Source organism: Mytilus californianus, unplaced genomic scaffold (assembly GCF_021869535.1).
Source record: "Mytilus californianus isolate M0D057914Y unplaced genomic scaffold, xbMytCali1.0.p SCAF_41, whole genome shotgun sequence".
Classification (NCBI taxonomy): Eukaryota; Metazoa; Mollusca; class Bivalvia; order Mytilida; family Mytilidae; genus Mytilus; species Mytilus californianus.
Window position 1 is genome coordinate 1,148,860 of NW_026262692.1, and position 144,179 is coordinate 1,293,038.

Sequence of the window (144,179 nt, forward strand, 5' to 3'; positions counted from 1 at the left end):
ACAGTTTAAAAACAAAAAAACATATAAATTTTATATATAAGTATATACACGATCATACTACGCTATCATGCTGCTCAATATAATAGAGAATAGTACACCCCCTTTAGTCGAATAACATATAATATAACTACGGATTGTCAAGCCCCAATGATGAGTATCTTCAAACTCATAGAAAGGGGAGTATTTTGCCCCGTCAAAAAGCCTTGCAGACATGTTGATTCTTATGCACAGGTGAAACTAATGAACACACTGATTCCAATGATGGTGTTATTTCCAATTAATAAAGCAACACACTGCAGTCGACGGGGATTGTTATGCCCCTGTTTATCAAATTGAAATTTTATTAAAAGGAATCGTAGTCTTACATGTATTTGACAAGAAAACACTCATGATAAACAGTGGATTATTATGCCACTGTAGAATCGCGCACATATTTTCCGTGAACTCTTACAAAGAAAACTGTTGAATAGTAAAACTAGACTAACCGGATATCAAGGCTTGCTTGGCTTGTTTAATGGTTGATTTTGGAGTATGAATATATCTGGTATAGCATTTGGAACTCCGACGACATAAAATCTTGATCAGGTGATCTTCAATTTTTGATGCAACTGATTTTGCCGCTTCTATTCGTAAGCTGTGTCCGTTGTAATTAGATGGGTTGAGTCCGATAATTTCCAGGATGAATCGAACATGATTGATGAAAAACATACTTGTAAGAGCCTCTCCATTTTCCATAACAAAGAGCGGACCAGAGTTGCAGGCTACGCTTAATCTAAATCTTCTAACAGCGAGGTATCCAATTAAAGATTTGACCAGGCACAAAGAGGTGTTGTTTTTGAAAAGATAAATATTTACTCCACTTCTGAAAGGGTCTGTTTTAGACGACGTTAAATGTAATATTGCGTAATCCTCCTCGAAAGTGATGTTTTTTATACATAGATTGCAAGATGCATCGAAGTCCGTGTTGACGTTTAATCCACCGCAGCGGAGAAATCCGAAGTAAACGAAGATACAAGCTGTCTCAATAAGTGCAGTAACAAATGGCGAAAATATTCCCTTTGAAGCACTGTTATCATATTTTTAATTATATCATAAGTTAGACGTAATATTTTTCGGGAACTCTTTACTTCTTGTTTCTTAATACCCCTGTAACTTGTTTCTAATCTCAACAACAGCTACTGAATACACACTGTTCTCCGGATTGAAGATAAATGTATCTTCAACCACAATGTACATTTTTATTGTAGAACATTTTAGTTTAAGATTTTCATGACAATGTGTAGCGTAATGCATTTAGATATCTTCGTTAGAGGTAACAAATCTGTTTTATCATCCCTCTGAAAACCCGATAGACACAAAAAGGTTTTGTATGTTTTAAATCCATGTTCGTATTGCGAACGCGTACTGCTTGCAATCGAGTTGTTAATTAAATGTTTAACTTTTGCATTTAATTTCACATTGCTTGCCAAGATTTCGGACACGCAGTGGGTTCTGTCTCTGCTGCTGGTGCTGGTTTTTGGAAGGTCTGAAAATCAAAGCGAGATAAAGAGTCATTTTTAACTCCGGGAATATGTTGACATTGAATAGTAAAGTTTAACGGAAGGCCAAGTAAGTGTTCTCATTAATTTCATAATGTCTAGCACTTTAGATTTTCCTTTATTAACTATATCAACGACGGCTTCGTTGTCACAGTGGAACATGATACGTTTCTTATTCCATAAGTGCCCCATAATAAAGATGCAACAACAACCAGGTACAGTTCTCTGAAAGCCATGGACATGTCTGAATCGAGTGAAGTTGATAGTTCGGAAGGCCAAGTACTACTAAACCATTTACCTTGGAATAACCCTCCGAAACCAAAGTAAGAAACCGCATCTGTGTACAATTCTATGTCACTAGCTAAAGTTATATGTTCGTCGTTAAAGAAAGTAACTCTATTCCAGCATTTTAAGAAATCTCACAACAGGATTAAGTCAGTTATACAGTCTTTTGATAATGATATATATTGATGTAGTTTATTAACTTTAGTAGATAACTTAAAGAGATACCTGACAAACGATCTATCCGGACGAATAATTCAGGCGGCAAAATTAAAATGTCCTAACAGTTGTAATAATTCTATTTTCGTAACAGATTTTTTATGAAGAAAACTGTAAATAAAATTTGAAATTCTTACTACCTTTTCATTAGGTAATCTTGCTTCAAAACTTTCATTGTCTAGTATGATTCCTAGATACTCGATAATACAAGTGGGACCTACAGTCTTTTTCTTAAAAATCGGAATATTTAGACGATTGAATATAAGCGTTATTCATGTTATAAGCGCCATCGTTCTAAATCCGCCAGAGTCCGGTGGTTGAATAGTGAGAAAATCATCTAGGAGAGGAAGTATAACTGGTATGCCGTAATTTTCCTTTGCTATCCAACAAATAGTTCGTGATATATTGTCAAAGATGCAAGGAGAGCTGCGAGAACCAAAACATTGTCTTACATAATGATAATAATGGTTTTTCCTTTTCATGCAATATAAGTGATGCTAGTCTTTACGGATTCCTAGCTGTTTGAATGCATCGGTCATATCGGTTTTGTTTAGAATTGTTTGCTTTCCGAAATGCTTTATGGCCCTTATTGCGTCATCTATTTTTACATATGATAGTGAACAGACCTCCGTATCTATAAGACTATTGATGCTTTCATGTGTTTCATGTTCGTGTGGAGAAGATAGATCAAGGATAAGACGTTTTTTGCCAGAATATTTGCCTTCTGCAATCCCAATTGGACTAACACGGTAAGTTTCGAAAGGTGGACTACTAAAGGGGCCTTTAACATATCCTTTATCTTTTTCTTGTTTCAAACTCATTTCAACAGTTTCGGTGTCTCAGATGACAGAAAGTAAATTTCTACATTCAAACGTAGGTAAATCGAGCATATATACTAGTGTATCAAAACCGAAATGTATACCATTCAGAAGATACATGACAAAATGTCATGGGGAACTGAAAGGAGCAAATCGTCTTTTGTATAAACCTGAATTATATACATAATTCTCATTATCTATTCGTAAACTGTGCATTTCTATGCATATACCTCACGGTAAATAAGCAATTAGTACCAATCACCCTAGAGATGTATCTTTAATATTTTGCTTTTAAACATCGAACATGAACTGACACCGCCATGGCAAAACAAAAGAAAAGACAAAACACAATGAACTGTATACTAAACACAACACAGAAAATTGACGACTGAGCGACACTGACCCCGTAAAACGTATATCACGTGCTGCGGAAGGCAAAGCAGATTCTAATTTACATTTGACAACCGTATTGTTGTTCAAGTAAGTAGAAACCTTGTGATTAGTCTAATTCGTAAGTCACCTTCGAGTAAAACAGAACGGGAATCTGTTTACAACAATTGGAACATACCTGTTGTCATCTGTGAAACAGAAATTCCATAATAGTCAACCAACTCGTGATGGCGTCATAAATTTTACTAAGGGATGATTTCAACTTTACAAATTGGAACTTTTGGTTAAAAAGCTTCCTTGTGCATGTTGTGAGAAGCAACCATCTATCAAGGAAATCATGATAGGAAATGCAGGCCCTGGAATATCGTATCAACTGAGAGAATGCACATGCAGGCGCTGCTAGAATGTTGCTATACAAATTGTAAAATAATATCGCACACTACATTCATATATAATGTACGGCGCATTCAATGTATGACTTACAGATGTGTTAACTTCGGCATTTCTTTACAAAATTGAACACCAATGTTGTCTATGCGGTTATATCCGAGGTTCTTGTATCAAAAAGAAAGAGAAATATTTTGGTAAACAATCTTCTATTTATAGATTTAATATTTCGTGTTATATATGAGTATACAAAAATCTCATTACTGTGAAACTTTGGATCGGTATTATTCAACTTATTCAAGATTCATTTCTTTGTTTTTATTCTTGAGCAATCTTACACCGTATTTGTTTGAGATAATATAAAAGCAGCAACACACGTGTATGTACGTACAGCTTATACGTATTATTTGGTACGTCTGGTATATATCCCAAAAGTTTGACATAACAGTTTACGTAGATACCTAATGCTGAGCTGCCACAGGAACAAGTCGACGGCATGATGTATTTACTAGTCCAACACTTAGGAGAAGGATAACTACGATCTCTTTACTCTGCATTTTTATTCTATTGCATTGTATTACTAAAAAAATCATTACGTGAAAGACTTAGAAATATTACATACCGAATAGCTTTAACAATCTTATTTACTAGAACCCAAACAATAAAGCTATTTTCAGATAAATTACATCCCGTACGTGAACATAAACATATTATGTATAACTTTAGTCTGATCTCCTTTTTTGTGTTTTATTGTACATGTTTTATATTTGTCTTTTTTTTATAAATACTAGCTCCATAGAATATAAATCGAGATAGTTATAATTGTTCACGTCTAACGATTATATATACTTAGTCGATAAAGTGCTAATTTCGACTTAAAATTATCAAGTTGCAGTCTATATTGCAATTGTAGAAGCTGGTTTTGATCTATATATGTTTTGAACTTCTGTATTTTTTTCTGATGACGTCAAGCTATTATTTCAACACTCATTAGTAGATAAGTGTATTTACAGGTAATCAATACACGTTTAACCCTTGTGGTCATTTTAGCGTTATTTTTAATATTGCTATATAAGCGGGAGGTTTGGCTAGCCATACAACTATGTTCAACCCACCATTTGTTCCTAAAATGTCCTGTACTAAGTCAGGAATATGGCAGTTGTTATCAAATAGTCCGTTTCTATGTATGTGTGCAAGTGTGTTTTTTTTAACACTTCAGTGTTTCTGTTGTTCCGTTGTTTTCCTCTTATATTTGATGATGTGTTCCTCTCGGTTTTGGTTTGTGACACTCGATTTATGACTATTGAACAGCATTTACTACTTACATCCTAATTGCCAGCTACATAAAAATCAATATGTGCTACTGTATCTGTCTTTTTGCGAACACAATTGTTATATGATTGTTGCAACGTATGGGTTTAATGAACTTACAGTTTCAATAATATAGACTCGATGTACAAATAATTAATATAACAAACTGTTGTTTATCTGAAAGGGTAAATGTTTGCTAAACCAAAAAGCGTAAACTTGTGTGTCGAATGGGTGTTTGCGAAAACCCGTTGCATCCACAATTGTGCCGTGAAATATGGTTTATTTTGCAATTTCAATTTGTGTTTTGTGACTTAAATGCTTCATCCAACTTGTACTAAAATTGTCTAAGTAAAGGCAGCAGTAGTAAATGCTGTTCAATAGTCAGAAAGGAAGAACTATAATTAGAGCAACACATAGCATGACACATCATTGTCGATCTTAGCTTCGCTAATGCTTTCTCAGAGTAATATTTTGGTCTATCACACTCACCCGGGTATCTATGAAGCTAATTGATTGGTGGTTTCTTTACGCCGCCTTAGCATAAAGCAGGTTGTATCGCAGCGATATCTATGATGAGGTTATGTAGAAAACCTTTATTATGCTCTGTTAAAATGACTAAAACTGATTTTTCTTTGTTATGTTTCAGTTTTGTATTGTATATGGGGATTTGGCGAAGTCCGGAATCATATACAAAAGATATAAGACTATACAGTTTTGGTTCTTACTTCAATTTCTACACGAAGTTTATACTTTACTGTAACAACCTTGTAACTACTGACACGAAAAGTTTATAAGAGAACAAGCCTTTCATAGCCTCAATACCACGGAAACACAAACATATTGGCGAAATTCGTTGTTTTAATTAATCATTCCGTGAATTAAAAGAAAGTATGCTATTGAAATTGATTTATCGATATCCAAAATGAAATAGTTTTGCTGACTTATAGCATTGTGTTGTATGTGATGCAAGTTTGTAGATAGTTAATATACATTTTAAGAGTGATTTTCTACTTTAAAATATTTATACAACGGGAGAAATTGTTTTAATATATAAATGTATTGGGCAGAACAGTCAACAATTGATCACAAAAAAGTATCATTTGTACATACAATAAAAATTACTATAAAGAATAGAATAAAAACATGCAAACAGCAAAGTGATGATCACTTGAAAGAAAAGTATTGTCAATTGTGTTATTACAAATCTTTTCGCCGAGTAAATACTTGAGAGTAGACAATCACTCTCGTATTAACCATCTACAAACTTGTATAGGCATGAAGACAGTTTGTAAAACTTTCTTTAACAGAGTTTGATTCGCACATGTAAGATCATTACCCAGCCACTCAAAATTATCAAACATAAATAGTTACTGATTTAAGAGCATGCCATTGCGCAATACCATGATATGAGTATATAACTGACGTCGGAATAGTTACCAAAGGTACCAGTCTTATAATTTGATTAAATAGATGCGTGTTACGTCTACATAAGACTCATTAATGACACTCAGATCAAAATAGTTAGAAATCCAAAACAAGTATAAAGTTGAAGAGCATTGAGGACCCAAAATTCCAAAAACGTTGTGCTAAATACGGCTAAGGTAATCTATATGTGGGATAAAAAAAATCCTAGGTCTTTCGAGTAATTCATACTTTTGTAAATAGTTAATTTATAAAAATGACCATATAATTGATATTCATGTCAACACCGAAGTGTTAACTACTGGGCTGGTAATGAATACGGAATATACTTTCATAACTGTAAATCCAAACTTTTGTTGGTATGTTTGCATTCATTATCAATACAACCAACATATACGGAAGAATGAACTATCCAAGAATGATAAAGTAAAAAAACAAAAAACAAAAAAAAAACACACACACACACATATTTATGTCATAGAAGTTATAGATTAGGTAGGATCTGCAGTAAACCATTACAATTTGCATCGTTGAGACATCGGTTGAGTTATACACTCATGTGTCTGCTATGATGTGATACATATCAAGCATACAATAAACACATTCAGCGGTTGTCGTGTGATGGTGTATCCTACATCTGTTTCTCATATGTTGTTTTGAACATTAGTAAAGCCGCTTATTTCCCATGTGTGCAGTATGGGTCCTCTCCATAGTTACATGCAGTGAACGTACTGTGACCTTTACATTTGTAATTGCTTACTTTTAAGTCAATTTGTCTCTGTTGAACTAGTTAGAATAACCGGTACGTAAATGAGCGATTTAATTGAATTTTATGCAATTTTACAAATTATATCGAAAACAAGTATAAGTAATAATGATACTTTATTCGGCTTTGAGCGTTCCTGATGAAGGTGACTTGAGAAAAGCACTTCGGACGCATGAAATTTATAAAGTAGTTGTTTTCGTTTTTTTACAGCACTGAGTCGGTACTTCTGCTGGTAGATTATCAGTCCCTGAGGGTATTATCAGCTCAGTAGTGAGTTTTTCGGTACTGACATGATTTATAACATACTATCTAACATTGCCCGTTAGAATTTAGAAATTGTACAGAAACTAAGGTTTCAACTCCCTCAGACAAAGTTGGCCTTAGATGGATTTGGCTTTTTGTGATTTATAGCTCTTCAATGTTTTTGGTCCTTATACATCCTTGGTTTTCAAATATTCGGCGTTGAGCGTTCCTGATGAAGGTAAATCCAGAAAAGCGCTTCGGACGAATGCAAATTATAACGTGTTGTTTTCTTTTTGTTTAAGAATATATAGCAAATTCAATATTCTGTTGACGGATGTACGAATGTATAGAAATCACATCAATATCAAAAAACAAATATTGATAACTTCAGACTTTTATTGCATATTAAAAAAAAAAAAAAAAAACGTGTCCTACGAATTTTCTTCAAAATTGAAATGCTATTTCAGTTTTACCGATATAAAAGGAATGGGGGTTCATCGAATATTTTGTTTTTCTGTATTGATCATTTAAGTGTCTTGTCATATCTAATAACGCCTAATAAATTGATTTATGGGCACGGAATCACAGTTTTGTTTGCTTTTCGGCTTTTTTCCATGCTGTATAGAAGATTAAAATGTTGATTCTAAAACAAAAGAAATTGTTAACCCTCTATTTACTTTATATCGATAAAACAGAAATATCAATAGCATTATATTTTATTTTCAATACTTTTGTTATGATAGTAGCGTGACATAATTTATAACCTCTTTTATCTTCTCTAAATCTCTATCGACAATTTAGGAAAAGTTAACCTAAGATATATTTGATTTTCGTTTTAGGTCTATTTTTTTATCATATAGCTCATAACGTTTCCACGGATTTATATATCATTACATCTAAAATGTTAGGGTTAACACGTTTTTAATGGTGGTAAAAGCCCTTCGGAAACCAGAAATTTATAATATGTTGGTTTAGTTTTATGTATTTGAAATACCAAGTCAGGTTTGTATCGACATATCAATTCTAGACTAATATGTCATTATTTTTTTACATTGTTTTTCACATACATACAGATATAGACTATTAGTTTATATATAAGGTTCTTACCTGATTTGTCATTAAGATACATATTGATTTCAAGATTTTTATCTATAGAAATTATTTAAAACTACAGTCATAAAAAATACACGAACGTTGGCTTACTGATATATTCCTTAACACAGAAATCCATAAACAACATTTCCTTATTAACCGCTACGACAAACATTTAATCTGTAAATGGCTAATACATTGTTAAACGATACAATTATATTAAATATATAATTAAACCCACGTTGCATTGTATAGACAGTTATGTCATGTCAATTATAAGTATGTTCAAGGAATTACATTTGAGGCTAAACATGGGAAGGGTAACTGTTTGTTAAATTATTCCTTGCAGATTCATGTAGTAATATAAAGAGACTAACTTATCTTCCTAGATAATATTTTCTATTCAAATATGGATTTAGCTTGTGTATGTACTTTGCTCTAAATGTACCTCATTACAGAATATTCCTAGACAGATTTCAACGATTTGGGGAAAAAAGATTTAGAAAGGCTTCATTTGTATTTTATTTTGGGAACTATATCAATGCAAAGAAATAATCAAGTACCTAAATATTGCACCACCTTATTTTTCATATATAACCAAATGTACAAATAATAACATAAGTAGTTGAAATGCAATGTCAATGTATAAATCCTAAACTATGCTTAGAAATGCTAGTAAACAATTGTTTTAAAATCTTTTATTAAAACAAAATACTTTCAGCATTATAAACAAAGAGAAAAAAGCTAACAACAATTAAATTATCAGATTTTTTTTCTCCCAGCTATATCAATATATGCTAACCCAGTTGTACATATAGCATGACACAAGGGTAGTGTGATGTGAAACAATTATTCACAACTAATTAATTTACCAGATCTGCTATCTTTTGATAATATATCACGGTCCTTATTATTTATTAAAGTATTTTAAATAGAACCTTGACACGCCAATATACTTTGTGATTTTCACAAGTGATAACGGACTGATTGGGTCACTCGTCAATTGTTAAGTATCAATACACATGTTAAACATTAGCAACATTGAAAATGTTCATTTACAAATCGTCTTATAACATCATCAGTGTAGACCAAATGAACGACAAATTCTAAAATGAACGATAATCGTGTGTTATACAAATTGAGTTAATAATAAAATAACCAAAATATTGGTCATCACTGTAATTAATATACAAAGGACGTTGACAATAACTTTTCAGTGGTTCGTTAATGCTTAAATATAGATACGTTCGACTTATTATATATATCTACTAAAAATAATTAAACATGGAACTCTAACGTTCAACTTGACTATCTGTTAACCAGTAACATTTACTGTCAATGTATATTTCCCATTATTCAAGTATGATTTTTTGTATCTACTTGCAACATATTGACAAATCGTATCATCAATTATTGCAGTGGAAATACAACTAGAATACATATTACGTATACTGCTGTGATTTTAGTAATGACTTTTCATTTGGGGATAATTTTCTGTTGATGCACTGTTGAATACTGGCAAATGCTTGTTTGTTTACTCTTTCAACGTGTCTTGTACTGGAGCCTAAGGTAGATGTATTTGTTTTGTATTGTGTATTTACTACGTATACAATGAAAATCATTTTACGTTGAAATATGTGGGAGACAAGCAGTTTAAAGATGCACCCTATTTAGCAAAAATATATAGAAAAATGCAAAATATACAATTCATCGCAAATTGGGTTATCAAACATTTGCACAATCTGAATTAACTTTTAAGGATCAAGCATACAAATACAACCATGTTATATGTGAAGCAACGGTAAATTAGGTAACATCAGTTTAATCAATAAATCGTACAACAAATCCGAATAACTAGATCAACTTCTAGTTGCACATTTGTGGCATTTTTTAGTGTTTAAAAATTGATGGAAAACCAAAATATGAAATATCTTTAATGACGGACTATTATCTTAAATGGCAAAATTCCAAGCTAAATTTGCTGGAAAAGTTTTCTATTTCAAACACGACTGAAACTAGTTTGTTTAATTCCTCCATTATCAGGGTCATCAATATTTCATTTTATGATTTATACTCAAAAACAATACATATCAAAATGATTAGATATATACTGTAATTAAATACGATGGAATATCAAGTGCAAATTTAAAAACTCCACTTAATGTACAGAAAACAGAAATATAAACAAAAACATGTCACACACTGTTTGGTGTTATCATTTAATGTCTAACTCAAGTATGGCGTATAGGTGTTTCAACTGCACCCATAATGTCTGCAGCGTATATGTGTATGTCTGTGTACAGGTCTATTTCGTTGAAAAAGGTAATGTTGTTTCCTTGTTCTTTCTACGAGAATGCCAAAGTATGTTCCTCAGCCAACCAAACTTGCCGGGAAACTGTGTTTGCATCTTTAACAGTGATGCCACCAACGACAAAAAAAAAATCATAGAAAAAGATACATAAACGTAACACCAAAAGTATTTACTATTCAGCTAATGCATACACAAAACAGCAATCATAAATATGCAACATATTTTGTAATAACTCCTGTGTGGTTTTTTAACTATAAGTCATTAGTCATTTAAAAAGTTTGTTTGAAACAAATACTATTAACGCAATATAGCCTACACTCAGAAAACCATGTGAGAACATTTTTAATAAATTGAAAACAAATCTTATCTAAACAACCATACTATTTTTACAGTATTTATCCATACGTTTTTATTATTTTTCTGGGTATTTGTATCATTCAATTTTAAAGTATTATTGTAAAACTTTTTTCAGCTTTATATCCGAGTTCCCTTTTTTTTTTAAATCACACACAATCATCATAGATACCATGAAATCGATAGTAACACTTAAGAGCCCTCTGTTGGAGACTAAGCTGAGACTGATAGAAAAAAAACGTTGTTAAATAATCCACTAAAAATTTGTTTATTTTACTACGTTAAAAGTGTGAAATGAAAGAAATACTTTTATAAAAGTCCAACATGTTAAACAAGTTAGAAGTATAAGTACGATGGAAAATACATTTTTTTTATAAATCTTATTATATTATTATTGAAGTTTAAACTTACTACATGTGTATCGCCACTCCGCATTTTCATCATCCGTGACGAATATTTATCCAGATTCTTCCTCTTTTTATCATAGAATCATGAAATGATAATAGAATAGTACGTGTTTTACTTGTAATGATTGCCTTCACAAATATTAGGTTGACACTCAATATTTTTAATAGATACATGATTGACAATATATGACTTTTATAAACTATTTAGATATTGTTACTGCAAAAAAATAAAATAAAAAGAAAGATATAAAACAAGATATTTTGTAAAGGGCTTGCTTATCTGTTTTAAATTAGGGAAAATATTGAATACAACGCATGATGATCTAAATCTTTTTTTAAATAATGGTATTTTGAAAATTCATTAACAACAGTTTGTCTGATTGATAGTAGAGATAAGATAATTTCCAATAGTATCCTAACCAACTGCTTGCATAATTACAAGTAATAAAGGTTTGATAAACATTAAATCAATCTTTATTTAGCCTCACATTACACATGTGAACAAAGCAATTTTCTAAAAAAAAATTCTCATACTAATATTCATAAATAATTGATAAAAAAAAATAATACTACTTATTCCTACAAACATACAACAGGATAATCGTACACACAAAGCTGGTGCTGTTAATATGCGATGAAACGTTGAGAAATATAGGATTCGGTGAATTTTAAAGCACATACATGTATATTAAACATATGAATACAAGCGATCATTAAAATACCCTGTACTGACAACATGCATAATTCACTCGTGATACAATTCAAATATTTATAAACATGCAAAACTGGGTTGTATATATCGTCATAACTTCTTGGATATGTACGTTCTACCGGGTGATATTTATAAACGTTTACATCAGGTTTTTCTTAGCGTATTTTGTCTACATAAAACTGTTACTTTGTACATTGTTTGCAATATATGAATGTGTAATGTGAAATCAATCAATGTTACTTCAATCTTCTATTAACTGATTAAACTGATGATCTGCAGGAAAACAAATATATGTATACCTTCTAAATTTGAACAATATATTGTTTGTTTTTTTTAAAACAAGATTTAATTTACTTTGCAATTAAACATAACACAACGTACCAGGACAATAGTTAACATATCTTTCGCCACACAAACACTGAGCTGTACCATTCACAGGCTCTATATAGCAGTCACCAAATCCACACTCATATGTGATACACTGACTTTCTATTAAGTATTAGTGTAACATTAAATTAATAATAACATTTTTAATACAGAACTGACTTTTGTTAGGTCAAAACCACAGTATACTGCACGTAGCATATGTGCCTCATAAGTTTTATGTAGCAATATCTTTTATCCGGATTGCATTTCATCGAAATATATTTTGTTCATAAATAACATTTCACCCGAAGGATACATGGACACTTAAAATTACTACGTGTATTAGTTGACTTATATTTAGATATTATAACTCATCTGGAAAGTTTAATCCGCCTGAAGTGTGATATATACGTATTGTGGCATTATTTCTAATAGTCCTATTTAAACACAATGTTTTGTTTTTCACCATTGAGTTTGGTGTATACGTGATGATACATTATTTCTGAAACCTGTATCGAGCTTACGTTTAAAAATGAAAGAAAGCAATTACTTCTCGTTACCTGAATTATGATTTTAATTTATATAAGCATTTTTACGAAAGTATCTGTTAAAAGCATATTTAGAAATAATTTAGATTATAAAGTTTTCCTTAGGTAAATATAAAGCCTTAGCCTGAACTTGTTAGTGTTGGAGCACTTATGATGAAGGTAGTCCGGAAAAGTATTTATATGCACCATATGTATGAAGTGTATTGTTTCTTCGTTTTTTTCAAATAAATATCATTATTACAAAATTAATTGCATTTTGTGTACAAGTAAACTGCATAAGGCAACAGCTGTTAACTGGTTCAATATAATACAGTCATAGCTTGGTCTTCAACTCTAGTTGAATGGCTCAGATGGGAATTTTGTTATGCATAGGAAGTAGTTTGATTTTAATAATTTGTGCATTGGAAATAAATTATTACAAAATAAAAGTCAGACCTCTAGTCTTAGAAAATGTCATCTTGACTTTCGATGGTTACACTAAAACTAATGCATAAATGTATTTGCTTCATTACTATTGTGTTGTCTGGAAATTAACGTTATATACACCTTGACAAAATTCACCGGTCCATTGTCCAATGCAGTCACATACAAGTTCATTGCCCATTGCAACACATTTCCCACCATTGAAGCATTTGCAGTTATCAGCTAAAATTAAACAATATTACTATTAATTGTTACAGAAATTGTTTTAATATTCAAAATTCAAAAATTAGCAAATACAGCCAGCGACAGACCTTAAATATATGCTATAGAATTAGCCAAAACAAAAAAACGAAATGCCATGATTATTCTGTTTATGAACAATTTGAACATTGATTGCTAATGCAATTCTATTTAATATCATCATCTTGAAAAGGTATGCTAATGCTCCTGTAATGTAAAGAAAATATACAGAGAAATATATTCATACTTAATTGAAATTTTCCTCTGTCATTTAAAAGAGAAGTGAGAGATTGAATTGGACATTCAAACTCAGAAGTCGAAGACAAAATAAAATATGATTCGGTGACGTCACAATCAAGGATAGAGGTCTGGATTGTCTTTGCAACACTTATAAAATAACCATTGTCATTCATTAAACAAATATTAAATAACGGTTCATCAATTCGTGATTGAGTTCGAGGAAATGACTTCAAATTTACCACTGTTAACTCATGGTGTAATAGCTTCCTCGTAAGCAACAATTCCCTGTTTACAAGTATTTCATGATAGGACACGCAAGCTCTGAAATTAATAAAATTTCCAAAATCCAGCCAGTACAGTGATTGGAAGACCTCTAATGTATGCTGTTGGATACACAGTTCTTTATTATGCAATTATTTGTTTCTGTTTATTTACATATTTACATTAATTGCAGACGCCATTAAAGTTTAATTCATCATCATAAAATGATATAATATTAGATACACGCACCCCAGAAAAAATCCGGTTGTTCTTATGTAGTGCCGACGGGTAAGCAGATTATGTTTCACATATGTCACCCGTTGTGTTGCGTATGTAAGTTCAAATTAGCTGTTAAATATCATTCGAAGACTTAACTTTCGAGGAAAAGAGGTCGGTGTTGTCCTTACTAAAATTTAAACATATCAGTTGCCATTCGTGATGACGTTTCAAGGGTTGAATGCACATGTATTACTTGCACATTTTAATGTATTACCTTCTTTGTAAGTATGATTCCTCCAATAAGGAAATCATTATGGGAACACAAGATTTGGAAACTCGTATACACGGGGAGATACATACTACATATGCTATCACTAGACTAAGATGTTGCTACATAACAAATTCATAATTGGGAAGCTGAGTTTATCTCTGTTGTCGTAAACGTTTGTCTTGAAACGGACTCTCATTGTCTATTTATAGATTAAAGTCATGATAAGAAGCAGACTTAATGTCGTATCCTTTGTATCAGATAAAATGGGACAGATGCGTTCAACATAGTAACAAAGCTTCGAATCTTTCAGTAACATACTATCATATATACAGTGGAATGCGAAGTTGAAAGATAACCTAACTTCGTTTAATTCTTCATTAGAAGCTTTTAAAAGAAGTCTGTCTCATTTAAGTGTGCTGACAAGAAGAGAAATCACACTTTGCTGTTCAAAAACAAGTCATTCAAACGTAAAGAAATATACCGTCAGATAAATCATTTTATCTTTGTTTGTGAGGACACTTACGCCATCAACATGCGAACTGATGTATTTATAATTTTTCAACGCTCTAGGAATTTTTTCAAAAAAGAAGTTATACCAACGAGTTTTAATGTGTACAAACTATCATAATATCATTTCCAAGCAAGTGTGTATGCACTCTACTGTATTAGGGTAACTGTCCCTTTAATTGTCTTTTGGCGGTATCCAGAGGGTAACTCAATAAATTAAAAAAGTGAATGTTAGATATTTTATTTATATGGATATATGGCAATGTGACCTTTTGTTGTCCAATGCAATTATGTTTAGCAGATTATCCTATTCTAACCTTTTTTAACATTTGGAATTCAAAACTAGACAGGAAGAATAGGAATTATGAACTTAATTGTTTCTATATTAAAATTTTGAAATGACACTATTTATCGACTGGTACTACTTACGATTACATGTTTCTAGCGCAGCTGACTGTAGTGATGTAACCAATGTTCCGTTGCTACATTTAGCACTTGTTCCTATGGATGCTCTTTCAATTAACCATAACCAGAATGAGAAAATACTGCAATCACAATTGAGTGGATTATCTGTGAGGTGCCTTAAAATACAAATAAAATCAAAATATCTCTTAAGTACTACCAAACAGCATAGTAATTGCAACATTGATGAATTGATGAATATCAATGCAGATCAATGAATGCAGAAAATAGTCTTTTCGAGTAAAATCTTGCTTTAAATATAAAATCGTTCAACTGGAAACAAATGTTTAAACCCAATTTCATTATTTTTTTACTGTCATGTACCAGTATGGACTCTATATATCTGAGTCAACACGGATTCTGAACATCATTACCTATGAATCAATGCAGGAATCGATGTGTCGGGATACAATTACGGCTTTGTAATATAACAATACGGACAATTTTCACACCCTTATCTATCTTGTCAAAAAATAAAACACTCCTTGATAGTGGCTGTTGATCCAACGTGACGACTTCGATTGAGCATGTGTAACACTGCAGGAGGAAGTTGTATAGAAATAATTAGGGCATTCACTAGTAAATGAATTTTAGTCTGAAGCGGTCATTTTGATCTTAACAAGATCTGACAAGTCTGAACAATAAATTATTCAGTCATGTTCAGTTTATTTTTCAGTCAATTTTCAGACTTATTCAGTTCGGTAAATTTGATACTGTTCAGACAGTTCCCTTGCAATGAAAACCAGTACAGTTCAGTAACTTTCAGACAATTCAGTATGATGTTGATGTTTACAGTTAAATAGCAGCGTCTGAACTGTCTGAACATTTACTGAACAGATCTTAATTGATTGCAAGCGAAACGTCTGAACAGTTCTCAGTTTACCTCAGAAGAAAGGTCTAAACATTGACTGAAAACTAAAGACGTAAAAACAATTTATTATTTAGGTCTATAAAGAACTATGCAGATCAAAATTGGTTTACTAGTGATTTAAACATGCACATCATATCATATGGAGTCTGGTGAGGGTTTAAACACTATTGCAACGGTACTAGCAAATAAGTTCAAGTTATGACCGTCAACAGTGTGGCTGATCTTGAACCGGCAACACACAATTGCTAAGTATGGTTACTTCCCATGAGGAACCGGACTGCGACAGCAACAGAAAAGGCATCAAATGCTCCTGGTCTCCGACGAATATCGGTAGACAATGTCAGAAATCGAATCCGAAAAACGTCTTACGTGCAAGACGTCCTTAATTTGGTGCAAGGGTCTGATGGTGCAACAGAATAAGAGAATAGAACCCTAAAACATGTAGGAAAGTCTAGTTCGCCGTTTAAACAAGATTCATGCTGAAAAAAAAGATGTCCTTACACTTGTTTTATGACGTCAGAATGAGAGGTTTTCAAGGAACCGAGTCCTTGAGGTAGACAATTGTTTCGAGTGTGAAAATGTGGGGTGACATATTCTACGCCTCAAAAATCTTAACTGGGGCACATCCCCGCAATCGTAAAGTATTTTGATCACGTTTTAACAATACAAGTGATGACCACAATGAACCTCCGTCGGGACTTTTGTCAACAAAAATGCCACAATTCGGAATAGTACATATTAGGCATTATGATATAGATAGTACTACCACTGCGCAAACATGTCGCTAGTGAGTAAAGACACATATATATCGTATCGGTGAATTAATTTTAAATTGAGACCATACAACTATTCAAGTGTCTTTTAAAGTAATACTATGTTCAAGTAGCTGTTGTGTAAGGAATACACCATGATAATGAAGTATGTATGTCATGAACATGTACGAGTATCTCATATCAATTGTTATATGTTATCGTCATACGTTTGAATAGAGGGTATTCTACTGAAGAGAATAGCAAGTTGACATTTAGAAAGTTGATTTATTCACGTTTGTCATAAATTCGTCCATTTGTGTAAAATGTCTAAGTAAAAATTAAAGTATGAACCATCCAGTTCTGCTTTTTTTTGTATTATCCTTAACCAGTCGATATCCATGCTCAATATCGATTGATAAATATAATATTGATCTTTCGAGAGATTAAAAGTGAGCAGGTGGACAGTATAAATTTGATAAGAAAACCATGCTTCACAAGTGACACCCGTCGAGTTGCTCATACAAGTACAAAACAGGTTATATTGTTATTCGGTAGGTCACTTTCGATGAAAAGAGAACATACTTTTGTTTACGATAATTGGAACAAATCAGTCGTCCTCTGTGAAACACATAGTTTATAATGGCTCAACCAATTTGTATTGACGTCCGTATAATGTTTGAAAGGATGATTTTAACTTCACCACTTGGAACAATACGGTTTGATACTATTACAAGCCACGAATAACTATGTTATCTTACGTTAGTAACTTTCTAATTACACATGTACAATAAATCAATGGTGACAATTATGACCGTCCCTACTTATTCTGCAAATGTCCCACTCCGCATTTGCATTGGTGCATAACAATGATATAATAACCAACTTTCTACATTTTTAATTGCCAGACAATTTATTCAATTTAATGTACAATCGAATGGGTATCTCCAAATGGTTCTTGATACATTTTTCACTTCATTAACCTAATTAAGGTGACCTTAGTTTATTAATCTCCAGATCTCGTACATCGGTAAAAAAGGGACTGATTAAGTTAACACACACAAAGACTAATGAATGAACACCACGTTGGTCATGAAATGCAGGAGATGATTATCGTCTCTTCACGCCTGGTCTAGCTTCTTTTGTCGGGTAATGCGATTCCCTCGGTTTTTGTTCTGCACGTGATTTTTTTTTTAATTGATTGATGAGATATGGAATAGCGGTAATCTATTGTTGCATTGGTCTGCCATATGACTGATTTTGCCATATCTAGTATAAAACATACATGTATATCTTTTCGACAGCTTTATCTATTTGATATGTAGTTATTGATGTTATTTATTCATTTAACACATAATTTATTTATTTATTTATCTAATTTATTCAATTATTTCACATAATTTATGTTATACATTTATGTTTAACGTTTTTAATTCATTTTGAAAGTCCTTTTTTTTCCTTTTTCTTTTAAAAAAACCTATATTGTTTCAAACAAAATATTCCTGTATATGTTACTTTTTAAATGACATTCAGTATCACTGCTAAAACATTTTACACACAAGTAACGAATGATCTTGATTACACATGTATTATATACATCGATATATAACCGAACTAAAATATATACACCAAACACCTACTATTTCTACCATTTAATTACTTTTATCTTAAATGTAACTTACAGCACAAATCGAACGAACTGTCCATATTAAAAAATCACAGTGAGAAAGTTTCTACCATATTAGCCATAAAGAGCTTTTAAATCATAGATCAGATTGTGACAGGTCTTCAATTGAACTTATAGACAATTATATATTACACCTTAAAACGTGTTTTGAAATATTAATGATGGAACTGTTCTAGAACTGGTAATAACAGTTTATTGACAGAGTATACTAGACAATACAAACAAGCAATAACGAACAGAACAAAGCAAAAAAAAAAAAAAAACAAGATAACAATAGTCAACAACTGTAATTGCTTCATGTACTTTATCAGCTGATAATGCAAATGTTGAATCTTAATATAAAAATCCAACAGACACGAAATCGGATGTCTGCTAGATATATATTCTAGCAATGTATATACTAGTATGTTTTCTACATTCGTAAATATTAATTATAAACTCACAACAAAGACAAAGACGTCAAGTTCACAAAAGCGTGGTCTTCAATATGGGTGATATTGTTTCCACTCAAGTCTCTGTAATAATAATACCATGCATTTTATCTAACATAAATTAAAAAAGCAACTTACTACATCTGTAAAAGTTTATATGCAGACACGTAAAAGAACAAACTATTGTGTATTAAACGGTTCCTTAGAATTTTTTCAATTTTTGAATTGAAAAATTTAAGAAAAAAAATGATGAGGTTTTAACAGCCAATTTTTAATACCACACGCAGATCACATTCTTGTAGATACATTTGTTTTGCCATTATTGTGAATATTTGAAAAAGTAAATTTCTAAAGGGAACCATTTTGTCATTCAATATTTTCTTGATTGATATAAGTTTCATAATATTACATGTTAAGGACAACTATGAAAAAAAAAGTAAAGGAATAAACTAAACGTATAGCAACTAAGCGAACCGAATAACAAAACAGATCAAGAGGGCAACACACATCCTTCAACAACAGACAGACACACCTGTAGTGTGTCAAACTCTACACAGTTTTTAGTTAATAGTAGTTGAGGAGAGATTTAATTGAATTTAATCAACTGTTTAAAAAAATGATATAATCGTCAGTCCTATTCTTCTAATGTATAATCAGAAAAAAAAGTTATGTGAAAATTATTTGAAAGGAAAATGCATGTTTAAAAAACCAAAACACAATAATTACATCATGACTTACATGTAATTCAAATTTGTCATATTGATGAAAGTATGACTCCGCAATAACCGTATCTTGTTGTTAAAAAGATATCTAAAAAGAGTAAACAATTCAATTTCATCATAACACTTTATACAATAAATATAGATACAAATGGGAAACAATAAGTAGTAAAGCAAGTATTTATACAAATGATTGTTCTGTTAGTATTACTGATTTATATCGTATGTCAACGTCTGCTTACTGACTACTTGTATACACGTTATGGTTATGTATAAATATTCAGTTGCATTTGCTGCAGGATCTACAAAGCATGGCTATCTATTGTATTGTATCAAGTTTAATTATAGCATGCTATTCTGTGTGGCACATTTATCAGCTTCATACTTATAGAGTTGTTTTTTTTTTGTGAGCAATTGATTCGTTGATTTCATTTATTGTTTTTGCAAGAATCAGAAATTTGGCTTCCATGATTGAATTGTTTCAGATTTTGTCTAGTCATTACCTTTCATAGCATTAATAGTTTTCCTCATATTATGGGTTTTGCTCATTGCTCAAGGCTTTACGGTGACCTGTATCTTATCTCATCCATGTGTTGTCACATTGTTTAAACGTATTTTCTACCGATTTAATGATGTTTAACCTTTAAATAATGCGTTAATTGAAATCTGACTAAAATATACAGGTACTCACAAATATCGAAGACTTGGAAGGTTTGTAAAAGAGAATGATTCTATCGTAGATATTTCATTGTAATGCAGCTGTCTTAAAAGAGAGGGTTACATAAGTTGAATGTGTCAGTCCTTGAAACAAACAGAACACAACTTATAATTATATTGTTTGATGAATATTCTGTTACAAACCAACTATTCTGAGTGATTTTATAGATTATTATGACAACAGGGATATGTGTAGTAAACAAAGCTAACGAAAGTTATTTATAGGGCCAATATATTTCTATATTTCTTTGTTTAATACACACGTTAAAGATAATACGAATAAAAGACGTTGTGAAATAAACGTCAATTATATTGAAAATAAACGAAAATATTGAGCAAAATATATCTGAAGGTTTATATACAGTCCTCGACAACAGACAGGTAATCCTGTAGTATTTCAAACTCTGAAACATCAGGACCTATATTTTTAATTTGGTCCATTTGTTGTCGAAGTTAACGTCTATTCTACCGATTTGATGATGTTTTAGCTTTAAATGATGCGTTAATCATTGTTAATTGAAATCCGAAAAAAACATAACACAGGTACTCAAAAATATTAAAGACTTTGAAGATTAATAAAAGTGAATGATTATATTGTTGATTTTCATTGTTATATAGTTGTTTCAAAAAGAAAGGTTACATAAATTGAATGTGTTAGTCCTTTGAATAATAGAATACAATTTAAAGTTGCATTATTTGATAAATATTATGTGACAAACGAATCAATCTAAATAAAGGCAACAGTAGTATACCGCTGTTCAATAGTCATAAATCGATTAAGCGAAAACAAATCCGGGTCACAAACCAAAACTGAGGGAAACAAATCAACTTTAAGAATATAAAAATGTTTAAGATTAATATGAATAAAAGGAGAAAAGAAATAGACGGAATCAAACGACCCAACTAATCAATGTTATCTATAGGTCATATGTATTTAATTTTTTCTGAGTTTTGATAAAAGGTCTATTCTTTTATATGTTAAAGTTGCATTTGACTAAAAGGAATTGTCGTGTATTCTGCGTGGCACATTTATCGACGATATGTTCACGGATACTTATACAGGTGTTTTTTTGTGAGCAATAACGTATATTTTGATTCGTTGATTTCATTGATTGTTTTTTGCAAGAATCAGACATGTGGCTTTCTTGATTGTATTGTTTCAAATGTTGTCAAGCGAGGACCTTAACTAACATTGAATTGTTTTGTCACATTATGGGTTTTACTTATTTATGAATGCATTACGGTGACCTATATTTAATTTCATTCAAAATTGTCACAGGTAACGTCTTTTCTACCAATTTTATGATGTGTTAGCATCAAATAATGCGTTAATTGAAATCTGACTAAAATATACAGGTACACACAAATGTTGAAGACTTGGAAGATTCATAAAAGTGAATGATTTTATTGTTGATATTTCATTGTTTTGCAGCTTTCTTAAAAGAGAAGGAAGGTTTAATATAAATGTGTCAGTCCTTGTAGACGTCTATGATACGACACAGCTAATAAAAGTTATATATAGGGCAAATATATTTCTATATTTCTGTGTTTGATATATATGTTAAATTTTAATACGAATACGAAGAATTGTGCACATCAATAATATTGCAACTAAACGAAAATAATCACAATATATCTAGAGGTCAATATACAGTCATAGGCCTGGGCCATGTGTAAATTTACAACAAATCTATGTTTCCGTGAATTATTTCGATTCTAATAGGACAAATACGGTCATTAAAACAATTCAACGAGGGTGGATATGTCGTGTGTGACTGTTCTAGTTTACCCCCTGTTAGATAAAGCTAAAACATCTTATAAATCTATAGCTTGCATGAAGTATTTATTAAATAACCGCTAGAAAAAAATGTGTTGAATTCATTCAAATCTAAACCACCACATTTGCCATTTTTAATTTACATTTATTTTTCGTAAGCTACCGTGAAATCCACTGTTGACATTTCGTTACAAATGAGCCGCCATTCTGACTTGCTGAAATCAGTAAATGTGCCAATGTTGCAATAGAAAATAAAATACAACAAGACCTACCTAAAAACTCCATTGTAATGCAATATCATCCGAATTTGGAGGGTTCACGCAACGGGAAAACTTTCAAATTTGGCATTTCTATTCAAATGACGTCATGTTTTGAAATGACTTTAATGCGCCAAAAACATTTATGGAATTTCGCAGAATTTTATTTCATTTTGATTTTGTACATTTTTCGGAGGTCTAATGCATTGATTATTTTGTCATGCTTTAGAATAAGAATTAGGGTTCTGTAGCTTTTTTTTTCCATTGCAATTTTTAACACAGCGAAATCGGCATAGAGTTTGTCATAGGTTACGATACACGTTGATTTACGTGGAAGGTATATTGTAACAGTTAATAGTATGTACATCGCTGAGTCTGCGCTAAGTATAGATATTGAGAATTTTATCACAATGTTGTTTACAAAGCGAAAGAAGCACGTCGTATAAGACTGGATGTTATTAGATTCATTTGCATTAATAATAAAAAAATTGTCATTAACGTTAACACTAGGCCTAAAGTTCGTAATAGCTTTATTTATAAATGACTTACTTGTAATGCGAGAATTTTTAAAATAAAACATAATAATTATATCACTACTTACAGATCATACAAGTTTTTCATGTTGATAAACGTATTTTTTTGTAATGTCCGTATCTTGTTGCTATATAGATGTCTAACAAGAGAAAACAAATGTGCCTTGCTAATATTGGATTACACACTTTTTAAAGGAAGTTATTGGTGTATAAACTGAACCAATTCAGTCACAAACAAATAAAAGTCAAAAGGACCTTTATGATATGTTTGTGATTGACTTGGTCCAGTTTATACACCAATAAATTCCTTTAAAAATGCGTTTAATCCTTATAATTATTAAAAATTGGAGATAAGGAATTTAATTTCCCTACACGTTACCTCTATCACACGTAAATTGTATAGTTGTGTCATTGAATTGGCCTGGTGCATGAATAATTGTTTTGGTTAACGCGAAAAAAATGTACTCCATAAATTTGCTATCTGATAAAAAATAAAACTACAAAAATATATGATTATCATTCAAATATATGCTTTGTGTTTAATGTTTAATTCAACGATGAACTTGAAGTGAAAATAAATATTTTAAATGTCGAGCCGGTTTGTGTTGTTATAGTCGCCATCTTGTTTACATTAGTTACGAAAAGTAGTTCCGTCTTCGTCGTCTATCGAAAAAAAAAAAAACAACTCCAAGAGCCACTACCGGAAGCCCTCTTTACCAATCGTATGCACGTATTCTTTAATATGCAAATCATATAAGAATTATATACAAATACAATTATACACGATACGCGTCTCCTGCTATACTCGAATCACTAACAAGGTATTGTTCACGTAAACGACACTCAGTTATCAATACTGTTTTCTATGTTTTTAATATATACGAAAAACCTAGACAATTAAGTTTAGGTCGACATTCACATTTTTATAGAAGTTACTGACACTCACTGGCATCGATTGCAATGTCTTACACTGTTTGAAATCAAATCAAAGTCTATTTCAACTATTGGATGAATTACCGTTGGATATAAGTCTTTATATATTAAAACGGCTCAAAACCAAAAGTGTTCTTTAATATTATATACAATACCTGATTTGATAAGTGTTAGATCATCAATATAAATAAAATAGAATTTGAGAAATAGAGGTTGCTATATAATAATTTAGTTTATATTGTCTCACAATGATATCGTGTCTCACAATAAAGTTTAACTTGATTATGCTGAATTTTCGCCATACCATTTTTTTTGTTTGTTTAAAATTAGTATTATAGCTGAATCAAATATACATACAATTGTGTGTTATGTTGTAATTTCTAATATATAAGGTATATCGTGATTCATCGTCCATCACTATCTTGCTTACTGAATACTTAAATATTCTTACGCGTAATGGACGTGTATAACTTGTCGTTGCTATTTTCTCACACTTTTTAAGAATTCTGAATATTGCTTAAAGTAAGCCTGATATACCATGCATATACTGTGTGATGTATTTGTAGATCCATTACTTATCAACGTCAAGTTTACGGATTAGGAGGGATTTTGAAGTGGTCTATAAGACAAAGCTCTACGTTTTGTTTTTCATTTATTGTTTTAGCATAAATCTGAAAGTTGGGATTCTCGTTGGATTTTGTTCAGATTTTGTCTAGTACTATTAAGGCATTTGTTGCATTTTTTTTTTCGCGGTATACGTTTTGCTCATTGCTGAAGGCCTAATGTTGACCTATGCATTTTTTCTCTAACAATATTTACCTCGTTTCTTATGATATCTAATGTGTTATTTTTAATACAGTCCGTTGATTTAAATCAAAATAAATAATCAGCATGTACTTACAAATATTGAAGACTTGGAAGATTCACAAAAGTGAAATGTTCTAGTGTAGATATTTCGTTGTTGTACAGATATCTTAAAAGAGAATATTACATATATGGAATAAGTTCATATCTAGAATAACAGAACACCACTTAGATTTAGTAATACAATGTTAACAAATAAATAAACTAAACAATGTCAAAGATTATTATGAATAAATAAATATGGGGAAGACCATACTCAAACCATATATCTAACCAAAGTAACATAAATATGCAGCACTTCGTATTCAACATCAAACAGCTGCAAAAAGTTCCTAGTCTACAAAAGTTTTGAATAAATTGTGCAGAAACAAGCAAAACATTGTCATTAACACAATCTTCTCCAGTGACGATAAAAATATTAAATATGCCATGGAACTATTGAGGTCCCTGACCCAGGGATGGGTCTGAAATAGAAATAACAATACGTCTTATTACAAACCTTTCCTTGAAGTTTTCTTTGTTATTCAACGCAAATTATAACTAGATTTGTAATTGCTAGCAATAACGGATGGCACCCTTCCCTCTATTGCCAGGCGAGGGGCAGCCATTTTGAAAATTCCAAAGTCAAAGAGCGCATCTATAGATGTCTATTAACATTGTTGTTAAAATTCATAAATTTTGGAGCATGTAAAAGTTTTTTTTAAAATTTACTGTTTCTATGGTAACGGTTACCATTTTCCAAAATTCCAAAGACAGGTGCCACTTTAAGACATGTCATGTTACATATCCATAAAGTTTTATTAGATTTGATCTAATATTCTTGTAAGAAATGCAGCTTTAACGTGTGACCATATGGTCAATGTTAAACTTTCGCCCTGTTTCCATGACAATGGCAGCCATTTTGGAACTTCTAAAAATTGCATGCACATTATGTAACACTTCCATAAAATTTCATCCACTTGGGTCTTATAATGAAAGATTTCGAATTTTGATTTTTTTTCACATTTTGTCAGTTTCCATGGCATCTTTCATCTTGAATATGCCATACCCTGTTTGTAAATCTGCACATGTTGGGTAACATTATGGTATAGTTCCATGACCATCGATTCATCAAGTTCCAAGATATCAGCTGGACAAAAAGCGTGGAAGAAAAATAAGAAAAAATAACTAGATTTGTAATTGCTAGCAATAACGGATGGCACCCTTCCCTCATTGCCAGGGAAACGGCAGCCACTTTTAAAATTCCAAAGTCAAAGAGAGCATCTACACATGCAAATTAACATTTTTGTAAAGTTTCATTAAGTTAGGAGCATTTTGAAATTTTGGACATTTTTGAGAATTCCATGGTAATGGCGGCCATTTTGAAAATTCCGAAGTCAAACTAACTGCAAATCAGCACATGCCAGTTACCATTTCTGTAAAGTTTCTTTGAGTTTGGAACACTTTGATTTTTTTCGCATTTTTGCTGTTTCCATGGAAACGGCGGCCATCTTTTACCATTCCATAGCAAGGTGCACAACTTCACATGGGGTTCCTCATTATAGTTGAGTTCCATCAACATTGGTCCGTTTAATTCTGAGAACTAGCGCGGACAAAAAGTGTGGAAGAAAAATAAGAAAAACTAGATTTGCCATTGCAAGCAATAGCGGATGGCACCCTTCCCCTATTGCCACTAGATTGCAGCCAGTTTAAACATTTTGCTCCTGTATCCATGGTTACCTAGTAGTTCCAATGATTGTCAAAATCATTCAAAGCCTGAATATAATGGACAACTATATTGTAGAAAAATTTGATGACTTTACTTTAAAGCATACCGAAATTATTCACCAAACCCTGAAGTTTTTGTAGCATTTTGACCTTTTGCATTGTTTCCATGGTAACAACAGCCATTTTGGAAATTCCAACTCCAAATGCCACAACTTCCAATGTTGCTCATCGTTACTGTGAAGTTTCATTAAGTTTGGAACATTTTGATATTTTTGAAATTTTTGGTGTAGTTTCCATGGCAACATAGTAGTTCCAATGATTGCCAAAATCATCCAACACCAGTTTATATTTGGCACTTACATTGTATTAAAATATAATGATTTTGAGTTTAAGCATAACCAAACAGTTCACCAAAACCAAAAACTTGATTTGTTCACATTTGTTCCGTTTCCATGGTAACGGCAGCCGTCTTGAACCATTCCATGCTTCGTGCAAAACTTCACATGGAGGTCTTCAATATAATAGAGTTCCATCAACATTGGTCCATTGGATTTCGAGAAATCGCGCGGAAAAATGTGTGGAAGAAAAATAATAATAACTCGATTTGCCATTGCAAGCAATAGCGGATGGCACCCTTCCCCCATTGCCAGATGAGCGGCAGCCATTTAACAAATTCCAAAGTCAAAGAGTTCATCTACACATGCAAATTATCATTTTTGTAAAGTTTCATTAAGTTTGGAGCATTTTGCAATTTTGAACTTTTTTTTGCTGTTTCCATGGTTACGGCAGCCATTATGAAAATTCCAACTTCAAAATGCAACCTGCCCATGCCAGTTACCATTTCTGTAAAGTTACATCCAGTTTGCAGCATTTTGATTTTTTTAGAAATTTTGAACATTTTTGCTGTTTCCATGGTTACAGTGGATAATTCCAAAATTCTAAAAACAGACATCTCATTGCCACATGCCATGTTACAGTACAACCTGTGTGGTCCACCCTCTTGTATGGTCACCATTGAATGGTGGCCATTTATTGGGGTATTCAATCTTGAGATGTTGGCCATTTATTGGGGTCATAAAACATAGATTGATTTTTTATCTAATTATGTTACCTGTTGAAATCAATCAGGTTTGAAGTTTCCACTTGTATGTTTCATTAAAATTTACCTGTACAGATAACTCAGGTTTCTTCTCAAATTGACATTTCACCTTTTCTTGAAAATGTGGAATAGAATGTTGTTTTAATCTTTGGTTAATTCATATCATTTGTTGATTTTTCTGTCTATTTTTTTTTTTTCTAATGTTTTAATTTTTTTGTGTTATTTTTAATTATTTTTTTTCTTCTTATTTTTTTAATTTCTTCTTTCAAAGAATTGAAATTGAAATTGAAAGAATATTGATTTGAAATGTCACAAAATCAAAAATAAGTTATTGACTAGCATTTGAAAACAAAAATGAAAAATAAATATTTTTTCAGTAAAAAAACGTTATTCATAATCAATATTGTACATGATGTACATGGTATTCAATTGTTCGTTTGCATTATTAAATGAATTATTATTAATTATAACTTATAATGCAAATGATATGTTTGAAGGAACCATGAAGCAAGTAATTTAACAAGCCTGTTTCTTAACAAATTAGAATTATCAATGTCATGAATATTAATCCTTTTACAATAAATTTTGTTAACAAAATTGTACAATCTATTATCATGATTATCATTCAGGAAAATTACAAATATCATTATATGGTATAGGAATAAACTATTTTTATATTTTTCAAATCTCGAAACTGGAGTTGTGCATGAAGAATCACTAACGAGACTTAAATTTTTCAAATGGCTACCTAGTTATCATCACATTTTGATAAATGCTAATCAAAATAAAAAAATGTTCTTATCTCTGAATAAAGTAAATCTTATAAAAAGAAATTATTTAAAGAAAAAATTGTCTTGCTTTTTGAAACAATTGTAAACTTATCAAATATGTTATCTTCAGTTTGACTAATTTTGTCAGTTAACAGGCAAAATTTGTCTCCAGAAAAAAAATAAAGTACACTTCTATATAGATTGTGACATTTTTATGGTCTATTAAGTAAATCACTTTTTGTTCTGTGTATTATATTATCGAAACTGCAGGACTGGCATTTCATGATACATATTCTTGGGTATACATTTGCAAAGAATATTTTACTCAACTCATGCCTTTTAGATAAAGTTAATAATTGCAGGGACTGATTCTTTAACAATGTTTAAAGCCCTTGATTAAAAATGAATTTTAAGGAAAAAAATAAGAATATTTTTTAAAATAGAATAAAAACTTATGATGAAAACAGTAAACTCAAATGCTTCACTAAGTAAAGAATTAGTGGTCATAATTTTGAAATAGAAAATGGTGGATAAAATTCCTAAAAAGGATAGATTTTTTTGTAAAATTAACATAACAACTTAGAGATAATCTATTTGAAAATTGTTTACCTTCTCATAATAATGTCACTGACCAGTTTACGAATAAAATTTTGAATCTTATAAATAAAATCTTAACAAGAAAAAAAGTAAAAGAAATGCTAAACCTCTACATGCTCTATAACATGGAACATGTTTAAAATGTTGGCTCCTTGATAAAAAAAAAGTCATTAGAACTGAGGGCAGAAACCTAATAATCTTTTTTCCATGTGTTTTGATTTCTTATAGAATTGTTATTTCTTTGCATTATAATGTTTGTTTTTGTTGTTTTTTTGTCAGAAACTTGATGAAATTGTAATATGTCCATATGACAAGACAAATATTATCAAATTTTTCTGTAATGAATATTTTTAATATACATGTATTTATTCTGACAATAGAGAAATTAATGAATTTTATTTAGAATACATGTAAGTCCTAAAGATAATCTTAAACATTTGTTAAACAATGTTAAATGCAGTAAGTATAAACAATTTTGATTTTAGAAAATTAATTTGAGAAACACCTTTTCAATGGAAAAAGGCAGGCGTTGTGAAAGTTTGCATTATATAAGTAGTCTGAAGATGATATTCATTTATTATTCACTTGCCAAAAAATACATGTAAAAAATAACTTAAATTGATAGAATTTTAAAAAGGTATAACATCAAAACAGTCATGAGAAAATTTTTACAAAAAAAAAAAAGTCAGGAAGCTATATGTTCAACTAGTTTTATTATTTCATTTTATTTTAAAATTTTCTTGTCATAATCACAGTTATTAAATTTGGCAAACACATATATTTTACTTGAGACACTTTACCTGTAAGTTTTATAGTTTCAACACTTCAATGCAGTCATGATTTCCCTTTATCCTTGACTAGTTTTTGATTAATACCTTGTGTATTAATTAAGCAACAGGAGGTATAATGATGGACATTTAGGGCCATCATGGTGACCATATTTTTTATGGCCACCATTAATAAGATAATGTCACAGGTAGTACTGTATATATCAATACAGTGTCATTGACTTTGGTCAAATACTCTTTAAGAAAATGCTGATTTTATGCATTTTCCTATAGGGTCAATGTAAAACTTGCCCCAAGTTTCCATGACAACGGCGCCCATTTTGGACTATCCAAATATTGTCTTGACATCTTAGCATACTGGGTAACATTTTCATAAAGTTTTATCCAGTTGGGTCTTATAACGAAAGAGTTAGAATTTTGCTATTTTAGCTGTTTCCATAGTAACGGCAGCCATTTTGAAAATTCCGAAGTCAAACTGCAAATCAGCACATGCCAGTTACCATTCCTATGGAGTTTCTAAATTGATTGTGGCCAATTTTTTTTTTCAATTTGGCCAAAAGGTTTCAGTGGAGTAGATTTTTTATAAAAGTTAATGAATAGCGACGAGCGCAAAGTGAGGAGAAAATCTCACTTAACCCTGTGGGTCAGGTGAGCTAAAAATCTATGATAATGAATTTAAATCCGAAATCACAAATTACAAAAAAAAAAACTGTGATGACTAATTTCACGAATTCGTTATCACAAATATAATCCGTTTTAACCAATTATACAATTCGTTATAACGATTTGAATGCGTTTTAACAAATTACAAAAAATTGTGATAACGAATTGAATTCGTAATTACGAATTACAAGATCTGTTATAACGATTTCCACCAATTCGTTATCACACATTTAATCTGTTATAACGAATTATACAATTTGTGATGTTGAATACGTAGAATCGTCAGTAATTATAAAACCAAGAAGGGTCTTACACCCTTACACAACTTTGCCTGATGGCATATATTTCTTTATTTAATGTTTATGCATCGTGGGGTTTGAGAAAATTGTGTTTCGATTCTTGCTGGCACAACGGCACCAACTACGTATGATACCCTTGAGGACTAACAGTATCTATCTAGTGCTAGTACAGAAGTACCGACTAATGAGCATAATCATACCCTTACTGATTATTAGTACGCCAATATTGCTATGGAACCAGTGTTAGTACAGAAGCATCGTCTTATGTGCTAATTATACAGTCGGGACCAAACAGTAACCCAGTAGTGGTTTCAGCTTATTGTTAGTACAGAAGTACCGAATAATGGCCAATGATAGTTTCTAGAATTACAATATACCAGTATTGATATCGACCCAGTGCTGGTAAGGAAGCACCGATTAATGAGCTTATAACACCCTCGGGCACTGACGGTACATCAAAACTGTATTGCTTCATTGCTAGTACCGAAAAAAAAAACACTAGTTAGCTGATAATACAGTTAGTCTTACAGATCTGTGACACCATTGTGGGTTCGATGATAAAAGCACCAAATTTGGCACGGTAGTTGTTCTGGGTGTTTCAAACATTATTATCCATGTACCCAACTTGAAATTTCAACATGATGGTTGTTTCCAAGATGGCCGCCATAAAATATCAAAATCAACATATATCACTTATATAAGGTCACATTTAAGGTCTAATTTGGCATGGTAGTAGTGCTGGATATTTCGAAAAATATTTTCTATAAACCGACCTTGAAATTTAATATGACAGCCTTTTCCGAGATGGGCAACACAAAATATCACAATCTACAAAAATCCCTTAAATAAGTTCAAATTTGTCATGTAAGTAGTGCTAGATACTTCGAACAATATGAACTCTGGACCCCAATTAAAATTTCAATATGGCGGCTTTTTACAGGGTGGTCGCTATAAAATATCAAAATCAACAAATATCTATTATAGAAGGTTACAAAGTGTGTGTTTTTGACGTACCTTCAGTAAAACTAAGTGTCCTATACCATACCATTTATAAAATATAGTCAAACATCAAAAGATTTGAGAGGAAAGTATAGAAAATCTTAATTACGGTACTATTCTTGCAGAACAGTAGTATACAACGAAGGATCAAATTTAGACACTGGTGTTATTCCAATATTTAAGCTAGACTTTACTAGAATGTATACTTCTCGACTCGAACAGTTTTCTTTATAATCAACTGCTAGAGGACATAGTAATGATTTAAATAAAATTGCAGTAATCTCAAGATTACCAGGCCATTAACAAGGCAGTCGATTGCTTCTTCAGTTTAATGATAATTTTGGTGTTGCAATCAAATTAGCAACCGCAACAATCTAATGACAAAGATACTTGAAAAAGTTACAGGTAGTTCAAAACGACATGAGGTAGGCAAACATATTTTCCAAAGTCAATAAAACATTAGTCGATAATCGTTTGGCCGAAAGTTCAGATGCAGTGGAGTTATTCCAAATATGACGCTATCCATTTCAAAGTTACTTCTGTCAGTTTTCTCTACTCTTCTTTACTATTAACATTCAACTGAACTAAAACAATATCTTAATGTAATAAAGCTTTCTTCTGGATGTTAGGACCCGGAACGGAAATATTAAATGACCAAATGCACAGTTTACGTTTGTCGTTTATGAATGATCTAATTATCCATTTATCTACAGTTCTAGAAGGATCCGTGGAATATGTGGTTCCTCCCTCGAATCCTGGAGGTGTCATAACAGCAGCCATGGACAATATTGACATCAAAAAGATTTCAACTACGGCTAAAGAATTTTAACATAGTGCGAGACTTTCATCTATCCCATCGAACTTGAGATAAAGGATACAACAGATACAGTTAAATCTGCCTCATACCTTGACTTACATCTAGAAATGGACAATGAGGGTCGGTTGCAAACAAAACGTTACGACAAAACAGATGATTTCAGCTTCCCAATTGTGAATTTTTCATTTCTATGTAGCAACATTCATACGGTGTATATATCTGCCAGTTGATACGATATTCCAGGGCTTGTATTACCTATCATGATTTCCTTGATAGAAGGCTATTGCTCACACGGAATCTATTAAACCACGAGTTCCAAGTGGTGAAGTTGAAGTCATCCCTTAGTAAATTTTTACGGACGCCATCACCAGTTGGTTGACCGTTATTGAATATCCGTTTCACATATGATAACGGATATGTTCCTAATGTTGTAACTACAATCCCGTCCCAATTTCCCGAATGTGTCCTACCGAATTAGACGCATTAGCAGATGTGTACTAACATGAGCAACACGACGGGTTCCGGTTGTGGAGCAGGATTTGCTTACCCTTCCGGAGCACCTGAGATCAACCCCAGTTTTTGGTGGAGTTGGTGTTGCTCAGTCTTTAGTTTTTTATGTTGTTATCCATATATTATGCGCGAACACAACTGTATGTATTATTGATATAACCTAGTATATATATATATATTACTTTAAAGTAAAATATATCCATAATACTAACCAAGTATAACCGTGTGATTCATATCTACATTAAAACTTAATAAAATATGAAACGATTAGTAGTAAAGCAAGTATTTATACGATTGATTGCTCTGTTAGTATTACCGATTGATATCGTATGTCAACGTCTCCTTACTGAATACTTATATACACGTTATAGTTATGTATCTGCAAAGCATGGCTATCTATTGTATTGTATCAAGCTTTATTTTAGCATGCCATTCTGTGAGGCGCATCTATCAACGTGATCTTTACGGATACGTATAGAAGTTTATTTTGAGAGCAATAGCGCATAATCTAGCTCGTTGTTTTCGTTTATTGTTTTTGCAAGAATCAGACATTTGGCTTTCTTGATTGTATTGTTTCAGATGTTGTCTAGCCAGGAAATTTACTAACATTGCTTGTTTATGTCAGATAATGGGTTTGGTTATTGATAAAGGCCACACGGTGACCTATATTTAATTTCACCATGTGGTCTGAGAGTTAACATCTATTCTACCGATTTTATGATGTTTTACTTTTAAATAATGCGTTAATTGAAATATGATTGAAATATATAGGTACTCACAAATATTGAAGACTTGGAAGATTCATACAAGTGAATGATGATATTGTCGATATTTCATTTTTGTGCAGCAGTCTTAAAAGAGAAGGTTAAATACGTTGAATGTGTCAGTCCTTTAAACAAACATAACAAAACTTAAGAATTATATTGTTTACTGAATATTGTGTTACAAATGAACTAATCCAAGTAACATTAAATATTATTATAAAAAAAATGATATGTGTGGTAGACGTCACTTATATGACACAGCTAATCAAAGTTATCTATAGGGGAAATATATTTCTATATTTCTGTGTTTGATATACATGTTAAAGATTAATACGAATACAAGAAATTGTGAAATAAACGTCAATTATGTTGCAACTTATCGAAAATAATAATAAAATATATCTATAGGTCAATATAAAGTCCTCGACAACAGACAGGTATCCCTGTAGTATGGCAAGCTGTGAAACGTCACGATTATATAATAGTTGTCATTGGATTCATCTGCATTAATAAGAAAAACTCGGTCATTAACTTTAACTTTAACATAAGGCCCAATGTTTGTAATAACTGTATTTATAAATAAGTTACTAGTAGGGATAATGCAAGTTTTTAAAAACAAAGCATAATCAATAAATCACTACTTACAGTTGAAGCAAGTTTGTCATGTTGATAAACGTATTACTTTCTAATGACCGTATCTTGTTGTTATATAGATATCTAAAAAGATAAAACAGACGTGCTTTGATAAAAACAAATACACGCAGTTCAAGAAAATGATATTAATCGGGTACAAAAGTTTACAGATGTTCAAATCTTTTAAATCTTGTAAAAAAAGACAAATCGAATGTACACCTAGACTTGTAAAATGTATTGGTCTACAAACGGACGGATAATTGGTGCTTCAACACGATACGCGGCTATACTTGCATAAATAACAAGGTATTGTTCACGTAAACGACACTCAGTGAGCAGTGTTGTCTTCTATGTTTTTAGCAGATATGAATAAGCTAGACAATAATGTTCAAATCGACATTTAAACATTTATAGAAGCTACTGACACTTATTTGTATGGAATGCAATGCATTACACTTGCTCAAATCAAATCCTAGTCTATGTCAACTTATGAATGAATTACCATTGGAAAGGAGTCTTTACATATTATTACAACTCAAAAATAAAAGTGTTTGTTAACATTAAAGATAATACCTGATTTGATACGTGTTAAATCATAAGAAAACAAAAATACCAGATGTTGTCATATAATAAGTCAGTTTTCATTTTCTCACAATGATGTCGTGTCTTACAGGAGAGTTTTGAACTTGATCATGCTTATTTTTTGCCAAACAGTTATTTTAATCATTTGATTTGATTTGATTTTTGGTGTTTTAACGCCACTTGTAAGCACCGCTTTTGGGCTATTTCGTGGCGGCCACTTTTTATTGGTGGAGGGAGCCGTAGTTCCTGGAGAAAACCACCGACTTTCGACAGGAAAACTGACAATCCTAGTCAATAAAGATTGGAGTCGAGTGCACCCGCACGAGCGGGGTTCGAACTCACAACTTCAGTGTTGACTGTCTAGATCAATAGCAAAATCAATCATTCATGCGCTTGTTTGTTCTGTTGTAATGTCCAATATATAATGTATAGCACAACTCATCGTGCATCAACATCTTGCTTACTGAATACCTATATACCTCCCCCCCCCCCTAAAATGATATGTCATGTAGACGTCAATCAAACGTCACAACATCACCAAAGTAATCTAGAGTATAGCTCACTACTTAATAACATGCAGCTTTCCCTACATTATGTCAGGCTCTTAAAAGTCTACAAAAGTGGCAAATAAATTGTACAGAAATGTGCAAAGATCTGTCATTAACACAGTTTCCTCTACATGGCATAACACATATCGATATGACATACGATAATTACTTTCGTTGTTATTTAGCGCAAAATAATTATAACAGATACCTGGGACGATCACACGTCATAAGGGTATATTTCTACAGAAAAAAGAAAGGATATTGGGCATCCATCCATGACACAAAAGCAGTATATGCACAGCAAAAAACTCAAACATTTACATATTCTGTTTACTTATTGCATTGCGAACTCATTAACACAACGTAGGTGTTTTACTTGAGGTTATATTTGCAAAATGTTAATCGAGCATGACACATTTAGAGGAGAACCAATATTTTAGCTTTATTTAGTAATCTATACAGTTTAATGTAGTATATGTTTAACTGACTCAACAAGATTTCCTCTGTTTAAATGTTAAATTGTGAAAGCGGATGTTTAAAACAATTTGACAAGTCTTAATTAGCTTTTACATGGACACATATCTTAAGAATTATCAAAGAATAAAATCTTGACGATCGATTTTGCTTCATCCGACATTAAAGGTGCATGATGGTTGCTAAAAATTCAGGTCAATGTAACATACAACTTAGTTTCGGATTTCCAATTGTAATAATTCTAAAATAAAAATGTAGAAGGGTCACATAGTGCAATATAGTGTAAAACGAAAACAAAAATGGACTGACTTATTATCAGATGGTTAAAGCCCAGTAATGCGATCATACTCATGTGAATAAAATCGCTTTACAAGAAGATATACAGGCCGTTGATTTTTTTTTCTGCCAGTTAAACGTAAGTTTAAGATTATCATATATAATGTTTTAGAAAATGTAGTCTACAATCGTGCATATGATTTATTACTTTGAATAGATTACCTACCAATCTAAAACGTTGTTTGTAACACTGTTACTTTTGATTTTTAGTAGTAGTCTACGTACTATTTTGGAATATACAAGTTGACTGTTTTCTATCGACGAAGATTGTTTATTGACGTCAATATCTGTTAATAAAACTGTCCAAGTATTGCAGCACTACTTATGATAGTTACCTAGAATTCCTATTAATAAGTAATATGAATACATTGTACCCCATCCAGCAAACAAGGTAAGTGAGTAAAACGAATTTAGAAAATTACTATCGAAAACATTTCGACTAATTTATTGATCTTTTTCTAGGTAATTACACATGCATTTACGATTTCGAGATTATCTTTATCCATAATAGTGTTCATCAAGACAATAAAGGGTACCATGTTCTTTAAGGGTATACCATACAGTATAGATCCCTTGTTGATTACATTAACATGCTGTAACAAATTGAAGGTTAAACTCAATAATCATATTCTGAATATATATTACTATTAGTTAAATTAAAAGGTTGACAATATTTTAACGTCTACACAGAAGTGCAGAAAAAATCCATCGTTTTATTTTTCTTAAAATTATGGCAGAGCTGTCTTGAAACCGTACTTGATTGATTGCAAAAGAAAAAAAAATAGGGGTCCATTTGCTTATTTTTTCAATAAAAGCAATAAACCTTGATTTTTTAATTGCAGACGTGAAGTATGCCAATATGGCGCTAAATTACATTGGAATAAGTTTTAATCGCAACAACGTGGCGCAATTATTCCCGCCGTACACGACTACGCTGTCAAGTTCAGTGGTATAGCCAAGGAGTTTTTGCAATGCAACGATATAAATCATCAAAATTTATAAAGCTGGTAACTCGTAAAATAGCATGAACTATTTGCAAAACCTTTCTGAAATGTTACGAAACTTGGGAAAAAACTTCTTCATAATCAAGAAATAGCATCTTAAAAAGTATTCTGACTAGTAAATTACTTTGAGAAATGTACAGAAACAAAAAAAAAAAGATGAATCTGATAAGAGCATTAATTTACATCTCTGTCTGACATTAGTTTTGAATTGCTTCACGTGAACAACACAGCTTGAGCATAGTTTTAATTATACAAAAGGCCCAAACATGACAAAATGTGAAACAGTTATAAAGTAAGTGGGATAATATAAAATAAGGACATTTGGTATGATTGCAAATAAGACAACTATATACCATAGTTCAAATGACGAAGACAAAAGCAATAAAAGGCCACCGTACGGCCTTCAACAACAAAAAAACCCGCACCGTATAGTAAGCTATAAAAGGCCGCGACATAAAAAAATGTGAAACAATTCAAACGAGAAAACTAACGGCCTAATTTAAATTTTGTTTTACGTTTCCTGTATGTTTCAGTTCACTTCTTTGGTCGTTGAATTTATCAAATATGATAAGAGGTATATCATCTCACTTCAAATTCCTTTTCCTTTTACATTCAAAAGACAATCTTCTTTAAAACTTTAATTACAAGAAGAGACAAAGATATAAATCAACTGAAATGTTCCTCGTTGGAAACTTGGTATAGTTAGTTACCTGGATTGAGGCTAAAAAGAAAATATCTCTGGACACTTGTGGTTTTGAAAAATTATAAATTGGAGAATGGAAACAGGGAATGTGTCAAAGAGACAACAATCCGACCAACAAAAAGAAAACAGCCCAAGGTAACCAATGAATCTTCAACACAGCGAGAAAATCTCGCACCCGGAGGCAGGCTTCAGCTGGCCCCTAAATAAAAATGTGTACTAGTTCAGAGAAAATGGACGTCACACTAAACTCCAAAACATAAAAATGAACCAAAATAAAAAAAAAAAACATACAAGACAAACAAAGGCCAGAAGTTCCTGACTTGGGACAGACGCAAACATGCGGCGAGGTTAAACATGTTGTGTGAGATCTGCATGTATATCAGCTAATTTCTGTGTGCCGATACTACAATGTATACCGGGTCTATTATAAATGTGTCTTTTTAATTGACAGTTCTTCTACATGCAAATATATATTCCAATTGTTTAAGTTGGCAACTTTTATTGTACCTTTTCAAAGTCAGGAACAGTATGAGTCGTTGTCTGTATTTATTATGTTATTTTGTAATTTTGTTGATCGTTTCTGTTAACTTTGTCCGTACAATGACAGTTCTCCATAAGATTTATAGTTTCTGTCTCATAGACGTATTTTTATTTACATATCTTTCTATTCATTTCCTATCTTAGATGAAAATCACACACAAAATTGTAAATGTTGATGATTTTTTTACATTTCAATATAATACTGTTGACTTCATTATTATTGAATAAATATAACAATTCTCGTGCCCCTGCTACTGTATCGTATGCCCTTAAGGACAAGCAATCAACAAAAGATTTCGGCCTTTTTACATTCGTAAATCAAATGAACACAGTAGTTCGTATTACTAAATACATCCGTGGTTTAAATATGCTGACATCATACAGATATGTTGTCAAAACGTTTTGAAAAGATGTTCATATAAAATAAGGATTGTCTCTCCTCTGTTTCATAATAATAAGCTTTGTGAAGTTTTGTTATAAATTGATAGTATATAATTTATAAACAGAACAAAATGAAAGTTCCATGCCCTTGTTTTTTGAGATATAATCAATTGAAGTTTGGCGGGAATTTATTATCTCTAGACTTTTCATATATTCAACATTGGCACCTTTCATTTTCGAAAAACTATGAAAAAATTAAACGGATTTCATACTGATTTCAAAAATGGTTTTTTAAAGACTATGTAAGAAAATATTGAAACTCAGAGTAGGGGTTAGACAAATTTTTAATGACAATGCCTCGATATAAAACTAGTTGAACTCGATCATGCTTATTCTTCGAAATATCGTTATTTCAATTCTTTGAACAATTAGTTCTATAGTAAAATCAATTTGATTATTTTCAATGTATAATGTATAGCACAACTCATCGTGCATCAACATCTTGCTTACTGAATACCTGTATATTCATACGCAAGATGGACATGTATAAACATTACGTTGCTACTTTTTAGGAACTAACAAAGCAAGGCTTTCGGAAATTCTTAATAAAGCTTGATGTTAGCATGCTATACTATTACTTATCAACGTCCTGTTTACAAAATATTTATATCGGGATATTTGTGATGGGCAATAAGGCATCGTTTAACGTTGTGTGATTCGTTTATTATTTTATCCTAATATCGGACAGTTGGGTTTCTTGTTTGATTTTTTTTCAGATTTCTCTGAGGCCTTAAGTAACATTTATAGCTGTCTTCGTTGTATGTGTTTAGCTCAATGCTATAGGCCTTACGTTAACTTATATTTGATAACATCCATACGCTGTCAGGTTTTTCGTTGTTTCTTCCAATTTCCGATGTTTGGCTTTAAGACAATTCGTTGATTAAAATTAAAAGAAATAGTAAACAGGTACTCACAAAATTTGAAGACTTGGAAGATTCACAAAGGTGAACGGTTCTATTGTAGATATTTCATTGCTATACAAATATCTAAAAGAGAAATTACATAATTATAATATGTTCATCGATTAAATAACTGCACACAATTTTTAATTGCAGAATGTGATGATTATAATGTTACCAGACAAATAAACTAAAAGATTATCATGATTATCATGAATACAATGATGGTTGATGAAGACGTCAATCAAACGTCACAACATAACAACAAAAATCTAAAGTATAGCCTACTACTTAATAACATACAACTTTCCCTACATCATGTCAGACTCTGAAAAGTACTAAGTCTACAAAAGTGGCAAATAAATTGTACAGAAACGAGCAAAGATCTGTCATTTAAATAGTTTTCTCTAAATGACGTAAAACATATAGATATGACATAAGAGCATTACTGTAGTTGTTATTCAGCGCAAACTAATTATCACAGATACCTGGGACGATCACATCTCATTAAAGATAAAGTAAAATCACAAAAATACTGAACACAGAGGAAAATTCAGAAAGGAAAGTCCCTAATCAATGGCAAAATCAAAAGCTCAAACACATCAAACGAATGCATAACAACTGTCATATTCCTGACTTGGTACAGGAAATTTCTTATGTAGAAAATGGTGGATTGAACCTGGTTTTATATCTAGCTAAATCTCTCACTTGTATGACATTCGCATTAAATTCCATTATATTGACAACGATGCGTGAACAAAACAAACAGACACAATAGGTTAAAATGTCAAAAATAAGGGTACAGCAGTCAACATTGTGCTATAATCTTAATCACTATAAAACAAACAAATGTAACAAAGACGCACAAAAAGGCATACAACAAATTTAACAACCTCATTTTGCTATTTTATTATACGATTTAATTTATATATGTAAAATCATCCCATAAAGGATTGAAATATTTTAAGTACTGGGACCGAGTCCTAATCCTGACAGACACATGGTTGGATTAACATTAACTTAGACGTAGATTCGCGCGTTTGACGTCACACGGGTAGAAATAAAATAAGGATATATTTCTACTGAAAACCAAAAGATAATGGGCATCCATACATGACACAAAATCAGTACATATACAGCAAAACACAAACAAATATTAAAATATGCTGTTTTATTATTGCATTCCGAACTTCTTAACACAACGTAGGTGTTTAAGTTGAGGTTCTTTTTACAAAATGTTAATTGACCTTGACATAGTTAGAGGACAACCGATCCATTTTACATAGATTTATATCTGAGGAATTATAAAAGAATGAAAATCTAGAGATCGATTTGGCTTCTTCCGAAATTAAATGTGCATGATGGTTACTAAATATTTAGGTCAATGTAGCATACTACTTATATAAAAATAAGGAGATGTGGTATGATTTCCAATGAGACAACTATCCACCAAAGTTCAAATAAAGTGGATATGAGAAATTATAGGCAACCGTACGGCCTTCAACGACGAGAAAAACCCACACCGTATAGTCGGCTATAAAAGGCCCCGACATGAAAAATATGAAACAATTCAAATGAGAAAACTAACGGCCTAATTTATAACAAAACAATTCACGAAAAACAAATATGACGGACGTAAACCAACGACAATCACTGAACTACAGGTTCCTGACTTGGGACAGGTAAATTAGGAATGTGGCGGTGTTAAACATGTTTGTGAGCACTCAACCCTCCCCTAACCTGGGACAGTGGTGTAACAACACAACATAAGAGCGAACTATAAAAATCAGTTGAAAAAGGCTTAACTCATCAGATCGATACAAAGAAAAACATCAAACATATACACAAACAGGACGTGACAGAGTATAGATCCATCCCCCATCCCTAACAACATAAAAGAAACTAATGACAGATCTGAGAGTGCTCGCAGTTACTGACAGCTAGTTCAAAACCAATAACAACTAATAAAACAAATGATGCATTGCATCTAAGACTAAAATATCAATCAGTACAAATCTAACATACAATGGATTTAGTGCAAAGACGTCATTAATAGTCAGAGAAAAACATGAATTTGTGCAATGCCAAAATATAGGTATCGACATATTGTACTACAGTGAAAGTACATATGTTTAAAATTCAGAATTATTTTAATTTACTCATAACAAAATCAATATTGATACCAATAACAACAATATTTAAAGATGTAATTACAGTGTTGAATAGGTAACCGTTTAGAATACGTTTATTTAAAGGATTTATAAGTTTACCCGGGTCGTATTTAAATTTCAGGGCTCGGTTAACAACATCACCGTAAAATTTAGGATGTGATATTCCGTTCTCTACAGGTACAGCCAAACTTGCAAACCAAACTTTTGTATGAAGTAAAGGTTTTATGTAATTTGCGGTAACGAAATCCTTGACTTAATACTTCACCAGTAACACATAGATAACGCTCATTGAAAATATTTTGGAATATACATTTTGACAGTTAACTATCGTCAAAACTTGTTTATTGACATTAATATATGTTAATGCTGCTGTCGAATTATTGCTGCACTATCTATGACAGTTACCTTGACCTCCTTTAAAAAAGAAATATATGAATACAATGTATCCTATCCAGCAAACAAGGCTAAGTTATTAAAACCGAAATAGAACAAAATGAAAGGTCGGTGTCAATGTTTTTGAAATATAATCAATTGAAATTTTACGGGAATTGATTCTCTCTTGACTTTTCATGTATTTAACTTTTACAGCTTTTATTTAAAAAAAAACGGCGAAAAAATAGCAAGTAGAAAGATATAAGAAGATGTGGTTTGAGTGCCAATGAGACAACTCTCCATCTAAGTCACAACTTCTAAATTAAATCATTATAGGTCAAAGTACGGCCGTGAACACGAAGCCATTGCTCAAACCGAACAACAAGCTATAAAGGGCTCCAAAAATGACTAGTGTAAAACCATTCAAACAGGAAAACCAACTTTCTAATCTATATAAAAAACGAGAAACGAGAAAGACTTATAAACCACATCAACAAACGACAACCACTGAACACCAGGTTCCTGACTTAGGACAGGTGCAAACAAATGCTGCGGGTTTAAACGTTTTAATAGGCACCCCCTTCATCCTACCTGAACCAAAAGTGCAACATCACAACATAGAAAGACACACTATGAAATATCAATTGAAATGGCATCAATTGAAACTCAACCAATAGACGTACTAACAAAAACAAGTGAACATACACTGAACGAATAAATTTAATCAATGACACAATGCAACTACAAAATTAATAAAACAACGGGGTTAGATTTAAAATAGTATCAGAAAGACATCCATAACCTTGGACGAAATGCCGCCAGATAAAATAACGTACACAAGAAAATAAAAATAATTTTGTTGTAGGGTATACATGGAGTACGGAAATAATGTTTACAAAATAAATAATGTTGTTGTTTCTAGTACGAGAACAAAAACAAAAGTGAAAATTTATCGTCATACGTAACACTAATCAAAGGTGGTATATATTAAAAAATATTGAGACTAGATATAACACTGAATGAGTAAACATTAAAATAAAAACATTACAAATTGTATCAACAGGTCAAATTAACACAAAATTACGATTTGAGAGTACTCGCAGTTACTGACAGCTAGTTAAAAGCCAAAATCAATTAATAATTAAAAAATCATGCATCCGAGACTAAAATCAACTAAAACACATCCCAGGGATTTAGTGTTTTAACGTCATTGACAGTCAAAGAAGACATGACTTGTGCAATGCCAATATAAAAATCGACAGGCAGTAGGATAGTTAGGAGTTAACCTGTTAATAGATATGTATAATGTAATATTTAGATAGAGTAATCTCTATATAGAAAATGAACGTGGATGTATATTTATACATCCCAACAAACCGTTTGAAAAGAATAACACTTTAGTTATGTTTTAATTTGCTGATATCTGTGCCAATGTAAACTATATTCAAAGATCTAATTACAACATTGGTAAGCTGACTTTGACTAATAAGTTTGTTTAAAGGTTCTATGAGTTTACACGGATCGCAAAGTGATTTCCGCGCTTTAAGCACAATATTACCGTAAAATTTAGGATGTGAAGTACCGTTTTTAATAAGTTTTCAACAGGAATAAATCTGCTATTAAAGGGGCACAGTTAGTGCCCATAGGAATACCTACTACCTGTCGATACATTTTATCGCCGAAACGTACATATATGTTGTCCAGGAGAAAATTTAAAGCTTCAATCATATCTTCACATTTCCAGTAAGTGTATCTAGCATACTTTCCTATTTCGTTACATATTGTTATAAGAATTTAAAACATGGCGTTGTAAAGTATATGTAAGAGAGTATTAAAACGTTAATTAGGGACTAACAAAATTTTAAATGGCAATTCCTCGATATAAAACTAGATAATTCAGAATATATGACGCAAATTCAAAAACAAGTCTAACAAACATTTATTAGTAAGAATATAGTGTGTTGCATTTTATTCTGTGTTTATTTTGAACGCCAAAGTAATACAAGAATGGCAACAATTTGAATATCAAAAGTGAATTCAATACCTTACTAAAATTGTCTGATACTTGAACGGATATATTGTTCAGTAAATTGATGAATAATGTATCTTTCGAATTAAGATTATATAATTTAATGTTAATTAAAAACCTCTTTCAGTGTTTCCGAGATACAGTTTATCATTTTAGCCAAAGAGAAAGGTGTCTGACACGTGTATCTTAGACATGTATTTGCAGAGTATATGGATCTAAAACAATGCTTGGCTTTACATGATCTTAGTTTTATGGAAGAACAATATTACATAAATTCCGAATTCCAAAGCAAATTCAAAAAGGGGAAGTCCATAAAAAGTGACAAAATAAAACTCTATCAATCAACGGAACAAGAGAAAAACAACTGCCACATTTCTGACTTGTCATAGGCAGTTTCCTACAAAAAAAGGTGGGTCAAACCTGGTTTTATTACTTGCTAGTTATAAACCTCCTATTTGTATGAAAGTTTACAAAATTGCATGGGTGAGCACCCCAAATCGGTTTAAGTGACAAAAACTGGGATCCAGCAGCAAACATTGTGTAGACAGACACCACAGACATAAAATTGAACTGATTAAAAAAAAATCAAACACGCATACCAATTAATCTATCAAAGACGCCAACAGGTGTATTAGATAGAAAATTTTACAATGACGTAAAAACAAAGTTTTTCTCGTTGATAGTACATACCATTTATGCTGTTAATACTCTTTTAACAAAAGGGCCGACGGATAATTCAATCTAGTTTGATTTTAAAGTTTACTTGCCAACTAAAACACAAATTAAAAACACAAAAAGGTGTTCTTTGAGATAAAAGTAATATAAATTTAACAATATAAGTAATACTAAAAACAATTAATGAAATATTTTCGATTTTCGATTTTTTAACAGATAACTTGGAATCGGCGTTCAAGTTCTTATTTTCCAAGCTTATCAAAATAGGTGTACATATATAGGATGCATTTTTTTGATGACTATATTTTGTCGTATTCGCAAAATGATAGTAAGACAATAAATACTCTTTATAAAGAAATCCGATGATAACGCTTAGTATTCAGTATACAGAATATGTATGATAGTCACTTGTTTTCAACAAAACGTTGATATATAACAGATTATAAAAACGATAAATAGTACAACTATGCCTCGGTAAATAATTCTTTAAACTTGACAAAGCCGCCTTAACACACAATAACAGATCTCCATCTTATTCAAAGACAGCAAGTGCATATGTTACAATACATGTGTATAAGGAGAAATTATGTATAACCATTGGTAACTAGTATCATGATTATTGGTGATTATATATAATTACTAAAATTTTCAGTAAAAATGCATAACCATTAGAAAAAAAAAACGTCAGGGATGGTACATGATAACGGGAATGATGAGACAACGAATCAACATTAAATAATTAAATCGTATTTAGAAATCTTTAGAAACATACATATTATGATGATTATAATCTTAAACACAATATTCTAATACAAATTGTTTATTTTACAAGCTGCATTGAAGAGTTGGCTGAAATCTACTTTTGAACATTTGCTCTACCTTACAATTTATAAGATTAACCATACACCTCACACTAAGTCCTTGTGTTATCTGAGAAAATTTCCATGTTTCGCAGCCCGCAGGATTTATCTCTTTCAGACATTTCATGATCGAATGCCGTTATATTTTTTTTTGGAATCACCTTATCCTCGATCAACCTGCGAAATTGGTATCAAAGAATCCCAGCAAATGTAGACCTACTCCAAAATAGTTTTCAGTCTGTCAAGAATGCACTCTGTTTGTTTTTCTGTAGTTTAGTAACATTTCTTTACTTATTTTGAATTCCTTGTTCGTTGGAACATAGACACATCAAAACAAATTTTAAATAACTTGCATCCCTTTAATTTCACATATTAGTACATGATCTGAGCATTAATGTTCATATTAATAATTTTAATTGCAAATACATTTGTATTTATAAGTTAATTTGGTTCAACATAGTTAATAGTACGCCACTAGAAAATCTGTTCACTTAAAACTAGATGAATGGACAGGGAAAGAAAACTGTCCACTTAAACCACAAGGTGTTAATACAGTTGAATTATTTGTCTATATTTGATTTTTTTAAAGGAAGGATCTTTGTATAATCCCTAAAATTATGTCATAGAATGTTTTCAATAAGTCTTGAAATTTTCGGTGATTATGTAAAATCACTGGTCATCTCCAGTGATTATACATAATCACTTATGATGTTAGTGATTATGCAAATTCCTTGAAAAAATTGGGATTCTATATAAACCCTGGTTATACAAATTCACTGTTACATATACACTGAACGTCATTAAAACTCAATTTGCTTATTCCGAAAATTGATATTTCGACAATGATGCTCGAAACAAAAATATTTGAAATTCCCAAACAAAGGTTTTGAAAAGCCAAGAATTAAGTAACACACAAGGGAACATCACGTTCTTTTAAATGCGTGTTTTGTTGCCGTTTTTTAATACCTCTAGTTTATAAATGCAAAACTTGTATTTCTTCAGAGAATCTGCTGTTAGTTTGATAGAAGGTCAATAATTTAAAGATTCATTTAAATGAAAATAATTGTGAGATAAACTGATATTTAATTAACCAAACGAAAATAATAACAAAAACAAATCTTCGAGAGATATTATACAATCATCGACAACTGACAAGTGTTCCTTTAGCATACCAAGCTCTGGAACGTCCCGAGTCTATAATTATGTAAATGAATGTATTTGCATTAACAGGAACTCTTCGTTTAACATTATATTATCATCAGGCTTAACTTACAGTTGATACAAGTATGTCATTATGAATAACAGATCAAAAGAGATTTTTAATGTAAAGAATTTCCGAAATATTTGATTTCTTTCATGTCTCTTTAATACAAAATGAGAGAGAAAGGTATGTACAGTAATCACAAAATGCCACTGGAATCAATTACTTTTTTTACTCCGGTTCATTCAACAGATTGTATGTTGAAACGATTGTATTAAGGTTGTTCGCTACTCTGTTTCAAAATAACAATCTTTTTAAAAGATAGTATATAATTAAAGTTACTAAAACAGTCGAAAAAAATGAAGGGTCCGTGTGCTTGTTTTCGAGATATAAGCCATTGAACATTTGGCGGGAAATAATTCTCTCTAGATGTTTCATACATTTAAAATTGGCACTTTTTCTTTCAAAAACTACGAAAAATAACAAGGATTTTATAAGATTTAAAAAAAATTGCTTTTCAAACTATATGAAACAAAATTATGAAAAGAAAAGTACAGGTTAGTGGGAAAAATTTTCATTGGCATTACATGGATAAAACTAGAGGTTTCCGAATATCTGGCAAAAATTCCAAAACAAGGGAGCAAACATCCTTAACATAAAAACAAAAACGAATCATTATCGATTGTTACGACTTAAAAGGAATACATATGGTACCTATATAGTGTAACTGTTAATTTATATAGAGCATATCATATGCAATAGCATTAACATTACCAATGATTATGCATCAAAGGCGCATTTCCCCAGTAAATGTCTCTTCAGTGATGCTCGAGGTGAACACATTTTAAAATCTTTAAATTAAATTAAAAGCATATAAACCAAAAAAGGACAAACATTATAGTCAAAGCCGGGTAGAGAAATAAGGAATTGGTCAATCAATTCCTTAGGAAAATCACAATTGACAGCAGTTATTATACAGATGAAATAAATGCTGCTTACTAACCAACATAGATATCAAACTAAACCGTAAATTTTACTTATAATGCTTGGTCAATAACTTGTGAACAGTTTGTCCCCGAATGCATCAGCATTCCAGTAGCAAGTTATTTAGTAATAACATGACAATACGAATAGTGTCTTATTAAAATGTTGTCTTATACAATTTTAAAACTATTCTGAACTAAGTAATATATCTCCCTCATGTTTAGTGTTGAAAACTTTTTCGAGTTTATTTCTTTGCTTTATTAGATCCTCAACGATGGTTTAATGTTGTGACGTTTATTTGTTTTGGCCTCAAGCATCACTAACGTGTCATAAATTATCTAAATGCACATCTGGTGATGTACAGTTTGTACTGTTAACGGTAATAAGTGTTAGTTTTACCGAAGCAAAATATGATATCAAAAATCTTACAATGAGTTTAGGGAAGTCAAATTCCTAAATGTTGTCGGTTGTATAGATTCAATAAGGTTATTGCCGAGATCTCTGAAATAAATGATATGATACGTTATATATTTTTTCAATCAAAAATACAAATCTATCATACTGCATATAAAGATATCACACCTTTTAAATAGAATTGAGAATGGAAACGGGGAATGTTTCAAAGAGTCAACATCCCGAACAATGAGCGGAAAACAGCCCAAGGCCATCAATGGGTCTTCGATGCAGCGAGACAATCCCGCATTAGGATGCGGGCTTCAGCTGGTCCTTAAATAATAATGTACACTAGTTCAGTGAAATTGGCGCCACATTAAACTCCGAAACATTAACTCAAATTAGAAAAAAAAAACAAAGATTAACAAAGGCTAGATGTTCCTGAATTGGGACAGGTGCAAATGTGCCGCGAGGCTGAACATGTTTTGTGAAATTTCAACTTTCCCGTACACTATTTGGAATAAACAGACTCAAAGCAAATAAACTCATCATAGATACCAGTATGTATTTGTGCCAGACACTCGTTTCGTCTACAAAAGACTCATCAATGACGCTCGAATAAAAAAAAAGTTAAAAAAACCAATCAAAGTACGAAGTTGAAGAGCATAGAGGACCAACAATTCCTAAATGTTTTGCCAAATTCAGCTAAGGTAATCTACTCCTGAGGTAGAAAAGCCTTAGTATTTCAATTATTCAAAGTTTTGTAAACATTTAATTTATAAGTATGACCTTATCAATGATAATTCATGTCAACACAGAAGTGCTGACAACTGGGATGCATACAGTAACACTCAGTATAAAAAAGGTCCAAGTATGATGTTTGAATAGGTAATAGAAGAAACTAAACAGCACGAACTGATCAACATAAATAAACAATGGACTACCAGCAGTTACTTACATGGCAGGTCCAGACCTCAATTACATTGATCGAAAAATTGTATCTTCAGCATATGAAAATCATGCTCAATCCTTCTCGTTCAGGGTTACGTATCATGCCAACCGCTTGTTTTAGAATAAACCCCATAAGTGAACCAATATTAATTACAAAAAACGCCATGTTTAATGACTTGACAACAGTATCGTAAGAATATCCCTTCTGAATAAGTCCGATTAAGGGTCTGGTATGCTTTTGAACAGCCTCTCGATAAGTTCTTTTTGTTTTATAAAATACTTATCTATATATGGATAAATATATGTAAACATGTGTTTGTGTGGAATAACAGTGTAATTATTTCTTAATCTAAATCGTAATCATGAATCGTCAATGGTTTGTAGTGTCTCGCATACATCAGGAGTGTTTAGTTATCGTAAAATATCATGTTTATAAGAGACAAGTCACTAAATTATTTTTTGCAGCGTTCCAAAAAACACATTTTCGTCATTTCAAATGAAGTATTTATAATAAAATGTAAATAGTGTAAGGATAACTAATCCTAAACTATTGTTTGTAAAAGAATGTGCAATTATTACTTCATCTAAATGAAAAACATACACTGTCATTGGTTTTTGATACGTTTTGAACACAAAGATGGGCTGCTTTTTATAAGATATGCTTAATATCAGAGAAAATATACTAAAATTGTGTTCGCATTGTTTAAAAATGTCAAAGTTTCTTTCTCTTTACCAAAATTAATGAATTATTTTTTGCATTCAATAATTTTAAATGATCCCGGATAAGTTTTGTTCCTCGTATGTTTACAATGTAAGGAAAAAGATACTTAAACATTTTATGTAGAAATTTGATAGAAATCATTAATAATCATTGGTGTCATACAATTTATTGTGTACATCGATACGGGTTGTTCTCCATAAAGAATGATGAATTTGATATATGATATACCTTATATTTGTTTGTGTTTATAAATGATAATGTTTCTTTTTGTTATTGCAAAGTGTTCTACTAGATTGACAATTAAGAGATAACTGTGTTGTATTTGAAGCTTTGCGGACGTACATCAGTAGTTTTACTGTTGCAAATTTAGTTTACCTGGCAACGTAATAAAATCTGATAAAACGAAGATTTCTAGGTGCAAAATGTGAGTTTTTTTGCTTATTATTGGAGAAATTACATGTCAATACATTCCGGAATTCAAAATGTCGGCTTCCTTAGTTACAGACAGGGAGATTGATAATTTTACGCTTATTGTCATCCAATCAGAAACATTGATACAACATAATTGCATTAGAATATTTGATTGTCTGATTTTTCAGATTATTTTCCGCAAATTTAGCTGATTCTAGTAAACGCAATATACGCCGTTTTTAGCACTCATCAAGTTGAATCACCTATCGTTTGAATTGTTTAAACTTTGTTAAATGATTTAATTATAAATCTAATTCTAAATAGCAAAATCTAAATCAATTACAATTAAACTGTGTAATTATCTGAAACATGCATGGAAAATTATATCATGTATTGTGAATTAATTGTACCTTCATTTAAGAATTGAATGCTTCTTTTTGTAAATTCATTGGGGTGTAAAAGCGTTGACCGAAGTACATTTTCTACGAAGCGCGGAAGCATAATTGTTTTTATAAAAATATAAATAGTAAACTGCATAGATATTTTTTTAATTTTCTGTGTGTAAAATTATTTCATTTGATTACAAAACTTGAGCTTATACACAATGCAAATTATCTTAGACATTTTTACTTTGAAAAATTTGTTAGCAATATTTGACCTACAAAAGTGAAGTATAAAGAGACAGTATAAACAAGAAGATGTGGACAACTATCCATCAAGGTTACAATGCGTAAAAAGTAAACCATTATTGTTTAAATGACGGCCTTCATCATTGCACATAATTAAAACTTATCGACCCTTAACAAGACGATCTGTAGCGAAAAAGTTATCGACCCTTGTTGTGACTGATAAAGCTGCGTATGTCACATTGTTGTCATTTGACATGTCCTTAGATAACGGTTTATTAATGTACTGTCCTTTTTTTGTTAAGGTCTTTATAAATGTACTTACAGGATTTTAAGCTGGTCACAATCATCAAATGTGTTCTCCTTGATTTCAGAAATCTGATTGCCGTAGACGTGGCTTATATCAATAGAAAACAATTCATGTATAATGCCGATAAGTTAGGGATTTCGTTAGACATTTAAAAACAAATATATATAAAATCCTATATCATTTTTTTCCAAATGATCAATTGAAAATGCTAATGATTCTACAGGGTTTAATGTTTCGATGATTTACCAAACCCTGTGATCATGTGATCTATATTCATCCTTTATGAAGTTCTCTATCGTTTATGACATTTAAACGACATTTTCTGTTGGAAATGCTACAATACCTTATTGGAACTTTCATAAAATATAGTTTGAGGACAACTAATTTTCTAATGTTATATCATGCAACATCAAAGCCTTCAATTTATCACAATGTTCAAAATCAGAAGTATAACTATGCAGACCCGTTATTCTATTGATGTACAAGTACATATAAGAGAACATCTAAGATATGATGTTTACCAGCTGAAACCATTGATCACACCTTTTGTGTAACTTATAAGATAATTGTTAACACACAAAATAATTTATAACCTATTTCTTCTCAATGATGTTTTATTGTGTTCTTTGTGCAATTTGTCACAATTATGCTTTTTGTACAGTATGGCATTATACGATTTGCCGCAATTGTTCACTGAGTAAGCATAAGTTATTCAAATATAATTAGTCGTACTAAGTATTAAATAATTATTTATGCAACATGTGTATTAAAATAAGCGTATGTATATGTCTTAAGTAAATTTGCGTATTACAACGTAAATTATTTATTTTGATAGATCCCAGTCATAGTCCTAAGTTACAGGGTATTGAGTTTATGAAATAGTAAGCAGATGGTTACAACATGTACAACTTCATGTATGGCAAATTTTCAGTCAGTTCATAAGTAAGGAGGATTTCGATAACGTTGAACAGCCGTCAATAGAGCAGCATAGACTAGTCGAGTATTCGTTCATATAGTGTTGTCAAGTCGTTCAAGATCTCATCAAATGCGTTAAATTGAAGAATCTTTCAACAGTTAATTTGGACCTTAATATAGTTAATCACAAAGACAGTGTATGTTGACCATTACCACTGCTATTTAATTGTATCTATTTGCAAACTTGTATTATAGCGTATTGATATTTTGTTTAAAGCATTAGTCAATTCTCATATAAGTCCAAACTCCTCCGCCATCACTCGTTTGTACGTGACAACTGGTGTCAAAAATGGAATATGTTTAAAAAGCTTGTAATGTGTCTGATTGTATTTATTAACATTGTTAGTTACCAAATGTGCTCGAATTGTATAGTTTCAAGTGTTGTGATGAAAACTGAACATGCGTGATCTAGGTATTCCAGTATAGCTTAAATTTGTTTGTGCCATGAAAGTTTGGTGCTGTTTTCGTTTCACATTATAAACTGTGAGTATCAATATTTACAGATATTCAGAACATTTAATAATTTATTGCAGTATACTTAGGGTTTTAGTAGGTATTGTAGTGCTACCAATCTTATCACGGTAAACAGTTTAATTCATCGTCAGTACGTAACCAAAGTGTTCCGGTCGACTAGAACACGAAGACAAAAGAGAAATATATCAGACATGCATAAGGTACGTCATTTGTATCAGTTAAGGACAGAACGTGTTTTTGGTGTGGTAAGAATGAACATATTACATTGATTGTAGATTTAATGTAGAACAGATAAACAGTGCATTGTCAGACGATTAAATGAGTTACTATGGTAAGATATGTAATAGGTGTACTACAAATTCTATAGTAGATACTTTTCCTTCTGGTTGTACGAGTATACTTCCTTCGTCTGGTCAGTCAGTCACAAATGTAAGCATGTTTATTAGGTCAGGTTATGTTGTTGGTAAATAATTGACACTGGGTGAAGTGGCATTGTTGTAAAACGTGATATGGTAGGAAATGAGTCATTCAATGGTAGACAGAAGGTTTGTTTATTGGCAGATTGGACAAGAATTGAAGCTCCAATAGCTAGTTACTGACACACCTTTTTACGAGGAGAATGTAAAGGATGGCGTATGGCCAGTCCTGTATGCTACCTATTATTGGTAATGTAGCAAATTCTAGAGTACTATGCAATCCTGATTCTTTGTGGCAACATGGAAAAACGGTAAAAACAAGAGACCAAATAAAAAAGACAAAAGGGAAACTGTTTTCTCAGCTGAAAGTAAAAGATACTATTACAGATGAGGCGAATTCAAATGATATCAATATAACACAACTAAAAGCTGTAAATTTGGATAACATACAAAGGTATGTATTAACAAGTGATACAATGACACGCAAGAATGGAAAAGTAAAGTGGGTATTAGAAGAGGTATAATACACGGACAGTTTTCATCATCAAAACACAATAAAGTAATGTGTACACAGTTGGTAGTTCCGAAGTCTCGAGAGTGGCAATATTTAAACGCTTATTAACATTTGAATATACTATTGAGAATAAACTAATGAATGACATGTTCCTTTATCAATATCGGTTTTCAAAATGTATTTATGTATAGTAAAATGACAAAGTTCGTCTCACATTCTTACTATGAACTTAATTTCTATAAACTAAACGTTTTCCCAAGGTATAGGCTCATACATTTGATTATTTTTTATGTAGAACTAGTGTACCACAAGTTTTAATTAAAGAAACTATCATATTAAATGTGAAGCAAAATAAAAGAATTGACTTACAGATGTTGCAACAACGGCACTACTTTACAAAAATGAACAGCAATTTCTGTTATGTTGTTGTAATTGAGAGTTCTTGGTAAAATAGGAAAAAAAAAGTTCCGTTAAGCATTCGAAAATAAATCTGTATGTTTTATATATCGTATATGCAATCAAAGTCAATATATATGTTAAGTTTACTTCTGGTGGTATTCTAAAATATTGCAGAAAATCATTATAAAGTTCTTGGTTTAACGTAATGTATATTCGTCACATATTTCGTATCATAATCTGTTTTTACATTGTTTGTATGGCATGAACGACTTACACTTATAAGAGAAGCGAGCTATGCAATTTAATAGGGATGACTATATTAGAATTATCAGGAAAAAAATGTATTATTATTTTCAAACAACGTTCGTTGCTAGAACTTTAAGCAATACGATATACAGATCAAATGAATGTATCGCTAAAAACACACCATAACAACGACCTTTTGTTGCTGATAGAACTTTTTTGCTGATTTGGCCTGCTAAATGTATCTGCTTTGATTCGCCAGTGTGTGAACTAAAAACTCATTTTGTTGTCTATGATTATAAACCTGCTATCTTTGATGAGCATGATGAGTTCGTAAACCTGTTTTCCTCCTTCCGATTTGATTTGATTAATATCTAGCATTGTTAATTCCATTGCATTTGTCTTATCAACCATGAGTTTTTAATCTTTTCATTCCTCGTCTCTTCTTGTGTCCATCTTTGGCTAAAGACCGGCATTGGTTATTGGAGTGTTTGGATAATACAAAGGACCACACGGACAGGGATATGTACTTATTTCAGATTAACCAACAAAATCTGTGTGAATACTTACAAGTAGTACGTATCGTCAGAAAGTTCGGGTATATTTCCCAAAGATTTGGACTCACAGTTAACGTAAGTGCCCGATGAATGGATAGAACAGGAACAACTCGACGGGCATGATGCATTTCCTAATCCAGTACTAATCACAATAAGAAAGACGAAAAGTTGACTGTCAATTATCATTCTAATTATGTTGGATCGCTGAAAATACATAATTTGATTCATAAAAAATCTGTAACAAAATTTGAAATAAAGTTAAGTCTACATGACCTCAACTTTACAACTTTTGTTTTCAATTAGCATACTTTCCTGATTTTAATCAATGTATGCGATTGTACTAGTTTCATTTATCAGATCAAATAGACTACTTACATTCGGGTATATACAACAAAGCAACGTAAAGGAGAAGCAGATCCTGCACCACATTTTTGAGGCGTTGTGATTCTCATAGCTAGTACACATTTTAGACACAACTATTCCGTAAAGGCAAAGAAAATTATGAGTGTGTCCTAATTACTTTCAAAGGGATGATTTAAACTGTACCACCAAGTTCCCAAAGCAACGTTCCTCTATCAAGAAATTCATGATAGAAAAGGCAACACTATGTTATGCATGTCAATATATAAGGTAGACTCAACCGTTTCTGTTGTACCTGTATTTCAAGTCCGAGGAGGAAATATGCTGTTACCATAGTAACAAAACTGTATAGTATTGAGTCGGAAGACATACTTACACCTACAATTGAGTGCAGACCAAGCTTTACATGTAAACAGGAGGAAAAAATTAACGCGGGGTTCATCCATGTACACTTCAAGTAATCGCCACGTTAACTCGTCGTTTACTCTACAATTCCAGTAGACACAAACAGTAAACGCGCGTTTACCTCCGCGGATAACGTGACCAATGTGTGTTTACTATTTTTGTTAAAAGTATTTGTGTGTTGACACAGTTTGTCATGGTATCCTGGATACAATGAATTATCATATCACATGACTATATGCCAACTTTCGACAAATATATAGATTTACGATTACGATGCATGATCACGATGGTGAGACATGTATTTAATTAACTGAAAATTTAAAACTGCTCATAAGTAAAAACAGATATTTCTTCCGGAAGCGTAAAACCTTTTAAATTTATTTTCGTGAGTAGACATAGGTTTCAAAACAATTACATGGTCCGAAAGGGCAAATATTGCTTCTTTTATATAATATTTTACACAAATGGTAATAAAATGTACGGTTACTAATACTTGTGTCGATAACTATACAAATTGAACATGTTTAATAAAAATTTAAAGTATACATCGTTAATATAAGTCGATTAACAACAGTCATCTCATCTGGAGCAATACTTTATTTTAACATTCTTATTTGGCAAAAAGATTATACCCTTTACTTATTTATTTCTGTTTGAAATATTCAAAGCACACACCAGTATTTACATGGGGACTACAATTCCTTTTCCTAGAATTAACATATGTACACCAAAATTCGTTATGTTGGTTTCTCTTCCCAGTACTTCAAATTGTCACTGTCAATGGACGAGCAGACACTAAATTGAATGTTATGACAGTATGTTTCTAGAATTGAAAACTAAATTCATAGATTGAAGTACAAACTATCAACCAATAGCTTAGATCCTGGTATCTTTGATGAGTTTATTTAGCACTAAAACCTGATAACTTCATTATTCAATCATCTTTTTTCATTTTAATTTTTCTCAAACCCTTCAAAATTTTATCTTAATGATGTCAAGAGTTATTTTAAACACTCCTTAGTGCATAGTTTTTTTTCAAAAGCAAATCAATTTATTATTATTAATTTTCTAATTTTTCACCTGTTTGTTTTTGAGTCTTGAAAACAAGTAATTCCTTTATATAATGCATGAAGGAGCCAAACTTGTCTAATTTTCTTAGATGCTCCAGCTTCATTTTCGTAACCAAATGTAAACAACTTAAGTGCTTGATTACTTGATCAATTACAGCTAAGATAAAATTCACAATTGACACCCACTACTTTCGAAAGAGCTGTCTCCCATACCCCAGTTCTACCCCCCCCCCCTTTTCCCATTCTAATGCTAAAAACATGACGGAAAACACTCTGCATTTTTTAAACAGATGGAGTGTTTCCTCCACGATAACCTCCGTGTGTATAATACAGATCGGTTTATGTTTTGATCCAATCTTGGTTAATTATATTACAAATTAGTAAGACACGTAGGTGCTCATTTCCTGAGACACAGTTGACCTTAGGTGAATTTGACTGTTTTCGAAAGTACATAAAGGAAATATCCAGAACATTTCAATTTTCATACACAGGAACAATTATATTGGCCTAATGGTTAATATTCTCTGCCCGAAAGTAAAGAAATACCAAAAAAAAGTCAAAAATGCAGGTGCAAGATGAATACGGATCGCCCTACTTTTTGTCTTCCTCTTATGGGAAAAGTCCAAATAACTGTTCATTCCTGGGAAATAATGGAGCGGAGGCTCGTAGGGTCGATGCTTATAATTCCCATGAATGGACAGTTATTTGGACATTCGCTAATTTAAAAAATACCTTAAATATTAAAAGTAAATCTTCAGAGTAAAAGCCTTGATTAGTTTCATTTCATACTACCTATATTATATATTGTATCTTTAGTATTACCCTAATTGAAATTTAAAAACAAAGACGTTCAGAATTCAGATAGCAAATTTGACCATGCAAAATATACATATGTCTTTTTAATTATAAAAACCTCCCAACTTTGTTGTTATTTTGACGGTGATAGTCAGTATCTGTTAGTTTCTCTTAAAATAATATGCATATTTTCAGATTTAGTTTAGGGCTTGCCATGTTGAATACAAAGATATGTAGGCACGATGGAACACTGTTTGGCTACTGTCTGAATGTCGTATTGTTTTTGTTATTTAAATCATGTCTAAGGCATTGCACACGGCTTCATATGGACTTCGGTCTTAAGCATATCGGTCATATTAGGTGTACTTTAATAATAAAATATATTAAGTTTGATAACAATAATTAGGTCTAAATTGAAAACAACGTTCAAACTTATGATTTCGTTGGATAAAAATCGCAATTTTTATACCTGTGCATGCAGAACAAATTTCTTGGTAGAGGGGCTCTAAATACAGCACAAACAACATTTTCTAAAGACCAAGAAAGTGAAAAGTATATTTAAACAAAACGCATTTGACTAACAGGTCGAACAACGGATGCTCTTAAACCCTCCTGACTGCCATTGGCGATTGCCATATAAACGTATCACAAGATGTAACAAAATGGATCTTTATTAAAATTTAATACCAAACAGAAAAAAATAAACTTGCGGAAAAGATGGTATACCAATCCGGATTTTGATAATTAATGTCTCTTCAGTGATGCTAAGAATCGAAACGGTATTTGGAAGGCCATATAATTTACCTCAATTTAGGATAGACTCTTGAATTTTGAAAAGTCGAAATAGGATGAACGGATCATATAAACCCGAAGGTAAATATAAAAGAAGCCCAAACAAAAAAAAATATAAATAATCCTAATTTGAAAACAACGTTCAAACCTATGATTGCGTTGGATAAAAACCGCAATTATTAGACGTGTGCATGCAGAACAAATTTCTTGATAGAGGGTCTAAATACAGCACAATCAACATTTTCTAAAAACCAAAAAAGTTAAAAGTATATTTAAACAAAACGCATTTGACTAACAGGTCGAACAACGGATGTTCTTAAACCCTCTTGACTGCCATTGGCGATTGCCATATAAACGTATCACAATATGTAACAAAATGGATCTTTATTATAATGTTATACCAAAAAGAAAACAATAAACTTGCGGAAAAGATGGTATACCACAAACATGAGGTGCAAAAATTTGTACACCATATCCGGATTTCGACAATTAATGTCTCTTCGGTGATGTTAAGAATCGAAACGGTATTTGGAAGGCCATATAATTTACCTCAATTTAGGATAGACTCTTGAATTTTGAAAAGTCGAAATAGGATGAACGGATCATATAAACCCGAAGGTAAATATAAAAGAAGCCCAAACAAAAAAAATATAAATAATCCTAATTTGAAAACAACGTTCAAACCTATGATTGCGTTGGATAAAAACCGCAATTATTAGACGTGTGCATGCAGAACAAATTTCTTGATAGAGGGTCTAAATACAGCACAATCAACATTTTCTAAAAACCAAAAAAGTTAAAAGTATATTTAAACAAAACGCATTTGACTAACAGGTCGAACAACGGATGTTCTTAAACCCTCTTGACTGCCATTGGCGATTGCCATATAAACGTATCACAATATGTAACAAAATGGATCTTTATTATAATGTTATACCAAAAAGAAAACAATAAACTTGCGGAAAAGATGGTATACCACAAACATGAGGTGCAAAAATTTGTACACCATATCCGGATTTCGACAATTAATGTCTCTTCGGTGATGTTAAGAATCGAAACGGTATTTGGAAGGCCATATAATTTACCTCAATTTAGGATAGACTCTTGAATTTTGAAAAGTCGAAATAGGATGAACGGATCATATAAACCCTAAGGTAAATATAAAACAAGCCCAAACGAAAAAAACTATAAATAAGTCTAATTGAAAACAACGTTCAAACCTATCATTGCGCTGGATAAAAACCGCAATTTTAATACGTGTGAATGCAGAACAAATTGATTGGTAGAGGGGCTTCAATACAGCACAAACAACATTTTTCAAAAGACCAAAAAAAACAACTGAAAAAAGTATATTTAAACAAAACGCATTTGACAAACAGGTCGAACAACGGATGTCCTTAAACCCTGCTGACTGATTGGCGATTGCCAAATAAACGGATCACATAATGTAACACAATGGATCTTTATTATAATTTAATACCAAACAGAAAACAATAGACTTGCGGAAAAGATGGTATACCACAAACATGAGGTGCAAAAAAATGTGAACACCATATTCGGATTTCGACAATTAATGTTTCTTCAGAGATGTGAGGAATCGAAACGGTATTTGGAAACCATATAATTTACCTCGATTTAGGATAGACTCTTGAATTTTGAAGAGTAGAAATAGGATGAACGGATCATATAAACCCGAAGGTAAATATAAAACAAGCCCAAACGAAAAAATATAAATAAGTCTAAATTGAAAACAACGTTCAAACCTATGATTGCGTTGGATAAAAACCGCAATTTGTATACGTGTGCATGCAGAACAAATGTCTTGGTAGAGGGGTCTAAATACAACACAAACAACATTTTCCAAAAGACCAAAAAAAAAACTGAAAAAAGTATATTTAAACAAAACGCATTTGACAACAGGTCGAACAACGGATGTTCTTAAACCCTGCTGACTGCCATTGGCGATTGCCATATAAACGGATCACAAGATGTAATAAAATGGATCTTTATTATAATTTAATACCAAACAGTAAACAATAAACTTGCGGAAAAGATGGTATACCACAAACATGAGATGCAAAAATTTGTACACCATATCCGGATTTTGACAATTAATGTCTCTTTAGTAATGTTAGGAATCGAAACGGTATTTGGAAGGCCATATTATTTACCTCAATTTAGGATAGACTCTTGAATTTTGAAAAGTCGAAAAAGAATGAACGGATCATATAAACCCGAAGGTAAATATAATACAAGCCAAGACGAAAAAAATATAAATAAGTCTTAATTGAAAACAACGTTCAAACCTATGATTGCGTTGGATAAAAACCGCAATTTTTATACGTGTGTATGCAGAAAAAAAATTCTTGGTAGAGGTTTCTAAATACAGCACAAACAACATTTTCCAAAAGACCAAAAGTTTGATAACATATACAAATGATTAAGCGAAGAGTCATTGTATTAATTTTATGATAACAGCTTGTAGTGGGGGTATTGATTGTTCCCAAAACCTAAATGTTAGAATTAAAAAAAAAAAGTTCATGTACGAAATCGTCAAGGTATTGATTGTTCCCCAAAACTAAGTGTTAGAATAAAAAAAAAAAACTCCATGTACGAAATAACGTTCTTACAATGTTCATCGTGTTTGACACTAATGTACATGGAAACTGATTTAAACAGTCCGATAACTAACATGCCAAATCTGTTCTTATATAGCATACCATTATCAGACACGAAAGGAGAAACAATGCAGTTCTTACGTAGTCTTAATAGCTTTACACATGAAAATATATCAAATTACTGAGAAAATATTAACGAAAATTACTTTGCTCGAAATATTTTACTTATCTCACTGTTGAACTCATTTTCACTTAGTGCATTTACGACTATGCTATGGCAAAATAAGTAAAACTTACACCAAGATTAACATTCAACATTTACAATGTTCAGCATACAATGTTCACATATAACATTCGATTAAGAAAAAAATCAATATTCAATCATCAACTTTGAATATACATGTGGATTTTTTAACATTGAACATACGTCATTATTCGATGTAAACATTAAACATACGGCATTAATGTTTAACCTCCATGCTCTACATTTTATACAGATGATACTATCAAGTTCACAAACTTAACTCAGCATATTTCTAACATTTGATGCACAAATTTTGAACTAAAAATCAATTCTAGATCTTGGTATTTATATTATAACATGAGCTACATCCTGGTCAAGCACGACATTGTGCTACATTAACAGGACATTAAACAGGGATCCATCCTTTTTCTAACATTATTTGAGATATTCCAGTTGAGTTTTAAACAAAAGCCATAAACTGTTCCACCAGTACGTCACACATAATCTTTATTTACACCAAGCCATATTCTTAATTGAATCCAAAACGATATTGAATGATTTTGAATTATAAATAATGCTATTAATGTACAGAAAAAGATTACAAAAACCCATAATTGTTTTCTTTTCTTCTAAAAAAACAATGAAATAAGTCATAACCTCAACTTCGCATGAAACGTAATAACAATGTATCGCGGCATCATACACCAATCTCATTTGCAACACATACCAGTTATATCAGATTGCTTTACTATCTCATGTTGGTTATTTATGCATAATACATTACAATTCTAATTTGATCTTGTATTCATACGAATAAATATAATTTCGATTCTTCTTTCATTTATTATATATTCTTACCTCACTTCTTATATACAATGCAGAGGCTTGATTTTAAATTATAAGGCTAATTGTTATGTTGCTTGTGTGTTTATTCGAAAATAAATTGCCCCCCTTTTAAGGTCTTTTGGATTAAACATCATATACTTTCCTATTGCGGACAGTCGATGTAATGTATTGTAACTCAGTGTGCATCCGTTTTTTTGTTTGTTTTTGTTTGTAATTCTTACTTGGTGATGTAACAATATAAAGTTAGGATGTTTCCCTATTTGGGTAATTAGATGTACGTTATAAAAGCGAGGGCGACGCTGGAAACATGTAAATGTATTTGGAAATTTTGCATTGCATTTGGAATTTACTTTGTTTACAAAAATTGACTACACGATGGCTTGTGAAAACCTTTTCGTAAATAATTTGTTTTGCGAACAAGATGTTCAGTACTTTTATTGAGATTTTTTGCAGAAACATTATACTGAATCGGTAGTATTTTGTCCCATCATAGGCGACAATGGTAACAGATCACAAACTTGTTGCTTTTGAAAAAAGGACATAACTATTGTGTGCAATTTTAGTACTTAATTATTCTGTTTGCAACATACAGTACACCATATAAAGTTTAATATTGCAACAAATACATGATATTAACCCTGCACATATATATTGATGCGTTTTTCTAAAGAAATCTAAGAGTACAGAATTTGCACACAGGCTTGGTTCGGTATGTTTCGTTCACCTAAACTACAAAGGCATTAATAGATATTTGTTAAAAGCAGAATCTTATTAATCAATGATTTATTTCTAAATTAAAATGATTTCCTTAAACATACCAACAATTTCGAAAATTACATAATTTGTAATCCTTTTCGTTGACGCCTTTCCGTGGAATTTCGTCCATGTTACATATAGTTGAATAGTTATATTGTTTACATACGAATTTGAAAGATAGTTTATATTTGATCTGGTAACTTAGAACAATGATTGTTGTGTATGAACTCAATATTTTTATTTCTTTGTTTTTCAGGAGGAATATAGCTAGCATGAATTAATGAAAGAAAATAACCGAATTATGAATATATATATCATTGGAATTTTATGACTTTACCTGCAGACTTCTGAGAACTTAGATGATTTTACGATACTAGAAGTAATGAAGACAACTTGGTAAAAATACAGAACAATGTTTTCCTTTTTGACTTATTCAGATTAAAACTGAAGTGTTACATTTATTTTTACGGAAGCCCATTTAGGACATTCCTAAAATATAATTTGAATTCGAAAGCACGAATTAAAATCGTTATCACGAATTGTATAATTCGTTAAAACAGATTAAATTTGTGATAACGAATTGGTGGAAATCATTATAACAGATTTTGTAATTCGGTTTTACGAATTAAATTCGTTATCACTTTTTTTTTAATTTGTGATAACGAATTATAATCGTCATAACTAATAATTATTTTCATAATGAAATGCAAATATGGTCATTTTTGGTTGATGCGGTCAAATAATTTTGTTGTACGAGACATCCTGATATATAAAAAACTACTGATTTTTTGTGACGAATTAATAGTTTACATTAAAGATGTCTCTGAATTAATGCATACAGAATTTTGCGATCATTGTGTTCCGAAATTGCTGTCAATTGTATAATACAATCCGTCCTGAGTTAAAAAAAAAAAAACAATTCCTGATTTATTATGCTGGTATAGAAGTTTTCAAAATAAATTGCAAATATGGTCGGTTTTGGTTGATTGCGATCAATTAATTTTGTGAAACATGTTAAATCAAAACCACCGATTTTAGTAACAAGTCAATATTTTTAATAAAAAAGGACTTGCTGGCACTCTAAATTGTTGACAACGAACATTCTGTAGTCATTGTAATCCAATCTGTCATTTGTATTATACAATCAATCCTGAGTTTTAACAAAAATGACTGATTACGTATGCTGCTGTATAAATGTTAAGTGCAATAAAGTGCAAATCTGGTCAGTTTTGGTTGACGCGGTAATTTGTTTGTTAAGAGAGACAGTCTGAGATATCAAAACTATCGACTTTTTGTGACAAGTCAATATTTAAAAAAAAAGATGACATGCATGCACTCTAAATTGATGCGGACAAAATTTTGTAGTCATTGTGTTTCAATATTGCTGTCATTTGTATTATACAAATCAATCCTCAGTTCAAAAAGATTACTGATTTATTATGCAGCTTTATACCTTTTCATAATAAAGTGCAAATATGGTCAGTTTTGATTGATGCGGTCAACTTTTTTTCTGATATGAGCCAGCCTGAGATAGCAAAACTACTGATTTTTTGTGACAAGTCAATATTTTGAACAAAAAGAGGACATGCTGGCACTCTTAATTGATGCGGACAAAATTTTGTAGTCATTGTGTTCCAATATTGCTGCCGTTTGTAGTATACAATCCATTCTGATTTAAATTTTACTAATTTATTATGCAGGTGTATAAATGATCATAATAAAGTGCAAATTTATATGGTCACTTGTGGTTGATGCTTTTAAATATTTTTGTTATACGAGTCAGCCTGAGATATCAAAACTACCGATTTGTGGTGATATTTCAATATAAAGAGAACATGTTGGCACTCTAAATTAATGCAGACAGAATTTTTCGGGCATTGTATGCCAATGTTGTTGTCATTTGTATTATACAATCCATCCTTAGTTAAAACATTTACTGATTTATTATGCCGGTATATAAATTTTCATTATAAAGTGTAAATGTGGTCAGTTTTGATTGATGCGATATTATTTTTTACATGAGCCAGCCTGATAAATCAAAACTACTGATTTTTTTGACAAGTCAATATTTTGAATAACAAGAGGACATGCTGGCACTCTAGATTGATACAACCATAATTTTGTAGTCATTTTGTTCTAATACAATCCGTCCTCATTTTACTGTTTTATTATGCGGCCATATACATTTACATAATAAAGTGCAAATATGGGCAGTTTTGGTTGATGCGGGAAAATATTATTGTTATATGAGCCAGCCTGAGATATGAAAATATTGATTTTTGGTGACGATATAATAGTTTGAATAAAAAAATACATGCTGGCACTCTAAATTGATGCAGAAAAAGAAACTGTTGTAAAGTGGGTACTCTGAATTAATTCAGTCAATAAATATTAGAAACTTTATACCAATATTGCTTTAATTTACTATGATCATCTTATACAATCTATGTACTATGCGTTCTTGCCATTGTTGATAAATTAAAGTTTTGTTTAAAGAGGAATGCTACATTTTAAACCAGATCGGAACTTAAACAGTTTATATAAAATATAAACGACTTGAAGAATTTGATATGTTTTGAACTAAACATTAAATGCACATTAGCAGTGTAACTAATATCGTTCTTGATTTTTTTTTAAAAAGCAGAGATAACGGAGAAGTTTGTATAACAAGGAACGTTTTATTAATCGACATATAGCGGTCCTGGTCACAAGTTAACTTAATGTTGAGCAGACCAGCAAAAATCAACTCTAGATCAGGTCTGGCTCAATCGGAGTTTTTAAAAACGAAGTCAATTTTGTACAGGACTGGTTTCAAAGTTAACTTTAGGAGCGGACCTGTCTAAAGTTAACTTTTGCAGCAGTCATAAGAAAAGTCCAAGGACAAAGTACTCTTTTCAAGTTTACTTGATTGTGCCTAGGAATAGTCGGAGCAATTGTAAATCCGGTCTCAGGTTACATTTGACCAGTCAAAATGACTGGCTAGCAGGTTAACTGCTGAACAGGTTAGGACTACGCCCATCTGTAAATACGTTACTTCCAAAACAACGTACCGAAATTTAAAAACAAATTTTCATAATACAACAATGTTTTCTTACCTGATGTTTACGCTTACCCAATATTGAAATAAACTGATAACAAATATGCATATGGGTGTCTTGTATAGCTTCGTGATAACTGACAGGAAATAATAAACAATACATTCCTCGCGTAACTCTTTTGGCTTTACAAATACAAGAAAAACGATTACATTACTGATGTAAATCTTAACAAAAATGACCTTGCACGAATTGTCTTATCTATGTAAAATCCATTAAATATTTAAAAAATGCACGCACGCCCATGATGAAGCAAAACAAGAAAGGAGACATATACCAAGTATATTATTTAGAAATTAAATAATGGGTAAACAGTCGTATTATGATGTAGTATGGACAAAATGATGCAAGATAAGTTCTGTAATCACAATGAAAACAAAATCTACTTTAATACACAATTCCGATCTATGCCGTTTGAATCAACAGTTTACATTCAAAACGTAAATCTTAAAATTTGATTTAAAAGTGAGTATATAAAATAATGATATGGTCTAATAATCAAGCTGATACCCAGTTTGTAGTGAAAAATGGTAAAACAAATCGACGTTTTACTGCATACAAGGAGATGACGTAACAAGTATGCTGACATGTTTTGAATATTTCCATCTAGAACACATCTTTGAATGCTGTGTAACGTTAAAACACTATACTTATTATTTTACATCATTAAAATGGAAATTCATGTATCAACAACATATTGTTTGTTAAAAAAGTATATGGATTTTAAATTGAAAATTGATGACATTAAGATAAATAAAAGAACAATTTTTCCCAATTGTATGTGCTTTCTATACAAATGTTTACCACTTTTGAAAGAATTTAATCAGTGATATACTAGATAAAAGAGATAAATGCATGATGTTTTCGATTGTCAGTTATAGTTCAACGAATCAGCGTTGTCTGCAGATCTTTATCAATATGACATTGTACCGTAACTAGACCTTAACTAATGGTTATACACATATGTTAGTTCATATATGAAAACGGAAACTTATTTAAACAGTTTGATAACAAACATGTCTTTGATTTTCTTATATACCATTGCAATGATGGACACGAAAAGAGACACAATGTAGTGACTATGGTTTTACACATACAACATGAACATACATATTAAATTACTGAATTAATCTTTATCAAACATCACCTTGCACGAATTGTTTACTAATCTTTGTAAAACAATTTGATTTTAAAAGGTGTACGCCTATGAAATAGCAAAAGAAAAAGCAAAATAAATTACTACACGTTGTTACCTTAAATGATATATAAAAAGTCATATGTTTGTAGGATACTTTTAATGTAGAGTGTGCTCTATCTTTTTGAAGATTGTTTTTATTATTATGTGGTTCCCGAATCAAGGTTTTGACGAAAAAGGGTTCTCACTTAACTTAATTTACAACTTCGATAGATAGTGAGATACAATTCAAAGTTGTGGTATAGACGATATGATGTCAGATAAGTTAAATGTTCCACATTTAAACAATCTGTCTGAATACTTAACAATAAAGGTTCAAAATTGATATTTTAAAGTTCGATTAGGACAGTCATGATTTGATTTCAACTTTCAATTTTTTTTAATATTCAGCTTTAAAAAGATGATTTTGAAATTCAATATTTTCATTTGTTTGTATATCACATGTACAATTTTAGCTTAACACCTCGAATTATGAACACTTCTTTTCCATAACAACATTAAACATTTGTAGTTTGATGTGTTCAAAACCTGAAAAAAATAATCGTGTTTGCCGTGGGACTTCCCTTTTTAAACGCACAAAGCACATAATAAACAATAACCACGTCTTATGAAATGGGTCGTTAACATTCCAGATCAACCATGTGTATCACTGTAAACAATTGAATAATATGGCATGTATGTAAGACTCAGATCGAAGTCTGGTCTCTAATCGTTCCTCATATCGACGTCCGAATCTGACGTCATAATGAAATCAGATGCCAATCGACGGCCAATTATATGACCCTCTAGTCGATGTCTTTTTGTTGTTCTCAAATCGACGTCCAACATTTGGCTTCTCTAATCGACGTCGTTTTTACGGAATTGTCGCAATAACTTCACAACTTTATTCAAAGAAAACAACTGTCATATTCCTGATTTGATACAGGCATTTTCTAAATACAATTGGTCAGTTGACCTACAACTAAAAAGTTAAAAAAAAGATATAACCCTACTTCTAGGATATCCACTAGCTTAAAAAATCGTATTTCTAATATCAATTTGACAGCAGCCTACCAAAGTATCCTACTTCATTAAGCACTGTTTACAATTGTGTCAAAGTAGGCAATGCCTCTGCATCAGATTGTTAAACAAAGATACACGTGGATATCCACAAATTTTCCGGTGCAATGCCAGAAAATGACTTACCTGTTTCCGATTAACTTCACACAATACTGATAGGTCAACAGTGAACGGGAGAGCTTTCTCGCTCTCCTTTTCCTGTGACATTACCTGACAAACTCAAAACCTGATTTATATGGTAACTTGAACCCAGCTTAAGTGTGGTATTCTATATGTGGGATAGACGGGACTAGAATATTACATAAGAAATCAAGAGCACCTTTACCGCTTTCGAAGACCTAAAAAATCAAAAGTTTGATATACAAGCATTTAAATAAGCATAATCACAATCTAAAATTTATAAAAGTCCAACCACTTAAAACCGTTCAGAAACAACCAGGACAATCACACAAGTAAATTGAAAAAATCCCGTGAAGTTCGCGAAATATTTTGAATGAAAAGACTTCATACAGCTTATCCTTACGGTCTCAATGACACAATGTTGGGACAGGGGAACATATCTAAAACTTCTATCGGTGTGATTAAGATTGTCGATAAACGGGTAAGAAATAATAAGTATCAAGGTGAACGTAAAAACCGTAATCTTCGTATTAAACATCGTATACATTATACACTTGCTGATCTGTAAGCTATTAAGAAATAATGGTAGACATCAGTTATTTTGCAAACTTAGTCATATACAAATAAGTAAACTATATGATATTTTTCTGGAGTGTGATAACATTTCAGTTTTTAGCCCGTTGTATGAATACACCCGTCTTATTACAGCCTTTTGTCATCACAGGGTGTTTCCTAGTATCGATAAATCTAAAAATCATTAACGGCATTTTCTTAAATTAAAATATATAAATATAGGTATTGATTTCATTAACTTATCTAGTATATTCAATGACTACAATCCATAGCCAAATACATCCATATTTTGATAATACGTATTCGTACAAAAAACCAGCAGAGGTTTGATTTTTAATTATGCGTCAGTAACATCAGACGTCAATATAGAAAATAATGCTCCTTCCACTTGAGACTGCGAACCATCTAGTTTTAGATTTGTTCCATATGGTCATGTCATTACAGGAGATCTGAACTACGTTGAGGACCGTAAGGTCAAACTTTTCTTAAGAAAGGACCTAAATGTCGTACTCCATCTATTATAGATTGGAAACAGTGTCGTCAGGTCATTAAAGAGGCTCTGTCTGCCTACTGTAAAAATTGGTGTAAACGTGAAAAATCAGATAAAAAATCTCTGGACAGTTTTTTCATAAAATTATGAATACTGTTGATATTCGTATATCTCATTTTAAAAACAATTCTGAACATAATAATAGTGTTCATAATATACCCATTTCTAGAATAAAAAATAAACTCCAAGTACTCGCAAAACAAAGCAGCCAATAATGTAGTGGTGGAGTGACGCATATACTACACGGAAGTTCTTCAAAATGAAATTATCAATTCTTCTACATTCAGGTCCGTACGCTCCACAGGGAGTCAAATTGTAAACAAGCATATCACTGCCACTGCCCAGTTCCAAGCCTCTTCCGAACATTTGAAAGTCCCGACTATTTACTGGTTACCTATATAAAACAAACAACCCTTTAAATTTCGTTTCATCTCTGCATCTAGTAAGTATTCTACTACTAATCTGTCAGTGCTTCTAACTACCTCCCTTACTAATATCGAAGAACTTGTTATTAACTTTTGTAATAAAGCTTATAAAAATAATGGTATTAATTATTTTTGGAGTGTTACAAATTATTTAGAGGTTTTAGAATAAATACGTGCTTTTGATGATCCTTTTAATTATGTTGACAGTTATGCCTTTTCTATTCTCTACACTACAATTCCACACATTCTTATAAAAATAAAGTTTTCATATTAAGTTTAATGGTCTTTTGAGAAATCTCGTTGCAACTTTATTTGCTGTAACTCGTTTAAAGCCTTTCTCTGTAACGAAACAGGAAAGTATACTAGATACACTTACTGGAAATGTGAAGATAGGATTGAAGCTTTAAATTTTCTCCAAGACAACATATATGTACGTTTCGGCGATTATGTGTATCGACAGGTAGTAGGTATTCCTATGGGCACCAAATGCGCCCCTTTAATAGCAGATGTATTCGTGTATTGCTATGAATCTCAGTTTATTACCAAACTCAGTAAAGACACGTCATTGTTATATTTGGTTGACAATTCAACAATACCTACCGTTATCTTGATGATATGTTTTCGTTAAATAATCCAGAGTTCTCTAAATATACTACCGAAATTTACCCGAAGGAACTTACCTTATTTGAATCTAACATACACAGCAGTAGTTGTCTCTTTCTAGATTTAGACATTTCAATTTCTAAAGGAAAACGCCAAACTAAAATTTACTACAAAAGAGACGATTGTTCATTCCCTATTGTTCATTTTCCTTTTTTAGACGGCGATGTTCCTTTGGCTCCATCATACGATTTTTATATATCCCAACTCGTTCGTTTATGCCCGTGTGTGTAGTGATGTCAAAGATTTTAACGAACGTAATCAATGCATCACTGGTAAATTATTAAGTCACGGATTTCGTTACCATAAATTACTTTAAACTTTTACTAAGTTTTTTCATCGATTCAAATATTTGATTAGTAAAGTTGGTTGTACCTGTAGAAAACTAATTAAAAACGGTATTTCACATCCTAATGTTTACGGTATTTTTGTACTAGAAGCGCGGAAATCACTATGTGATCCGTGTAAACTCCTCCATCCTTTAAAAAAACTCATCAGTAAAGGTTATTTCAGTAATGTGGTAATAAGATCTTTGAATATTCTTTACATTGGCACACATTTTGTCATCAACAAATTAAAACATAACTAAATTTGTATTGTTTTCGAATGTTTTTTTGTTGATGTATAAATACACATCCACGTTCATTTTCTATTTAGATATTCCTTTTCTATATATAACATTATACACATTTATTATAAGCTTAAATCCAAACTATCCTACTGCCTGTCGATACTTTGATTTTTGCATTGCACAAGTCATGTTTTCTTTGACTGTCCATGGCGTTAAAAAACTAAATCCCTGGGATGTGTTTAAGTTGATTTTAGTCTCTGATGCATGATTTTTTATTATTAATTGTTTTTGGCTTTTAACTAGCTTTCAGTAACTGCGAGTACTCTTAAATCGTACTTTCGTGTTAATTTGACCTATTGACACAATTTGTAATGCATTTTTGTTATTCAATGATTACTTATTTGGTGTTATATCTCGTCTCATTATTTTTAATATATACCTATTATATACCTTAGTATTTAGTATGACGATAAATTTCCACTTCTGTTCTCGGTCTATGAACAACAAATTTATTTATTTTGTAAAAAATATTTCATTACTCCTAACAACAAAATTATTATATTTAAATTTACCTGTGCACGTTTGTTTTATTCAACGCCAGGTTGTTCAAGGTTATAGTTTTCTTTTTGACATTGTTTTACATCCCTCCCTTTTTTATTCAAAATTGTATTTATATTGTGTCATAGATCTAATTTATTCGTTCAGTGTTTGTTTACTTGTTTTTTGTTAGTTTGTCTTTTTGATTGAGTTAAGCCATTTCAATTGATATTTTATAGTGTGTCTTTCAATGTTGAAATGTTACACTACTAGTTCGGGTGAGTTTAGGGTTGGCGCCTGTTAAAACGTTTAAACCCGCTACATTTGTTTGCACCTGTCCTATGTCAGGAACCTGTTGTTCAGTGGTTGTCGTTTGTTGATGTGATTCTTAAGAGTTTCTCGTTTCTCTTTTTTTATATAGATTAGACGATTGGTTTTCCTGTTTGAATTGTTTTACACTAGTCATGTTGGGGTCCTTTATAGCATACTGCTCGGTGTGAGCCAAGGCTTCGTGTTGAAGGCCGTACTTGTACCTATAATGGTTAACTTTTTACAAATGGTGACTTGGATGGAGAGTTGTCTCATTGGCACTCATACCACATCTTCTTGTTTCTATTTAAATCTTGCAGATTCCAAGTAATAATACAGTTCAACATTTGACTATACTTCTTTATACTGTCTATTGTTTGAGACTGTATATTGCCCCCTAGATGCCTTTCGTTTTTTTTGTTTATTTGGGTTATTGTCTCATTGTCTTACATCTATTTGTCATTTTTTTATACAAATATGAACGGTTTAAGACCACGTAGATTGAATTGGTTAATGCTTTTAACCAAAATATTAATTTGCATAAACATGTAATATGATGTCTTGTCTTATTGTCATATACTAATGTGCGTCCTTTGATGTATTAAGTTGATTATTTTGGACAGAAGGTTACCTACTTTGTTGTTCCTTCTCATATATGGCAACTAAGTCGTTGTGATTTGTAAAGTATGCAGACATATGAGAACAATTATTTTATCTAAGCAACTTTTAACAAATTTAATCGATAAAGTTATTGATAATACAACATGTGCAATGTAATTTAGCAAAACGCCTGTACATTCACATTTACCTCCACTTTAACATGAACAACTGCTTATTTCAACTTTAGTTCAAAGTAAACACACGTTATTCGTCGACCACAACGCGTATTAACAGAAATAAGCATGGTATCTTAGTAAAAAAAGTAAAACTCGTCTTTTTATAACAAGGCTTCGCTTTCATTTGAAAGTTTTGAATACTTATAGAGAGATATCGAGTAAAGTTAAAATGATAGTATTTTGTATGGGGATAGTTTAAAATCTGATGAAGAGACATTTTGTATACTAATAAACTTTTATAAGTATTCAGTTGCTGATATAATTCCAATTCTGACAATTGCAAAATGAGTGTGCATTCGTCTGACCTGATGAATAAAACAACAGGAAATGCATACCCTTCGACGCACCCGGTTATGCTGTATTTCGGATTATCTGCGATTCCCTGAATTTTTATTTTTCCCTTATTTGTTTCTGCCTTCCGATTACCGATTTCTCGTTTTATAAATGTGTATTAATATTCTTTAGTAACTTGACGAAATTCGATCAAGACTTTATTGGCTGAATGTTGAATACAAAAGTGATATACTGAGATTGTGCAGAGCCGTTTTTGTTAGCAACTTATAGATTAAGCCTTGTTTAGTCAAAGACATAAATATAAAAAGAAATAACTCAAAAGATGTTCCATTTTACAAAATAGTTGGATTATCAGGCAAGACAATGTTCTTTTTTAAACGACATTCTTATTTGTGAAATGAATAACTCGTTATTATTAAGGATAAAAAAATTTACAAATGCGGAAACATTCTCGTAATTCACATGTTCAGTATGACTGATACATGCTTACCTGTTTCATGTCATTGAGGTAAATCCGAATTTGTTTTTTAATGTTGTTTACTGCATTTTAAATACCTTTTTATAACGTCCTTGTTACTATTAAAATGAAATAATCGAGAACAATCCAGACGTTATATAAACCTTAATTTTATGATAATGACATAGTTATTGAATTAATGCGTATCACTTTACACAAATGTCCTTGAACGAATAAGCTTGTTTGCAACCATTAAAATAAAAAAAAAAAAAAAACAGTATTAAACCGATAGTAAACAACATCATTTTATCTAAGGTATATGTTTTAACTTGTATGTATTTGTGTAGCGTACAAAATTATAAGCAATGATCGACAAAATTATATTCTGAATGCAATTCGTAACGTAATACGTAGTTTTTGAGAGAGGTCAAGTTATTCTATGGCTTTAAAAAAAAACCCGAACGGGATTTCGCATTGTATAAAATAATCCCTACCGACTTTAGCTTTAGAATTATTTCCATGTTTAATGAAAAACTTGGTTAAAAAGTATCAACAAAAATACCAAACTCCAGAGAAAGTTTAAAAAAGGGGAAGCTCGCTAAACATGGTAACACTAAATCAAAATACTGGAATATATCAGCCCACGGAACGAATCAAATACAATTCTCATATTCCTCTATTGACATACTAGGTAGTTACAAACACTACCAAATGAGTCCAAATAGCACCTAGAACACCACCGGCACCAGTCACTGTAAAGCCAGAAACCCAAAAGCCGGATGTACAAACACCGAGTCATGTCAAAAGTAACACGACCAAAAAGGAGCAGATAATGAGACAAATGTAAATGACACACAACTTCAGCACCAAGAATCTGTAACTCAAGATTGTCGCGTACCATCTTTGAGTAGGCACATATTCTATTTCGACACAAACGACATTTTTCAAAGTCTGAATAGCAGCTTCAAGTTTTCGAATAAACTTAAAACATTGGGGCTAAGAGGAGGAAAATTTATAATTTCAAAATTGAAGTCGCCCCGTTTGTCATTATTTTTATATTGAGATGACCCCAGTAGTCAAATTCGATGTAAATGTCCAGAAACGAGGCTGACTAAAATGCATATGTTATCTAGTTCAGCTGGATATATAACTGGGACCAACTAAGAAATGTGTGGATTTTAATAGACAGAACCTGCTTCTTTGATCTCCTCGTATTTTTACAAGTGTCTACCTGAATTCCGACTCCTAGGAAAATATGTAAAGGTCTGCCAAATTGTCCCTTTAAATTCCACAAATATGTTATCAGCATACTGATAACTTATCCCTTTATTTGATGTTAAATAGTTATTCTTTATTTGTCAACCAGACAAATATGAAAACAAAAGAAGACAACCAAAAGACAAAAATATGAACAAGAACTGGTCCCCGCAGGGCCTTCGACAATGAGCACAACCCAAAGTACATAGTACGCTTTAATACGAAAAAGGAAACAATTGTTATACAGTTAGGATGTGTGGTAAGATTGCAATGATTGCATACGGGAACATTTCTAATAGATTGAAAATAACGTAGATGTTGTTATGATGTTGTAATTATGATATTCATTTATCGTGGCTTAATTTGTATTGTCTGGCCTTATAAGTTGTTTACAAAATAATTTTATAATTATGCACAGCCATGTACCGCACAATGAGTTCGGGGAGTATAGAACTACATCTCGGATCTCTGCCGGTATTGTATTGTCATTTAAAAGAAAACTTTTCTGAATAGTTCATTCGTTAAAAATTGTTGCAAAATAATTTTTTTCCGCGATAACATGTCATTACAAATCAGAGGTGGATTTAGGGTGTGTGCCCGACCCCCCTCCCCCTCCCCCTTTTATGTGATAAAACTTTGGTTGATGATATAGGGACTCACTGAGGCATGACTGGAGCGGGCCCTCTCTAAGGCAATCAATTACCCCTCCTCCTTTAAGAATATTTCTTGACACGCCACTGCAAATAGAAAAAACAAAACCACACAGCACCCCCTTTCATAAACTAAGTTAGTACACCAAATTACACTAACAAAGTGACCTGTATTTTTCATTCACCGTTATCGGTTGGTAACAATTTATTTGTGTCTTACCTCATGCAGTTACAGTGTAAATAATTTATTGTGTCTGGATAATGATTTCAAGATTCATTAATGAGCTTATTTCACATTCTAAATGAGACGTAGAGCGTATTAAAACCTGAACGGATCAGAATGGTATATCCTAATTTAGTTAGATCGCAAAAATAGGATGCTAATTTTGAAAATCTTTGCGGAAAATAATATTTTGTTGACGCTATATAAGTCAGATAATACATATTTTAAGGTTTTTCTTAACACACCTCGGGCTGACAACTTAAAATATGCATTATCTATAACATAGTTACCATTCTTTTAAATATGTTAACGTTAATAAAACATCATTGCGTCGTGCAACATTCATTTTAAAGATTATGTGATTATATATGTATACGTCTAAACATGTGACAACTTTATGACAGACATTCTCCACGGGATAACAAGTGGTTATAGAGGCCTCACACCATATAGTATATTTATAATTCGTCTCAAATTAAGCCAAACAATTTCCATCAAATTTTACTGACCACACTAAAGTTTGATATTCTTTTTCTGATGCGTTTTGGTTTTGCAACGACCTACGTCTTATTTGTAACGTGAACTAAAACTTTAATTTTTCTAGATATAAGCTTCATTAATTATTATACAGTTACAATAAAAATATCACTGTTACTGCACGAAACATGACACAAATGCAGTGTTTACGGTGTATAAAAAATTTAAGTCGCTTTGTAAGTATTTTATTACCAACTTAGTTTATAAAAATGGAAAGCTATCTTGATTTTTTTTTCTTTTTCGAGACATTTTCATCGCGGAAAAGCAGATGATTGTTCATCAGATTTAACGAACAAAATTATTGTTTTTCCTCACTTTTGAATGGCAATACAGTTTTAAAACCGATAACTTACTCAGAATTAAATACTATTTCCCCCTCCCGAAACCCAATCCTATCATAAATACACGTTCTATAAAAATAGAAATATTTGTCAGTTGGTCATTTGATCATTTAAGAGAGTAAAAGATAAGTTATATGTATTGATGTAATTAATTTTGAACTCATATGAATAGAACACAAAATCGTGATACATATATATAAGAAGATGTGGTATGAGTACAAATAAGATAACTCTCCATCCAAGTCACAATTTGTAAAAGTGAACCATTATAGGTCAAAGTACGGTCTTCAACACGGAGTCTTGGTTCACATAGAACAACAATCTATTATGGGCCACAAAAATGTCTAGTGTATCGATAAATTAACAAAATGTCACATCATTTCTCACGAAAGTTTAGATGTGCGTCCAGACAAAAGTTTGGTAATTCAGTCTAAATAACGGAGAACATGATTGCTTATGCCGAAATCATGTTAATCCACATGTGACGATAACAAAAAAACGAATTAAATCTTTAAGTAAATTTTATGTTGCATGTTATCAAGGACTGATGGAGTAAATATCACTATTTCCTGCAGAAATAAAATCAGATGACTGGTTTCAGATCAAGGAAACACAAAATCTACGATTTTTCAAAATCCAAGCCTAAACCTAATCCCATCGATTTGATAATGTAACCTTTTAAATCATCATATTCACTTTCACCAACCACAGATAACCATGTTGTCGTATACGAAGATATAAGAAAAGAAAACACACTAACGTTATCACAAAACTGTGTTTAGCTAGTATTTGAAAGGAATAATAATTATTTGTAATTAGATATATCATTTACTTAAACTGCATTACACAAATGACATATCGAACATGAAAAAAACAAAATGTATGCTCAAACTTGTGGATAACAATGGATTTACATGTTTAGTTGTCAGTACTTTATTATCGGTATGAACTATTACATACACATAAATCAAAAAGTATCAAAACTTTTTTTTTTAATTATTAAGAATGTTTTAACCTTGACAAAATTACTCTATTTGTATAGGGCAAACATCTTTGAATTGGGTCCTAACTGCTTTTTAACTAAGTACGTTATTTTGTCTTTTAACTTTTTTTGTGATGCGAGTGCATATGGATTACCACATTTTAATGACGGTATCTATAATGAGTGTATTTACTTTATTATGGCAGATTCCATATAAGAAAGTGAAACAACTCCCATAGGCTAAAATCATAAGCAATGAACTTCTGTTTTTGAATACATGCTTTACTAATAAAGATAAAGACAATTTGACAAAAAAAAAATTATGAGCATCATCCTTTTTAAATAAACGAAGCCTTAAATATCATGTTTCTGACATAAGATTTGACAGACTTTATTGTTTCTGACATAAGATTTGACAGACTTTATTGTTTCTGACATAAGATTTGACAGACTTTATTTTTTCTGACATAAGATTTGACAGACTTTATTATTTCTGACATAAGATTTGACAGACTTTATTTTTTCTGACATAAGATTTGACAGACTTTATTATTTCTGACATAAGATTTGACAAATTGAGTTTCTGACATAAGATTTTGACAGACTTGATTCGGACATAAGATTTTTCATACATAAGATATTTTGACAGACAATATATATTTGTTTTTTTTGACTGACATTGGAAATCAAATCCTAGTTGAAAGTCATTTTTAAAACTCCTGGAAAATACTGCAGCCTAACATCTAACAAGATTTCACTACAGGTCAAAGAACTTTAACTGTTAGCACATTCAAATGTTTCAGACATAAGAAAACAAGTTTGACAGATCTTATGCAGGAAACATATAAGTTAAAAATATTGCTTGAATAAAGTTAAATGAAAGAATCAACATGTGTTTTTTCTTATGCACAGCATGACTTACAGTTTTAACTGGCATATATTGGAACCTACAATGATTTTGAAAGTTTTTACAGCGATGTTCCTGACATAAGATTTATTGACAGACACTGAGCTATAAAGCAAGATATTTGAAAGTGAAAAAAAAATATATATCACAGATGTTTTTGACTAAAAAAAGTAACAAATTTGGGAACAGGGATGTTTGAATCACCAGACTACACTAGTAAATACCAGTATACAAGTGTCAACATAAAGCATTGCAACACATAAACATTGTGTAAAAAAATGGGAGTTAATTCTGTCAAAATTTTTGCATTTTTTCAACTTGTTTTAATCATTTCTACTTTAAATGGAAACAATCATATCCAAAAATTATTTTTATAATTTCTTCTAACATCATTATTCCTCAAAACATTCACAGATTATCTTTAAAATAACAGTAATTATTATTTTTATTTATTTATTCATTTTGACAGACATTTCAATTTCTTATATGGAATCTGCCTTATGCTATATCGTTGAAAATTAATAATTCGTATTTAAAAAAGTGTAACAAATTATACAATAAAATAGAAATAAAGATAAGAACATATGGAATAATTGCCAATGAGACCACATTTTACCAGAGACCAAATGACAAAGTCACTAAGAACATGTCCCGCAATGACACATGTAAAACAAATCAAACAATAAAGCGATCGGCCTGATTTATGTAAACATTCTCGAATTTTAAGTTTGCATGACGTTTTAGTAAATGGCGCCTCTCTTTTGCCAGCTGCAAGTATTTGTTGATCTATTACTCCACAAAATAAACTGTTATATCGTTTATATAGCTGTTGAAGGTTTCTTTGATACATGTAAGTATTCAAATACCATTTTAACACACAGGTAATTGGCTCAACAGTTCCCAATTTAATTTGATCGCGCAAACATTGGGTATCAAATGTTTTTTTCATATAGGCGAATGTATGTAAAACTCATTGGGAAAGACGGTTGTAATACATATATATGGTATTTTTACATTGCCATTGACGTTTGGAACGTTTAGTTAAAGTCCTTACTGGTTTGGCGTAAATCACAAGTTAAAAGCTTGGAGATAGTTGCTATACACTGTTGAGTGTCTGTTTTATCTCAACTATATTTTCAGTAGTAATACACACTTGTTTGTTATGCTTGAATATGTCTATAATGAAAGCTTCTAGATATGACAAATATTATACTAGGATAAACACTCTATTAAGGAAACACATTACTAAGATAAGTCTCTAATGTAATTAAAATATTTGGCTATTTGCAAAAGCATATTCAATATGGTTTGTCCATTCCTACATATATATATATATAAGTTTTAAGTGACATGTTTATGTGATAAAGATTACGGAATATGGACAAATGACGTCAAACTTCCCTTTTGTTTTGCCTTTAAGAATTCCTTTTGCATTACGGATTCATATAAATATAAATATGACACTAATCATGCTAATGTAAGCCTCCCTTCACCATTTATCCTACTTCATAAAAAACAAAACACGACGGATCTATATTTTAGTTAGTGTCTATATCAGTCCAAAATATTAATCTTTTGATGAATAATTTTAGAACAACTTGGAAATTTTCTAATCTTACAACATGTTTTTAAAGTGGAGCCGAACGTATGTTTATTTGTTTTGTACTATATGTGTAATCGTATTCAATGGTAACCGTTGTACTTGGACTTATGCAAGAAACATGCATTTGATACATTGACCGCATTTGGAAGAATACAAACTATAAAAATTCACTCTACGTTATCATATCCAATATTTGCAAAATCTGCATTTTTTTAAATATCTCGACACAACAATGAAATATGTAAAATCAATGAGAAATTAGGTGACACAAATTTAGTCCAAACATCTTACACACATATTTAAAAAATACTGTATGCAACTTCTAAAAATGCCAATTGAACGCCTCTTGCACATTAATTTATGGTTTTGTAATTAACAAAAAATCAACGAAAGCGAAACAAAAAAACCAACTTTGAATAACTGTCTAGCATCTTGCATTTCTTGATTACTTGATTTTTAAAAACAAAAAGCCTAGAAATAATTTGTTGGATTCCTTTATTATCGATTATCAAACACATTGCTTTGTTTGATTCTTATTGAAAACAAAACAAGACAAAATATCGAAATAGATATATACTCTAATTGATTACAAAAAAGTATAAAATGCATATTCACAAACATCATTTAATGTATAGAAAAAAAAAATATTTAAAAATATGTCACAATATGGTTGCTGTCATTTCTTTGGTTAAATCACTGGTATGACGTAGCCGTTTTCAACTGCATACCGCGTATGTGTGAACATTATTTTTTGCTTTGAACCAATCTATGTTGTTTGAAGGCGTAATGCTGGTTGCGTGTACTTTCTACGAGAATGTCATAATATGTTCCTCACTCAAGCAAACTTCCTAGTAGCTTGTTTTACAACTTAAATGAGAAAACACACAAACCAATAAAAAAATTTAAAAAGAATTGGAAACAATCAATTAAAATTATTACAAAAAAGATAAACTAAAAGCATGTACTTTTCTTCAAATGTATACACAAACCATACCAATTAGAGTTAGATAGTGTATGGTATAATAACGCTTGTGCTGTTTGTTTTATCTAAAATGAAATAATCATATATGTTTAAAACTATACTGAAAACTCAATGCAACCTAAACTCGAAAACTATGTACGACATACTTTAATTAGTTTGAAAGTAAGTTAACTAAACGTAAATACAACTATTTGATCAGTCCTTGGTCATATATAATATTAAATTGGTCTGTATTCGCAAGTGTTAATTTGCGGTTTGTTCAACTTCAAATCCGTTTTCCCCTACTTTTAAATCACACATTATCAAAAGTCTGTAACATACATGGATACCATGTTATCGATAGCGACTACTAATATTTAGCAAAGCTTATGCAAAACAGATGAGAATTGAATATTTAAATTTCTTGTTTTGGGTTATAATGATTCTTTTTTTGTGAAGAACCACACTGGTTAAATCAGAAAAAAATATACTGCGATGAAATTATTCCAATGGGTACTATTTGTACACCTCTAATGGACAATTCGTGTATGTACTCGTATGGTGCAGAACTTATTCAGAAACAGATAACGCACAAACAGAAAAAGCACCTTGTGAAATTCTTAAATTTCACTTTCAGATATATTGATTATGTCCAATCACAAAATAACCAATATTAAGTCAGTAATTAACATCTCATATATCCTTATTATCTTGAAATTAAATATACTAATGATACTAGAAGGACTGCTTTATTCCTTGTTCTTTCCTCAATATTGACACAGATTGACGACATCACACTAACATATATGACAAGCGGGACGACTTCAACTACCCATTAATTAATTTCCCATTTCTTAACAGTAACATACCCTCTGTCCCATCGTGTGGTGTTTACATATCTCAGTTGATATTCTATGCTCGTGAATCTTCACACTAGAAGGACTTCATATACATGATAGTGCTCGTTAATCAGAAACTGCTCTAACAGAAATATGAGGATGAAAGAATCAAAATGACACTCCGTCAATTTTGTGGACACCATAACGAGTTTTTTTTATCTATACGATACGCCCGTGTCTAAACTAACTAACGACACTTCTACACGTACTTTGGTGTACTATCTACGTCGTCTAGTATGCAAAATAACGAATATAATTGTTTTCCCCGAGTGTGAATTCGCATTGCTATTTGACGTGTCTTGGTATTTATACATCCAACATCACTGTATTTAGGTTTGATGTTGATTTTTTTGTCTGGCTGCATATAGTGTAATGTATTACCGTTTGTGGTTAAACTACTATTTTTATAATATGTTTGTATGTGCAAGTTTGAATTGCATAAACTGATTTTTTGTAATGGACGAATAACCCATATCCTTTGTTTTTATATGGTTAAAAAAAAACAATTACACCATTGCTGAGATAATAATATGCTTGTAATTGTTAAAAAAAATACATAACATAATACCATTACAAACTTTATCATAATTGCATATTCTATTTATAGAAATCATCATGTGACGTCACTTTTTTGGGGCGTTGGTACATTCGGGTGACGGACAAATCAATTATATTGAGGTGTAAATGAATGAAAGTGTGTTTAATGTTATTCTGTGGTTTATATTTTGTAATGAACTTTTATATTATTTAAATACGTATTTCTCTGTTCTGAGTGTTCTGACGTTTACTTGTTCCTGTCACGTACATGTTGTAATTTTAGTGGTATTTTATTACATTGCCATATAAGCTGGACGTTTGGCTAGCCATTAAACCATTCGGTTTTTTAAAATGTATAGTATAAAGTCAGGAAGTTGGCACTTGTTATCAAATAATCTGTATAAATGTATGTTGAAATTTATTTTGTATTATTTCATTGTTTCTATCATTCTGTTGATTTGCTCTTATAGTTGATGTGTTTCCTCGGTTTTGGTTTGCGACCCGAATTTATGTTCGCTTAATTGATTTATGGCTATTGAACAGCGTTATACGTCTGTTACCTTTAAAAACGCGTTGAGAACAGCCAAGACTGATATCCCAAAAAAATAAAACAATTGTTCAATAATATTCTTGTAAAACTAGAATTTAATAAGTGCTAAATGAAACAAATACTCATATACAAGTTGCACTTGTTAAACAATATACAAATATGACAGTCCTCCTGTTAGCATTAGTTTGAGCTTAGTGTTTTTGTTATATTATATAGTGCCAGTTAATATTGCGGAATTATCTTTTAAAAACAGCTCTTTCAATCAAAACGTCCTCATGAGTATTAGTGAAACACGTTCTATCATATAAATATTATTAATTGAAAATTAACCTTTTTGTAAACTGGAACACAAGCAAACAATCTATAACCATACTCTTTCTAACAACGCTTGATCATTACTACACAATAATGTATGCTTTCTCAATATATATTTTCATTAGACGATATTTTGTATGAGAGGACATTAAATTGTACTGATAATATGATTAAATCATAATTTAAAAAAGGCAAAGTGTGACTGTTGATGTAGATCTAGGGACAACACAAATCTCTCAGAAAAATAAAGCATTGGAAACTATACTTCGTTTTATAAATCGTATCATAATATTATTATAACATCTGAACTTACTGCATTCGTTTGTGTGTGTTAGTACGGCAACACTGAAACTTTATCTTCCTTTACAGATATGTATGTCGATTCTTTTTCTTGTTATTGTAGAATCATGCAATGACAAAAACAAATAGTACATGAATATGTTTATTGTGATAATTGTATTGAAACAAAAATAGCATGTTATTACTAACAAAATATAACAATAAAGGATTAACAATGTATAACCTTGAGACGTTATTTAAGTATGTGAAAGCAAATAAGAAAAAAAAGAAAGAAAAAAAAACAGACTTATAACAATGCATGTGTTAAAAGGTTGACACATTGTTTCTAAATCACAGAAAATAATGACAACACATTCCGTTTAAGGTGTAGTAATTTTAATGTGCATTCACAAACACAAGTTTTGTCGACAAAAATTACAAATTGACATTCCGATTGCACTATCTTTAATAATCATCCTAACCAACTACATGTCTTATACAAGTAATTAAACCATGGTTACAATACAACTTTATTTTTTAACAAATGAATATATGCATTTAAAATTTAGTAGTAATTGATAAGTATTCATACACACACAAAACAGGTTATTCAAAAATAATATGCTAGTACTGCTTGGGTCCCTCTTTTTTGTTTTTTTATCGCAGACAATTTTCACGATTGCGACAACTGCTATACTATTTTAATAATAATTCAGCACAGTCATTTTTATATGTGTTTTCCAAATTTTTCTGCAAATTGTAATAGTTATCAATACATGTAGTTAATTTAAGAATGATACTACTTATTCCTGTTAGTATACGGCAGGTTATCTGTACATAAAAATAGCTGGTGTTGTAAGTTTGCATTGAGACGTAAACAATAAAAAGTGAGTTTCAAACTGTAATATAAAATGTTAAGTGAATCAATAACAGCACATACATGTATATTTAACATTTAAGTTAAAGCGATTATCATAATACCTTGTACTGACAACATAAGTTATGCACTCATGATATAATTCAAGCATGGATTTACATACTCAATCGGTGTTTGTTTATCGGCATAACGGCTTTGAACGAATATTCAACTGGTTGGTATTTATAGAACGTTACATTATATTTTCTAAAGTTCGTTTGTTCTATATACAAGTTGGGGTAATTACATGTAATGCAAGATAACAAACGAAGTATAATGATAAATAATGCAATAATGCAGAATGCGCTAATTGTGTCATCACAACCGGTCTATCTCCTTTTGGTTATAATTCAATGCCCTCATTTACTTTGTATTTTACCTGATTATTATTTTTCCGTTTAATAGATTGATGAGATATGGAACACATGTAACCTATTGTTGCCTACGTCTAACTGTTCGGCCCTTAAACTGATGTTTCAAGATTCAACATTGACCATATATCTTGGGAACAGCTCTGTATACTTACGTAGGTATCGAGTAGAGTTTGTTTTTTCATTAATCTGATGTATTCATTTTTTTTTATCCAATCCAACTTCTTTGTTGACCCTATGCATTTTATTGTTTTGTGCTCTATTTATTTGTTTCATTTTTTTTTTTTTCTATCTTTCTGGGGTTTTTTTTGTATTAATTTTGTTTTTAAACTTAGACAATATCATTTCAAACAGAATTGTTTTATATATATATTACCAATGAATGTAGTTAACATTTTTCGTGACTGCCGAAACATTGCACAAACAAATAAGAAATGTTTTTTGATTAACCGTGTATTATATGCACTGAATTCAAACATAAACATCGAACACTTACTAATTTAACTATCAACTGCATCATTGATATTTGAACTGTAAATTAAAGGGAATGTCAAGCTACCTGTCCACGTGATAAATAACAGTCAGATATTTTGTCGTGTTTATGTCACTAAACAAGATCTAAGTCGTTGGTTGATAGTTTTACCCTATCAGCATATGGTTGAATACAAATGTAGTCATTTTATAAGTAATATTCTTGATGTTGAAAATGTCTTATTATGTTAAGAACATTGTTTTAATACAAAACAGACAGGTTGTATAAGATCACTCAACGTGTCCAATTAAATTGTGTACTGCCATGTCTAAGGAGGGGGTATAACTGATCCATACGTAATCTTTGTGGTTTAATTTACATTTCAAAAGAGGGGATATATAACTGATCCTAACGTAATCTTCGTGTTATAAAAGACAAATGTGTAAGTTATAACAAATCACATCAATTGATGAACGAAAAAGTGTTTTTCGAACAAAAATTATCAATAACAGCAAACTAAAGGAAATGCACAAGATGACAGTAGCCAACATCTATAATTGTAACATGTAATTCATCAGCTGGCATTTATACTTCGGAAGTTTTTATAAAATTTCGTAAACGCAATCATAGATGTTAAATAGCTATTTATATTATAGTTGACATATATATGTTTTCTGCATTCGTAAATATGAATATAAACTTACAACGAAGACAAAGATGGTAAGTTCCCAAAAGCATTGTTCTTCGATATGGCTAATATTGTTTCCACGTAAATATCTGTAATATGTATAACATACATGTTATCTTCTCTATATATTTTTAATATGTCCCTTGGGTTTTTGTTTTTCGTTTACTTTTTACTACATCTCCATATATTTAATTTGCAAATAAATACAAGTATAAGATAAAACTAAAACTGTTATGCATTGAACAGCTGCTTTCTGATACCGCAAGAAAAAGGAAAGATCACATAATTGTATGAACATTTGTTCGGTCGTTATTGTGAATCTTACAAAAAAGTAAAATTTATAAAGGACAACCTTTCCTCGTTCAATAATTGTTTATTGACAATATAATTGATATGAGTTTCATAATTTTACATGTTAAAGACTACGTAAAAAAAAAAGATAGTGTAAGATAGACGTAATCTGATGATAACTAAACGAAACGAAAAACAATGTTTTTTCTAGAAGTCAGCAGTCTTCAACATATGCATGTATTCCTGCAGTATGATAGGTTCTTAACTACTTTCAGTCATTAGTAGTAGAAATACATTGAATTGTATGTATTAAGTGTCCAAAACTAGCATAACTATTGGTCTTACTTCTCTTTTGTTTAATTGGATCAACAATATATAAATGAGTAAATTATAAGGAAAATAAAAGTTTAAGAAACAAAACATTATAATAACATAATGACTTACATGGTATTCAAGCTTATCATATTTGTGAATGTATTACTCTCCAATGACCGTATATTATTGTAGTGAAGATATCTAGAACGATACAACAATTGCGCTTAACTGTAACAAATTATTTATATAAACAGATTAAAGTGATATGAAACTTCAAATTAAAAAAAATGATGCATATGTTGTTTTATAACTAAATGACTAGTTTGTATTATAAAACTTATGTGCATATACTTTTTTCTCAAGAAAATTCTATGATTTGTCGAAATTTAAAAGAAATTTCCTTATTTTAATTGCTGGCCTCAAGTAAACAATTCGTCGATATGTTTTCCGTATGCAGTGAACTAAGCGTGACCTTTCTCGTACAAATCCGGTGATCGCAATACGCATAGATCAGTCATTGACATAAACTAGTATCTATGTTCATGTTATACACGTGCTCAATATCCATGCTTCTTTGTTGATTGTGTACAATCGGCTTCAAAACTCGACAATTAATTATTTGTCATACATGTCTTACTTTTACATCTTAACAGATAAAGATGCGTAAAAAATGATAAAATAGAAAACTAAGTTTATGATATATACATGCATTGGTTCAAGAATTGGATAAACATTATTTGTCACCAGTCACTCGTTTCATATGACTTAAAATGAGTGAACAATTATAAATAACGTAATAATTTGTTCGATTTATTTGTGTGTTAGTTTAACCAATTTACAAGGTATAGCAACGTCTTATGTAATGCATACTTATATACACGTGATGTTTACATGTATGCATCAACATTTCATTGCCTCGACCACGGGATCTATAAATTTGTATAAACTTATATATTGAATCAAGCATTAATGTAGCATGCTATTTGGTGTGGCGCATTCATCTGTCCTGATCAGTATCTACCAACTGCATTTGATATAATTTATAGCTTTCGGTGTTGTTCATTGTTTAAGGCCTAAGAGACTAAGATTACACCATTATTGTTAATACGTTTGTTCTCCTGTTCAAAACCCATGACCAATGAGCTAATGATACCATCGAGACTATCAGTGCATTAGTATTGGCATCGAGACAGTGGTGGTACAGAAACACCGACTATTAAGTTTATGATATCCGCGCACATCATTGTTGGTATTGACAAAGTGGTATTTAACAATAATAAAATCCATTCTTTGGACGCGCTGTTGTGATTTACCCCCATCATATCAAATAAAACATTACCATTTTAAACCAGTTTTGTATAAGTATTTCGAAACTCTAGCTAAATTGTCAAACACATAAGATTTTTATGTTTAGTTTTAATTTGATACAATAATTGATTGAAAAGAAAATTTAATGTCAAGGGGAAAAATAAATACATATACATGTATACAGGTTTATCATGTTGATAAAGTGATAATGGTATTATATTGTTTTGAAGATATATAAAAGAGATAGAATAATTCCAGCAACAGTGTTTTCTTTTGTGTTTCTGAGACAAAAATTCAGGGAGAAAAAAAAAGATATCCATCAACATTCGAATATATCCAGAAGTCAATGACAGGCACTGGTAATAATTACGACGTTTTTCTCTAATGGAAAATAAATCATAGTCATAGGTTGAAGTTTAAGCTGCCGTCTAAAACGTATCCCAACAGATTGTGACAATTTTAAAACTATATTTTTGGGACATTTTATACCCTAGCTGATTTGAAAATTTGAAATAAATTGCAAAATCAAAACCATAAAAAAAACAAATAAATGGAAAACAATTGCCACATCATTAGCTCAGATATTTCCTTATTTAGAAAATGTTTGGTTAAACCTGGGCCATATTCTAACTAGTTCTTTTCGTTTAATGATTGCGCAGGAATAAAAAGTTGCTTTTTTGTCGTTCAATTTTTTTTAAAACTGAGAGTTACATTATACATGTTATAAGAGGAATAATATGTTTAAAAGAACCAAATTCTAAACATGCTTAAGATAAATATAAATTAAAGGATATTATACACGTGAATTATACGACATAGCTTATCAAAGTTATTTTTTATGTATGACTACGGTCAATTACATTGCAACCACACGAAGAAAATAATCAAAACAATCCTAAAGGTGAATACAAATCCTCGATAACAGATACGTATCTCTTAAGAATGGCAAACATCCCGGGTCTTTAATAGTTGTTGTAGATTTATGTGTATTTATAAAAAAACTGGGACATCAACTTTCAAATCAGACATAATGCGCGTAATAACTTTATTCATAAATAAGTTACATTGAAGGATGCTGCAAGTTTAAAAAAGCATAATAATTCTATCACAACTTACAATTGATACAAGTTTGTCATGTTGATAAACGTAGTACTTTCAAGTGACCGTATCTTGTTGTCGTTTATATATCTAAAATGGAAAACGAACATGCTTTGCTAAAATAAAATAAACGCATTTAACAAAATGATAATAATCTGGGACACAAATTACCGATGTTTAAATCTGTTGAATCTTATAAAAAAAATACGTCGACTGTACACAAATAATTGTAAAATTATTGATCTCCAAACGGACGGACAATGGGTTTTTCGACACGATACGTGACATCTTCTATACTTGCATTAATAACAAGATATTGTTCAGGTAAATATATATCTAAGGTACAAAGCTTATAATTCAATACGCCAGTCGCGCGTTTCGTCTACATAAGACTCACCAGTAACGCACATATAAAAAAAGTACAAAGTTGAAGAGCATTGAGGACCTAAAATTTATAAAATGTAGTGCCAAATACTGATAAGGTAAATCAAATATAATCATAGTCTTTTTGAACCATTGAATGAATAACCATTGAAAACGAGTCTTTATTTATGGTTACAACTCAAAACTGACAATGTCCTTATTATATATGCTACATAACTTGATATGTGTTAGATTATGAAGATTTATATAGGATAAACAAAAACATACCGTATAAACTTTACGACAAAAGAGATGATTTCAGCTTCCCAATTCTGAACGTTCTATTGCTATGTAGCAACATTCCAGTATATATCTCCTAATTAATACGATATTCCCGGGCTTGTATTTCCTATCATGATGTCTTTGATAGAGGATTGCTGTTCACAAGGAAGGTATTAAACCAAGAGTTCCAAATGGTGAAGTTGAAGTCATCCCTTTGTAAATTTTACGGACGCCATCACGAGTTGGTTGACCGTTATGGAATAGCCGTTTCACAGATTATATCGGATATGTTCCTGATGTCGTAACTACAATACCCTTCCCTTTTCACGAATGTGACCTAGTGAATGAGACTATTAACCGGATTTGTAATGACATAAGCAAAACGACGGGTGCCACATGTGGATCAGGATCTGCTTACCCTTCCAGAGCACCTGAGATCACCCCCAGTTTTTGTTGGGGTTCGTGTTGCCTAGTCTTTATTTTTCTTTGTTGTGTCATCTGTACTATTATTTATCTGTTTGTCGTTTTATTTTTGGCCATTGCGTTATCAGTTTTTTTTTATCTATGAGTTTTACTGTCCCTCTGGTATCTTTCGTCCCTCTTTTTTAATTAGTACCGTAGCAAATTCAAATTTTTTCATGCTTGTTTGTTTTATACATTTTATAGTAATTTCAATTTTATAAAGTATAGTATAGTTCAACGTGCATCACCAGCTTCCCTCCTTACTACTTTTATTTTCTTACGCGTAAGATACTTGTATTAAGATTACGTTGCTATTGTCTCAGGAACTGAAAAAAAACAAGGCTTTCCAAACGGCAAAATGAAGCTTGAGGTAAGCCTTACATTGCATCTTTTTTTAATCCATTATGTATGTTAACAATTATTGTTTATTAACGTTATGATTAACAAATACATACATCAGGATTTTAGTAGACAATAGGACAAACTTTCGGTTGTTTTTGGTTTTTTTCTTGCTTTTATATAGACAAGACAATTGGTTTTCTCGTTTGACTCTTATCAGGTACTGTCATTTCATTTTTAATATGTGGTAGTATGTGCAATGGGTTTGTCTCAGTATGGGTTTTGCTCGTTGTTAAAAGCCTGTCATTGACATATACTTTAATTACATCTATACTATATAATGTACAAGTCAAATTTTCAGTTATGTTGATTGAAATAACAACAATTACCAGGTACTCACAAATATTGCAGATTTGGAAGATTCACAAAAGTGTACGGTTCTATTTTAGATAGTACATTACTGTACAGATATCTTAAAAAGAGAAGATAACACAATTTGTTCAAAATGTTCATTTTTAAAATCACAATGTAACAATTAGAAATACTGACTTTGAGGAGCAGAAAAGCTGAATTTCAGTAAAATGTTTAATTAAGCTTAAGCTTAGCCATCGTTACCTTGTGTATTGTTTGATTTATTTTTTTTTTTTTTTTTTTTATTTTTTTAATTTATCATATTTTCTCGTTTACATTAGTAAATAACATATTTATACGGGTGTTAGTTTTTGTTAGTACTATATCTACAATTTTCCATACGTAAAAAAATTATATACAATGTCAGTAATATCAATAAAGAAGTTTACCATTAAGACTATCAAACATATAATTATCTAATATAACAAATGCACAGGTTATGAAAAATATATAATTTGTGTTGTTTTAGTAGTAAAATATAAAGATATATAAGATAGGATAAAAAATAATGAAAAAAAACAAAAAAACAAAAAAAAACTAAAATAAAAAATAATTGAAAGATAGATAATCAGATCAATTTCAAATAAATTAAAAGTTGTTTTGTTTGTTTTGGTAATTTATTTGCACAGATGAATCATGTAGTTTTTTCTCATATAAGAGACAATATATCATATAAAAATTATATGTCTATTAATTTATGTACACATATACAATGTAAAAAATAACTGATCATTCGCTAAAATGGATGGCAAAAGCATTTCAACTCTGGTCAAAAATATCTACTCTTTTATTTTTAACAGCAATTAATTTTTCAGTGCCGTATAAATATTTTATTTTACTCTGCACTGCCTGCAATGTTAAAGCTTTCTTAAAATATTTGCAGTTGAAGAAAATATATTGTTTTATTTGCAAATAAATCAAATTTGCAGCATTCCCCCTAAATGATTTTGTAATTTCCCCAAACAGAAAATGTTTTATGGTAAATGGAACACTTATACCATTAGACAAAAACCATGAATCAATTTCATCAATGAATGTTTGAACAATTTCACAATTCCAAAATACATGTACAATAGTTTCTACTTCTTCTTGGCAAAATGTACAAATTGGATTGTCAGTGACATTAATTTTGGTTCAACCTAAAGTATGCTGATTTATTCTATATTGTAACCACTGCAGTTTGGTATTTTTTGTGACTACAAAAGGTAATTTGAAAATTAATCTCCGTTCATTTTCATCTACATTTAAAATTTGATCCCATTTTTTCTGACCCGTTGAAACTATATTATTTCTAATTAATAGTGAATACATGTCTTTAGTTCCCCTTGAGCTTTTAAAAAAAATCTTGGCAAATGAAGGAACAAATGGAGTGACTAGTTTATAATTATCAAAAACATAGCCCTTTCTTGCATTCTTTACAGCAGAAATTATGCTGTTGTATTTCATAACATATCTGTCAATTTTTAATGTTTCTTCTAACTGTTCCAAACTGAGAATTTTTTCAGCATCTGATACAATGTTGTTAATGAAAAATATTCCTTTATTAAACCAGTTTTATCGAAATACAGGTTTATTTTCGATTTTATACAATTGTTCATTCACAGTGGACTTGACAAAAAATATTCCCACGTATTGTTTTCATCTTTATCAATAACAATGTCCCATGCATGGAATACATCATGCCAAATTTTTTTTCATATTTACATTAATGTTTGACAGATAACCATTTCCAAATTTAAATATTTGTTCTTGATTTATTATGGAAAATAAAACATTTTTCCATTTATTGTCAGATTTGAAAAGTTTTCTAACCCAAGTAGATTTGAGGGCTGTGATAAAGGAGCTAAGGTTGATCATTTTAAATCCACCTTCACTGTAATCTGTTTGCTCTTTCTTGACTCTATGAACAGGTGAATTCCAAATCAATTTACAAATAAGCTCATTGATCTTTTTCACAAGTTCTTAATTTGGATTTGACAATGTAATTATAAGGTGATTAAGGACAGGTAAAATCAGAGTTAACTGTATTTTTACCTATTACTGTAAGATTTCTTGTTGACCATATCTTAATTAGATTTCTTATCTGCAATAATTAATGTTAATAATTTTATCATGATCAACGTCAAAATTAATACCCAATAACTTAAAAAATGTTGTACCCAGGATAAATTTCTGTTTGGACAAAGTTTATCACTACAGTATTTTTCACTCCCAATCCAAACTACCTGTGTTTTAGAAAAGTTTATATTTAGCCCTGACAGTTTTGCATACCAATCTAATTCATTTAAAGTTTCATTTAAGGACTGTTCACTTCCATCTACAATAAGTGATGTATCATCTGCAAACTATCTTAGTCACAGTTATACCAGTAATATATCTACCCCCCCCGTATTCGAATTGCCAAAATGGCTGCATAAATAATAAAAAGGGAGGGTGATAAGGGACCCCCTTGTCTACAGCCACGTCCTATTTGAAAAAAGTCTGAAAGATTTTCCCCTGAATGACTGCAGATGAGATATTATTATAAAATACTTTAACCCAGTTAATAATGGATTCACCAAAGTTGGAAAATTGAAAAACTGACACCAGAAAGTCCCAAGATAGAGAATCAAATGTTTTTTTCAAAATTGTTTGATTTATCTTAACATCCATGAACTATCAACGCCAAATTAACCTTAGATGTAAAGCGGGGTTTTTTCAGACGGCAATTAGGCGTGGTTCATAGTTCTTTTTTATCGATCAAGCATAACAAAGGATGTTAGTTTTTTTAATCCTTTCAGATTCTGTCCAATTCTGTTCTGTTCATACATGTGTTAGCTTTTACATATTTGTTAAAGACTGAATTTAGTTCATTGTTAATGGTCTCACATTGATCTATATTTAATGATTACATCTAGACGATATCAAGGATTATATCGATTCTTCCGTTCTGTTGATAGAAATAAAAAAAAAAAGTATCAGGTACTCACAAACGTTGAAGATTTAGAAGATTCGCAAAAGTGTGTGGTTCTATTGCAGAAATTTTGTTGTAATGCAGATACCTAAAATGAAAAGATTATATATGTGGAATATGTCAATTCATCAAATAACAGTACAACACTTACAACTGCAGCCTTTGACAAATATAATTTTACCAAATTAATTAGCCTAACAAGGTCAACGATTATTACGAACAAAATAAATATGGGTTAGACTTCAATCTAACCATACATCTCACTAACGTACTGTAACCTAGATGGCAGCTTTTCGTATTCAATTACAGACAACTGTCCAAACACTATGCCAAAATGTCAAAAGTTCCGAGTTAACATCAACAAAACACTGTACAGACACATGCACGTGATTATCATTAAACCACTTTTATCAAGTGCCGATCAACATTGAAAATATGTCATACGAGAACTACTGACGAGTTCTCTGACTCAAGTGTTAGCCTCAAACAGCACTGATACTTATTTTCCAACCCTCCGTGTAATTTAAAAAAATATAATGACTTAAAAATAATGTTATGATTTAAGATAACTGAAACGAAATCAATCTATTCAAAATATCTTTTATTTACACATGAACCAACTGTAGTTCTTAAATTTGAAGTTATATTTGTTAAAACTTAACCAGGATGACTGCTTTTTAGAGCGCACGACCAATCATCTTTATACAGTGACCTATATAGCTTCAAGTCTTGAGTGATTAATAAACTTAGATATATTTCCTCTTTTGATACCCTCGATATTCTAAGCGAGAGTTCAAACGAATTTCACAAGTTTGATATTTAGTTTACATAATGATATTCAAAGAGTTTATATCCAGTCAAAATAGAAGTAGTGGAGTAGAACAATAGCATATCGTCATACGTTTAATTTAAACATATTTATTTTATAGCGGATTGGGAAACAAGTTATTGCAACTTATATTAATTCCTTTCCACTTTGCGGGTGCGAGTGTTTCCTTGTAGCGGCATTAGCCTGCTCTTTTTTTCGAAAACTACAAGGGTGTCTTTTACGTGCAAGAGATATGGCTCTCTCTTTACACGGGTCAGTCATTTATTGTCGCCTTCTGACGGATCATCATCGTTCCTAAAGACCATACTCGCAAATGGTGTTAAGGGAGAGTCGACAACAAAATTCATATGCAAATCCCCCCCCCCCCCCCCCCATACATACACAATTTGACGTTGCAAGCAAAAAAGAGTCGTCAGAAGGTGTCTAATAGAGGGTTGAAAAACACTAAAGGGACAGTCAACCTCATAAATAGTAAAAATAAATTGACTACGCCATGGTTAAAAAGCAAAGAGACAAACGGACAATAAATAGTACAAAAGGCAAACAAATATGATTAAGCAACACTTACCCCACCAAAAACTGGGGGTGATCTCAGGTGCCCTTAATGGTCGGCAGATCCTGCTGTACATTTAGCACCCGTTGTGTTGCTCAAGTTACTACAATTCCGGTAAATAGTCTCATTTGGTAGGTAACATTCGTGAGAAGGGAAGCGGTTTGTAGTTACGACATAAGGAACATATCTGATATCATTTGTGAATCGGTAATTTCATAACGGTCAACAGTTATACAAGTACATAGTCAGATCGTGTTATTGTTGTACTTAATATAGCAAAAGTTCAACTTTCATTTCACTTAAATGAATAATCATAGTTATTAATCCGTTCATGTTTTATCGCACTGCCGTTCAAATGTCTACCGTCGGTCTTTTGTTTGAAAAGCAATGAAACCCCTTGGTGTGTTATATTACAATTTAAATCAATGCATAGAAATTATCATTTATTTAACAATGTATTCCCATAAAAAAACATTATGAAGAAAATGTGGATTGCATAGTTTAATTTTAGGAATTAAATGACGCTTGAGAAGTTGAATATATAATTCATTTCATATGTGTATTGTCGTACGGGAAAAAAAGCATTTCAATTTGTGTGAGAGCATCATTTGATACCGTTATGGTTGTGTGTTGTTCTCGAAAGTTTTACTATACGGTTAATACGATATGAATATATACTATATATACTTACAATTGAATCAGTAGTCCACAATCTACAAATGAGTTTACCGGGACTTCAGGAATCTGATTGTTGTCGATGTAGCTTAAAAAAGAGTCGAACATTACATAATTTCTTTAGGTATTTAACTGATATATTTCGGTTCGTATATTTATTCATAATTACCAGACAAGAGAGAACGCTGTTACGTTTACTTAACCATGCGTTGCTCTTCATTTCTATAAACTGCCTTGTTCACGTAGTGTGTATATTTTATCTTCCACATTGGATAATTGTCTGTTAATGAGATTATAATTACACTTACTTTTGTGCGTTACAAATCCGTATGGTTACTTTTTACAAAACGACAGATAGAGATTTCAGCTTACGAGTTATAAAATATGTTCAATATAATTAGCTCAAATTTGCAGAAGCTTTAATTTAACGAAAGGCATGTAAGTACACGATGATATGGTTACAAGGTTATAACTAACTAAGTAACAGAATTGTTTCGCTATTTGTTTGGTAACGTAGTTTTTTATGTTATTTTTTAAAAAGGTGGAACATGTTGAAATATAAGTGTCAAGGTTTGAGTATAACATAGAGTTACAAGAATATGATACTTTTATACAATTATTGACCTCCGATCTCAATTGGTAATGTGATTTATCAACCCAAGATATTTTATATTCACCGAGGCAAACGATGGAGGTCATAAATATAGGGTAGAAACATAAAGTATACTGCTGTTCAAAAGTCATAAATGGACGAAGAGAAAACAAATCCGGGTTAAAAACTCATCAAATATAAGAGGTAAACCACGGAACAAAAGAAACACTAAACTGCAACAAAAACAAACGACAACATACATAGAAACTGACTATTTGATACCATAGAAAAATAATTTGATGATTTTTTAATTTTTTTCTCATTTCTAGTATATGCTCAAGATACTTTCAAAACGGCTCCTTGTTTTGTACAATCCAGTTGTTAACTTTCATAAGTTGAAACATTAAACAAATTTTACTAAAACATAAAACAAAAAACACACATAACGAGGAGAAACCAATACACCAAAACAAAAATAATTCACTAACGTTCCCTTGGAACATATATATATAATTAGGAACACTTTAGCCGTTCCAAATATTATATACCCTCTCGTGATTTTTTCCCGCGTTGAATGCAATGCTTAATCTGTGTGCTTTTAGCAGATGACAAAGATAATAGTGTTAGTCATATAAGTTATCAAAGGTACCCCAAAAAAAATGTAAAGTTATTATAATACACATATGGCACATGGATATTTCATTTTATTTCTATCAGTGTTCAACATGTGATTTTGAAATACTTTAAAGTGAAAAAAAAAAAAAAAAAAAAAAAAAAAAAAACTTTCTCGTTTTTTATTCAACTATAAGTGTTTTGATAGGAAAGATAGTTGCTGCATATTAAATTTAGACTTATTTGTGTTTGCACTGTCCCTAAGTCAGGAATCTGATGTTCAGTGGTTGTTGTTTGTTGATGTGGTTCTTAAGTGTTCCTCGTTTCTCTTTTTTTTATATATAGATAAGTCCGTTGGCTTTCCCGTTAGAATGGTTTTACACTAGTCAATTATGGCCTTTTATAGCTTGCTGATCGGTGTGAGCTAAGGCTACGTGTTGAAGACCGTACTTTGACCTATAATTATCTACTTTAATTTACAAATTGTGACTTGGGTGGAGAGTTGCGTCATTTGAACACATATCAAATGTTCTTATATCTATTGAATACTGACTGTCAAAATCATAAAACTACGATACATGGCACAATAATTTGAATGTGTGGTAACAATTATATATATGTTATATGAAACAAAACAAAAAAGTTAGTACATACAGATTGCAACTGTGGCATGTCTTTACAAAACTGAACATCAATTGCTGTTATTTTGTTATCCCCGAGATTACTTGATAAACGATAAAAAAAAAGGAATAATTAAAAAAACAACTGAAACATAGTTCTGTTTTGTAACTGCCAATATTTTAATTAATCTTTTTTCGAATGGTATAAACATTGTTTAAATATTCAGAAATGCTATTTTGGTTTTACTTTTATTTTTGTTAGTTGCACAATGATTATTTGTCACCACATCTCTTGGAAGAACCTGTTTCGTTATTGTTGTAATGACATGTGTGATGAAAGGAGCTGTCAACTAATTGTGCAGTAATTGGTTCCCGATTTAAGCAAAGAAAATGGCTATATCAATATTATAAAAATAACTAATCAATTATTTTTCATTGACGTCCGATGTTGTGAAATCGTTGGTATCGAAAAAAATGATTGAAAAACAAAGGATATTGTGTATTCATCCATGACACAGCATCAGTACATTCACATTAAAGACACACGATATGATTGTTTATAAAACTGTGAAAATCAAGTCATGGCAATATTATATTTTCCTGATTATGCATTTCTTTATACAACTTTGTTATGTTTTACACAAAAAAAAACGTACCATCGAGGTGTATTTTCTGGATTTTGCCGAATGATGTCGAAATGTCATGCGATATGATAATAACCCAAAGCAGTTGATATAAAACGGAAGCAGTTGATATAAACCGGAAACAGTTGATATAAACTGGACGCAGTCATATCACACGGCTAAAGAAATTCTTCAAATTTAATGAATAAATGCATATACAAATAAGTTTTATCTGGAGGTACAATTATATCATTATTGTCTGTAAGTATATGATAAAATGATTTATCAAGCCCAGATATATGATATTCATCCTTGCTCGTTGGCCTCGGTTAATAGTATATGTCTGGGGTTGATAAAACCTCATCAAAAGTCATTAACATGGTATACATAATGATTTGGTGTTGATATCTTTACTATTGATGTGTATTTGTTTTTCTACATTTGCTTGAGGTATAGGGGAGGGTTGAGATTTCAAACAAAATGTTAAACCCCGCCGCATTTTGTGCGCATGTCCCAGGTCAGGAGCCTCTGGCCTTTGTAAATCTTGTATTTTTTTTCATTTAAGTTCTCTTATATATTTCGGATTCTAGTATGACGTCTATTATATATGAACTAGTATATTTTTTTGTTTAGCGGCCAGCTAAAGCACGCCTCCGGGTGTGGTATTTTATTGCTGTTTTGAAGACCAACTGCTGGACTTCGGCTGTTTTCTGCTCTTTTGTGGAATTGTTTCCTCTTTAACGCATTCCCCATTCCCATTCTTAATTTTACTCCTTCTGATTTGTTTAATATGTCGATTTTTTCTTTTCACATCTCAACTAATATTTATACCTTTGACAAAATTCGGTCATTAGACATTACATTATTTAGATGATTCCAGTGACTATATCTAAAAGTTCCATGAACTGTATTATATTTATATCTATAAAACCCTGTGTATACTCACATGTTCTTTGTATCTGTGGGAAAGTCAGGAATGTGATCTAACGATCTTGACTGACAGGTTACGTAATAACCCGAACAGTAGCAATTTGGCGGACATAAACCATGTACTATACTAGCACTGAATATAAAAAAAAGGAGCACTGACATTTCCATTGCTGGAAAAAAAAGTATCTTGAAAACAAGCGTCAGTTGAACCACGACACCGGGTGCTGGATTTTTTACTTTATTTGTGGCCATCGGCTGTTTTCTGCACTTTGGACGGGTTGTTGCTTTTTTGACAAATTTCCCATATCCATTCTCAATTTTATTTTTATATATTCTAACCTTAAAACATGCATGAACGAAATTGCACATCATTCCTACCAAAACAACAAGACATAAGTCAACATGACATGCATAACGCGCGTTATATCTTTGTCATCTCAAATGAATTACAATCATGATTTTACAAAATGAAAAAAAAATGAAAGATTTTTTTTTTTTTTTTATGAAATAATAAAAAACAAAAAAACAACAGGTACAAAGTTGTACGTATATACAATCTACAAGTGAATCAGAAGTGAAGAAGCCAAAAGTGAGAACAACACTACATAAGTTACAGAGGAACTGAAAGGCTACAAAACTTAAGATAGAAAGTGTGAACACTTGAAAACGAAAACCTTACAAAGAACGGAGGTGACATCTGATGCTCTGAATCTGCATTGCTCATTTGTCATGAAGCGGGGTTAGTAGGAACTTAGGATATACAGACATACATACACACGGTAATGGACACATAACACTTGATGGTGTCTTTGTAACATTCGAAGAGATGACTGAAGATTTACCACCTGGTTCAATAGCCACTTTGCACTATCAACATGGTTAACAGTATTTAGATTCAAGTCAAGATTTAATGCAGACGCATCTTCAAGTGCAATGATGTTATCTTGTCTCAATTGACATGTTGAATGCTCAGTGTTAATTGTAAACAGACTTTTTAAAAAAACTATGTTTCTGACGTTACGACTTTTGATAGAGGAATGACATCGACACTTCTTACGGTCCCTAGGATCACGAACTGTTCTCTAGTATATATTCCCCTAAGGCGTAATACCACCATGTCATAGTACGCCACATATGGTTGCTTACGAACAAGGGTCGAAAAATATTCCCTTGAATATGACAGTAGTAGGCAATAAATCCTACATTTCATTGCTGTAAACAATGTCTGGGTCACAAACATATATCTTAAATATTTCAAAGCACCATTTTTTGTTTTGTTATTCGGGGTTTCTATAGAATATTTTGGAAACTTTAGGTTAACTTTCATTAATGGCTATATTCTTATATGCAATGAAATGCAATGTGAAATTTTGTCTATAATGCTAGATACGGTTAAACTTTACTAACGCCAAGTATTTTTTATTGGAAACAAAGATAAATTTTGCATAATTTTTTTTTAAAAGTGACAATTTAAAAAACGACTTTTTTTAGGAAAAATCAATGGTGGTAATAAACCTAATAGTAAAGGACCTCGCCAAAAAGGAAAAATACACAATATGTAATTGATGTTCAAATAAAAACGATTAATATGCAACAACAATAGTAAAGAGTATACTGAGTTCAGGGAAATTATGTTGAGTTTAGTTTAAAGTGGCTCGGATGTCTTCCTCCATCTTGGATTTTAAAGTAGCAGATAACGTTAGTCTAGATATTTGATGAAATGTGCAAATTTTGATAATAGTATGTAATTTATGTAAAAGAATTTTGATGTAAATATAGAAAATTGTGTGTTTTATTATAATTACGGCTGTACTTTCTCAAAAACACCTTATGTGTGTTTGATAAGATTTTGTTCATCTTTGCCAAATAAGGGGAGATAACTCAGATAAAGTAATTTTTATAATAGAGAGTGTTGTGAATTTACATATTTTGATATGTAGCATGACAACGAGTTCGGTGACCCCATTTTTCTTTTTCTTATCTGAAAGCATGTTATAAGAGCTTTCGTCTCACATTTTATCTCAAAGTTCTATCAAGTAGTTTTCTTTTTATCACACAAAATGTGTTTTTCCATGCATAATCTATACAAAATCTGACAATTTTGCACAATCTGTAGCGTGAAAAAAAAGTCCGGTGACACATAATTGTTATTATATTTTTGAAAAAAGCATAATAAAAACTTGATTTTGACAAATTATCAAAATATTCTATCAAGTTTAAGACGCCCCAGCCACGTTAAACAACGGAAACAAACCAGAAAAAGCTTAATTAACTTTAATAAACACCTTTCTCATTAACAGTAAAACTTTGCACCGAAATATAAGAAAAGAAGATGTAGTATGATTGCCAATGAGATAACGCTCCAAATAACACAGAAACTAACAATTTATAGATCACCGTACGGCCTCCAACAATGAACAAACTTATACACCACAGTCAGCTATAAAATACCCCGAAATGATAAATGTAAAACTAACGGCCTTATTTATGTATAAAACAATGAACGAACAAAAAGTAGGCAACACATCAACAAACAACAACCACTGAATCACAGGCTCCCGACCTGGGACAGGCACACACGCACATAATGTGGCGGGGTTTAACATGTCAGCGGGATTTATAAGTACTTGTGACTATATAACGCTGGGTAATGTTAGCCTGTGATAGACCTTTCTGTATTGGTGATTTGTCGCTGACTGGTGCTAGTGATCATTGAAAATATGTAGACAAAGACGAAAACGTTGATCTTTGACGTTTTCTCGAACAAAAAATGAAAATAAACAGTCGAAATGTTTTTTTTTCTTATGGATTCATAAGCAAATAATTACAAATGTGACCCTCTTAACTGTGTCAGTAATCGTAACACAAACGCGCTTATTTTTAAAAAAATCTAGAACTGAAAAAAAACAAAAAAGGCTCATAAAGTCCTCTTTACCTAAAATCCACACGACAAAATTAATTTGTGAAAAACCAGTGCACTTTATTGAAATTGTGAATTTTCTCAGTTTAGACAATAAAGAAAGTGTCTACACCACAGTTTAATTTGATTTAAAGTGAATGAAATAGTTTCTACATGTATTATTCTAATGCTAATTGGATAATGGGAATAAGCCAATTCGAATTTGATTCGAGTTCAAAAAGAGAGAGTGTATGAACTCGATTAGAGAATTTGATTCGTATTCGATTTGAATTCAATAAAGACATGATTGTTTTTTGTTTTACATTTATTGGAATGTAGAAGCAATGAGACCGAAATACATTTTGTTAAAGCTTTTACAACAGGTTAAACAACCCAATACAATTACTATAATAAACAGAATCTTTAAAATACGATTTTAAACATTAGTAGCTTATATTACATAAAATGGCAATATCTGCTGACCAATATCAGATGAAAATATATATCTAATAATTTCAATTATGTCGGTATGAATAAAGGTTTAAAATTAAATGTTCATGGCATTTGGTCTACTGTTTTGCTTCCACCCTGGCGAAAATTGACTGAAATACTGAACATGACTAAATAATTCGTCCTTTTTGTGAAATGATTTATTGACAAATAATGTCTCTTTTATCAAACTTTTTCTAAAGTTTTGAAGTGTTTAATCAACTTGAAATTCAAGTTATTCACAATTTCTTTAGAAAAAAATGAAATTACAAAAGTATCGTACTGCAAGGAAAGCTAAAACCAGAAAGTCTCATAGCAAAATAAAGGGTTCAAACATCGTACGAATAAAAAACAAGAAAGAATTCCACTATGAAATGACAAAATGACAAAATCAACAGTTCAAACATATCAAGCGAATTAAAAAATAATGTGTACCTCCAATGTTCTTTATGTTAAAAACTATCTTTCAACACTGTTTCTATAAATACATTGAACACGGTTGCCATGTTTGCATCGCCGTGTAGACTTGCAATCTTCATACAAGTGAATATCTCTTCAAAACCTATATTATAATGTGTAAAGACAACTTGCTGTAAAGTATGATTTTAATAACATTTGAATATTCTGATGTATTTATAGATAATTAATTACAAATGAAAGTTTATACAGATTGGTTCCTACCGTGTTCCTTGTTATTGTATTCAATTTTGCTTACTAACATGTTAACTCTTTTCCTTCAAGTTCTCTGCATTATAAAAATGAACACGTGAAGAAAAATGCAGACGTTATATAACTGTTTTTATAAGAATTACTGCGTATATCTTGTCACATAGAATCCACGTGGCCTTGTTCCAATGTTCCTTTTAAGTACAATTGTATTGTTGAAGCATTATATTACACTGATAAACAAAACTTAATTTAGATATGTTAAAATATATTTGTATAAGGACATATGTGTGTAACCTTTTTTTTTTGTGTTTAATAAAAATGCAATTTTATCATTTTGAATTAGAATTTAGTTTGTTTTTTTTTTTACATCAGCATGTGTATTTTTTCAAAAACACTGATAAATATCAGAGAAGAGATACTAAAATTCTGTATGCATTGTTTGATTTTGCAAATATTTTGTTTTTTTCCAAAACATTAAAATGTTGATTGCAATCAGTCATTTTAAATGCACCTGGATACGTTTTTTTTTATTATCTTTTTTATGAAGTCTTTCCACTTTTCCGTGGAAAGACCTATTGCTTTTCTTCTGATTATTAGGTCTTTCCACCTTTCCGTGGAAAGACCTTTTGATTTTGTTCTGATTATTATAAGGTGTTTTCACTTTTCCTTTTCGAGTTTTCTCCCCTCTTATATTAAAAATTACGCATATGGTGATATAACTCAATTATCATATATGATTAAGACTTGGGTCTTTTGATTTGAGGTCCTTGGTTTATGACCTTGAAATTGTGCTCAAGATCATATGTTAATTTGACATTCTAGATTTTGAACTTTGCTTTTACTTCATAAATATACATGAGAAAGCCAGGGGACTTTTTGCATTGGGTTGCAAGCAGTATGACCTCGAAAAAGCAAACCAGAACAGTCAACATGAACAATCTGATTGTTACAGGTGTGGAGGTAACCACAGAGCCACATAATGTAGATTTAGAGATGCCAAATGTCACATATGCCAAAAGAAAGGACATATTACAAAAAAATGCAGGAACAGGGATGACCGTAATCCACAATGTCACAGAAGTAATGCAAATTCTGGATCAAAATTTTACAAAAAGCAAGCACACTTCGTTGAGCAGGATGCCAGTGAAAATTCTGGAAGCGAAAGTGAAAATGAATTTAATTTATAACTGTGATGCATATAGTGTGAATATACAGGTAAATGATAAAAGCATTATCATGGAAATAGATACAGGAGCATCCGTGTCAATAATGAGTGAGGAGACATACAAAGGATTTCAATCGAAATTCAAGTTAGAACCGACTTCAGTGAAACTTTGAACGTATCTTGGGGATTCCATTCTTATTTTAGGACATGCAACCGTAAACGTAACATATGGGAAAGAGTTGATTTGATTTGATTTTTGGTGTTTTAACGCTACTTTTAAGCACCGCTTTTGGGCTATTTCGTGGCGGCCAGTTTTTATTGGTGGAGGAAGCCGGAGTGCCCGGAGAAAACCACCGACCTTCGATAGGAAAACTGACAATCCTAGTCAATTAAGATTGGAGTCGAGTGCACCCGCACGAGCGGGGTTCGAACTCACAACCTCAGTGTTGACTGACCAGTGATTACAGTCGTAACTACTTAGACCACTGGGCCACCGAGGCCCCCATATGGGAAGGAAAATGTTAAACTACCGTTGTTTGTGGTGAAACGGAAAGGTCCGAATTTATTAGGTCGAGATTGGATAAGCAAGATTCATTTCAACTGGAAATTTTTGTTGTACAAAGATCAACCCGGTTTGGAGGAGACATTATCTACTTACGACGACGTATTCAAGGATAAATTGGAGGCTTTAAAGGGAGTTAAAGAAAGAGCTATGTCGATGAAAATACGAGTATGAACATTTAATTTTCGATCATCAACATTGAGTATTGGATCAAAACATCTATTTTCAATATTTAATACTAAACACCATTTATCATTCGATGTTAACTTTAAACTGTCGGCATTTTTTATAACTATACTTTTTAATTCATAAACTTAACGTAGCATAATTCTAACATTTGATGCACAACCGCAAAAAAATGTTTGAACTAAACATCAATTTTATCATTACATGGGGTAACTCCTGGCCAAACGTAATATTTCGTTCAAATATTTGAACAGCCCACCCTGTTGCTATCATTATATTACATGATCCATGTGAATCTCAAACAAAAACCATACACGAGTACGTGATTCTTCGTTTTTATCCATATTAAAAAAATAAATATGAAATGATAGTGTACGATTTAAACGGTTTTAAAAGTGTCATAAGATATAAATTAGCTGAATATTATTACGTTTTATTGTTCATTATTTGTAGTTGTACCCTTTTAAGATACTAAAGTAATTTTATAACATTTGTGCAACAACTCGTGTGTTAAGAATGGATGTTGTATCATTTGTAGAATGAAGAATATGTTAGATGGTTGGTATTTATGGTGTCATATAAAAGTAAACAAGGACTATACAAAAAAGTATATCAATGTTAATGAATTATCTTATAAACAAGTTCCAATATAAATCATTTACATCTGAAAAAAGTATAGAGCCTATTCTTCACGATTTACCATATGCGGTTTCAATTTTATGGACATGTAATTATATTAGTTCATTTCAAAATTATCTGAACAAGAATCAACACATGAAATAGAAATAAGAATCGGATGCCAGTTCTCTTCTGAAACAGACTTTTATCTATGACTAATTAAAGAGTCAAATGCGAAAATGCAGGAAATATGCAAACACAATGAATTCCAATGTGACAGTTTCAAAGAGAGACAAAAAAAGATAATCTATTAATACAGTTTAAGACATGAGTGATGTCTGACAAAATATAGCAAAATATAAGTAGGTTAATTCAATTAATGCTATTTTGCAACAATGTTATTTTCAAATGATATATTTTATGCACAGTACTTGCACCTTTAAGTGTGACTATTTTTAACTTAAATGTTGCGTTTGTTAGAGAAAAGAAATATGCAGATACAAATGAAATTTAAATAATATAAAAAAATGCAATAAATGTAACGACAAAAATGTTGAAAAAAAAAAAAAAATCTTAAAAAGAACGAACCATTTCACAACCCTAACTTTGCATGACGCAATAATAATGCATCACGGCATCATAAATAAATCTCATTTGCAACATATACAAATTTATATCAGATTGTTTGACAATCTGATGTTGGTAATCTACATGTATGCGCAATACGTATATTTTATCGGGTTTCTACACATTGATATCATAGAATATCAGTCGCGATTCATGAACCATTTTGGCAAGTGAGCGCAGCAAACGAGTTTAAAAGCTACACATTGTGTCATGACGATATCTAAACGAAGAAAACCCGATAATCTGATTTTTGTTCTTTTACTGGCCTTTCCCACCTCCCACATACAGTTTTACGCTTAACGAAAACAAGCTTGAATACGTCTCCTCACACATTGTGACGTCGCTGATAACTTCTCCCCAGACATTGTGACGTTGCTGATGATTCCTGCTCCCGTCGCAACGCCTTGATACGAGAAACACGCCGCGGCTGATCAGTAGGGAGATATAGGCGTATGGGAGGCCGATAAATTATAATTCTAATTTCATATGCGTGTCTTGTAAAGCTATGCGATACCAGACAAGAAATAAAAAAACAATGCATTTCTTCCGTAATCGTTTATACTATACAATTAACATACTATAACATTACTGATGTAAACTTCAAGAAAACACCCTTGCACAACTTGTCTTATCGGTGTAACATTCATTGGTTATTTATAATGTGCATACCCGCCAATGATGATGCAAATCAACCAGGGAGACATATCAATTATATAATACGTAAAAGTCGTATGTTGATGTGATGTTGACAAGATGATGTACGATAAATTTAGATTTCACTATTTAAACAAAATCTACTTTGAATTAATAATAATAAACGAATAATATCATGGAATAAATATATCGCATTTTATAAAAATTGTCAATACAATTTTTCTGTAATTATTGCTTGTTACAAAATCGCAATTGTCAGTAACAAAATCGTAAAGTCATGAATGTGAGTATTGAAGATAATTATTTGTATAAATCGTCATAATGATTTTTTTTTTGGCTCGTCAATACTAGTTTAAAAACCGTTAACATGAGTTAGATCTATCAACTTAGTTTTTATGACGAAAACTATCGATACAACAATGAAATATTAAATAACAAACGGTCATTAGATGACATCAATTTAGTCAATACATCGCACACTAATACCAGAAAAACGACTGTCAACTAGTTGCTTTTCTATTCAATATGTCTTCTGAAAACTACATTTCAAGGTCACTTGCAAATTAGTTGTGATTGTCATACGAGTGAGAGGTAACGCTAGCTTTAAAACCAAATTGGGTCCGCCATATTCTACATACGCAAATGCCAGTTACATGACATAACAGTTGTTTTTCAGTCGTTTGATGTGTTTAAGTTTTTGATTTTGCCAATTTGTTAAGGGACTTTCTGTTTTGATTTTTCCTTGGAGCTTGTTATTTTTCTTGCTTGACTTGTTTTTGTCTTTAGTTATTTCAAAGAACTCAGGAGGATTTTCATTACAAACATTGTAATAATATCAGGAGAATAATACTTAAACTTATGTTTTTGTTGAATACGAATGAAATAAGTTCTTCATTTTGATAGAAATTATGAACCGCCATTTGATTTCGGTACCTTTTGTTCATCAGGGTTGCTTGTGTTTTTATAACATATGCTGACTTTCAGAGAAAAGATACCAAATTGTTGTTTGCATTGCTTAAACATGCTAATGCTTCTCCTTTGGCGCCATTTAAATCACATATAACAAAACTAGATTCTAAGTTCAATCCGCCAGAAAGGTCAATTCGTCAAATCTGTTCGACCGTTTAATCTGTCCGAACCGTCCAATCTGTAATATAATTTTACTATAAGTCTGACGGATTGGTGACATGGGTTAGATGCGAACTGGATTGATCGGTGACTGATCAATGACCACTGATTGATCGCTAAAATAGTAACGCTTAAGGTTGCAAGTACTGTAATACTGGTATGACCGAAATAGGCTATCACCTGCACATATAATGTCAGGAGTCAAAATGTGTCTGTCTTTGTACTGGTCCATGTTGTTGTAAGGCGTTATTTTGGTTCTTTGTAATCTCTACCAATATGTCATAGTATGTAAATCACTCAACCAAATTTTCCAGTAGGCTGTCTTTGCTTCTTTAATGAGCGCTGGAACCAAGCAAAAATAAAAATAGAAAAACATAAATACAAGAAAAAGAATACGAAGCATATACTATTCAGCAAGTGTATACACAAACCATAACAATTAAGATTAAAAATGTATATGGTTATACCTTTTGTGCTGTTTATTATTTCTATTTTGAAATAGTCATGTAAAAACTTTACATAAAAACGAGTAGTGCCTGATCAAATATTTTATTATATTTGTCAATATTTGTGAGTGACAAGGTGCTCTGGTGTAAATCACAAACAATCAAAAGTATGTTCATACATATATACCATGTAATCGATAGCGAATATCTATAGCCCTCCGTTCAGGACCAAGCTAAGACTGATACACTAAAAACGTCGTTAAATAATCGATTTGGAATACTTTTTTTGACTATATTACAATCATGTAAATGAAACAAATACATGTATACAAGTCCTACATGTTAAACAAAATGTAAATATGCCCTTTGGGCATAACGTTGCGCTTGGGTGTTTTATGTAAGTGGCAGTTAAGGTTAATGGTACCGTTCATGTTATTACTACCACTGGGTCGATGCCTCTGCTGGTGGACTGATAGTCCCCAACGGTATTACCAGCCCAGTAGCCAGTACTTCGGTACTGGCATGAACATACGGATTTAGCGTTATTGAAATTTCTTGTTACAAAATGTTTCAAATTATTTAAAATTAAGAAATGTATCTCCCGCATGCAAAGCTCTGATTCCCTGCCCGGCTTTGGCTATACTTTTTTGTCCTTTTTGGCTTATAGCTCTTCATCTTTTAATAAAGCTTTGGATTTTCAAATATTTTGACCTCGAGCATCATTGAAGAGACATTGATTGTCGAAATGCGCATCTGGTGCAGAAAAATGGTACCGTTTATGTTATTAAGTTATTGAAGTGATCTGTGTAAACAAGCAGTTTGAATCAAAACGTCCTTGTATGTATGAACACGTTATATAGCCTATACTTTTTTATAGATTCATTTTGAAAGTTCTGGCGACTTAAATAAAAGCAAATACTTTAAAGACAAAAATGTTCTGACATCAGTTTATCAAAATTACATATTAATGTATGTTTTCTATAAATATATATCTTAAGTGTACAGCAGTCAGTGTGAGAGTACATTGACAATGCATGCTGAACATGGTTAACAAATAATGTTGACTGGTGGTATGTAGTTGTCATGAAATGTCTTATTTCACGTTAAGAAACACAGTGGCGAATATACTTCGTTTTGTCGATCTTGTCATAATATAAGTGGCGGCTGAACTTACTGCATTCATGTGTTCGCTATAGTACCGCCACACTTCACGTCTTCTTCTTCCGTTACAGATATTTGTTCTTGTTATCGTAGAATCATGCAATGATAAAATAATGCATTATTGTATTAATTGTGGTAATTGCTTTGACATATATTACATTGCAAGTCACTAGATATAAAGAACAATGATTAATAACGTATGACCATTATACATTATTTAAATAGGTGTAATGCAAATTAAAGAGGAAAACACAAAAAGAAAAGATATGAAACAATATCTGTGTTTTAAGGACTACAACGCAAACGACGATCGTCTGAATATAAATAGTATGTGCTAGTAATGTAAGGAATACTTTATTACACATGTTACAGAATACTAAATACACAGATAATAATTCATCTACATATGGTATGAAACAACATATATTAAAGATATGAACTCAAAAATATTAATAACCATTTTCCTAAAAATCTAAAAGGAGTTCATGGTAATCAAAGTCCGTATTAACTATGGTAATTCAAAAGTGCATTCACAACAGCTAGTTTGTTCGACGAGGCATAATAAACATGATAAAGGGTTAATGAAAATTAAATAAAGTTATATTTAGCAAGATCATTAAAAATATGTCGAAAGGACTTTTTAACTTATTTGTAATACTATAAAGTAATAACTGACATATTTCATGTATATTTTGCTACAAACCTAACTCAGGTTATTCAAACATAACAAACTAGTTTTGCATGTGTATTTCGATCACATGAAGAATTTCATGCTTTCACTATTTTCAAAAATATAATATCAAACTGCATGTATAATTACGGTTATAAGATTATCATAAGTTTAATAAACATTTAACACATTCATATTTAGATATGTAAAAATAATTCTGTTAATACTAATATTCACAAATAATTGATTGAACAAGAATTTAAGTTACTCCTTCACACATAGAACAGGTTATTTCTATGTATAAAGCTGATACAGTTGATTTATATTTAGACATTGAGTATATAGAGTGCGGCGTACAATGTTAAATATAAAAGCAATTACATGTATATCACAAATATGAATAAAATACATATGAGAAGTACCCTGTACTGACAAAATGCACATAGTTATGCATATAAATGCATATAAATACATATAAATCCATATAAAAATGAATATGAATAATTCTGACAAAATGCATAATTCACTCCCGATACAAACCAGATATTAATAATAATGCTAAATACGGTTGTACATATTGGAACATATGTTTGAAGTGTATTGTTTTCTGATATTTTAAGATAAGTATAATTACCGATGTTAACTAGTTAGATATATATGCAGTCATAACTAGGTCTGTAACAATGAGTGGCAAATTGCAAATTGGTTATGACAAGGAAGAAGTTTGATTTTACGTTTTATTTGTAAAAATTAATTATTATAGTTATAAAACAAATAAGACCTATTCACCTACTATACATACAGATTAATATTTACAATTGTCACGTATGACTTAAGAGGAAAGTTATGCTTAAAACAAATTTGGACAGCTAACATTAGTAAATGATATTCAAATCACTCAATCGTCCAATCACGGGTACAACAATAAAATGACGTAAAATCAATGTTAAAAGCACTGTACTATTTCCTTTTAATTATATGTATGTTGATATCGAGGTGATATAAATACTCAATAAATTAACAATAAGAAAAGATGAATTTTCACCTATGTTTTTGACATGGATAAAAGGCATTGTTACCTATGCCGTTATGTTTAGAGGATATACTTATTTAAACAGTTTTTTTTTTTTAATTTTGCAATCAAACATTAGACAGACAAAAATGATAGGAATAATGAATTATTGATTTCTATGATTATATTTTAAAATGACACTATTTATCGACTGGTACTACTTACGATTACATGTTTCTAGCGCAGCTGACTCCAGTGATGTAAATAATGTTCCGTTGCTACGTTTAGCACTGGTTCCTATGGATGCTCTTTCAATTAACCATGACCAGCATGAGACAATACTGCAGTCACAACTAAGCGGATTTCCTGTGAAATGCCTTAAAATATAGATAATTTGTATAATACATTATATTTGGTCAGTTCCTACCAAACTGCATAGTAATTGTAACCTTAATGAAATGATGATTATCAATGCAAACTAGTTAATGCAGATATACTTATTTTGGATAACATAGTGCTCTTAATGTCAAATTGTTTAAATAATAAATGGTTGAATACTGTGTTATGTCGTATCGTTTGTTATAATTAATTATAAAACTGCCTTTCAATACAATCATTGTCATGTTCCCGAATATAACTTTTATACTGAATGTTAATTTGCATTGCTGTGCGGCGTGTCGCGGTGGTTAGTACATCCAACATTCATGGATTTAATTTTGATGTTTCTGTAATGGTTTTGGTTTGATAATTTGTAATATCTTGTCTATGTAGTCGAAATGAATGTAGGGTTCCTTTTCATACCATCAATGTCATGAAATTTTTTGGACGAATACTGTAAAATATTTGCATAAAGTTCGAGATTGCATGTTAGTTACGTAAGCGCATCACTGCTTTTGATATCCTGTGGTCGTTGATTGATTATGTTCGTTGTTGTACTGCGTTTTGCATGTTGTGTCGACTATTGTATTCTTTGTTTGTGCGTTTCTCTGTTATGAATATTCTTGCGTAAGTTTGTGTTGTATTTTTGTCACGTACTGTTTCAGCGATATTTATTAATATTGGCCTATTGCTTCCTCTTATCAATTGGTGAGTTATCATGTTGACAATGTCGATAGATATTTTTTGTCAAAGTTACTAAAGACCACCTTATTCAAAAAAGATCTCCCCCAAATTGATTTCGTCGAAAACTGCTATGTCGACCCTCAATGTTAACTTTGCAATAAATTAGTTGCACGGTAAAGTGTGATGGTTGTTTGTTTGCTGAAGTAAGATGGTATATCACGCTAAAGTGCAATGGAACAATTGGGTAAGGTTTCAGGGCTTAAACCGTTTAAACATATTCTGTTTTGCAAATAAACTCACCATAGAAACAAGGATTAAAATTTTATGTTTGCGCCTGTAGCGCGTATCGCCTACAAAAGACTCATCAGTGACGTTCGAATAAAAAAAAAGCTAGTATGCTAAGGTATAACTTGTGTGATAATCTTTACAATTTACCAGTAGACTTTAAAGGTAATTTAGGTGTCACAAAATCCTCTATTTCCTTATAAATGAATTTTTAGCAATATGAGCGTATTTGATATTTGGATAATTGCCGCAGCTTTCGTTCACACAATCTATCACTGATGTGAACATTTCACTGACAGTCGTCACTGTAAATAAAAACTAGAAAATTCGTTTATTGTCGGAATATGTAACATTTATTTTAACTTATTTTACGCTTGAAAACGTGTACTTTTAATTTACTGACGTTACTTTTCCATAAACTCGACAATAGTTTATAGGGGACCGCAAAGTAAACTGCAACGTAAACAATGATTTAAAATTATCTGTTCGCTTCCAATAGAATCAGGATACATTATACTTTTGTGTTAACTTTTTTGTATCTATATAGTAAAATGGTCGACTGCAGGATACAAGTCCTTCCTCCAACACCGAAAAAAAATTGCTTCAGCAGACAAAGCACTGTTAGGTTAAATTAAATCAACTCATGGACATGTGGTTAGTTAGTCAAATACTCTTAAGGATGTCCGCTTGTCATGTATTGGAAATTTCGTCATATTTTCGAAATCCTCTGGTTTAATCCATTTGAATGCCTTAAAAACAATTTGCCCGTTGACCCCCAATTCTCTTTATAAACCTTTCACATGTATAATTATACACGCCCTCTGTAAAAGTCTTCTACAAGAGAGAAAATGTTCCCGCCAATATTTCAATTGTTAATGTCTTGAAAACCAGAACATTGATCTATATATTTGTTTTTGGTTTTTTGATTCCTTTATTAATCCCCTATCATAATATACTAGTGTTATGAAAAGCTTGTTATTTTGAAACTGAGTAGCGAACTTCCTTATTTATCCTCTGGCATGTTCATAGTTAACGTTAACGTCATAATCCAATAACGGCTCTAACGTCTATAGTTTCTCAAACCATCGGACTTTAGCGTATGGATGCATCGGACTTTTGCACAAACCAACCACTTCAGCGTGATCATCGTACTTAAGCGTCCCCATCGCACTTTAGAGTCCTAAATATATATTTCCGTATTGTAAATTTGACAGGTAATTTCCAGTTTTCAGATTTCAAACATGTAATGGTTTAAAAAAGACCAAAATATACCAAAGGGACTTTTAAACGTATTAATCCGAAAAGAATAATGACAATGAATGCCATGGCAAAAATAAAGATGAAAAAAACAAAGAACATTATACAAAACCCAACATAGAAATGTTTCGACGGGACAACAAGTCCCAAAAAAATGGTTGAAGCGCCGTTGCTCCTGAAAGATAAGCCAACCGTGATAAACACTTGACAATCATTGTGTTACTCATGTAAGTGCAAACTCGATTATAAGGGTATTCAGTACCACACTGTCGATGAAAAGAGAAAACATTTCTCGTTATGACAATTGAAACATATCCTTCGTCATTTGTGAATCACATAGTTTACTCCAACTTAACAAGCTGGTGACAACTTTCGAAGGAACGAGTTTAACTTCACCACTTGGAACTCTTGTTGAATAGCTTTCTTGTTGGCAGCAATCCTCTACAATGGAACATATGATGAAATATATAAGCCCTACAATATTGTATTAACTTGGAGATACATATTAATATACAGGTGCTGCTGGAATGTTGGTATATAGCTATTGAAAGTTATCAATTTGGAAGCAGAAATTATCTCGTTTGTCGTAAGGTTTTGTTTTCAACATATCCTTACTGTCAATATCTAGAATGGATATGAATCAGACTTAACTGTAGGTATTTTCCCTTATCACAAGTTCGATTAGATAGCTGCGTTAAAAAAAAAATAACAAACTTGATTTTTTTCCGGGTTATATAGTGAAAAGTGAAGTTACATAATAACGTTTTCTTCTTTTCTGTCTTCTTAAGAAAATTATGTATGAAGTCAGCGGCATATGCTCAAAGAAAAATATTTGGAAATGGAGCAATGTTGGTTCCCATGGGAATGCCAATGTTGGTTTTGTAACATATAGAATATATTTAACAATTCGGCTAAATGTCATTACAGGCCATGAACAACAAAATGAGCTTTACGCAATAATTGGTCTTATTACAGATGCACAATAAATCAATGTCGATAGTCACGACCGTGCATTCCACTCCACATTTGCTTCGGTGCATTACAATGATATAATAATAAACCTTGTACAGCATATATTGCTAGATATTTTATTCGACACAAAATATAACGAATGTGTATCTTACTTTCTTATCGTCCAAAGAGCTCTTCATACATTTTAACTTCATCACTTTAATTGAGGCGACGGTAGTTTATTGATGTTGAGGTATCTTTCACCATATTCATTGTATCTATCTATGTTTCATTCTTTTAATTAATTTTCAATTTCATTTTACCAGTTTAATGTATTTTATATCTTTCTCTTAATGATTTACTATGTCATTTTGAATTTGATATAGTTAATTTCAAGCAGAGTATTATTTCATATTTGACCTCTAGCTCATGTTCATAGTTTCCATTTAGGCAATATTGACACATTCGTAAATACTAAAAATAAACTTACAACGTAGCCAAAGACGCTTAGTTCCCAAAAGCGTGTTCTTCGATATGACTGATATTGTTTCCACTTAAATTTCTGTAAGATCAGTATTATATAGTTTATCTAACATGCAATGACTGTCAACAATATGGTAAGACACACAATAACAACTGACTAAGTAAAAGTTCGTGCGTATAAATCCTTGTGTAGATACACTTTGAACAGGAACGCTCAAAACCAAAGCATTTAATAGCCATGAACGGATAGATACATAGAACGGCTAGTAATTATATGTACGAATATAAATCAATAAATACTTTTTTGTAATTATTAACTGGGAAATTCAGAAAAAAATATTCTATAAGTCATGTCAATACAGAAGCTTCGCTTACTGAGCTACATGTTTCGATACCCTCGTGGACTAAAGGTACATCAGTGTTGATATTGACCGAGTGCTTGTTAAAACAAATACCCGCATACGATTCGTCTGTTCAAGGCACTTTTACGAATTTACCCCATAACAAAGTTCACACTTCAACATTTAAAAGCCTGGAAAAAATAGGTATTCAGAAGCATTAGGAGTTTAATGATCAGAAGGGATTCTAAAATACTTTCCAAACACCCTTTACGTGTTAATGTATTGACTATCATTTGATACATGAATCAATTATTCAAATTATTATGATTATATCTATTGAAATTTAAGAAATCCAATCGGAAAAATATAAAAAAAATATATACACAATTACTTACAGTTCAGACAAGTGTACCATGTTGATAAACGTGTTCATCCCTAATGACCGTATTTTGTTGTTCTTAAATAATCTGAAAGAGATAAAATGATTCCGCTTCATTATGAAAATAGTGCATACGGTTTAAAAAGGGAAAACACGAAATTGTTTACGTTACAGAATATAAGAAGCCGGAATGTTCGTCTATGTTTGTTAGGTAAATATATGAGGCAGAACTTGAACTGTTCATCGACATTCAAACAAATCCAGAAATCACTGACAAATACTGGTATCAATTGTAATGTTTTCATCTTGTACAAATGAAATCAACAACTTTTTAACGATTAAATGACTATCTGAGACGTATTTTCTGACGCTTTATTTTTTCGAACCAAAAACCGGAAGTTAAAATCTTGCAATAAGTCTGCATTACCTGGTTTTTCTGTTTGTTTAACTTTATAACTAACCAGTTCTCAGACGCGTGAAATCGTACTAAATGTAAAATTTACAATGTATTTTGAAGACATTGGTTACTAACATTGTATATATGTTTTTTCTACATTAAAAAATACGTATTATAATCTTACAACAAAAACAAAGACGTGAAGATCACAAAAACGTTTTTAGAATTTTGAAACTAACTATACAAATTCATTCTTCACGACCGCGGATGTCTAAAAGTCATCTATAGTAACAATGTATATATGTTCTCTATATTCGTAAAAAATAGTTATTAACTTACAATGAAAACAAAGACGTCAAGTTCCGGAATACGTGTTCTTCGATATGGATCATACTGTTTCCACTTAAGTCTCTGTAATATTATTGTTTTATCTAAGATACAAATAAAAAGTCCTCCTGCAACATACCATTTTAGAACTTTAGACCATATGCAAAAACATAAAAGAAAAAACCGTTGTGTATTGAAAGATTCCTTAGATGTGTTCCTTTCTACAGGAAACAAAACTATTAAACAGAAAGGTCGGGTTTTCAAAGTCAATTGTTTAAATCACACACAAAAGGGAATGTCATGTTCTTGTAAATTTTGTTGAAAATATTGTGAACCTTACAGAGAAAGAAATTTCATCAGATTTTCTTTGTCAATATTTGTTTGATTGCTATAAGTTTTATAATTATACATATTAAAGACAACTATAAAAGACAGGAAATGACGTTTTGCTTTCGCATTGCAAACACAGCCATGTTTTAATTTTAATAGTGCATGGGCTTCACGTGATCAACGTCATTATTGAAATTGCGACGTTAGTTGTATTTTGAACAACGATGGAGATCAAAATGAAAATTAGTGTTGATGTTGATGTTGCCAGCAAAGTAATTTTAAAGTCAAGAGTAAGCGTATAAGTATGTGTCAATCTGCTTTTTTTTTTAACGTGAAACAGTTGATTAGATTTTAAGTGATGGCTTTACAAATTCAAAATGGCTGCTGTTCGAACATGTATGATAGCTCCGCTTCGATGTACAGAATGTTTAAATCCTCCTATAAGAATCGAAATAATTATATTATGTCATTCACTCTGCTCATTCTAACATTGGTAGTCATTATACTGTCAACATTTTACACCTTGCTTTGCCTCGGTATAAAGGTACTGGAACATATAATGCCTACTTGCCTAACCCTCCACTAACCTGGGGCAGTGGTGTAACAGTGCAGCATGTGAACAAGCTAAAACATCAGTTGAAAAGGGCTTAAGGGGGCTCGAGGGTATAAATCCATTTTTTTTTTAAATAGGATTTCGCTATTTTTTTTCTATAAATGAACTTTATCATATACTTAATAGAAAAATAAAATAAAAAAAAATGGGGTCACTGTTCATTTAAGCTCACAATCTGCCTTCGAAAGAAGCATACATTTTTGTTAAGGTAATTTTTTTCTGTTGAACTAATAGGAGAAATAGAGGCAATATCGAAATAAAAAAACTAAATTACAGAAATCGCTTAAATTTTTCAATTGTTTAGTTTAAGTACAGCTTATTCGAAAAAAATATAGGTCACCGATGAGTTAAAAAAGATATTACAATTTTAATGCAAACAAACGGCATTGTTGCACCAAAGGGAGATAATTTGGAGCCTTTTCAATGATATAAACATTTTAAAGGTCAACTGGGGCCAAAACGAATCGATTTTGTTGGTTGATTTTTGTACCATATCATAAAGTAACAACTAATATTGTAATAAATAAAATTTGCAATGAAAAAAAAAAATGTTTAAAATTTTGCTGAAATGTTTGTACCCTCGAGCCTCCTTAAAACATCAGATAGATATAAAACCATAAAACAACATGAACAAGTAACAAACCATGAAATGGACGTGACAGGGTACTTATACATCCCCCATCCCCCCCCCCCCCCCCCCCAAAAAAAAAAGTAAAGATCTGACAGTACTTGCAGTACCTGACAGCTAGTTTTAAATCCAATAACGACTTAGTTTACAGACGTCATAAACAGTTAGAGAAGAACATGACCTATGTGTAGATATATTTATTTGCATTTTAAAAAATCTGCCATTTCCATCACGCATGATCCCTAAATGTTCGAAACACCTTTTTTAATACACGTTTCTAACATTAATAACTGTATACCTTAAATTACCTTATGATAGTGTTAACTATGACAAAATACATGCAGTTGGAAAAAGTGATACACATCAGAATGATTGTTTACAAATGTGCAAAGACAAAGCAAAGCAACACACACATACTTAGTGACTTGATTTAGCTATAAAAGAACGAAAACTGGATGCTTAAACAGGATATAGTCCTTGTATGACCCGTAGTAGATTGTTGACTTAATTTTTAGATGGCGGTTTTGTCTTCAATGTTAAAACAATTGAATGAACTAAAAAATTCAGTTTAAAACGACATTCGGATATTTATAGAAGCTACTGCCAATTACTGGTATTGAGTGAAATGATTGACTCAAACCATATACAAAAGAAGATCTGATATAATTGCCAATGAGACAAATCCCCACAAGAGACCAAATGACACAGCAATTTACGGATATATGGCTTCAACAATGAGCAAAGTCCATACCGCATAGTCAGCTATACACGGCACCGAAATAGTCTATTTTGATAATTGGATGAATGACAATCACAGATGAGTCTTTAGATATTAGAAAGACTGAACATATAAGTTTTTGTAAAGTTATACATATGCTTTTTGATTTAATAAGTGTAAGATCATGAAGAAAAATCAGATAGGTTTTCAAGAATGATGTTGCCATAAAATAGGTCAAATTTCATTCTCTTACAATTATATCGTGAAAAAATTAACTATGTCTATCGCATTACTTGGTATAACGTTATTCAAATCCGTTTTACAAGTAGTAATATTGAGTATTTACACTCTTGTTTGTTCTGTTGTTATTTCCACTATGTAATGTTTATCACAATTCATCGTGCATCAACTGTGTGGTTACTGCATACTGTCTAACGCGTAATTGACATGTATAAACTAAAAAGCAAGGCTTTCCAAAACTAAGAACGAAGGTTGTTGCTAGCGTGACATATGTTGCTTAATCATGTAACATATCGTTGAATCCATTACTCATCAACTTCCTGTTTACCGAATATTTTAAGAGGATTTTTTTTTTTTTTGTGGTCGATGAGGCATAGTTCAATTTTTTGTGTTTCGTTTAATGCATTAGAATCAATCCGGCAGTTTGTTTTCCTCGTTTGATTCATTTATGATTTGTCCAGTTATATCAAGGCAGCCGGTAGCATTGGTGGCTTATTTTTGTTCTATCGGTCTTTCCATTATTGAAGACCTTACGTTGACCAATATTGTAATTACATGCATACGAATTTCAGGAAGTTGCGTCCCATTTCAGATGTTTTATTCTTATACTAGTTCGTTGATTGAAATCTAAATGAATAACAAACAGGTACTCACATACGTTGAAGATTTGGAAGATTCATGAAACTGTGAGGTTCTATTGTAGATATTTCGTTGTTATCCAAATATCTTAAAAGAGAAGATTACATATAAGGATTATTTCCATCCTTAACCAGTGCACCACATAGAATTGTAGCCTTTGGTGAATATAATGGTACAAAAAACGAAACAAAACAATGATAAAATTCATCTGAATACACATTAGTATGCCTGTAGACCTCTATTAAACCATACCTACAAATATTAAGGACGGCAACATTTCGGATTCAACACCAAACAATATCCCAAGCTGTCAAACGTCCCGAGTCTACAGAAGTTTTGAATACATGTTGCAGAAGTAAGCAAAGATCTGTCAGTAACACTACATTTTTATAATGACGATAAACATTTGAATATGTCCTACAAGAACTAATGACGAGGTTCCAGATACAGACATGAGCCTTGAACAGCTTTAACACCGTTTTAGTACTAAAATTGAGGTTTAATTTACTAAATGATAACCAGGGTTGACTTATTTAGAGATCAATCCATCAATCAGCTTTAGTTATTGACCTATATAGTTTAAAGTCCTAATTGGTTAATTGAATCAGCCAGATTTTCTCTTATATTTTGAGTATTTTAATCGAGAGTTTCAACAGCTTTTACATACTTCAGCTTGATTTTACATGAAGATATTTCCAGAGTTTATATACAATTATTTTAAAAAAAAGAAAAATAAAAACGATCGATTTTGCTTAATCTGAAATTAAGTGGTTCTGATGGTTTCCTAATATTTAGGTAAATATAACGTATTTTTAATTGTTTACATTCAAAATCAAAATATGGAAGGGTTAAATAGCACCCACGGACAAAAATAGGACTGATTTTTTATCTGGTGTTTGGACCCCCGTAACGGGATCACAATTTAATCGTTTTACAAAAAGATCTACGAGACGTTTCATTTAATTCTGTTACAGGTTGTCAAACGTAAACTTCAGCTTGTATATATTCATTTGATCTTTTGTAATTGTTAATGTATACAATGTCGTGTACAATCGTACATATGACTTGATATGCTAGACACAATACTTACTTATCTTGACAATATTTACTTGTACAGAAAGTTAACTTGTCTACCAGAAATTATGATTGCTCAAATGTAACATGTAACTAGTTTTACGAATGGTTCAACCGGTCCTAGGACCACACTTAAGTTAACTTAAATATACGGGATTTTCTCGCTGTGTTGAAGACCAATTGGTGGCATTCGGCTGTTTTCTGTTCTTTGGTCATGTTGAAGTCTCTTTGACACATTCCCCATTTCCATTTTAATTTCATGTAGTTATGATCAATATTAAAAAGTTGCTGTTTGTGTACATCTGTACACTGAAAAACGTGAAATATCAGAAAGTAACGTCAATAACGTAGAGTAAATATATTGTATCAAATAACCATGGAAAATGAAAGCAATATAAGTATTGGAGTACAATTACTTATAGTTATGGTCTTTTTCTAAAACAATCTACAGCGTAATCATGTCCTCAATTTTATTAGAAATATTGAATCGTCATAAAAATACAGTGGTTTTCATTTCTAAAACTTGTTTGTATAACAAAAATAAAAATGACCGCATCAACCAAAAGTGACCATATTTGCAATTTATTCTGAAAATGAGGCGTGTTTCATTAATCAGTTAATTGTTAAACCCAGAATGCAAATGACAGCAATATTGGAACACAATAATGACACAATTGTCGACATATCAATAAAAAGCAACAGCATGTCCTCTTTGAATTCAAAATACTGAACCATCATAAAAAAATCAGTAGATAATTTTCATATCTGAGGTTTGTTTAAATCACAAAACTTTTGACAGCATCAACCAAAATTAATCATAGTTAGTTTGTAAACCCAGAATGCAATTGACAGCAATATTGAAACACAATAACGAAACAATTGTGGACATTCAATAATAAGTACCAGCATGTCTTCTTTGAATTCAAAATACGGAACCATCATAAAAAATCAGTAGATAATTTTCATATCTGAGGTTGGTTTATATCACAAAAACCTTTGACCGCATCAACCAAAATTAACCATATTTGCATTTGATTATAAAAATTATAAAACCGTTTTATAAATCAGTGAATGTATTAACTCAAGATGGACTGTTAAAAAGAAATGACAGCAACATTGGAAGAGAACTATTAGACAATATATTGTCAGCAAATTCGAGTGCCACCATGCCATTTGTTTATTCAAAACAGTCACTAAAAAGGGAGTTTTCAAATCTAAGGCTGGTTTGTATAAAACACACCAACCAACATGACCATATTTGAACTTTATTCTAAAAAGCATATAGCCAAATCATAAATCAGTAAATTGGTTAACCTTTAATGGATGATATATCACAATAAACAGCAGAGTTGAAACACTATGACTACACAACTTTGTCTGCGTCAGTTATAGTACCAGCATGTCCTCTATTTATTCAAAATACTGAACCATCACTGAATTGAGTCTTTGTATATATCATGATGGTTCGTATAAAAAAAACTATGAGCCTGCTCTACCAAGACTGACCAGATTCATGATATTTGCACTTCATTATGGAAATTATATAACTGCATCATAAATACGTAGAGTTAGTTACTAAGGATGGAATATATACTACAAATGACAGCAATATTGGCCTAACTACATGTATGCCTACAGGTTATTATCAATTTAGAGTGCCATCATGTCCTCTTCGTATTCAAACTATTGAACTGTCACTAAAGTATGTTGTTTTCATATTTCAGGATGGTTTGTAAAAAAACATTAAAACAATGTTGACCTCATCATATAACACTGTCCATATGTGTACTCTATATTGAAAAGTATTGGGCTATATTATCTTTGAAAAGTATACTGACAGGTTGATTTACAACTGCACAATAAAATTCCAGTACTAACAATACACACGTATTGGTACCGACCCCGTGTTAGTTCACAAACATCGACTCATTACCGATGATACCTCCGGAAACTAAAGGTACACCAGTATTGGCATCAGAAACATCGACTTATTACCGAAGATACTTCAAGGAACTAACAGTACATCGGTATTGGTTTCAACCAGTGCTAGTACAGAACTACTGACTAATTACTGATGATATATCAGGGAACTAACAGGACACCAGTTTTGGTAGCAATACAGTAATAGTACAGAAATACCGACTAATTGCCGATGGTTCATCCAGGAACTAACAGGACACTAGTTTTGGTATCAATACAGTGATAGTACAGAACTACTGACTAATTACTGATGATATATCAGGGAACTAACAGGACACCAGTTTTGGTATCAATACAGTAATAGTACAGAAATACCGACTAATTACTGATGATATCTTCGGAAACTAACAGGGCACTAGTTTTGGTATCAATACAGTGATAGTACAGAACTACTGACTAATTACTGATGATATATCAGGGAACTAACAGGACACCAGTTTTGGTATCAATACAGTAATAGTACAGAAATACCGACTAATTGCCGATGGTTCATCCAGGAACTAACAGGACACCAGTTTCGGTATCAATACAATGATATTACAGAATTACCGACTAATTACTGATGATATCTTCGGAAACTAACAGGACTCCAGTTTTGGTATCAATACAGTGATAGTACAGAATTATCGACTAATTACTGATGATATCTATGGAAAATAAAGTTACATCCAAATAATACTAGTGAATTTATTACCAATGTATTATGAAGTCAACATATAATACATTCGAAAGTTATATGGGTGAAACAAATTAAATATAGACTACATGAATTACATCAACTTCATTTGCACATTAATGGATAGTTGTGGATATGTATGTATGAGACGCAATAAATTTCATGAATTAAAACAGGGTTTGAATAAACACTAAATCACCATTTCATATCAGAATCATTTAGAACCACTGTTTTTATCGGAGAATGTACTGCATTCTTATGATTTTGTGTTCTTGTTCGTTAAGATGTTTAAGATGAGCAAATATACTAATGTTGCCAACATAATACACAATTAATCCAGCATTATATAAAAAAGAGATGAAATACTGTAACTTGTTTATATAGCTTAAAAAGAAACGCGAATATTTACAATTCTTTCTCTTCACTAACTACAACTTATCTCTCATAAAGACAATCACTTATAAACAACGATACCAGCAAGTCACAAGCACATGTGAATTTGGTATGTCAATGCATATGGTTGGTAAACTGATTACATGAATAGTATGGTATAAGTATCAAAACAAATTCAAAAATTCAATCAAACAAAGCAAAACTTTGAGTATGTCATCTTCCAGTACGTTCTAGTCGATTATCTAAACAAATGTCATCGCCTAAAATGAAGGAGTTAACATAGTTCTTTACAAACATATAATGTAATTTTCAAATCCTTTTAATAGGAACACGAGAAAAAGAGGAGGACCATCCTTTTTCTCTTTTTAAAAACATGGAACAGTATTTAGCGAAATTGTCGTAACCCTCGTGTTTCTGCTCAACCCAGGAATTCGTCTTCGGGAAACGTTTTCATTGTTCTTGTGTGTGCTTTTATTGTTGAGTTTATATTGTTGTGGATTGCGGATTCTGCATTGATCGGTCCTAACGAATACCACTTTGATGTACACAGCTAAAACCAGATTCAGAATTATGACAAACATCCATGAAACGTCCATTATAATGGATTTAATTGTTCTTTTAATTGTACACGCTTGGCTAGTGTGCACAGGACTCACGAGAACGAGAACAATTCCATAGGCGATAGTTGCAATAATATTTAAAGTTATCGATAATGTCATGCATATTTGTGAAACTTGGAATCGTGTCTTTGGATTCTGCACAACGTTAACATTCTTTAAAACCAAGATCCGGGATATTATCAAAGACAACAAGCACCAAGTATACAGACCTCGAAGTAAAAAGTCAAACGTATCTGTAAAAAAAAATATTAATTTGAGTTAATATAATATATACCCCACAAAGCTTTGGGGAATTATTAGGCGCCTAAACATGTATAATCCTATCATATTTTGTGTTTGCCTGTCCCAAGTCCCTATCATGTTATTTATTTGTTGTCGTATCCTTTTTGTTTTTCCTTTATTGTTTTGTACATAAATGAGGCCGTTTTTTTTTTCATTTTTACTGTTTTACATTTGTTTATGTGAGGGCCTTTTGTAGCTTGCTATACTATCTAGGTTCGCTCATTGTTGACTATCGTATGCTATCAGTTTCTCTTTGGTGGTTAGGTGTATCATTAACAAACATGCCACATCTCCTTCATTTATATTAAACAGGATAATTAGGAGCAAAGATAACATAGGCACACTATTTAAGTGTATGGTGAAAAAGCAATAAAAGTAAAGACAAATGTTGCTTACAATATCCATAAAAAAAAAGATTTCCATCAAATATATGCTCAATTATTAGCTACTTTTGATCGAACAGTTTACTGCCTGTTAGCAACAGGTGTCATCTGATTCGGTATTTTTATAGTGATTAACATTGACAACTTGTAAAGACATGTGCGGTTAGCAGTCTGAATGTCATTGGTCATATAGTAACTTCAAAGTAACAGTTAGTTATCAGAAAATAACCTACATTTATAAGTATTAAATATTGTATCAGTTTTTATTAGAACATTTCTGAAAATAAACCAATTTTGTGAATCAGTCCGCATAACCCGCTCCCTCACAACATACAATTTGTGCTTCGATACAATTTTAAATAACGAAAACACGAAAATGCATTATCAAATGATTTTCGACGCTGTATATGACATTTGATTTAAATTTTGAGGTAACATATTATATAAGACAAAACCCTAAATGTCCAGCTTCATTTTTATCTAAAGGATTTGTAATAGTATGCAAATTAGAAATATATATATATATATATATATATATATATATATAAGTGCCTATGAATGTAACCTTAAAACACTAATGAGTGTTATAAAAATAGTTGTTATATTTTATATATTCACGCAATATTTCGCTAAACAAATTAGCTTCATCAGGCGCGTGCATCCAACCAGGTAAAAAAATCGGAGGCTGTAAAGAAATTTTTGCAGCTTAATGTACATGTCTTTAAAATATTTTTGCCGCTTATTGTACATTGCGATTCTTAAATCAAAACAAATAATTGTTTTAGTTAAATAGTGTGTAGTTCAGGATTTATTCCTTTGGTTTTTTGGTAAAACTGTTTTTCATCTCTCTCATTCAGTTCATCAGGTTCAAGAGTAAGTAGATGATGCATCCATAATCTCTCTCTCTGTTTTTTTACTTTGGGTGTCCCAATTTTGGTTTACCTCTATTATTTGAAAGGTGATGTTTTCAAAAGTATGTCCTGTTCTTAAGAGGTGTCTCGTGATTGCGCAGTTTCTTCCTTTGGTATAAAAAGACCGGTGATTATAAAGTCTGATGTTGCATTTAGTTTCTGTTTCGCCAACATATTGCCACAAGTAAGAATATAAATACTATTTTCCGTTTTACAATTAGATGTAACATAGATGTTGTATCGCTGCTTTGTTACTGTGCTGGTGAAAGAGTGGTCAGTGTTGGCGACTTTACAGCACTTACAATTGCTTCAGCCGCATTGTTTGTAACACCCAATTTTAAAAGTCCTTTGTTTTTTTACTTTAGATGTAACAAGTATGTCATTGAGATTTTTGGGTCTGCGATAGGCAATAACAGGAGGTGATGGTGCTATTCCTTCATCTTTTGGAATATTTGTGTATAAAGAACACACATTCATCTAAACCAAAATTGTGTCATTAGGTAAAGGACTTAAGGAATTCATTTTTTTGCAAATAGTCAGTTGTATCTTGAATATGAGATGACAGTTGTCTAACATGTGGTCTAAGGTGGTTATCAACAAATTCTGAAATTTTTTCGATGGGATGGCCAATAGCTGATACTATAGGTCTCCCTGGAATTCCTTTTTTATGGAGTTTTGGAAGTAAATAAAATCGACCGGCTGTGCAAGTTGCGTCTTGGCGTAGATAATCGTACGTATCGTCTTCAATTTGTTTATCTCTATTCATTTCTGAGAGGACGTCATTTATTTTTTTGTTGATTTCCTTGGTTGGATCACATGTTAATTCTTTATAAAATTTAGTGTCAGAGAGCTGACGATTCCTTTCGTTGATGTAGTCTGTCTTATTCATTACAACAACGGCACTTCCTTTGTCTGCTTGTTTGATAACAATGTCATCAATGTCTTTTAAGTTTATCATGGCTTGGCTTTCTGACTTTGAAATATTTCACACTTGTTTACCACTGATTGAAGATCTGACTTTAGCTTTAACTAATGTTATATATGATTCCAAATAATCGTTTTTGCTTTTAGGTGGATTCCATGTACCTTTCTTTTTAAATTTGGGGATGCATATGTCTCCTTCATCACTCTCGTATTCAGATTCATTCATTCCGGCTTCTTTAAAATGTTTCTTCTGTTGTCTATTGAAATGTTCTTTCAAACGAAGACGCCTGGCAAATTCTTCTACATCTGTCTCAAGTTGTAAATTATTGACGGTAGCTGGAACTGGACAGAAATTAAGGCCTTTACTCAATAGTTTTTCCTCAGAGGCAGTTAGTTCTATTGATGACAGATTTACAACTAAATTATCTTGAACTGAGGGTTTCTGTTTTTTAAAACGTCTTTTTCTCGGTCGTTTTGATTTACTCTCTTTTAAAATTTGATCTTCTTCAAAAACGGAACTTTGTTGGTTTAAACGGTCTCGTTTGAATTTATTGTTCTGTTTGGCTTTGAAATTTTGTTTCTCTATTCTTTGGATGTCGGTTAGTCTTCTCTGATTTACTGCCATGTCTTCAAGAGTAACAGACAGTGGTGTTTTCATAAATGTTTCATTTATTTCTGAATTAATTTGTTTGTAACCGTAGATAGAAAAGGAGAGTAAAAGTTGAAGAAGTCGGAAAGAACAATTGAATAAAATATCGTCCCATCGTTTTATAAACCTGGTGGACTTGACACCCGGTGTTTGAGGCGTCAATTTGATATTTAAACCTTTTGGTATTGTGTTGTTATCTATGTACGATTTAAGATTTGAAGTATGATGTTCAAGTTGTATTTTCTTTTTCGTTAAACTTCTCAATTTATTGAAATATGTTTTATTTTCCATGATCTTGCGAGAAAATAGATATGAACGGATTACACAAAATAAGATGTGTCATGCGTGTTGCCTGGGAAAATAGTATAAATTATATAAAATATATATTATGTACTTTACTGCAAATCATTTTTGATTCTTGTTATTGGTTTGGTAATAACAAGTAAGAGGTTTGCATATTAGTACTTACCAGAGGTGTTGAGTGTAAACATGTAGAAATCCGCTTTGCCTAGTGAATATTTGAAGGAAGACTTTTCAAATTGCAACAGATGCTTGAAGTAATTTAACAACAGTGACAGCTAACATCGTTTTGTCAGCTAGTTTTTTCCTCTTGTTTATCTTGATGCTTGTGTAAATAAACACACCGTTTATAATTATTCTAAATATATTACAGAAATTGGAGATCCAAAATACGGGAGAACTGTTGTAAGTCGACGTTAAAGTGATGTATGCATCCATCGTATTTAGAAACTTCTTTGGTTATCGTATTAAAAGTTCTGAAGTTGGTTTTTATATCTACCTTTTGAAGTGTTAATGCAACCTTTCTCATGTTCCCTAAAAAATGCTGAGTCGGAATACCTTCATTTTCTATGTAGTTTGTACCTACGTATCGTTGATCCGACCTCGCGTTTTGTCTTCCTTGGCTCCTTACCCTGACGTATCCTCTTCCTTGGCCGCGTCTTTTTCCTCGACCGCGAACAGTCGTCCATTTGAATCGAGCATTTTTGTTGTTGGGTTCTATTGTTTGAAGATTGGTAAATCGAGAATCAGGATATTTCCTAGTACGGATCGGTCTGTTATTCCGTCGATTTGGCACTGAATTAGTCACTGCTTCCGCATAAGTGATCCGGCGGTTTCTTGAGCAACTTCGTGATTAAGTTCTATATTGTGTTGTTTGCGGAGAGGTATTTATCTGTTCCGCTTTGGAAACGTTTGGTTTATCTTGTTTCTTTTTTCTAGGTTTGACCTTCAACATGGAGTTGTCTCCGTATTCTTTTTCGTAGTTATCAAACCATTCCTTTTGTTTTTCCCAAAGTTTATGGGATTTCTCGTCCTTTCTCGCAGTGTCTTGTCCTAGTTCTTTAAGTTTTATTTCCATTTGGCCCGAATTTCGTTCGGTGATTTTCGTTAATGATAAGGAAAGATAACACTAGGCCACCGAAAGCTGAATTTTTAGTTCAGTCTAGGTGGCCGAGTGGTCTAGAGCGCTGGACACAGTGCAGGCGGTGTTGTCTCGATATCCCAATAGCATGAGTTCGCATCCCGGCGAGGGAAGAACAAAAATTTGCTTCCGCAAATTTGCATATTTAACATTGTTGTGCTGATATTTAGAGTAATCATGCATATAACATGTGTTTTCAGCCGTGTATCACCTTCATTGGTGTTCCAATGAATGAATCTGTCCTAGAGTTGTCACTTGTTTAGACGTACTTATCAAAATGATTATTTCTGTGACTGCATCGTACGGTCCTTTAGTACAGATAACTTAGCTAATCTGCAATCAATACCATCTTCATGCCTAATATATCATGTACTGTGTTACAACTCTAGATTCTACTGACAAAGAAAGGTAACACTAGGCCACCGAAAGCTGAATTTTTAGTTCAGTATAGGTGGCTGAGTGGTCTAGAGCGCTGGACACAGTGCAGGCGGTGTTGTCTCGATATCCCAATAGCATGAGTTCGAATCCCGGCGAGGGAAAAACAAACATTTGCCTCCGCAAATTTGCAGATTTAACATTGTTCATGTTGTTGTGCTGATATTTAGAGTAATTATGAATATAATATGTGTTTTCAGCCGTGTATCACCTTCACTGGTGTTCCAATGGATGGATCTGTCCTAGAGTTGTCACTTGTTTAGACGTACGCTATAAAGATCCATTTTGTTATATCTGGTGATCCGTTAATTTGGCAATCGCCATGGTAGTCAGCAGGGTTTAAGAACATCCGTTGTTCGACCTGCTAGTCAAATGCGTTTTGTTAAAATATACTTTTTAGCTTTTTTGGTCTTTTGGAAAATGTTGTTTGTGCTGTATTTAGACCCCTCTACCAAGAAATTTGTTTTGCATGCACACGTATAAAAATTGCGGTTTTTATCCAACGCAATCATAGGTTTCAACGTTGTTTTCAATTTAGACTTGTATATATATATATATATATATATAGGGCTTCCAGGTTTCCAAGTATTTCAAAATCAGGAGAGAGAGATATAGTAAATCAGGGAATAGAAATTAGTGTGCGGGTAGCTCTAATGTACTCTTTAATATTTATCACACCGTCACCATGAATACACTTTTTGAGACTAATCTGACAACAAGCATGTAATAACTCACAGTGACATTCATTTTTCGACAGTTCATAATTTTATTGTATTAAAAATATATTATACAAAGCAGACTTTAAATTACATTGTTGATACTGATATTATTTTTGTCATTGCACACGCGTTTACTGCATGCGTGATGGGCAAATCATGTAATGGGAAAAGGGGGAGGGCATGGCCTGGCAGTGGGGTCACGTGACACGTCTGTCAAGTCATTATATTATATACGAATAAAAGAACTAACCTGATATAAACATTGACATACTATTGTATAGGCAGTTTCCATTTCCTCTGGTTTTAATGCAATAAAGGTACAATCATCTGGTTTTAGTGCATTTGATAAAGTGTCTAACGAAAACACAGCAAAGCGGGTATTCGCTGACGTTCTCCTGTCTTTTAGTAAAGTTTTACACTCTTGAAACATATTTTCTATTTCATTGTCCTTTTTTAAACTGATCAAACAACGCAAATTGTTCAAATCATCCGCAAATAGTAATGACATTACGGCGAATTGTTGATGAAAAAAGTATTAGAAAATCAAAAAACAAGCCCGGAGTTAAAATTCCGTAATATGGACTTGAACGACAATACATACTGTTTTGCTAATAATGCATGTATAAGGTGTTAATACGATTATGAAAATTAACCTGTATAAGAAGACAAATGGTATTAAAAAAAAAAAAAAAAAAAAAATCCTTAAAAAAAGGGGGGGTTCCGGGGGTTGGAACCCCCCCTTTTTTAACGATTTTTTTTTTTAATACCGTTTTTCTGTCTTGCAAGAGACTGTTATTGTTAACCCAATTCGTACCACCTGATCGATTTATTGATCTCCGGACATTTCAGGGCGATGGATTTAGATATTGTAACTATATTAATTCATTTTTACAAAAAAAAGATATAATATTTGGATCATAATGTATGATTTATATTTATCTGTAATTCGTCAAGTTAAACATTTAGTAAACAGGAATTCACTGATACGTATTTACTATGCTTTTATTAGACTTATATTAAAGTATGGTGATGTTGTTTGGGACAACTGCTCTCAGCACGAGTCCAAGCGTCTTGAAAATATTCAAATATAAGCTGCTAGAATTATTACAGGACTATGGCGTAATTTCTCAATACATAAACTTAATATTGAATAAGATTACAAACTCTGAAGAATAGACGAAATAAACATAACAATAACAGTCTCTTGCAAGACAACCGCCGAGTCGAGATAAATTTTGTTGAACGAGGAAGGAAAGAGGGGGCCTGCATCATACTGTCATACGGGAAAATTGTTACTATATTTATTTTTTTCATGTATAGTTGATGAATAAATCTGATCGATTTATTGACCTCCGGACATTTCAGGGCGATGGATTTAGATATTATAACTATATTAATTCATTTTTACAAATTAAAGATATAATATTTGGATCATAATTTATGATTTATATTTATCTGTAATTTGTCAAGTTAAACATTAAGTAAACAGGAATTAACTGATACGTATTTACTATGCTTTTATTAGACTTATATTAAAGTATGGTGATGTTGTTTGGGATAACTGTTCTCAGCACGAGTCCAAGCGTCTTGAAAATATTCAAATAGAAGCTGCCAGAATTATTACAGGACTATGGCGTAATTACTCAATACATCAACTTAATATTGAATAAGATTACAAACTCTGAAGAATAGACGAAATAAACATAATCTCCGACAAATACCCCCCCCCCCCCCCCCCCCCCAACACAAGACAAGACAACACAACACAACCACCGCACACACACACACACACATTGGCTAGTACTAGCTCTTACTTTAAAATAGTTTCATTCCTTCCACTATAAGACTTTGGAATTCCTCTAAGTATACAACAATTCCAAAGTTAGTGTTTATTTATACTAGACAAATTTTATAGGACTGATGAAATATTTAAACCTTTGAAATATGCGATAAGGAAACATACATGTAATATTTGTCATTGTCAACTGAGAAATAATGCTAGCAACCTAAAATCTCATTTTTTAATCAATGTTTCTCAGATAACACTATTTGTTCAAACTGTAATCTCCCTGTTGAGGATACCCAGCATTTCTTTTTTACTTGCCCTAAGTACAATGATGTACTGATCGTACTTGATTTCACTTACTCAATTGGTGATGATGATGTTGACATAGATATTGACTTATTACTTTTTCGAAATAGTTTTTTTTTTTATGACATGAATATTGCTATTTTTAAATCTGTTCAGAAATATATCAGTGACACTCATCGTGTTGTGTGAAATTTTTTAATTTTTGTTTTATTTAGTATTTATTTTTTTTCATTTCTTTCCTTTTTTTTTCAACATTCTTTTATTTATTTCACTAAGTAAGCTTGGTGTCTCTTCCAAACCTCATATATATATGATGTATATTTCTAATTACTTATAAAGGATATTTACATTTGAATAGATAATGATTAATTGTCTACAAACTTAAATATACTACACATTTAGTAATTAACACCGTAAATGTGTATTTATTTGTGTGTGCTCATAAGTAGCATGCATTTTCCACTATATTATATTATATTATTTTAAATTCAGTTGTTTATATTTGATGTATACCTTGTACATGTAGTATGAAGAGAGCTTTTATAGGCTGTGCCTGTTGCTCAATCCTTTACATATTTTAACGAATAAAATATGTTTAAAATCAAATCTGACCATAACCTCATTATTATAGAACATAATTTTAAGTTTATGTATTTGTATCAAAACCCTTATGTTACAGACTTTCAACATAAATTCAATGATAAGTGAAACAGGCGTAACATGTCAAAGTGTGCACTCTTGGTTATAACTGAAAACATTCTAAATTTGAAAATAAAGTTTTATAAGTATTGACACACACACTCAAATAATGGCAAAGTGAAATATCATAGTTTTCAAATTAACCTAGAATTATAGAAATATTGTTAATTCAACATGTTAAACAAAAACAAAGCAGGTATTGAGTACGGGGTTGAATCATTCAATGCATACCTTATAAGCAACCGCAAACCTGATAGAGCGCATGACAACTAGTGTAATTACATTGAAACTATGGATTCATAACATAACTCTATCAGTATATTCATGACATGCATGTATATAGATTATTGTTTTCTCAATTTCTAGACTGGTATTTGTTTCCAAATAATCCAAATTTCTATAACAAAAAGTCTATTGAATAAAGAGCACCATCCTCCGCGGTGTTATAAACCGCAGGGCATGTATTCTAAGGGATAATTGCAATTTTAGCTTGACATATACATTGATTGTTAACTTCAAAATCACCACGTAGAACGCCACAAGGGGAGTATATAATGCTTTTTTTTGTATGACATACAATAAAAGAACTAATAAATAAACGTTTATAATTTTCTTTTTTAAGAATATCTAGTACCAAGTTGCATGGAATGTACCAATCCCCCTTAATCAAAAGCAGATGTCACTGTGCTTTTTCAATCACTCCTAAGCTTTTATTGTCAAAGTTTGGAACTTTGGAAACAAGGTGCTCGTTTTAGGTCAATTAAAATAAACTTAAATGTAGGAATGATAAGTTTACGATTGTTTCAGGAATTTAAAATTTAAAATTTCAATCACCTATGATTGGGACAAAATAATATGGAAACATGTCTTCTGTTCACCCCATGGATATCATTTTTCTGCAAGATATTGTAATGCTGTTGATTTTAACAAAATGTCAACAGGTGAAACCACTACTATTCGACTACCTGTTACCATTCCTTAGTTTACGATCGAATCTGCGAAGAAATCTTTTTATGAAACAGTCATAATCTTACGATTAGACGTATGTCCGACGAAGGATCTTAGATTATCGTACGAAATTTTGTGCAACGGTACCCTGTTGTCTGTTGATTTGGGAATCATTGACAAATATGATTATTATTTATTATGTCCTTATGAAGGTTGGCTTCGGTAAGCAAGTGTATTCTCTGATTTAGCATCCATTTACTTTATATCTTTGCTTTAGCATTCATTTACTTTACAAACTATTTTGCAAAAGTTGTACAATTCAAACTGCCACAGAAAACTTTGAACTTATATCATTCTTGTCTTTGTGTTCATTGTAGATTGTATTCCGTTTTAAGTATTCATGAATTTCAAAAACTGTTAGGTCTGAGAATACACACTCATCAATGATGCCAGTCTCGTAATTTTTCACACCAGCTGCGCGTTTCATCAACATAAGAGTAAAACCAAGAAAATAATATACGTATATTTTTAGACGTTTAAGTGTACATGTAATTGATGCAATTTAAATACGAAAACTATGACCAAACTAAAACCAGAGTAACAGTCAACAAAATATTGACAACAACACTATATAAATTGCATGCGTCCAAAGCGCTTTATCGTTATTGAATCTACAGTCATCAAGAACTGCAAAATAAAGAAATAAGAAGATCTGTTATGACTGTCGATGAGACAACTCTCCATAAAAGACCAAAAGGCACAGAAATTAACAACTATAGGTCACCGTACGGCCTTCAACAATGAGTAAACCAATACCGCATAGTCAGCTATAAAAGGCCCCGAAATGACAAATGTAAAACAATTCAAACGAGAAAACTAACGGTCTTATTTATGTAGAAAATAATGAACGAAAAACAAATATGATATACAGCGACAAACAATAACCACTGAATTACAGGCTCCTGACTTGGGACAGGCACATACAGAATGCGGCAGGGTTAAACTAGTTAGATGGCGCCAAACCCTTCCCCTAACCTGGGACAGTGGTGTAACAGTACAGCATAAGAACAAACTATAAAAATCAGTTGAAAAGGCTTAACTCATCAGATCGATCTAAAGCAGAAATACATCTAACAAAAAGAAAGTGGACGTGGCAGGGTATTTATACACCCCGACAACAAAAAGACACTAAGTACATATCTGAGAGTACTTGCAGTCACTGACTCATAGTTCAAAGCCAATAACAACTAATAAAAAAAACATGCATCTAAGACAAAAATATCAATCACTAAACAACCAACATCCAATGGATTTAATGTAAAAACGTCATTAACAGTCAAAGAAAAACATGACCTTGTGCAATGCCAAGATACAAGTATCGACAGATTGTAAGAGCCAATAATTTGCATATGTATATAAAAAAAATGTTAAGTTTGATTTTAATTTACTGATAGCAAAATCAATATTATTACCAATAAAAACAATATTCAAAGATCTAATTATGGTGTTGAATTGGTAACCATTTAGAATAAGTTTATTTAAAGGATCGATAAGTTTACCCGGATCGTATCTAAATTGCCGGGCTCGGTAAACAACATCTCCGTAAAAATTAGGATGTGTTTTCCCGTTAAAAATAAGTTTTCTACAGGTACAACTAAACTTCCAAACCAAATCTTTATATCTATGGAAGCATTTAGTTAAGGTTTTAAGTAATTTGTGGTAACGAAATCCCTGACTTAATAATTTACAGTAATACATAGATTACGTTCATTGAAATCCAAAACGTAACAACAGACACGGGCATAGCGAACGAGCTGTGATATATAAACACCGTAAGATGGTGCCAAAGGAACAGCACCGTCTAAAAAAGAAAAAAAATAAACAATAGGGAACGAAAAATCTTCCCTTTTGTCGTTAATTTTAGTGTAGAGTTTCCCGTGTAAAACTGGAATATCCAAATCTAGCAAAGGACAGTTATTACCGTTTATATTTGATTTATTTAAAGTAAATTCCTTTGGGTAAATTTCAGCAGTATATTTAGAAAATTCTTGATTATTTAACGAACAAATATCATCAAGATAACGTCAAGTGTTTTTGAATTTATCAATTAAATGCAATTTAGACGGGTCTTCACTGAGTTTGGCCTTAACCTGCGATTCATAACAGTAAAAGAACAAGTCTGCTACTAAAGGGGAGCAATTGGTGCCATAGGAATACCTACAACCTCTCGATAAACTTTATTGCCGAAACGTACATAAATATCATCAAGGAGAAAATTAACAGCTTCAATCATCTAATCACACCTCCAGTAAGTATATCCAGCATATTTACCTTTCTCATTAGAGAAAAGGGCTTGAAATAAGTTGCAGCAAATACATTTGCATTCAGATTAACCAAACGACCATTTAATTAAATAGGAAAACTTTTATTTGATAAGATTTTGTGGAAGTGTAGTGTAAAGGGTTGAAAAGTCAAAACTGTCATCAGAATCAAAACGACCATCAAAGGCACGTTATTTACCTAAAACATCAAAAGAAATTTACACTCCAAAAATAGTTAATTCCACTTTTTCATATGTTTAATAACAATAGTCAATGATAAGTTCTTTGACAGTAGTTAAGGAACTTGTTAAAAGCAATGAAATATTAGTCTAGAGGCCGAGATGAAACGATATTTTACTGGTTGTTTGTGTAGTTTTAGGTAACCAATACATAGTAAGGAATTTCAAATGTTCAGAAGAAGCCTTTAGCTGTGATGTGGTTTTGATATGATTGTTTACTATATGACTCTCTGTGGAGCGCACGGACTTGAATGTAGAAGAATTTAATATTTCATTCTTAAGAACGTCCGTGTAGTATTTGCGGCATACCATCACCACATTTTTTGGCTGCTTTGTCCGCCGGTACACACACAAACCACTTTGCGAGTACTTAAGAAGAAACTGTTAATTATGTTGATGGTTCCATTTCTTGGTTTATTCAGCTAGATTATGCATGCTATTAATTTTAAATCTTTTTCAAATAATTGTAAAATAAAATAAAATGTAGAACATCAACATTTTGAATACATACAATAAGGGTCTACCAATATTTTAATGATAATTAATATGACAGTAGTTTACGGTGTTCAAATCACTTAAATCAAGTAACATGATTAAGAACAGACAAATGAAGGTATTATGAAAAACAATATAAAACTTTGTTTTTCATAATTTTATATTAAAACAATTTTTATAAATTACTGAATCAAAGGCAAACCCTAACGTCCTAAATTGAAATACATCTGGATAATCCCATTGACAACTGAATATAATATTCCTCATTGTCCACGTTATGCATAAACAATTTGTTGTATATTGGCATGAACTAAATATTTTAATATTTTCATTTAAATGTATGACAAATGAAAACAGTATTTTATGATATTGCTGCGTCAAAATGATTTTTCAGATTTATCTTCAGAAGGAACGTTTAAATCAAATGGAAATAAAATAGGGCTTTTATAATAATTTTAAAAAAGAATATCGAATTATGTTTTTTTTTTTTTTACTCAACATTACATTTATTCTTATCAATATGCAACAGGGAATCAGAAATATGATTGAAATACAATTTTAAAATCTATAGTTTTATTGTGATATCAATAATGACCGTCCTTGTAAAAGTATGTCTTCCTGTGGGTCTTAAGTCACTGATTATCCCGCTTGGTATGAATATATTATATAACTCCCAAATTTGTTTACAATTAAGACTATCTACATTTGCATATGTTGTGTGTTTATGTTAATACGGTGACAAAATTAACAAAGACTTTTTTGTTCAACATAGACATATACAAACAAAACGCATTATTTGATCAGGTGATTGGGCGTTTCGTATAAAAACGGGTGCGTAGAAATATTTAACATTTTGTTTTGCACAGAAAGTAGCAGATAAAAACCAGCTTGAAAAGGAGGTATGTTCTTAATTTTGTAAGATTTGTATCGAACATAAATTTAAAAGTTTGTTATATTAAACATATTTTTTCTTGTAATTTTAAAAACATACGTACAAAGGATTGAAGGTATTTCTGAGAAAAAAGTTTAGAAGAGTCATATATACCGCACTTGTTTATTCTACTTTTGAAAAAGGCCCAGTCTTAGATACATGCTTTTTTATTTATTTTGGAATCGTTTTTTAACTAGCTTTTAGTAACTGCGAGTACCTTCAGATCTGTGCTGTTTTGTGGGGTTTTTTTTTTTTGGTTAGTTTTTTTTCTTTGGCGTATCGATCTCATGAGTTGAGCCCTTTAAAACTTAACTTAACAGATTGTTCCGATTAGTGAAAAAATGCGGTGATCCAAGATGTTGGCCGTACGATGTGATAGAAGTAGGATAAAGTAAAACACTAAAATCAGGAAGAGTCATCAAATCAAATTTAAGTATGAACTGCAAATCAGAAAATATTATTTATTTTTCAACATGTCCCACTTGTAATGAAAGCTACATAGGTCAAACCAATAGAATATTTAATAGAGTCAGAGTCAACAAACAGAAAATAATCATTAATTTGAAATTCTTGAACTTGCTAGCTCAAATAACAGACTGAACTTAAATGATAATAGAAATCAAATTAACTGACAAAGCCAAAACAAGCTTTGCATTTCCTAAAATTTGAAGAAGAAAAAAAATTATTTTGGCATCATCTGAACTCATAGAAACTGCATTTTTAAAAGCGTAACTGTAAAGTTAGAAGTTTAACTTTAAAGGACAAATTATGATAATGGGCGTTTTTGATTTTCTCCCCAAATAAATTTATATTTATATCATTGTTAGCCTTTGTATAGAAACTTGATAAAACAATTATTTTTTTGGTGTTCCGGCGAAAGGAAAGTTGCCTACCAACGGTTTTATTAAATAGCCAAATTATCACTTATGCATAGCTTTATCTGTGCAAATTAGCACAATTCAAAATAGTATTTATTGTTTAAGAATAACTTGAAGTAACAAATGAATAGTCACTTCAATTTCAGTTAATAAAAATCTAAGCAACAACCAAGCAACAAAAACAAATGCCAAGTAACGGTACACAGATTGGTTACATTTGCCCCCTGGGATAAAAATATAGCAACGTTTGAAGATTTTTAGCTGTCATAAATGGTTTTTCATATGATGTAAACCATATATGATGTATAAGTGATTGCTATTCTGCTTTACGAAGTTCATATTGAGCATAGCAACCCAAAGTTGTTTAGCAACCACCAACAATTAGTAATCTGAATTTAACTACTAAAGAGATTTAAAAAAAAATTAAAATAAATACAAATCAGACAGGTGTATAAGAATAGCAAGTAGTAAGCAATGACAAGTAATTTCAATTGAAAATCGTGTTTATCAACAAATAAGCAACCACAATTATTGTGCTTAACAACGGTTTAATAATGGGTTCCTTTTGTTATCTGAAGTATGAATTTACCATCATTATTTATTTTGATGAAGCTCATATCGAACATAATAACTCATGTGTTGCTAACCACAACAGACACCAATTAAATTAAAAACATGTTCAAATGAATTGGTCATATTATTCCCACAAAATAGCATAAATGAAATCAGATTGTCAAATAATTTACAGTAAGCAATGAACAGTCGGTCAAATCTTTATGCTTCACTAAATATTTATTAAAAACCTACCGACAGAAAAGGAAAATTATAAACATATGAACTCTAAAGTTATTATACTAGCATTCATATAAAGCAAAGTCAGAAAAGAAAGTCGTCATACCGAAATTCATAAATATAAGTCAAGGTTATGAATATAGTATTGGCAGTATCATTTACATAAAGGAGAGGCAAAGGATACCAAAGGGACATTCAAACTCTTAAGTCGAAAATAAACTGATAACGACATGCCTAAAAAAAAGACAAACAGACAAACAACAATACACAAAACAACATAGAAAATCAAAGACTGAGCAACACAAACCCCACCAAAAACTGGGGATGAATTCAGGGGCTCCGAAAGGGTAAGCAGATCCTACCCCACATGTGGCACCCGTCGTATTGCTCATGTAAGTACAAACCCGGTGATATGTTTACTTCGGTAGGTCACATTCCGGGGAAAGGGACGAGATTGTTAACGGCCAATCAACTTATGATGGCGTCCGTAAAATTAACGAAGCGACGATTTCAACTTCACCACTTTGAACTCTTAGTTTAATAGCTTCCTTGTGAGCAGCAACCCTCTATCAAGGAAATCATAATAGGAAACACAGGCCCTGGAATATCGTATCAACTGGAATATATATACTTCGTATGCAGGCGCTTATGGAATGTTACATAGAAATGGAAAGTTCACAGTTCGGAAGCTGAAATCATCTCGTTTGTCATAAAGTTTTGTTTTAAACCGACCCTCATTGTAAATTTCTAGATGTAAATCGACATATGAGGCAGACTTAATGGTATCTGTTGTATCCTTTATCACAAGTTGGATGAGTTAGATGTGTCAACATAGTCACCAAATTTTGAATTATTTAGTGAGAGAACATCATCTATACAGCGGAAGTGAAACTAAAGGATACTCTAACTTCTTTTCTTTCTTCCTAAGAAGTTCATGTATGAAGTCAGCATCATGTGAATACAAGAATGCCAAATGTTTGTTGAAAAACACGTCCTCCAACGTAACAAATATGTTGTCAATCAAGAAATCAAAGCGTCTTGATGATGTAAATTTCAGAGAATTTTTGTTTGAATCAGAATGATTTTTTACAAAGTACGATTTATCCCTTCCGAAGACAAGACACTTGTATTTACGTAAGCAATTCTTTTTTATGAAACAAAGCATGACCAAACATTTTAATTTGTCTTTTAGTTTGGAATGGGGAATAATTGTGTAAAGTGTAGAAAAGTCAAACGTTTTAATACTATTGCAAGATAAAATAATTTTAGATTGTACGTACTTTAAAAGATCTTTGGATTTTTTTAATATCCACATCTAATTTACGCCACCTCTAGAATAGGTAGTTTCACTTTAACTTTGAATTCCTGCTTTGATTGCTCCTCACATAGTTGTTATTAATTTGGAAAGAGGTTTCGTGGAGCACTTTGAAGTTCCTCTTCTCATGTTTAGTTGAAACCATATCCGGAAACCTTATTATTTTCTCTTACAGGAATACAACCACTTCGGACTAGGTCAACACTTGTTGAAATTTTCTTTTGAATAATAAAACCAAAAATAAGAATATATGAAATTGAACTAAATGGGCATAGTTAACCTATTGCTCAAGTCAGAAGTACCTGTTTTGTACTGCCCTACCTCTAGGAACCAGTGTATTCTTTGATAAGTCATAGGTTTGACAATTAATAATTGTCACTTGATATAAATTTTAGACAAACTAGTTATAAATGCTTGAAATTGTAGAAATAAACACACATATTCCTAGCTGCATACTTAAAAAAACACTTCATTAGTCTGTTTGCCATGGGTCTTATCTAATTTGTATATATGCAAGAAAAATATGTTGAAACTAAGCCATTTTTTGGTGTATGTTTTTATTGGCAATTCAAAACAGGAGCTAAGAAAATAGAAATGCTATTTCAACAACAATCTGTTATTTTATGAAAAAAAAACTTATCACATTAGTAAGTGCAAAATAGTCCTTAAATAATCTTTAAAAATGAATGAGATATGAATAGGGTATCAATAGATATAGGAAGATGTGGTATGAGTGCCAATGAGACAACTCTCCATCCAAGTAACAATTTATAAAAGTAAACCATTATAGGTCAAGGTACAATATATAAATTACAGTATAAAATAATTACCTAAAGCTTGCTTTCAGTATAAACCTCACTGTAGACGGAATTATATTTTTTCCTTTGAAATAGCTTCTTGTAATCTATTATACCAATATATTGTTGTTATATATTTTAACTGCACTTTTTCATATTGCATGTTTTCATGTTTCACGTAGGTTTTGTGTTGTCAATTAATCAATATAAAAAGAGTGATGGTTGGATCTAAATAGTGTTAAAATTCCACTTGTGCATATGTTTGTCCATAGTCAGGCCTATAGTGAGTTGTAAGCTTATGTCATACTAGAATCATTATTTTTTATCTTTGTGTCTTTTTTGTTTTTCTTATTTGAGAATTTTGTCTTGAATGCGAATCGGTGAGTTTTTTTTATTGAATTTGAATGTGAATTATTGTAGGTTTTTTTTATTCTCGCGAGATGATTTAAGATTTGACATTTTGTCCCAGAAGATACTGGTCTACTTTGATTTTTTTTGTTAACTTTGCATAAATCTTCAAGTTGGATTATTCTAATTCATCAGGAATGTTTGAGAGAACTGCTACGAAAGTATGCACCAACCTTTATCATATTTCAAACATTTTTTTAATGACCTATCTTACTCTTTCAAATCCTTTTTTTAAGATTTTCCACGATAGCAATATTAAAATTTTAACGATGATGGGAGTGTTTTTAAAGACCTTGACTGGCTGTAAAGCCCTAGCACGGTAGGAATCAAAATGAGTTTGATTTAAAAAGACCTTATTATAAAGTTAACTCAGAAGATGTAACTGAATATTTGAAAAACGTATTGAATGGAAATTAAATCCTCATATTTCAAGGGGCACCTCTCTGTATTTATATAATAAAGCGATGTTGTCTGCACTGCGGTAAATTTTCCCCTGGTTTTAACTACAAATATAACATAGCTTTAAGAGAGTCACATGTTTAGGTATTTGAATACGTAATAACTATTGGTACGTGATATTCTGATTAATTGGAGACCAAGGAATAATCTCATAGCCCGTTCTGTTTCGTTTGTAATATTATACATGCATGGACTTGTCAAAATTGTAAACACTCAATTTTCAAATTCAGATATAAGCGCCAACGTAGACCATCACGAATTTTTATAAAGTGAAATGTTTATAAGAGTA

The 144,179-nt window shown here is 31.5% G+C and overlaps 2 protein-coding genes and 2 long non-coding RNA genes across 11 annotated transcripts in view; 1 reads left to right on the forward strand and 3 right to left on the reverse strand.

Annotated features, from left to right (window-relative positions):
• Positions 1 to 11,552: 11,552 nt before the first annotated feature.
• Positions 11,553 to 74,508, reverse strand: LOC127699811 (reticulon-4 receptor-like 2). 8 transcript variants are annotated; one of them, XM_052203179.1, is made up of 17 exons: positions 74,383 to 74,508; positions 55,796 to 55,986; positions 54,953 to 55,024; positions 52,220 to 52,291; positions 49,222 to 49,293; positions 40,516 to 40,587; positions 34,986 to 35,057; positions 34,356 to 34,427; positions 25,365 to 25,436; positions 23,599 to 23,670; positions 22,328 to 22,399; positions 20,938 to 21,009; positions 20,266 to 20,337; positions 19,540 to 19,611; positions 15,757 to 15,908; positions 13,713 to 13,811; positions 11,553 to 12,741 (listed from the first exon to the last, which is right to left on the reverse strand). In XM_052203179.1, exons 1-17 carry the CDS (start codon positions 74,389 to 74,391, stop codon positions 12,614 to 12,616), a joined length of 1,443 nt encoding a protein of 480 aa, XP_052059139.1. In that variant the 5' UTR covers positions 74,392 to 74,508; the 3' UTR covers positions 11,553 to 12,613. The 8 variants fall into 8 exon arrangements, with proteins under 8 accessions (XP_052059139.1, XP_052059140.1, XP_052059142.1 ...); XM_052203180.1 differs by lacking the exon at positions 40,516 to 40,587; XM_052203182.1 differs by lacking the exon at positions 25,365 to 25,436.
• Positions 74,509 to 81,327: 6,819 nt separating this feature from the next.
• On the reverse strand, positions 81,328 to 85,592 carry LOC127699813 (uncharacterized). The gene is made up of 3 exons (XR_007981219.1): positions 84,425 to 85,592; positions 82,680 to 82,791; positions 81,328 to 81,716 (listed from the first exon to the last, which is right to left on the reverse strand). It is a non-coding gene; the product is annotated as an uncharacterized LOC127699813 (long non-coding RNA).
• A 4,275-nt stretch (positions 85,593 to 89,867) lies between these two features.
• Positions 89,868 to 97,004, reverse strand: LOC127699814 (uncharacterized). Its single transcript, XR_007981220.1, has 4 exons — positions 96,733 to 97,004; positions 94,676 to 94,747; positions 91,696 to 91,767; positions 89,868 to 89,939 (listed from the first exon to the last, which is right to left on the reverse strand). It is a non-coding gene; the product is annotated as an uncharacterized LOC127699814 (long non-coding RNA).
• A 42,149-nt stretch (positions 97,005 to 139,153) lies between these two features.
• Positions 139,154 to 144,179, forward strand: part of LOC127699815 (macrophage-expressed gene 1 protein-like) — a 59,146-nt gene continuing 54,120 nt past the window's right edge. The window contains exon 1 of the mRNA XM_052203188.1: positions 139,154 to 139,209. The gene's annotated coding sequence lies outside the window, so the exon portion shown is untranslated. The remainder of the gene's footprint in view (positions 139,210 to 144,179) is intronic.

Coding starts and splice junctions, on each gene's coding strand:
- LOC127699811 (XM_052203179.1), bottom strand. Junction 40,588..49,221: donor TTGACTTCCCTAAACTCATT/GTAAGATTTTTG, acceptor TTTCTCTTTTAG/ATATTTGTATAGCAATGAAA. Junction 23,671..25,364: donor CTTCCAAGTCTTCAATATTT/GTAAGTACATGC, acceptor TTCTCTTGTTAG/ACATCTATATAGCAACAAGA.